The sequence below is a fragment of the Callorhinchus milii genome, unplaced genomic scaffold (assembly GCF_018977255.1).
Source record: "Callorhinchus milii isolate IMCB2004 unplaced genomic scaffold, IMCB_Cmil_1.0 Scaffold10, whole genome shotgun sequence".
NCBI classification, from domain to species: domain Eukaryota; kingdom Metazoa; phylum Chordata; class Chondrichthyes; order Chimaeriformes; family Callorhinchidae; genus Callorhinchus; species Callorhinchus milii.
In genome coordinates, this window is record NW_024704751.1 from 11,564,065 (window position 1) to 11,704,936 (window position 140,872).

The 140,872-nt window shown below is 42.2% G+C and overlaps 5 protein-coding genes and 1 non-coding gene across 8 annotated transcripts; 5 read left to right on the plus strand and 1 right to left on the minus strand.

Annotated features, from left to right (window-relative positions):
- Nucleotides 1–11,567: 11,567 nt before the first annotated feature.
- Nucleotides 11,568–17,329, plus strand: LOC103185646 (3-beta-hydroxysteroid sulfotransferase-like). The gene is given in 7 exon segments (NM_001292988.1): nucleotides 11,568–11,614; nucleotides 12,464–12,630; nucleotides 13,815–14,023; nucleotides 14,486–14,612; nucleotides 14,978–15,072; nucleotides 16,002–16,182; nucleotides 16,925–17,329. Coding segments are annotated over 6 exon segments (900 nt in total). The 5' UTR covers nucleotides 11,568–11,614; nucleotides 12,464–12,473; the 3' UTR covers nucleotides 17,056–17,329.
- A 3,200-nt stretch (nucleotides 17,330–20,529) lies between these two features.
- LOC103185645 (amine sulfotransferase-like) lies at nucleotides 20,530–26,976 on the plus strand. Of its 2 annotated transcripts, none has more exons than XM_007904259.1 (8): nucleotides 20,530–20,571; nucleotides 21,043–21,115; nucleotides 23,142–23,292; nucleotides 24,027–24,235; nucleotides 24,876–25,002; nucleotides 25,588–25,682; nucleotides 26,209–26,389; nucleotides 26,754–26,976. In XM_007904259.1, exons 3-8 carry the CDS (start codon nucleotides 23,145–23,147, stop codon nucleotides 26,855–26,857), a joined length of 864 nt encoding a protein of 287 aa, XP_007902450.1. In that variant the 5' UTR covers nucleotides 20,530–20,571; nucleotides 21,043–21,115; nucleotides 23,142–23,144; the 3' UTR covers nucleotides 26,858–26,976.
- Nucleotides 26,977–27,614: 638 nt separating this feature from the next.
- Nucleotides 27,615–35,485, plus strand: trappc3 (trafficking protein particle complex subunit 3). 2 transcript variants are annotated; one of them, NM_001292970.1, is given in 5 exon segments: nucleotides 27,615–27,718; nucleotides 31,509–31,606; nucleotides 32,126–32,225; nucleotides 32,406–32,588; nucleotides 33,153–34,758. In NM_001292970.1, coding segments are annotated over 5 exon segments (543 nt in total). In that variant the 5' UTR covers nucleotides 27,615–27,676; the 3' UTR covers nucleotides 33,273–34,758.
- An 18,550-nt stretch (nucleotides 35,486–54,035) lies between these two features.
- On the minus strand, nucleotides 54,036–54,107 carry trnam-cau. Its single transcript has one exon. It is a non-coding gene; the product is annotated as a tRNA-Met (tRNA).
- A 13,135-nt stretch (nucleotides 54,108–67,242) lies between these two features.
- Nucleotides 67,243–101,992, plus strand: col8a2 (collagen, type VIII, alpha 2). The gene is made up of 3 exons (XM_007904253.2): nucleotides 67,243–67,428; nucleotides 91,324–91,488; nucleotides 99,444–101,992. Exons 2-3 carry the CDS (start codon nucleotides 91,341–91,343, stop codon nucleotides 101,366–101,368), a joined length of 2,073 nt encoding a protein of 690 aa, XP_007902444.1. The 5' UTR covers nucleotides 67,243–67,428; nucleotides 91,324–91,340; the 3' UTR covers nucleotides 101,369–101,992.
- A 2,497-nt stretch (nucleotides 101,993–104,489) lies between these two features.
- Nucleotides 104,490–115,264, plus strand: yars1 (tyrosyl-tRNA synthetase 1). The gene is made up of 14 exons (XM_007904252.2): nucleotides 104,490–104,651; nucleotides 105,765–105,841; nucleotides 106,014–106,160; nucleotides 106,500–106,675; nucleotides 107,065–107,194; nucleotides 107,534–107,614; nucleotides 107,827–107,919; nucleotides 108,397–108,532; nucleotides 110,056–110,141; nucleotides 110,901–111,036; nucleotides 111,652–111,743; nucleotides 112,295–112,488; nucleotides 112,931–113,072; nucleotides 113,985–115,264. Exons 2-14 carry the CDS (start codon nucleotides 105,785–105,787, stop codon nucleotides 114,093–114,095), a joined length of 1,581 nt encoding a protein of 526 aa, XP_007902443.1. The 5' UTR covers nucleotides 104,490–104,651; nucleotides 105,765–105,784; the 3' UTR covers nucleotides 114,096–115,264.
- Nucleotides 115,265–140,872: the final 25,608 nt, after the last annotated feature.

The window sequence follows — 140,872 nt, forward strand, 5'->3', positions numbered from 1 at the left end:
TCCCTGTGACAGCTGAGACCTCTTTTCTCCCAGTAAACTGGATTCCAGCTGCCAACAATGTTTCCACTTGGTTTGATTGCAAAAGCTGATTCAGTAATTTCCCAGATTGTCATCTTATTAGTGCTCTCACAATTACACAGCATCTCTGATTTACATCTATTATGTCTCCTTATTCATCTATTTTATTGGCAGAATAAAAGTTTGGGGTAGAGACTGAAATTAGAAATTGTTGTCCACTCCTAATATCCTTTTTCCCTTTTTCTCTCACGCAAATAAACTTAGAATCTAACACCAGCTCTGTGTTAATGAGTAACACAGTTCTTTGTGCTTTAAATATTAACCATTTGAGACTCAAAGGAGAAAACAAGTGAACAGATCCATAACAGACACTGGATGTGAAGTGACCTGCATTGCGCAGTCAAGAACCTACATGAAAAATAAATTTGTCCCTATTCACATGACTTTGAGTTTGATGTGTGTTTGCCTCTCACAAAGATAAATAGCAATCCATTTAGCTCTTTGATGTTATTTATTCCCCACACCATGCGCAAACAGCTTTAATGGTGATGCTTCCTCCATTCTGTTCACGCTTACAGCCACAAAAAGTTTTCTTTCATTTTTGGAGTTAAAAATAATAATAATAATCCTTGCATTTGATATAGCGCCTTATCACGTCTTCGAGACGTCTCGAAGCGCTTCACAGGATACGCTGTAAAAATTGACTGTATGATTTGTGGGCGAAACGCGGCAGTCAGTTGCGCACATCAATGTCTCACAAACATTTTTTATTTTAAAAAGCTATTACAGTAGTTGTTTCTATCAGCTTGGTGGGTAGTAGGGTCTGTATTTGCTACTCGTTTTATTATTACTTACATCTCTGTGATGGGGTGTAGGGAAAGAAGGTATAAAGCCCATATTAACTGATGGGCTAATGAGTGGTATGTTTTGCTTGACTGAACTGTGGCAATCTTCAGTGGTTTGAAGAATGTGTCTTTGGATCCGTGGCCTCCGCACTCACAATCCATTGTACACTGTCAGAGATTTCAAACTCAGACAAAGCCATTTGAATTCCAGGCCTTCTCAGTGCAAGTCTCAATAAGTCTTGCTGCTTACCTGAATAGCTGGTTAAGGATCCTCTGGAACGCAGTGTGAACAATGACATATTCTCTGGTTCAGAGCATATCTTCCACTTCATTCCACGTCATAATATTTAGCATCGACCCTTTACAGAAAACAATTGGAAAATTCCTCCTACACTAATTTATCCTGCCTTTGTGTTGTCACACAATTCAAATAAATCAGTCTTGAAGACTTGTTATATTTGTTAGTGTGTGTGTGTGTGGCTTCTATTGTGTGGAAGCCAAAGCTTTCAGTGAGTTGCCACAATAAAATGTAAATGTTTCACAAACTGCCTCTAATTAAACAATTATACAGTCAAACACAACGTGGAAGCTTTCTTTGGCTAATGATATAGCACCTAAACATCAAGCCCTGTGAAGAGCTTTGAAACATCTTGACATTATAGGCACTATATCATTAGCCAAAGAAAGTCTCCATGTTGTGTTTGATTGTATAATTGCTGTTGAGTTCAGTGATTGTGTTTTTTTAGACAAGTGCAACTGTCAATTTGCTGCACAAAGCCAAGGTTCCACGAAAAAAACACAAAGTTGTGTGACCATTTTTCTGGAGAATTGTTGGCCAGGAAACTGGGAGAAACAGAAGTGGCTGGAAACACTCAGCGGGTCATCTATGAAGAGAGGAAAGTGAGTCAACTTTTCGGGTCCACAATCCTTCATCATAATAACCTTGCATTTGGTACAGCGCTTTATCATGTTGGAAGGATGTCCGAAAACGCTTCACAGGATTTACCGTGAAGTGGAATGATTGCCAAACGTGGCGGGACAATTAAGCACAGCAATGACCCACAAAACAGTTGTGAAACGAATGACCTATTTTAATTTGGGTGGGGATTTTTGGTCAGGACACCGGGAGAGAGAAACCCCTTTCTCTTTTCGAATAGCGTCATGGGTGAGATCTTTAACGTCCACCTGGTCACAGTTTAACGTCTCATTCGAAAGGACGGGCACAAGGATAGTCCCGGTAAAGATTTGCAATATGCAGGCATTCTTGAGCAGTGCTATTAGATTAATGTCACTAAGTATCATGTTACCAAACATTCATTCTGCAATCTTTAGCCCTATTTTAAAGTCAGCACAAATGTTACGATTGGTTCCAGTAACTGCATTATCTTCTCCTCATAGTCTCCAATTCTTTCAGGGTTGTTAAGATTAGAGATACAGTCTCACCCCCCACCCCACCACCTCGTATCTTGTAAAATATGGAGAATAAACGTTCAGTGTCATAGCAAAGATATAACAGGAGAGATCACGTCCTGATTTTACTGAATCTCCCCCTTTTCAAATTCTATTCCAAACCAACATTCCGTTGTATAATTTTAAGGAATGCTTTAAGAATGTTTGGCTGAAACCTTTTAATGTGGTTGCAATATAACTTCACTGATCTTCCAACAGAATTAAATGCAACTGTGATAGTCTAACCTTTTTTTCTGAGAGCAGTTCATTCTTATTTCCATAGAAGATTGAAGCCTATTTATATCTGTGATGGCACATGAATGTTAGATGTAACACTTCTTCAAGTGTTTTCCATGAGGTTATCACAAGATCCTGTAGAAAGTCTCATAAATTCTTTCTGAGTAAGTGCAATACCAATTTTGATTTGGTACAAATCAGAAGGTCCCAGGTTGGAATCTTTGTTTGTATTAACTTATTCCATCTCTAATGCTCAGTGTCAGCTTAGCTCAACCGCCGTTACTCTTGCCTCTGAATCAGAAGTTGTGTGTTCAAACCTTAACTGAGACGTCTCAAAGTGCTTCATAGGATATACCGTTAAGTAGATTGACTGTGTATTTTGTAGCAGCAACAAACATCCCCCCCCCCCATTAAAGTCCCCCTCAAAGGCAGCTGAGAAATTTGCCTTTGACATCTCACTGAGAATGTAATTACAGCTGCATTTATTGCTATAATTTTCCCATTTCAGAAAGCAAATCATTTCATTTGAAGGTCATTTTCAACTTTGAAGAAGAGATCTCCCCTGAGTGAAAGGGAAATGTCTCCTCCTCACAGCCAGAGAGATGCTCAGATCCTCACTGAAGATAATCAAGTGGCAAAAATACACAATTAAACACCAGATGCCAAATTTGACATGTAGCTAAAAATCTTTAAATACATCAACTAGGGCAACAGGAAGGCAGCAGTTTTGAAACTGTAGCAAGACTATCTTTAACCTTAGCCTGTCAGTCAGTGTCTTCGCATTTTCCACACACATGTTTCTCCAATGAAATCCCTCTGATGGTGCTCACCCCATCGAGGAAGCTTTGGAAGCGAGCAAATATGGCTAAAACCTCAAGTGACTTGTTGCACAAACTGACGGCACCTCCTGGCAATCTCGACACACAGCATTGATGTATCACAAATTTGGCTTGAAGCCTTCATGCTTCTCTTGTTGAGCGTGCTGACTCTATCCCTATGTGATGGTTTCATGCTATTTTTGCTTGATTCTATTTCTATTCCACGTGTGCCAGCTTGGATCATTGTGGTAACAGTCTCGTCTCTGGGTCAGAAGTTTGTGGCCTTCAAGCCTTCTTGAAACATGAAGGAAATGGTCTCCGGGCTGAGGCCGTGAGACATTTCAGGGCACCAATGTGCTAGGCAATGTTAATGAGGGTGAGATACTGTAATGAGGGAGGAGTCCTGTAGCTCAGTGGTTAGAGCACTCACTTTGCAAGCGAGAGACCTGAGTTCAATCCCAGGCAGAGAGCGAAACCTTGGGCAAGTTTCCTTACTCCACACAGAGCCTAATAATAATCCCTCCAAAACCCCAAACAATAATAAATTGGTCATTTTCAATCTACGACTGTTTGTGGGACATTGCTGTGCACAATTGGTGCCGTGTTCGCCCACAAATATACAGTCAATTCACTTTACAGTATATTCTGTGAAGCGCTTTGAGACGTCTAGAAGACGTAAAAAGTGCTATATCAAATGCAAGGATTATTATTATTATCATATAAAACCATGCAGTGGAAAAGCTGTTGGAATGTCAGCCCCACTGTACGTGTGAGTCAGTCACAGATTTGTCAGCTGCTTAAATGTTTCTGTCTTCGCTTTCCAACACATGCACCAGAGTGGGTTGGTTGCTGAGGCACTTTATTGCTTGATGTATCTTCTGATAATGGTCCTCTCTGTGCTTCCCAAGCAGCAAGCCTGGGAGCCTGGAGCCTGGAGCAGTGTGGATACGAAGGCTGCTCAATCGGCTTTGTTCAACAACTGTGTTTTTTTTCTCAATGACCATCTGCACATTGGCCAACTGACAGGGGAAGTGACACTGCTCTGGGATCAAATAATCATCGTCAGAAGCCATGACACGGGCTCCAATAACAGCTGAACCAGCTGAACTGCGATCCTGCTCATGTTTATCCTGGGATCTTGAAATATCCTAAAATTACCTTCTGCACATTGGCAAGATGCTTGCAAGGAGATGGACAGAAGCACAGGGATAAAATCTGCAGGATATCCCTAAAATGTTCCCTGACTTATTTAAGGAACTATTTAAGCAATGTCAGCAGTTGCTGACAACTGCTATTTTGGGAGACCACAGAGATGATAGTAGGCGTGGTTAAAGATCTGGTATTTAGCAACTTTTGAAGAACGATAGATTGGGGGTGGGGGTTGGAGATGGAGGGTTGAGGGAGTGAGTTTCTGAGGCTAAAGACTTGGCAGACTTCTACCCAGGACAAGAGAAGATCAACACAACCTTCCGTTCGGGAATCCACTAAACCTCAAGGCACCATTGATCAACACCTCAACACCCAAGGAAGCGGTTTTACCAACCGAGCCGGGCTGGCATAGAGATGGACTAGTCACACCTGGAACCCAATGAGTTTGGTTACAGGTTTGTATCCAATGCCTAACACAGGGCAAGCCGACCTGGACACATAAGCGTGTGTTTAGAGGTATCCAAAGCACCCATTCCATCCTGCTAGTCAGCACGATTGAGGGACGTTGACACAGATCGATGGGCCTGATATTACAGGTATCACAGCAGCATTTGTGAAACATTCTCTAATGGTGTGGATCCAGTGTTGGTAATTGGTATCCCAGCAGCTTAGGCTGTTACTATGGCTGCCCATGACACAAGCCTGTTTCTCTAGTCTTCTTGATGGTCACTTGCACAGACCTTATCCTACCTGCTGTATTTGTCGTGTAAACACAGAAATCAGACCATTACTGGCAGTCCAGAAAGCACTCTCACACCAGCTAAGTATGTTAAAAGGGTCTACCTGCTAACTACATATACCTGCCAGCCTCATATACCTGCTACCTCATATACCTGCCAGCCTCATATACCTGCCAGCCTCATATACCTGCTACCTCATATACCTGCCAGCCTCATATACCTGCCAGCCTCATATACCTGCCAGCCTCATATACCTGCTAGCCCCATATACCTGCTAGCCCCATATACCTGCTAACCCCATATACCTGCTAACCCCATATACCTGCTAGCCCCATATACCTGCTAGCCCCATTTACCTGCTAGCCCCATATACCTGCCAGCCTCATATACCTGCTAGCCCCATATACCTGCTAGCCCCATATACCTGCTACCTCATATACCTGCTACCTCATATAGCTGCCAGCCTCATATACCTGCTAACCCCATATACCTGCTAGCCCCATATACCTGCTAGCCTCATATACCTGCTACCTCATATACCTGCTACCTCATATACCTGCCAGCCTCATATAACTGCGAGCTACATATACCTACTATATGTGGAACAAATTGCAGCCACTTTGCTCTCCTCCCCAGGTCACACTTGCCAGTGACCTGGGAGCAAATTGAAACTTCAGCAAATGATTTAGCTACCACGATGTCTGCTGACTTCTAAACTCATCATTGCCTTCTAAATGCCACCAGACAGCTTGGATGACACCATCTCGGTATCATTTAATCTCTTCCAGGCAGAGGGCGAAACCTTGGGCAAGTTTCCTTACTCCACACGCCTAATAATAATCCCTCCAAATCCAAAAACAATAATAAATTGGTCATTTTCAATCTACGACTGTTTGTGGGACATTGCTGTGCGCAATTGGCTGCCGCGTTCGCCCACAAATATACAGTGACTTCACTTTACAGTGCGTTCTGTGAAGCGCTTTGGGACGTCCTCCCGACGTGAAAAGCGCTATATCAAATGCAAGGATTATTATTATTATATTATTGTGGAGTCCTGTAGCTCAGTGGTTAGAACACTTGCCTCACAAGCGAGAGGACCTGAGTTTGATTCCTGGGCGGGGCGAAACGTTAGTCAGGTTTCCTTACTCCACACACACACCTCTGTTTACTTAGCAGGAAGTAGGAACCCAGTTGTTAGTCGACTGGGGAATCGTTTTCCCGGGACTAATAATCCCTTCAAAAAATAAATTAAAAAATTAAAAATAATAATAATTTGGTCACTCAATCCACGACTGTTTGTGTGTAATTGGCTGCCACATTTACTATTAATACTAATAATCCTTGCATTCGATATAACGCTTTTCATATCTTCGAGACATCTCAAAGCGCTTCACAGAATATACTGTAAAATGAACTGACTGTATATTTTATGGGCGAAACGCGGCAACCAATTGCGCACAGCAGCGTCCCACAAACAGTCGTGGATTGAAGTCACCAATTTATTATTGTTTTTTTTTCTTGAGGGATTATTATGAAACGTGTGTTTGGAGTAAGGAAACTTGGCCAAGGTTTTGCCCTACCGGGAATCAAACCCAGGTCTCTCGTTTGTGAGGCGAGTGCTCTAACCACTGAACTACAGGATTCCACAATGTAAAGTCCAAATATACAGCCAATTCACTTTACAGTAATATCCTGTGAAGCGCTTTGAGACAGCAACGTCTTGGATTAATATAGCGCCCTCCACGCCGGACGGCATCTCAGAGCTCTTCAGACGTCTTGAAGACGTGAGGAGGCGCTGTATCAAATGCAAGGATTATTATTAATATTATTTTGCTGATCAATTAGTGTCTAGAGTTGATCACTGTGTGAATCTATGGTTCCGTGCACCAGCCACTGTTCCATGAAGGAGAGCCAGGCATTCTGTGCTGAGCTTGTGCGCCCCCTACTGTGCGGCTAAAGAATAGCAACAGTGGGACTCGAGGAACAACTTTCTCGCCAGTATTTTGGGTGGGAATGTGACAAATGAATTGAAAAGTCCCCCAAATATAATTTCTATTAACAATAATAATCTCTGCATTTGATGCAGCACCATTCATGTTGGGAGGACATCTCATAGCATTTCACAGGATTTACTGTTAAGGTGGAGTGACTGTACTTTGTGGGCAAATGTCTGCATGTGGCTTCCCTTTTACAATGTTGTGGCGCTTATTGAACCTCTTTCAATCGAATGCCAAAAGTAACCAATTTGATTAAACGCTGCAAATGAACTCTTAAACCCCACACAAGCTTTTGATTTGATTGTGTGGATGTGGTCACATCCTGCATGCTGTATATTATTAGGACAAGCTTATCATTCAGACCAATCGAGAACAATAAGTTATAAGCATTTGCTTAAAATGTTCTGTACTAAAATAGAACTTTGTTATATAATTTGAGTAAATATATGCCTATTCAAGCAGCAGCTTTAAGATCACTGATCCTGAACCACCTGTCAGGTTAGAAACACATGTCCTCCTCTGCCGGCAGTTACACTATGTTCTCTTTCTTACCCACTCCCACATCTGCACACACACTGTGGTCTTGGACTCAGGCCAGCAGGCAATAAAAACAACTGTATTCCTTGACCTCGCCCGCAAAGCCTCCACAGCCTTTCTCCTTCCTATCTCTGTAACCTACTCACTCCAAATCAACCTGTCTGTTCCCTCCGCTCGCCAGGTTCTGGTCTGCTCCAAGTCCCACATCCGGCCCACAATTGGCGGTCGGGCCTTCAGCCTCTCTGCCCCCACCCTTTGGAACTGCATCCTACAGTTCCTTTGCCTCGCTCCCTCTCTTGCCTCCTTCAAAACATTCCTTCTTTTTCACCAGCCGGGTGTCTGACACATGTGGAAACCCATCACTGTGTTTAAGAGCATCCAAACTAAACTGAGAATTCCAGGCCTCGCACCTACACATGGAAATCCCAGAGATAGATTGTTGGAATGGAGTGCGCTCTCTCTCTCTGGAGGGACACATCCTGTTTACCTAATTCCGGAAAGTATTAGGCGCAGGTTGGCAAGAGCCAAGGCTTGAGGACCTCAGAGTTGCTGGAGTCTAACCTGCTAAAACCACATAGCTTGCCATTGACAGTGGTATCTGGCAAGCTTTCCCGCTTCTCAACAAGCTAGGACCACCCTACCCATTAGGGCTTAGGCTTGCTGGGTTAACAGTAACTGTGTGGGAGGACTCCCTTCCCCCAGTGACTGGTCTGCCCTTCCAGGTCCTGCTGACGAGCCAAGCTGGGCTGTCATCACCAGTACCCTGGAGTACTGTGGAGCCGTCTGACTACCGAGACACAGAGGGCTGGCTGGATTCCGACATTCTGCTGCCAAACATGTCATCTTGAAGTCAGTTCAGCTGCAAGGAGACCCTGCTTATCAGGCCCAACACAACCCCCCCGAGGAGGAAATAATTGCTGAATGTTTTGTTCTTGGATATGTGACCCGTGGTTCTATGTGACCTTGCTTTCCATATTTCAATCCTGTCTAAAAACCTACCTCAATGATTGCAACACCCCTCCCCACACCTCCCCCCCCATCCTGTCTCTCAGGGTCCAACCCCCTGTCCTTGTGATGTCCTGGCGTGGGACTTGGTGTCCAAGTCATACTGTACCAAAGGTTTCAGCACATTTCCAGTTTTCATCTCATGTGCACTTTGTACACACATCAACCACTTTTTTTTAAGTGCAATGAATAAACAACCAGAAATAGAAGAAGTATTTCAATTGACAAGAATCACAACATTTTGCAGATTAATTAACAACATCTAGGATTATTCTCATTGGAGCAGAGAGGGTTACGAGGAGACCTAATAGAGGTCTTCAAAATCATGAGGGGATTTGATAGGTTAGAACGGGAAAAACTGTTTCCACTGGTGGGTGTGTCGGTGACTCGAGGTCACAGATTTCAAATAGTCTCTAAAAGAAGCCGAGGGGCGGTGAGAAGAAATGTTTTCACGCAGCGAGTTGTTCGAATCTGGAACGCATTGCCTGAGAGGGCGGTCGAGGCTGATTCGATAACTACTTTTAAAAACGCGGTGGACAGGTATTTGAGGAGGACCGGTTTGCAGGTTATGGGGAAAGGGCTGGAAAGTGTGATTGACATTACATTGCTCTATTCAAAGAGCCGGCAAAGACTCGATGGGCCAAATGGCCTCTTTTTGTGCTGTACAATTCTATGATTCTATGATTCTGTGATCAGGTTGATGATGTCCTATGACAGGAAGTTGTCGGAGTACTATTGATCTGTATTAACTGTCCACAAGTCAAGTGGATTAGGGAACAGTGGTAAAGTTCATGAGCCTTGCAGTTAGCAATTGCTATAGCGAATGTGGTCACTTGATACATGTCTGAAGTGTGAAACTTGCTAGTTGAAATTTGACCCTACAAGAAGAAGAACAACAACTTGCACTTACATAGCGCCCTCCACACAGGGCAGCATCTCAGAGCGCTTAACAGTAGCGGAGCCTGACTCCGAGCCAGGTGTGGGGGGGTTAGGGGGAGGTGGCTGTAAGCACGGTTGAAGAGGAAGCTCTTCAGGCAGGACTTGAAAAGGGGGAGAGCGAGGACAAGGCGGACGGATTGAGGGAGAGTGTTCCAGAGTTTTGGAGTGTAGTGGCTGAAAGCGCGACCTCCGATGGTGGGGCGGAAGACGCGAGGGACGAGCAGGAGCCGGTGCCAGTTGAGAGGAGGCGCCGGGTGGTGGATTGGGGAGTGAGGGGGTCGGAAAGGGAGGGAGGTGCCACAAGTGAGAGGAAGGGATTTGAACACAAGTGAGAGGATCTTGAAGTCGATCCGTTCGGTGATGGGGAGCCTGTGGAGCCTGGGTCAGAACTGGCGAGGGTTAGGGTTAGATGTGGCTCGGGTTTGGTTCGGGTCAGTATCCAGGGGGCAGAGTTCTGAAAAACCTGGATCTTGAAAGAACCTTAGGGCCATAGAGATTCACAGCACAGAAGAAGTCCATTTGGCCCATTGTGTCTGACTTACTCTTTGAAAGAGCAATCCATTAATTTCAATTTACCTGCCTTTTCCCCATAAACCCCCAAATCACTCCTTTCTGAGTATCTATTCTACAGAGTGTTTATAAAGTCCTGTTACCCCCTCACCCACACCCCTCACCCTCCCACTCACCCACCTCGTTTTTTTCCTTATGAATTTTTATTATCTGTGGCAGATGATTTGGGTGTAACAACGTCCGATACCAGTATACAGTATACACCATCGAAGGAACATGTCGTGGTCAAGACAATGGAAAATGTGGGTTGTGATTTTGAGAAACGGTTCCAAAAAGTGGCTCCCCTCAAAAAACAATTTTAAACACTTGTACTGAATACAATGAAGTGCATTCTAAATACGACGCTCATCTATCTTTCACGTCTATCTGCCCGCCATCCTCGGAGTCCTGTAGCTCAGTGGTTAGAGCACTCGCCTTGCAATTCCTGGCAGGGCGAAACCTTGGGCAAGTTTCCTTACTCCACACAGAGCCTGATAATAATCCCTCCAAAACCAAACAATAATAAATTGGTCATTTTCAATCCATGACTGTTTGTGGGACATTGCTGTGCGCAATTGGCTGCCGCGTTCGCCCACAAATATACAGTCAATTCACTTTACAGTATATTCTGTGAAGCGTTTTGGGACATCGAGAAGACGTGAAAAGCGTTATATCAAATGCCAGGATTATTACTTTTATTATTATTATTAACCACATTGTGATGTGCTTTTAGGCATTGGTCTCTAGCTCTGACTTTATTTCTCTCTCTCTCTCTCTGTTTTCTTTTTTTCCATTCTGTCTCTTGCAAGAAGCATCAAAATGTATCTGGAATGTGCACTTGACCTGCTCGCACAGCACCGAGAGACAATAATAGTGGGCTTGCTCATGATGCTTCACAGTGTGCCCCGGAGTAAGTCTGGGGTCTGGGTGATTATATGTTTTCTTGTCTTTCTCAACTCTAATTTTGCAGAACCTTTTGAATGGATTCCTTTACTAAATAATAATAATCCTTGCATCTTTCAGCAGGACACCTCAAAATTGCTTTGCAGGATCTACTGTAAAATGTAGTGAGTGTGTGTTTTGTAGTGCGTGTGAGACGGCGACCAATAGATCTCACAAAGGTTCAGTATGTTCTGATTAGGATGAGGTTATTGCTTCCCTGGAGCTTTCTAATTGTGACGTTCTTTACCAATTACTGGTTCTTCCAGAACACCAAATCCAAGGTCCTCCTCCTAAGGAATCAACCAACTGAGCTATAAAACTGTCCTTACCGTTCCCAGGAACAGCTCGCCTCTCCTATTGTTCTCAATTCTCCTCCCGATTGATTCCTGGTAAGTTTAAAACCTCTCATTATCACTAAAGATATCAGAATTGCGTGGACACAATCAAAAACATCTTATTCTATTGAAATTCCTTATTGGTTGTTAATGTGAGATTTCAACCTTTGAACAGATGCTCACTCAGGCTTTCTTCTTCTGAACTTCAAAGTTCATTACTTGTGCAACCAAATGCACTTTGAAGTGCTTTGGGAGAATTATATAGATTCAATTCAACTCAGAAACAAATCTTACTGTTAGAGATAGCTGCCTTCGAATCGGGAGAACATCTCAAATCAGGTCACAGGTAAACTTTGTGGATATTTGTTGAAGATATCCTTTCTCAAGAATGCTTGTCGTAAGTACATTTGACCTTGTTTTCGTTGCTTAAACTTTCAAGGGAACTTAAAATATTTGTATTTGGGTGTATTTAGCATTGTAGATACTCCAGTGGATCCCAGAACTTGCTGCTATACTAATGCAGGGCGGTGATGATTCATAAATAATAAGTATAATATATTTATATATTAAGGGAAGGGGGTGCTTTTGAACTTAAAGCAAAATCCATTTGGTTGTCATGTCATGATTTACTGTATCTTGATTGGAGCCATTGACGTGCTAAGAATAAGAGAAACCATGAATCCTCAGATAATAAACTGTAGTACTTCAGTGTAGCTCATTTTTCTCTCTTATTCTTCTCAAAGTTGTGCCTTTTCTCAGCTGGAAATCATATTCCACTTTGTCACTTGTATATTCAAGTCTGGACCTTCTTGCTATCAAGGTTTTCCAATTGATATTTGAAGATGGGTGTTGGGACATGTTTCTGCAGTGACTAACTCTGTATTTTCACCCTTTCTCTTTAAGGTAATTCACGATGGCAGAAAATATAACGACAAAAACTGATTTCCAGGAATTCCTTCATAATGGCATTCGCTTTGTCTCACCGATCCATTCAGTGGAGCAGTTGGACTGGGCAAATGAATACAAAGTGCTTCAAGATGATGTGTTCATTATTACATATCCCAAATCTGGTCAGAATATTTTATATTCTATAATTCATGCCTCTTTTGTTCAATTTATTACCAAATTGTTAGTTTATGACTGGCTTCTAAGGCCATTTATTCTGAAGATAATCAAGCATTGCAGCAGATTGAAATGAGAACTGTACACTCTGTGATGAAAGCCAAGATCCCCTCCTTGATTTCTTCCTTTGTAATTGGCAGGAAGTATATTTACCAACAACAACAACAACAAGATTCCATTTATAGAGCACCTTTCACGTCGGGAGGACGTCCCAAGGCGCTGTACCAGTGAAAAGGCTTCCTTGAAATTGTTTTCAACTACGCAAACCTGGTTGTTTGGAGAATGCAAAGATTCTGCAAACAAACACCAACAGTTTAATGGATAGAACTTATACTCCGTACAAATCATTTATGCAAGTTAAATGTCTCAGTTTGAGTTTTATGTTACAAAGAAGAAGCAGTTTCCACAAATAGCATGAGAATTACCAGTTAGCAACTAAACCACAGTCACATCTTTAGGGGTTATAAACACCAATAATAATCACAATTCTTTTATTTGATAGAGCATCTTTTCACACGGTCGAGATGTCTCAAAGCGCTTCACAGGATATTACTGTGAAGTGTAGTCACTGTTTGTTTGCAGGCAAATGCGCAGCCAATTTGCGCACAGCAATACACAGCCAAGACACAGTCATGAAAATTACTCACTTCATTACAAACCTCTTATTTTAGCCATTGCTATCAGTTGGGCATTGAGCCTGATTTGCAGCCAGGTGGCCAGACATCCAGGTTCAGGATCTGTAAGGCTGCAGTCCACATCTGACAGCCTTGCGGAGGTCACCCTGTAGATCGTTCAATGTCAGCCACAACACTAAAGTTGGAATTCTTAAAAAATCATTCGAAAAAAATACCAGTTACACAAGCCTTGAACCCAATTCAGCTATCAACAGCACATCCTGACTCAATAATTGGGAGAGCTGGCTGGGGAATTCGAAGGAGAAATACTCTGACCTTGTGACCAACTTTCCTTCTTTCTTTGACAACCTGTCAGTGGAGTCAATGTAAGTGGGAGGATGATCTCAAACCTGTGCAACACTTTGCTCTGATCCATGACTGATACTTTGAGGGTGGAATAAATACTGGCTGACCAAATAGCACTAAATGAATGTGATTTATTTTACTCCCAAATCCAGGAACCACTTGGATGCAGCAGGTTGCAAGTCTGATTTTAGGCAACAATGATATCGATTCGGTAAAAAACAAATCTGTCTACGAGAGAGCCCCCTGGGTGGAAGATTGTTTGTTTCAACGCAGGTTAGACAGTCAAACTGAGCCTCAGCTGCTGACAACCCATTTAAACTATCAAATGAGTCCAAATGCCTTGAAACACAACGTAGGAAAGGTACGTTTCGCACTGCATTTGCATTTCATCTAAAGCACAATACACTATTAATTGCAATGGCAAGATGTCAGCCAGCTATTGCTGTATTGGCTAAGATATTATCATGGCATAATCCTGATTTCTGCAAGGGTTTTTTATGTTTATCATCTGTGAAGGGAAACTCTGGCCATTGATTTCTTGGAGAGAAAATGTAACATGTCCTTAGCCTGTCTTCTGTGTTTTTCTTACAGATTTAAATATAAAATTGGAATTATCACTGACCTGTGCTAAGTTGTAGAATTGATTTGATTTTATGAATTATTAATAAAGATAATCTTGCGTTTGATATAGCGCCCTTCACATTGGGAGGACATCGCAAAGGGTCTCACAGGACTTACTGTGAAAGTGAAGTCAGTGTGTATTTTGGGTGTGTTTTCACAATACAATGTGTTGACGTGTTTTATTAATTATTTCCCGACTTAGGTCATCTATGTTGCCAGAAACCCCAAGGATGTGATTGTGTCCTCGTATTACTTTCACATTTACAGTCAGTTCCTGAAGACTCCCGAAAACTTTGAACAGTTCTTGAAGCAGTTTGTGGAAGGAAATGGTAGGTTTATAAAATAAATATGGTCAACTGCTCCACCTTCCCTGCAAGGCCCACCCAACCATCAGCCTCTCTGCCCCCATCCCACAGCCCCTTTGCCTCGCTCCCTCATTTCCCTCCTTCAAGGCACGTTCAAGATGCTCCTCTTCGACCGCGCCTTTGGTCAGCCTCCTACCCCCATCTTCCCTGTCCTCCCTGCACTCCACCCCTCCTGATCACAACCACTGCTCAGGTCCAAATCCCTGACTGTCCAGCGCCTTGGGACGTCCTCCTGATATGAAGTGCGCTGTGTAAATGTCATTTGTTGTGGTTGTTGTTGCTGTTCCTTTTCATCCCAATTCATTATCTTATTTATTTTTTCTTTGAAGTGTTGTATGGGCCTTGGTTTGATCACGTTAGAGACTGGTACAGCCACAAGGATGAACCCAACATGCTGTTTGTAACGTTTGAGGAGATGTTTAAAGTAGGTAACACAATGATTGAAAGTCATTTATGGTTGGGGACTTGTTAGAATACTGTGGTCGGCAGTTTGGTAGCAGTGGTATTAAGCATTAAAACGTGTTGTTATTGCTTCTGATATTGGTACTTCATTTGAATTCCTTTCATTTTCTGGGATGTGTAATGGAATCAGTATTCCAGCTGGTTAACTTCCTTACCTTCCTGACTAATAGCTCAGAAAGGCTGATGGAACTTGCCGTTTTGGATGACTGATGTAAAAAGATATTATAATTTCAAGCTTTCTCTTCAATATATCAAACTCAGTGAAAGTGTTTGCAACGCTAACGTTGTCATTGATTAAAATCTATGAATGATTTGCTGATCCTCAGTAATTTCCTAAATTTTCCTTGGTGTGCGAGTGATTCTTGGCCAAGGTAAATCCCATCGAGCCTGCTTGCCTGCCAAGGTCAGTACATTCATTAACAGGAGGAATGGCTAAGTCTGATCTCGTGAGATGTTCCGGTTATTATTCCTTCAGCGAGCCAGGAGCCAACTGCAGTGAACAACTGCTTCTCCTGGGGAGAGATTCCAGCGGGTCTAGATTTACTGTATTTATCTAGCACTTTAGAGCATTCAGAATTTGGCAAATTATTAAACACCGCTGCTATTTCGAAGCCAGTATTCTCCAAGTTCTTTTAAGAGCTACAGAAATCCGAGTTCAAAATTAGGATTGAATTCTGCAATTTTCCATTTCGTACAATCTGTATAATTCTATGCAATTTTGCCTGTGTTTTACTGTGGAAGTTAGGACAGCAGGAGACTATTTGAGGAGTTTTACTGATGTCCAACATGTCCCTTTGTAGAAGGGAAATAAATACCAGTTGTCAAAAGAATTGAAATGACAAGCTACTTTGGATTGCTCTGAACCAAGCTTTAATGTTTTCTTTTTAAAAGGATGTCAGAGGTGTGATAGAAAAAGTTGCAAATTTTCTCGGCAAACAGTTGGATGGAAAGAGTGTAGACTCCATCATTAGCTGCTGCACCTTTAAATCCATGAAAGAAAACCCTGCAACCAACTACCAATGGGTATCCAGGACCATTTTCGATCACAATCGTGGTACCTTTTTAAGAAAAGGTGAGTAATGCCACACATTGTCATAGGAAGGACCAGATCAGCAAGATTTCATCATAAGGTTTCTTTGAAAGTTGAGTCCTTATAAATTCTTTGCTCCTGGATACTTGGTTATATCCTCTTGAGAGGAGAGGAGGGGTTTAGGGAGGTAAGTGGGGTCTCCTCTGAGCTGAGCTGCCTCCGAGGTGACGTGGTTGGTCATGGAATATTGGCAATGGTGTACAGTGTCCCCAAGCCTTGGCTCTTACCAACCTGAACCTAAGACTCTCCTGAATTAGGTGAGCAGGGCGCACTCCTCCAGGAAAAGAGAGCACATTCCATTCAGACACAATGCGATTCCTATAAGTGGGCAGCATACATATGTGGAAAGCTTAGTCTGGTTTTGGATGCTCTTAAGCATGGCAATGGGTTTCCAGATGTGTCGGACACCTGTGGCTGACTAAAAATATATATGTATATATATGTATATCAGTCAGATCTATGAATACCAAACTAATGATTGTAATGGCCACTGGGATCTGGACGAGCATTTTCCATCCGTAAACTGTTATTGAATTGTGATGAAATGTTCTGACATATACTTTTTCTACACTGTGACCTATAGGAGCTATATAGGAGCAATATAGGAGCTATATCAAATCCGAGCATTATTATGAAGTATTGTGTTAGTCAGTGTCAGTCTAAACATGGGCTGAGAAACCACTGATTGTGCTTTTTAAAAAGTTTGGTATCCTTTCATCTTTAGGGACTGTTGGAGATTGGAAAAATCATTTCCTCGTGGCCCAGAATGAATGGTTCGATTCCATCTGCAAGGAGCGGATGGCGGACATTCCTGTGAAGTTTTACTGGGACATTCCTGATTTACTTTCTTCATAATACAGTGGAAGCCAAGTAAGCCCAGTGTTGGTTAACCCACGATGTCAGGTAAACCAGACAAGATACCCGCCTCCCGATTAATTTGTATCTTTACTTAGTCCAGTGGGAACGGGAATGGGAGGGAGGAGACACCTCAAAACTCTCTAAAAGGAACTCAAGAAAACATTGAAAGCCATTTCACAAGCGTATATTTGATATAATCCTTTGACCTTTGCTAATATCTGAATTCTACGCACACTGGAACGTGTAACATAATTCAAATAAAACATATATGATAAATAACATTTAGTCTGATCTTCCTTTCCTCATTCCATTGATATTGTCTCTAATTTCTTTTTTTTCTGTAGTAGCTCAAAAATGGAAATCGAAATGTTGAAATAAAAGCAGATCATTCCCATCTCCCGGGGTGACGTGGAAATTGATTTTCATTAAATATAAATTAAATCCCAGTCAATTCACTTCAGAGTATATTCTGTGTAGCGCTTTGAGACATCTCGAAAAACATGATCAGGCGCTATATGAAATCCAAGGATTATTATTATGCACAATTTGCTCAAAGGAGCTCACTGACTTATCTCTTTATGCACTGTTTACCAGGAACATTTAGTATCCAGATAAGAATAAAATACGTTGTACAAGAGTTTAAAGTACAATGACATTCAGTAATCATACGTACATTGGATGTGAGTGGGTCACGTAGAGAGGTGTGTTGGGTTTCACTGAAGAAGTGTCAGTGTTAAATCTTCTTTAGAGCATGACAGTCCAGCTATTCTGTGGTTATTCAAGCAGCCAAGAAGCCTGAAACAAGAACAGCTTCCATGTTTCACTCCCTACTTTCTATTTTGGTAATTGGCAAAGAGCAGAGAGACCATTAGTGTGAGGATGTAATATATCAATGAATGTGTTTCCTTCCAAATTAGCTTCAGAATGGATAGTACTTCAAATAAACAATTTAATTTTGTTTTAAATAAATTTAACTTGCATGAATAGAAATACAGTATTTCCATTTATAGCATTTAGAAGAGTATTTAAACACTTCTTAAAAGTAAAAGATGATTTGCAGTATGAGTGTGTTACCTATGGGTAGAAGATTGAATACTTTAATGCAAGTAGTGCATTTATGAGCTCGGTTTCAAAGGAAATACACAAATTCAAACTGAGATCACCTTGCTCCTTTCGCCAGACCACGAGGTGCTGTAAATTGAATCTTTTGGTCATAGAACCATATAAATTTATAGCAGGAGGTTTTCTGACCCATTGTATTAGAGTCTGTGCTTGCTCCTAAAATGAAAACATTTAGTCTTGTTTGTCACTGTACTCTCGCTCCACAGTTAAGCTCGGTTCCTCAAGACCTCTAAAGACTTTCAAGAATTTCTGGAGCAGTTTGTGAAAGGAGTGTTAAAATGAAATCACACACACACAGCAATGCTCAGCAGCTATCAAAATATGATGTGTGCTAACTCTGTACTCAGAACACTGATCAGAAAACTAAGATTTCTGTGTTGTCGTGGACCAGCATGTGAGGTTCTCCAGGCTCTGAGAAGTCACAAACATCCCCTCTATCCACCACCACTAGGCCCTTTTCCCCATTTGTGTCAGCCGAACCACACTTTTTTTTAAGGAATTTCTTTAAAAATTATGGCATGCCAATTTCAGCCAGAAAATTCCTTACTATTCTATCGCACTCATGCATTATTTTACAATTGCCTCAATCTGCCATTTTATCTTTAAGTGATGTACGGATCTTGGTTTGACCACATTTGAGACTGGTCCAGCCACAAGAGGAATTTAACATGTACTTGTAACATACACGCTGCAGAACGTAGGTATTCTATGGCTCATGACATTGAACAAAGCACAAGATAAGGCAGCCTGTTTACTGGAATAACAAGGTCAATGATGTTCCATATTATCAGCAGAGGATTGGTCACTATCGTGACGATATTTATTTGGAAGCTTCCAGTCAGAATTTCAAAATCGAGCAGCTTTCAACTTACACTATTTATCATAGAATCATAGAATTATAATAATACTACTAATCCTTGCATTTGATATAGCGCTTTTCATGTCTTCTCAACGTCTCAAAGCGCTTCACACAATAGACTGTAAAGTGAATTGATCGTATATTTGTGGGCGAAACGCGGCAGCCAATTGCACACAACAGCGTCCCACAAACAGCCGTGGATTGAAAATGACCAATTTATTACTGCTTGGTTTTCGAGGGATTATTATTAGGCGTGTGGAGGAAGGAAACTTGCCCAAGGTTTTGCCCTGCCGGGAATTGAACCCAGGTCTCTCGCTTGCAAGGCAAGTGTTCTAACCATTGAGCTACAACAGCACAGAAGGAGGCCATTCGGCCCATCGTATCTGTGCCAACTATTTTGAAAAGAGCTATCCAATTCAATCCCACTGCTCCTCTTTCTCTCCATAGCCGTGATCAACCTCACTCCCCCGTTCTTTCCCCATAGTCCTGCAAACTTGTCCTCCCCAAATAATTATCTATGCTTGTATTTTTTTATTTTGCTGCTGAGTAGATCTTCCAGCAAATCCCTTCCCGGTTGACGTGGTGGTCTAGTCTAGGTTACTCTTGATCATGGTTATGAACACAATGTTCCACTGAGCTGACAGGAGGTATGATGCATTATTGAGGCTACCATTGCCAAGTGTTCATTCTCCTTACTAAGTTGTAGCCAAACAAGGCTGTGCTGATTAACCCAGAAAAGCTAGTGAAACTGTCCTTTTGATGAAATGATTATGACAAAACGACAATTAAGTGGGAATGATGTCCTCTGCCAATATTGTAGTGGAAGGCAAAATCCAATTTCTTTGTTTGCATCTGAAATTTCATGCTGTTTTGGAGTTTTCACCGGGTTATCTGAATTGCTCATTTAATTTCTTAAAGGATGTCTGAGCTGTGATAAAAAATTTGAAAACTCCTTGGTTAAAAACAACAAAATTATATTTATAGAGCGCCTTTCATGTCGGGAGGACGTCCCAAGGCGCTGGAGAATCTCAGAACCTCGGGGTGGGAGCTCACTGCCTTCCCGGAGGAGTGGACAATGTACTCACTCTCACACTAAACTCTCAGACCAACTGACCAAGTGTAACTCAGCTATACTTCGGTATATCATGGTTCCCCACTTCAACGACAAATGACATTTGTATATTTGCATAGCGACTTTTACTTCAGGAGAACGTAAAAATGTAAATGTAAAAATGTAAATATCAGCAGTTTTCACTCCCCGCCTGATTATTTTAGGTCACTTCTCTACATGGGCTACTTTGCTTTGAATTGCCTGTTTTTAATGTTTCTGTTTTGTGCAAACCCAGTTAAAATAAAACGCAGCAATGTTCCAATGTTCAGCGAGTAACCTATTTTACCTGGAAATTACTAGAAACAGTTCGATTAAACTTGTTATTTAAAGTTCAAAGGACAGTGAAACCAGTGAAAGCATACTTGAGATCCTTTCTCTTTTGAATCAGTATTGAACTGGCCCTTTTCCTTACACGGTTGTGGTAAGCAGTTTCAAAGTGATTTTCTCTCAAACTATTCTAAAAACAACTTTGAAAAATCTAACTATGTTGAACCTTTCAGCTATTATGCTTGAAAGGTAATATGTTGATGTTAATGCTAGAGTGGAAAAGGCAGATTTAATTGTGAAATCCTTATGCAAGAAGTTATGAAACTGTTTTCCCACATCAGTGGGATGGACTGATTAGATGTACTTTGGACGTCAGATATGGTAGTCCTATTTCTGTCAGGTAACGATGAGTATTTCTGTTGTCATTTAATAATAATAATAATCCTTGCATTTGATATAGCGCTTTTCACGTCTTCTAGATGTCTCAAAGCGCTTCACAGAATAGACTGTAAAGTGAATTGACTGTATATTTGTGGGAGAAATGTGGCAGCCAATTGTGCACAGCAATGTCCCACAAACAGTCGTGGATTGAAGTGACCGAATTATTATTGTTTTTTCTCTTGAGGGATTATTATCAGGCGTGTGGAGTAAGGAAACTTGCCTTGTTGGGAATCGAACCCAGGTCTCTCTCTTGCAAGGTGAATGCTCTAACCACTGTCTCTTTGAAGCCTTTTGAAATAAGTTTTAAACATTGATATTTGTTATGGTAATGTGGTGTATTGGTTGGTGACAATTTCATAGAATCATACAGCACAAAAAGAGGCCATTCGGCCCATCGAGTTTGTGCCAGCTCTTTGAATAGAGCAATTAATGTCAATCCCACTCCCCAGCCCTTTCCCCATAACCCTGCAAACCTGATGTTTCTGTAACAGAAGATGGGAGTCAAGGATGGTATGTTGCCTCCCTGGTGCAACAGTTTTAAACATCGCAGAAAGGGTGGATGAAATTCTTCAGGGGGAAGGAGAACATCCAGAAGTGGTGGTCCAAGTGGGGATCCATGATATTGGTAAAAAGAAAAGGGCTGAGACTCTACAGGGTCAATATCAAAAGCTGGGGAACAAACTATTGAACTGAATTGAATTGAACATCCAAGGTGGTGATCTCTGGATTACTCCCTGTGCCTCAGGCAAATAAGTACCATAGTGGCAGGATCAATCAAGCTGCAGCTCAAGTGGTCATAGGGGGAGCAGTAACAAAGACTTGGCTCAAGCAAGGACAGGAATGGGAGCTGAATATTCCTGGCTATAATGTATTCAGGAGGGGTAGGGAAGGAAAAAAAGGAGGGGATGTGGCAATTTTAATCAAGGATACGGTTATAGCCGTGAAAAGGGTCGAGGTGCTGGAGGGCCCCAAATCAGAATCTATCTGGTTAGAGTTAAGGAACAAAAAAGGAGCTGTTATGCTGGTAGGGGTATACTATAGACCACCAAATAGTGGGAAGGAAATAGATGAGCAAATCTGCAAGCAGATCTCAGACAGATGCAAAGCCAATCGAGTCGTGATAATGGGGGACTTTAATTATCCCAACATAGACTGGCAAAACAACAGCGCAAAGGGCAAGGAGGGGGAAAGATTCCTAAAATGCATACAGGACAACTTTCGGTACGTTTCCAGCTCAACGAGGAAGGAAGCAGTACTGGATCGTGTTCTGGGGAATGAAGTAGGGCAAGTGGAGAGGTTTCAGTGGGATAGCATCTGGGCAATAGTGATCATAACATCATTAGATTCAGAGTGCATATGTAAAGGGACAAGGAACCATCAAAGGTGAAGATACTCAACTGGAGAGGGCTAATTTCAGTGAGTTAAAAAGGGACCTAGCCAAGGTGGACTGGAAAGAAAGATTGGCAGGTAAAACACCTAAAGAGCAGTGGGAAGTCTTCAAGGATGAGATAGCTCGGGGATAGAACAAATACATTCCAACAACAGGGAATAGTAGGACATCCAAACCTCCCTGGATGACAAAGGTAATTGTGTCTAGAATGAAGCAGAAAAAGGAGGCGTATGACAAATGTCAAACCCAAGATACAGAAGACAACCAAATAGAATATAGGAAATACAGAAGAGAACTGAAAAAGGAAATAAGAGCGGCAAAAAGATTATACGAAAAAAGGTTAGTGGGTAACATTAAAGGGAATCCTAAAATATTTTACAAACATATAGTTAGTCAAAGGTAGAGTGGGGACAATTAAGGACCAAGGTGGAAATCTTATTGTGGAGGCAGAGGGCATGGCTGAAGTACTGAATGAGTACTTTGCATCGCCCCGAGTGACCGAGTGCTTGCCTCAGCCGTTCCTTTTATGCTGGTCGCTAGGCCCAGCCTCCGCCTCCGCTCTGTCCTGATTGCTTCCCTGAGTTTAGCAAATACTGTATAATATATTTCGTCAGGAAACAATGATTGATGGGAAGGGAACCTCTATGATAAGGTAATAAAGTACACAGATCATATCTCCACACTGGACACCTGTAAAAGATATAACAATCTTAAAAAAAATTATATATTTAAATATTTTTAAAATTATGTTTGGTTTTCCATTGAAACCAAATTTCTGTGTGTAGTGAAAACTGGAAAAATAGTTATTATTCATTCATTAATATCCAAAATGAACATTGTACAAGTTTACCCGAGGAGGAAAAAAATACTTGATATTTCATATTTCTTTTCAGGTCATGGACAATACTGAGAAGCAAGAAAAGTATTTCGAGTACAATGGCATCAAGTTTATCACAAACATGACTTCAGTTGAACACTTGGATTGGGTGAAAGACTACAAAGTTCATCAAGATGATGTTTTCATTGTATCTTATCCCAAATCTGGTCAGACTCTCTTATTGTGAATCATGATGTTTTGACCACAATTACTGCTGAATTAAGTTTGTGATATGTTTGTGGAAAGTAAGAAATTGTCAGGAAACTCTCAGATAGTTCCTAATATCTGCCATCCACCTATTGGGGGGTGAAACCTGTGCTTATCGCGCTCCGAGACGCTACCTGGTGTGAAGGGCACAAAATAGATGAAAGTTGTTGCACTGGAATCTTGCAATCGAGTCAACACTCTGTAGTGGTCTTGGTAGTCTGGTTTCTGAACCAGGTGGGTCTGTAGTACTGCAGAGCGCTGCTCTTGATAGCCCAGCCAGCCTGGCTCATTGGCAGAACTTGCAGGGACAGACCAGGCACTGGAGACGGAATAGGGATTCTTCCCACACAGCTCCTGATAATCTTGTAAAGTGCTTCACTGAGTCGGAATGGTAGCCTGTGCAGGGTGGGAGGCAAGGGGTAAGGGGGAGACATAACTGTTGACAAAGTGCTTATTATTAATAATAATAATAATAAATCCAATTCTTATTATATTATACAATACATTTAAACCCAACTAGTCTCTCATATCACACACTCCCTCTCTGCCCTTCAATGACATCAAAATGTGAGAAACATTAGTTAGATTTCCTGTTACAAATCATCAGCTTTAACGGGAAATTCCTCACCAATAACCTGTTTTTTGCCATACTGTATTCAGCACTTGCATATCATTACTTCGTTTTCTAATTCAGGAACTACCTGGATGCAGCAGATTGTAAGTCTGGTTTTAGCTGATGGTGATGTTGATTCTGTGAAAAACGAAAGCCTCTATCAAAGAGCCCCATGGATAGATTTTCAGTTGTTCAGGCAGCAATCCGACAGTCGCACTAAGCCTGTGCTGATAACGTCACACTTAAACTACCAAATGATTCCGACCGCCTTGAAAAAGAAAATGGGAAAGGTGGGTTTCACACGTCCCTTACATTTCATTTATTTTTGGTCAGCCCATCACCATGCGTAAGAGTATCGAAATCAGAGTTCTGTGCATCCCACATATACCTTGGAAATTCCAGATATTGGAATGGAATGCCCATTCTCTCCTTGGACAAAAGCTGCTCTCTAATGAGATAATTAGGCACAGGTTGACAAGAGGCAAGGCTTGAGGACCCCAGAGTGTGCGTAATAATAATAATAATCCTTGCATTTGATATAGCGCTTTTCACGTCGGGAGGACGTCCCAAAGCGCTTCACAGAACACACTGTAAAGTGAATTGACTGTATATTTGTGGGCGAATGCGGCGGCCAATTGCGCACAGCAATGTCCCACAAACAGTCGTAGATTGAAAATGACCAATTTATTATCGTTTTTGCTTTTTGGAGGGATTATTATTAGGGCTCTGTGTGGAGTAAGGAAACTTGCCCAAGGTTTGGCCCTGACCCCCCGGGGATTGCACTCAGGTCTCTCGCTTGCAAAGCGAGTGCTCTAACCACTGAGCTACAGGACTCCTTGGAGTACTGCTGGAGTCTAACCAGCTAAAACCACAAACTCTCCACAATCCTCAAACGGGATTTGCTGAATGACTTGCTATTGCTCGTTTCAGGTCATCTATATTGCCAGAAATCCCAAGGATGTCATTGTGTCCTCGTATCACTTTCACAGTTATTTTCAACGACTCAAGGTTCCGAAAGACTTTCAAGAATTTCTGGAGCTATTTGTGGAAGGAGATGGTGGGTTTAAATTCAAATTGCACATTGAGCATTGCTCAGCATCTATCCAAGTATGATAATAATAATAACAATAATAATAATAGTAATAATCCTTGCATTTGATATAGCGCTTTTCACATCTTCTCGACATCTCAAAGTGCTTCACACGATAGACCGTAAAGTGAATTGACCATATATTTGTGGGCTTTTTGAGGTGCTAACTCTGTACTCAGAACACTGATCGGAAAAGTTAGGACAATTAGGATATATTTTTAAGAAAGCGGTTTGTTTCTTGAGTTAAATCTAAGCTTCTAAAAATGATATTTCTAAAGCCAATAACTCACATCAAAATGCGAGCTCCGCCTTTGAGACAACACAAAACTATCCTCACTACCACCACCAGAGAACATCGATAATTCCATCTTTGTCTTAAAATTTAAGATCACTCAGAATTGTGCGTGATTCTTAAAGTCTGTCTTAATTTGGAAGCCAATTTTTTTTAAGAACTGCAGAAAAACAAAATTATGTTTTAACAAATAAAATTCTGATTACTTATCCTCATTAATTTTTTAATCTTAATTCTCTATATTACTTTTATCTCCCAAGTGTTTTATGGGTCTTGGTTTGACCACATTAGAGACTGGTACAGCAACAAGGAGGAAATAAGCATGTTGTTCGTAACTTACGAGGAGATCCATAGAGTAAGTAGCACCGTGATTGTAGAAATTTGAACAAATTTAATTTGGTTTCTGGGAGGGCAGATAACTTGTGAATTGGGAAATGTTACCCGACCAAGCTTTCAAGCCATGAGCTTCAGCCGACTGATAAACTGACCTTTGAAGATAACATTTAAGCCAACTGGAGACCATGATAAGGTTCCTACCTACAGAATGAATGGTGGCTGTCCATCTGAAGAGACATTAAACTGAGAGTGCATCTATCGGTTGAGGTGGATGAGAAATAGTCCATGACACTATCCAAAAGGATAAGAAAGTTTCTCCCAGTACGCCGGTCAACAATACTCCATATAATTTAATTATTCATTTCATGACTGTTTCTTGGACATTGGCTATTTATTTGCATGCAAATACACTTTGCTGAAATGATCTGACATTTCAAAATATGTTATTCATGGTATATCAAATGCATGCAATGCATCCACCTGAAATATCATCCTACTTTGGAGTTTTCATTGAGTATTCTGAACCATGTGTTAATTTCTTAAAGGATATCAGAGCTGGGATAGAAAAAATCAGAAAATTTCTTGGCAAAGAGCTGGATGGAAAGATCATAGACACCATTATTAAATACAGCAAATTTGAAAACATGAGAGCTGACCCTGCAACCAACTTTTTATCGCTATCCAAGGACCTTTTGGACCATGACCGCGGGAAATTTCAACGGAAGGGTGAGTAATCTCTATTGGAGTCTTTAGATTTACTGGGAAAGACTTTGGTATGAATACAAGAGTAATGAGTGTAAGTTATTGGGCTTTAACCAGACAGTGCGGCCTGCTCTACATTATCTCTACATTTACATCCATCACGTAGAGTGATTGGATTTAGAGAAACATACACTGGATGATGGGGTGGAAATTCAGATGGTTGGGCTGAATGGACCGATCAATGGTCTACTACTGCCTGAAACCGTTAACACTACATTGTTAGTATGAACAAGTTTTATATCAGAAACTATTAGATGAAGCAAGCATTAACGGTGTTATCCTTTCTTGTTTTTACTGAAGTTGATAGCGGGTATTTTATCGTTTCTAGGGATTGTTGGAGATTGGAAATATAACTTTCTAGTGGCCCAGAACGAATGGTTTGATTCCATCTACCAGGAGAGGATGGCAGACTTTCCTGTGAAGTTTTACTAGAGCATTCTATCCTGTTTTGCCCTCTGATACTCAGATGGAGAGATGAGCCCTGAGATGTTCTTGGAATTACACAATGAAGCGAAACCAAATGGCAGAATAAAACAAATGATTGTGCTGCACAGTTGGGTCTCTTTATTCCAACCTGATGTTGGGGGGTGGGTGGGGGGGGGAGGGGAGGGGTGGGTGGAGGTTTCGTTGGGAGGGGTGGGGGGTGTCGGGGGGAGTGGTGGGGTGGGTGGGGGGTGTCGGGGGGAGGGGAGGGGTGGGGGGTGTCGGGAGGGGTGGGGGGTGTCGGGAGGGGTGGGGTGGGGGGTGTCGGGAGGAGGGGAGGGGGGGTGTCGGGAGGGGAGGGGTGGGGGGTGTCGGGAGGGGTGGGGTGGGGGGTGTCGGGAGGGTTGGGGTGGGGGGTGTCGGGGGAGGGGTGGGGGGCGGTGTCGGGGGGAGGGGTGGGGTGGGGGGGTGTCGGGGGGAGGGGAGGGGTGGGGTGGGGGGGTGTCAGGGGGAGGGGTGGGGGGGGTGTCGGGGGGGGGTGGGGTGGGGGGGTGTGGGGGGAGGGGGGGGTGGGGGGGGGGTGTCGGGGGGGGGGGGGGGGTGTCGGGGGGAGGGGTGGGGGGGGTGTCGGGGGGAGGGGTGGCCGCTGGGTGGTGTAGTCGGGGGGCGGGGCCGGGCCGGGGGGGGCGGGGCCGTGGGGGGGCAGCTTGGCGCATGCGCTTCCCTTCGCCCCGCCCCCGCCCCGCGAGCTGCCGTCTGTCTGTTCGGGTCAGTGTTTGAGCGCGAGGAGGCGGCGGCCCAACCGTCACTGCCCTCTCCTGAGGAGAAATGTCACGTCAGACAAACCGGGGCACCGAGAGCAAAAAAATGGTAATCCCCTTCCTCCTCCCCCTCCTCCTCCCCCCTTCCTCCTCCCCCTCCTCCTCCTCCCCCTCCTCCTCCTTCCCTCCTTCCTCCCTCCTCCTCCCCCGCCCACGGTTCACCCCGACGCCCCTCCGCTCAAGTTCGGGCCGACGGGAGCCAGTGGTTTGCGGGGGTTAGTCTGGGCCCTGTGTGTGGGGGTGTGTGGGGGGAGAGTTTGGGCCTAAAAGTCCAGCGACTCGACCTGACCAGTGGCGCCTTCCTCTCCCCCCCACCCCCCCCCCCCCCCCCCCCGCCGCTTCATGGCTTTGAAATAAATCTCTTCGCGGGGGGGGGGGGGGTGTTTCAACAACAACGACAACAAGATTCCATTTATAGAGCGTCTTTCACGTCGGGAGGACGTCCCGAGGCGCTGTACAGTTGGGTCGGGACCCGAGCCTTGGGGGGGGAGATGGTCAGGGGGAGGGAGGGGGGGAGGAGGGGGAGGGGAGGGAGGAGGGGGGAGATGGTCAGGGGGAGGGAGCGAGGAGGGGGGAGAGAGTCGAGAGCGGAGCTGAAGGGACGGTCAAAGAGAAAGGTCTTGAGACCGGCCTTGAAGGAGGAGAGGGAGGAAGTGGCGAAGGCACTGGGGATAGAGTTCCAGAGACAGTTTCTTTAAGGCTTGTGCTTGCAAACAGGCGATATGGTGTGTGTGTCTGTGTGTGTCTGTCTGTGTGTGTCTGTCTCTCTGTGTGTCTGTCTGTGTGTGTCTGTCTCTCTGTGTGTCTGTCTCTCTATTTGTCTGTGTGTGTGTCTGTCTGTGTGTGTGTGTGTCTGTGTTGCTCCTCGGGTTGTTTTGTGAGAGGGGCCCTGGTAAATATTGGAGCAGTTTTAGGGTGCAAGGCACGAGCAATAATAAACAATATTACATTGGTCACTTCAACCCACGGCTGTTTGTGGGGACGCTGCTGTGCGCAATTGGCTGCTGTGTTTCACCCACAAAATACACAGTCAATTCCCTTTGCAGTGCATCCTGTGAAGCGCTCTGAGACGTCTCGAAGACGTGATAAGGCGCTGTATCAAATGCAGGGTTATTATTATTATGAGCGAGTTAATAATAATAGTCTGAGCATCTCTCTCACTCAGACTTACTGTTGCTGTGGAACTACCTCTCTATGCAGACAGACACCGTAACACTGAGATCAGCCGCTATGCTATGACCTGATATTTGTCTGTCACTGACTTGCAGCCCAAGTAACCGCATGAAGCACTTCCACAATAAGTTTGATCTCTAAACACAATAATAATAATAATTTGGTCACTCAATCCACGACTGTTCGCGGGACGTTGCTGTGCGCAATTGGCTGCCGCGTTTCGCCCACAAAACACACAAGTCAATTCGTGTTGCAGTATATCCTGTGAAGCGCTTTCATGTCTCAAAGACATGATAAGGTGCTGTATTAAATGCAAGGATTATTATTACAATCTTGTGTCATTGGGTGTTTATGGAAGTTAACAGGACCAATGAGTTGAAAATGCACTGTGCAAAACACTTCAAAGCATTTTTAAATTGGGGAAGGGGTTGGAGATACTTTTCGTAACCAGATACTTGGTTTGTGCATGCGCAATACAAATAAACTCTGATGATATTTTGTAATTCTTTCCAAGATTTTCTGGTCCTGTTTTCTACCTCTGCAAATAATGACCCGACTATGGGAAATCTCTTAATTAAAACCTGTACCTACTACTAGTTATACCTAAATGTTTTTAATATAGTTAGATATGGGTTCCATTTTGACAAGTTGTCCTAAGTATGACTCGGAAGACATTTGTGTTTTCATCAATTTTGCTTAAAGTGTCATGGGAGAGTGTTCAGTAATCAGTTCACAAAGTGTGATTTCACTCCATTAGGTAAACATTTGTGTAAATGGCATTTGCTTGTGTTTTAGACCTGTGAATACAGCAAATAAATTGCCAAGGTACGGGTATGTATGCCCAAACGTTTGAGAAGTTGCGGATATGTGGAGAAAACACTGTGGTGGACATTAGCAAATGAAGGTTCTAGATGACATTTTTACAGATGTTCTAGCAGCTTTGTGCATTCAAACAGAATTTTCTGTAGAAACAAGGACATATTTCACTTTGTTTTTCAGACAGGTAAAAATTTGACTCAGTTTCTGAAATATCATTGATATACTTTGCATTCATGTTGAGTATTGAGTTGTCAATATACAATTTCCCAAGAGTTGGGTGATTTGTTTGCTGTATAAATGGAGTTGCAGTATTGTATTGTATTGTACTCTCCGAATGCTATATATTCAATCTGGGCAATGTATCCTCTTGGAGTCCTGTAGCTCAGTGGTTAGAGCACTCGCTTTGCAAGTGAGAGACCTGAGTTCAATTCCAGACAGGGCGAAACCTTGGGCAAGTTTCCTTACTCCACACACCTAATAATAATCCCTCCAGAAAGCAAAAACAATAATAAATTGGTCATTTTCAATCTACGACTGTTTGCGGGACATTGCTGTGCGCAATTGGCTGCCTCGTTCGCCCACAAATATACAGTCAATTCACTTTACAGTGTGTTCTGTGAAGCGCTTTGGGATGTCCTCCCGACGTGAAAAGCGCTATATCAAATGCAAGGATTATTATTATTGATGTTTATTTCATTGTGCACATGTTTTGCTTTGTGTGTGATGTCACTAAATCTCGATTCTGTCTTTTTCCTGTCTCCTCTCTGCCTAACGCACTCATTCTGTAGTACTGGTATTTGCCATTCATTTCACCCTCTGCATCTCTGCATCTTATGGTAGGTGTTAGGAATACTAAACTTTTTTTGAAAATTAGGTGTGCCGCAATGTATGGTTTAATTTCGCTCTATTGAAATTGATTCATTGTTATTCCTATGTATGTTGACGTTTTTCATTTGGGTATCAAATAATGCACACCGAGAGACTCAATCTGAGCAAATGTCACTACTGGAAATAGACTTCTTAAAATCTGAATTCTAAATGTTTTGTTTTAGGTAGGTCAGCTAAATGCTGTTACAAAGTTTTTACTGCTTTGTGTAGGTGAAACCACTGGAGATCACAGATGATTAAACCGTCTCTTTTGGATCCAAACCATCAAAGGACCTGCATAATCTTCCTAAATATCTGTTGTATGCACATGTATTTCTAGATTATTTGATTTAATCTGTGAAATGTACTGAGGTGTAGTGGATACATACATTTTACAGGTCATTGAACACTGGACACTGGTTATCTTATTAAGAACATGATCAAAAGATGAAAATTATACATACACATGCATTTTCGACTAAAAATAAATGATACAAGTACATTTTTAATCATTAATACAGAATTTGTGTTGAATCCACTAGAATAGTAATGTGAAATGGTAATACAAAATTAGAAAATAATTTGTTACAGGAGCCTTGTTTTGCATCTTACTCACTAAGAGTATAACATAAAATGCTGTTTGTCTATAATGTTCTGGCCCGTCTTAATTTATTATGTTGAATATAATCTCACTGAGTACTGGAAAATCACATTTGGTTACAAGACTGTGATCTCCTTGAAGGTTTCAGGCAACATCTGGGCGGTTGAGAGTGAAGCGTGTCTAGTTTATATTTGTTGCTTGAACCAAAAGATAAGATGGAAATATTGAAATCACTTCTGTCTGTTTTCTTTTAAAATGTCTTGGTGAATGGTCTTAACTATGCTTTTTTGTCATTGGTCATATGATGCCATACATGAAGGTTGACAATGTCATTCGAATGATAAAATATTTAGCCAGTTTCCTTCTACTTCCTCAACAGAATTCAGAGCTCTTCACTCTGACCTATGGAGCTCTGGTTACACAACTGTGTAAAGATTATGAAAATGATGAAGATGTTAACAAGCAATTGGATAAAATGTGAGTACACTTGAAAATATCAGTTATTACCTGTTGGGCTGTGATTTCTTGGTACTGGTTCAGAACTGTATATTTCCCCTTTTTATTGTAAAAACTTTTGGTTTGGAAAGCATGAATGAGCACAGGTGTGTGAAAATGAGGTGGGAGATGGGGTTAGGATGGAGTTGCCTGAAGGCAGAGTCAAAGAGAGGGGATGAGATGAATTTTGAAAACAGAGTGAGAGGGTTGGTGTTGAATGAGTTGAGGAGAGCTTCGGAGAGCTGAATAGCTGAGCGATTGCTGGGATGTTGGGATTATTATTATCAAGAGCAGAACATCCACAGAAAAACAAGTCCTCTGGACGCTGAATGCTTGGGTCATAGGTATCCTGAGCTTCTCTCCAGAAAAATAGCATTTTTACAATTTCCTCTATGAGATGCTCCATAGCCCCCTTTGTTGTGTCAACCAGAAGCTGCGAGGTGTGGTGCCACCTTCTTGTTTCACTCCTCGGATACTGATTTGTCCCATGTTTTAACACAGGGGATACAACATTGGTGTTCGACTAATTGAAGATTTTTTGGCTCGTTCTAATGTTGGGAGATGTCATGACTTCCGTGAAACTGCAGATGTTATTGCAAAGGTAAACTAAAATTTGCTATGGACAGAGCTATAAGAAATTAACTATTTTCAATTTCATGAAAGAGATTTTCTGAGCGTTACTTAGTTTTTTTTGTTTTTTGTCTATTATCCTGGACAAATGTTTAAACTGTAGAGTAATTAAGAGTGCCCACAATTTTACAAGATTATCTTTTGTTAACAGGTTGCATTTAAAATGTACCTGGGCATAACTCCAAGTGTGACCAACTGGAGCCCAGCAGGAGATGAATTTTCACTGATTCTGGAAAATAATCCACTTGTCGACTTTGTGGAATTGCCTGACAACCACTCTAATCTGATCTACTCTAATCTCCTCTGTGGAGTTCTGAGAGGAGCACTGGAAATGGTGAGGATTGTAACCACCCACTGAACAATTCAATTGTCATTCTCAATGTCTTTCTATCTTCAAAATCCGTTCTTAAAAACCTCCCAAGTTCAGCTCTGCATTCATTTACTTCCTCCCTTCCCACTTCTCTCGGTTTCCCACAATGTGTGTAAAGCACTTCAAGATGTTCTACATGAAAGGCGCTTGAATGCAAGTTGTTCATTTGCTCTTGAATACTTTAAGAGAAGGAAAGAAAGTCCTGGAATGGTTCTTTTCCGTGTTTGCTACAGGATACTTTTGAACAAAAAGATGAGACCAGTATTATTAACAGCATAAAGCTTGCAGTATTGTTTCAATTATAAATGAATTGAGATGCAAACACTTTTGATCTGTACCTTCAGTTGGTGCTCAGCCCCTCAGTTAATGTGTAGAAAGAGTACTCTCAAGTTGATTCAAAATATTTGGCCCGCAGAACCCTGATACCCCCGCACCTCACCCCCTCTCCATTTCCATCCTTATAAGAGCATTTGTGGAACACCTGTGGTGGGTGCATTTTCTAAACAATTATTTGTTCTTCACTATTAGGTTCAAATGGCAATTGATGTGAAGTTTGTCCAAGACACACTGAAAGGTGACAATGTAACAGAAATCCGAATGAAATTCATTAAAAGGATTGAAGAAAACCTCCCAGCTGGAGAAGAGTAATTGTTCAGTAATGTCGTATTTTGCAGGAAATAACTAGTAGGATATTGGTTATGTAAATATTATAGTCTACAGATTGTTGCATTGTAAAATCATTCCTCTTTATTTAAATGACAAAAACATGACTTTTAGCAAGAGTGAAAAACAATTTATTAGGCCCTCAATGTTGCAGTGAATGACATTGTGCCTGCTTCTGCAACTTCCACTCTGGTGAAGGAACTTGTGTTTCTTATGATTTTGCAATTATTTTTCTGAGTGTTATGAATGTTTCGGGTGCTCAAAAGAACAAATTCCCTACTGCTTAAAAAGACAAAAGAAATCCATTGGACGTTTGTTTAAAAGGCATCTTGGTAATTTTGTTCCCATTTCTTCCTTTCTGACTTTACTCTTATTCTCTCTGACTATAAATATACAGCTTTGTTTCTGGGTACTCAAATCAGAGATTTGGGAGATTAATTTTGGCATTAAGGTGAGTGTATTTTGGGAAACTGGAAGGCCAACTTATAATGCTTTGTGAGACGAGATAAGAATGATTTACTTTGAACACTATGGTATTCTATAATCTGATTTACTAGGCATTTTACTCCAGTTGACATAGTGTATGAATTCAACTCAGGGTGAAAAGTTTTCACTGTAACCCCTATTAGAATACACAGTCCAGAGCCGAGAGCAATCAGTGTTTTTGTTTCTGCTTCTAGTTAGGTGGTATTACGAGAATCTGTTGCCGTCTTGTTTGCATTCTGGCTGTGTATCTCTGTATCTGGTAGCAGCCATGTAAAGGAGTAACCATAATACGTCCACAACTAGAGTTCCAATCTCTGGGCAACAATGAAGAGATCTACATTTGGAGCATCACATTTTATAGTCCCCACTGGAGATATCATGACAACTTCAAAGAATGGTGAACAAGAGCCAAGGCTTTGCATATTTGAATCTTGTTGTTACCAAACACCTGTTTCCTAGGACTGGAGCTGCACAGGAATATTCTAACTTTACAACAAATCAATGAAGTAATTGGTGCAGTTCAGTTGGATTCATGATGTCTGTGTCAGTGTACCTGCTGCAGCTGGTAAAGTTTTACTGTAAATTTAAATTCTGGTCGTTGATAATTTTGCCTTTGACAATGTTGGCTGCTGAAGGGATTTCCCCCATTGTAATGGTGCATTTCCAAAAGGCAATAACTACACTGACCTGAATTTCAATCCTTGTATTTGGACCACTGAGTAGTATTGACCACCAACAATTTTGTTCAGTTCTTTCCTACTCCACAGAACCATGTTGCTCATGATTCATTCAGTTCTAAACTTGTTGTATACTAATATTTTGTATTTTATGCAAACCTTCTGCAAATTTGCTTTTCCTCCTTCTGGGAATAATCCATGCCTATTGTAATAAATGAACAGAAACAAAATTATAAAGCCCAATTGAAACTTTCAGAAAAATATGTAAATGTTGTTATAATTCTAGGAAATAAAGTGGGTTGATCTTTTAAAATTTGTACATTTTATCCTTTTCGATTGAACTCGTTGACTGCTTTTGAGATGATAACATTTTTTAATCTTAAAAACAAAACCAACCAACTTATTATTATTAATTTAATTATTAACTTGAGGCATTCATCAACACCTGTCACAGTGAAGGAAATGTGGTTGATTACGTTTAGCACCAGTCATTACCATTACTGAAGCTGGTATCTGTGACGTTGAGTCATTTGTACAAGCTTTCTGAGAGTTGAAATGATCATTGTGAAATTTACTTTGATCCATTGGTGGTGCAGTTATGTACCTCATTAACATCTAACTCGACTGTCCTGATAAGAGAATGTACATTTCAGTTTGTTTATTAATTACAGATTCCAGGTCAGTAGAAGGGCCAAATGCTCCACTACTGTGCAGAGCATTTCTATTTCATTCACATTTATTATTATTATTATTGTGGGAAAAAGGTGCCTGAATTAGCCTGAAATTGAATAACTCGGAGTGGTTCTAAAGCTAAGTAACAAAGATTCAGACCATCTTGAAAAGGATGTGTCAATAAATTGCATTGTACATGAGGTGTAAGATTTATGTTATACTAAATATATTGTGGTGTGGTCCCGTTTTAAAATAACAAACTTTGTTAGGAATCTGCCTTTTGTATTAGGAACTACCTTTGTTTTGGATGGTATCTGAACATCGAATTAAACAAATACAGTATGCAAGCAAGAATTTAAATGACTCACCTGTAAATGTGTGTTTCTTGTAAAAACTGTAGATTGCCTTGCATAGAAAAGTCTCTCAGTCATTTATGTTGCAGCTTCCTTATGTGATATTTAGTGTGATAATTTTATTTGTGGTGATGAACCCTTATCGCCAACACTTCCACTCGTATCATTTGATTAAAAGGCATAAAATGACTCTATCCAGTAGATGGCATGCTTGTACTGAATAATTGCTGGGCGGCTATTTTACGTAGCTGTGTGCTTTCTAAAAAGTACGAGTAGGGTTTATTTGTCACCGTGGCAGACTAGGTGGTTGAATATACAAAATAAATGACGTTGACGCATTAAGGAATACTAGTTATAGTCTGAAGCCTAAATCGACTGATGATCAAAATGCTATGGGTTTTCATACCTGACACCAATTGGAATCTTCCATCATGTGAAAATGTCATGTCCTTGTGGGAAGTATTCCAGTTTGGAAAGTCATATATTTAGGTATGCAGGGCTGGAATAGGTGTGGCAATTTTGTCACTCACCCTGCTAGTACAGACCTCAGTCCCAGAGCTTTGTGATTATCCTAATAACAATCCTTGCATTTGGTGGACCACCCTTTCACATCAGGAAAATGTCTGAAAGCACTTCACAGGATTTACTATGAAGTGAAGTGACTTATTTTGTAGGAGACCGGGCAGGCAGTTTGCGATGGGATCTCACATTAACATCTCATCCGAAGGACAGCACCTCTGACAATGCAACGCCGCTCCTGCATTGTATTGGCGTACCAGTCTAGGCCAGGGATGGCCAACTTGCGGGTAACGGTACGCATGCGTAGAATGGTCAGGTATGCAGCCCAGGGGCCACAAGTTGGTCATCCTTACGTGACTTCAAAGTTCCTGTGTGGGGCTTAAAATTAGAACATCCTGAGTCGGACGTGAGAGTGCTACCAACTGATCGTAGGTGAAAAGCACTGCACAAGTAGTTGGAGGTTAGCTTGTTTACCGTACAAAAATGAATCCAGGACTAGTTCAGTTGTAAGATGGAGTAGATTGAGTAAATGAGATAGAAAAAATGGACCAGACTGTAAATGGACCAGACCTTACACAATATTATCTTGAACCAAACTACAGAAGGAAATGGACAATGCTTGATGAAATTAAATTCTCTGAAATCTTTTTGTTACCAAAAAAAAGTCAATCAACAACCCAGAAGTAGCTTTTTTTGATAAGCTTAAGAAAAGTATATAAAAATATTACATAAACCTTTAACTACTTCCATGTGCTGTTTATGAAAAACAAATGTAGGACTACATGCCATTGAGAGATAAACCTATAAATGGTAAAACTTGGGGCTAAAAACAATAAATTGCATAAAAATGTCCAAAACCCTTGTCTTTCATGTACTGCCAAATCTTGAAAGATAGTTTATTTTTGAGTATTTTCCCTCTGTCTAAATTACTTTCCAGCGTTACTATATTTGGAATATATGCAGTTTTCCAGTTTAGTTAGGTTAAGGGGGAGATTGGCACAGAAAACAATTCTGGTAGAAACTAAGTCAAACTTGGTTAACAACAACAAAATTACCTTTGTATAGCGCCTTTCACGTCGGGAGGATGTCTCAAGGCATTGTTAGCAGCCGCTTGTGATTCAGTAATGGGAGTAGATAAAAAACAGTTTTTTTTCAAGCTCATGCTTACAATGTTCTGTAAACAGGATTTGATGGTCACTCAAACTCCTTCAAACTCCGCCACTGTCACCCTAACTCAAGGCACAGGTGGAAATTCTCCCCGTAATGCACTGCCAAAGGATGGGGCAGATACACATCCATAAATGAATGAAGCAAAAGTAAACTACTTACTAATAAATATGATGGGCTGAAGTGATAATGAATGTCCCATTTATAGCGCAAGAAATTATGTTGAATTGCTTCCAGTAAAGCAATTAGATAAACGACATTGTATTACCATCTCCAAAATCTTAGGAGCATGTAGTTGTCAGGAGCTGTGTAGGTGCACAATTAAGTGTTGTTAGCTTTGCTAAGACTGATAGTGTTTAGTAAAATTAAAAATGGTCCCATTAAGGCTATTAGATAGCCCTAAAGCAGTATTATTTTAAATGGAGATAAAGCAATTCAACGGGTGGTCTCGAACTCAAATCATTTGCATTAACCGCCAAAAAAGGATTAGATCGTCGTGATCTAATCTTTCTGGTTTCCTATTCATTCAGACACTGATAGACCTAATGGATTAGTTTGTTTTTTAATTTTTCAATTGAACGATTTGTTTGAGATGTAAAAGATTTGTTTCCATTTTTCTTTTAAAAATTTTGGCAAAGTGAAGACATTTAATATTAAAACGGTTCCCAGAACCTAATCAATAGGTTACATGTCGTATCACTGCAATTAAATCCATACCACAAAGTTTTCTTTGGAATGCATCCTAATATTTCAATGTGGATTCCTAACGTGTAAATATTCCCAAGGAGTGAATGCAATTTCATGGCAAAAAGCAATTTGTTTAAAAGGAACCAACTGTATCAATATCTCAATAGTTTGCTTTTCCAATTTTTTTTGTTACATACCAAAAATTTCCATTTATTTCTCCCAAGTACTCAAAGTCCTGTAGTTTCCAACTCTGTGTGTTTCATAATTCCAGACTCCCTCTAACATATTCCAGATGGATTTTTTCCCCCAAAAAAGGATGTTTTGCATATTTCTACTAGTCCTGGACCAAAAATATACAAACTTGGATTACAATACTAAAACCACAAGGTTTCCAATATCAAACTGAGCGAAAGAAACTGGAAGAATCAAAGTGATGATAGCACCAAAGCTATTGATCAAGTAATGTAGATTCTGGACTGTTTGTTTAATTCCGTTGGTGAAGTTAAGAAGAAATGTTAGTTTTTTTTTGCTGAGAAAGCATCTGTGGAGCAATCTCATGCCTCACACTAAATCAGATTGAATAGGCACAGTTAACACTTTATTCCTTGAAGGCTTATCCAGGTCCTTTTTGTGGGGTGCAAAACAATGTGGAGAAATTGACTATTATGTACAATAACTGATGTCAAAGGAAGATGGGATCAAGTCACTAAGGAAAGTAGATACAGTATTCTATTCTACCAATTGTCTTTGACCAGCTCAGAAGGAGTCTGTCTCAGTCCAACTGAGGAGGTAATGGAGTCAGGCTGTGCCACTGTTAAGTGCTCTGAGACGCTACCCTGTGTGGAGGGTGCTATATAAGTGCAAGTTGTTGTTGTAATTTCTTCGTTTTTTAGAACCAGGACATAAATTGGCTGGGAATCTGCCCTGTTTGTAGTGAACGGAGGAAGCTCTACCTATTTTGCTCTCAGTCTTTGTCCAGTTACCCAGCAGGACTGTTGATTTATCTGCAGTACAAACCATTCACCAAAGCAATCATGGTGGGTGATGATAAATGTCACATTAAATTTCTCTGGCCTCGATGTTTGTGGAATCTGTCTGGGCAACCCTCTGCTAATGTTAGCTCACAAACACAATGCCAAACATTGTCTTCAGATTGTGAATTTGGCAGACAAATGAGGCAATATTACAGAGAGTTAACTTCCCTGCCTTTGGGGATTCTACAGATGTTTATGTGAATTGCTGCTTATCTTTATTCCATCGTGGAACTGGGTGCAGAACTAATACGTTTAGGATAATGTGACATCTAACTTACCAACTGTTCAGTGACCGAGCCCTTTGTGTTTCAGTGAAGACAAATTCTTTGTGTATATCGTGCTGCCTTGTAAGTGATGCTCAAACAGCAACAACAACTTGTATTTATATAGCGCCATTCACGCAGGGTATCGTCCTGGAGTGCTTGACAGTAGCAGAGCCTGACAACGAGCCGGGGTGGGGGGGTGGGGAGGGGAGAAAGGGAGGGGGGAGGTGACCGTAAGCATGATCAGAAAGGAAGGTCTTTAGGCGGGATTTGAACATATTAAAATATTGAAACTCAACTTATTTCATTTAAGCTTAGGAACCTGACATCTTTGGGACAAAGTAGACTTTAATTCTCTAAAATCGATCAGTAAAAAGATCAATGTTGCAACCCACTGCCCTATCAACCCTTGTTATTGATAAACATTGATATCTTAGGTATCTGTGGCAAACCTCAATTTACTTTCAATGTAACGAAAAGTAGAGACAAGTTGGAGATTGTTTTCAAGTTGGATATCAAATACAAAGATAATTGTACATATAGACAGTTTTAGACCAGAATGCCAATAGGAAGAATGAGGTATTTATTTGACTGGCATATTAATGCATTCGACTGCATATTTATGTCAATTCGAACATTATGTTTAATAAAAAAGACAGCCAGTTAAATGACAATCATGAAGATTTCCTACCATCTGCAACAGACAAATGAAGTTCATAAACTACTGACATTTTTATTGTAATTTGACTTCTTGATACTTTAATGAATATTTTTCACATCAAATAAATTCGTAAGCCCTCTTCTTGTTGCATTTCAAAATGACTGACACGATCAGTCGTTCCAGTACATAGTATTAATATAAAAGAATCTATGAGCTACAATGGTTTTCATTGAAAGGAAATTATCTGCATTACATGGTTCTGTAAGGAGATTGCATTTATCTCTGTGGATCTTGCCTCTTGTGGTCAGGACTTTGAACACAGACCGTCTAATTTGATACTCCAACGCAGTGTGGATGATGTGCTATATTGTCAGAGGTGCCAACCTACGAATGGGTAAATCCTGTTAAACTCTTTGAGACGTACTCCCGACGTGAAAGGGGCTACATCAACTGAAAGGATAAAAAAAAATACACGGTTCCTGGTGCTGGGACAGGCAATCAGCGATAGACACACAGTTCTCTGCACCAACCATAGGGGGGAGCAGCCAAATCATGCACACGGTTTGCTAGTATATAGGGAGATTATAAGTGTGAGTGTTTAAGAGTCGTTGTTGGAGCAAACACCACAGTAACAATAATAATAATAATAATCCTTGCATCTGATATAGCGCTTTTCACGTCTTCGAGACGTCTCAAAGCGCTTCACAGAATAGACTGTAAAGTGAATTGACTGTATATTACTCTATGATAGCAAACTTTCAACTGTGTGAGCATGCTATACCCAGCCACAGTTTTCTGCTTTCAGAACTGTAGGAAGCTGAAACCTGGATTAGCATTAATATTCACCAGAGTTTTACAACTCCAAAAGGCACAAGCCCCAAAGCCTTTTTTTTTAAAATGAAGTTTAAGTTGAGTCCGTATCTCGTACTGAATTCCTTCACTAATTTGTTTGTAACGAAACTGATCGAGTGAATTTTCACACCAATTCCATGGAATGAGTAATGTTGCAAATGCAAGGATTATTATTGTTATTTAGAATACATTGTGAGTTGTTATGAACAAATGCACGTTAGCTGAGCAATGTATCCCATAAATGTAGCAAAGAGTCAAAACTATAGATTTTTTTATAATAAAACTTTTTAATCAAATGTTAACTAAGATTAAATAACATTTCTTTAGTTTAAATGTGGCTCTGAATAGTGAATAAAATGCCTGGTTTTTTTCCGAGGCTCAAACCAAAAGCTGTAAAACTAAATTATACTGCAACCAATCCAGTTTATCTAGACATCAGTAAAGGCCTTTAAATCATAAATAGGCTCCTGCAACAGATTGGCTTTGATATCTCTTCCAAAAACAGCAATAAAACTGCGTAAATCTGGATACTATCCTTCTCATCACTTCTTGCAATAGTAAGCATCAGCGTTGGGATGCAGTAGAATTTGAAATATATGCTCGATTTAATTGTCATATGCATACTCAGGGTACCCTCTCCGAGATTGTAATATAATCCTCTCAAACAGTAATATCGTGATCTACAGTTACGTGCCGGCGAATTCACAACAGATTTCCAAAGAATGTTACACTTGGACCAGACCTTCAGCACAATGGCACAGAGTGGAAGTACAATTTTGGAATCCAAAACTGCTTTACAATTATCATTTCTTCTTTTGTGCGAAGTGTCTAGAACGACAAAAGGTGTCAGGTGAACGTCCTGAATTCTTTTTTGTCCAGTCAAGACCCTTGTTATCAGTCAGCAGCTTGCTTTGCTTGAGGTGTGGTCTATACAGTTATGATCGGGGGAGCGGGGGTCGGGCCTTCAGCCTCTCTTCCCCCATCCTTCGGAACTCCATCCCACAGTCCCTTCGCCCTCGCTCCCTCGCATTTATACAGCAACCATCAGGTAGCGTCCCAGAGCATCCGAGAGAGCTACATCAAGGCATGCTCTCTCTCTCTCTCTCTCTCTTGAGGTTAACGTTTAAGCTAATTATCAGGCTATTGCAAGCAGCTTGTGTTCCATTTGATCGGAGCCACACTCGATCAGATTTCAATAACGTCACTGAACAGAAAGTGGAAAGAATGTTCCTTCCTCTAGTTCTTTCATTTTTCTGCTCGATTCCTGCACATACCGTCCGGGGACGACTAGCGATTATAGGCTTCATGATTATATTCACCTTATTTATTGCTGTATAAATGTCCAGCGTTCTGAATCCAGCAAACAGTAACAGCTTCTTTTTACAGTTACTCAGCTCCAGTTTCACTCACAGTAGTTCTGCTAATCAGGAGCATATGGTTTGCGTGGCGCTATTTTTTTCAAAAGTTCTTTTCCCCCATTTCTTGTCATTAGTCTTTTTTGTTAATCCACCAACCATCTGTCCTTGGCAAACAGTGGAGCTGGATTCTGCTTGCTTGGATCCTGTGCTTAAGCCAGACTGAAACTATTTCCCACTGTTTGCAATTCACATCTGGTGAGCAGCTGAAAAAATTGCTGTAGTTCTTAGTGTCTAAAGCAGGATACAGGGCCCGCTAAAGCCTGGGACTCACCGAATGGATTGCACTCTCCACACTCCGCAAGAAACATTGATGGGAATTTGGGTCTGAGCTTGGGTCCCCCCCTTTTCATATCACAACTGAAGACCTTCCTCTTCGACCGTGCTTACGGTTACTTCTCCCCTCCCTCACCCCCCCTGGCTCGTTGTCAGACTCCCCCACTGTCAAGCGCTCCGAGACCCTGCCCTGCATGAAGGGCCCTACATACATGCAAGTTGTTGTTGTTAAGCATGGCCAAGGCAAATTAGCTTCTGATTTTTTTTCCTTTCCTTCCATGTGGTGAAAGTCTCTGGCCTCTACTTTCAACCCTCTCTGTAGGGGACCTAGTTCTCGTCAGTGGGACAAATCCTCATGTCTGGAATCACAGTTCCTTTTGAAATATTTAGTCATTTACTTCTGATGACAGTGCAAGGAAGTGGGAAATTAGGCAACTAAGCCACAGTACTTTAATTTTCAAAGAAAGAATTGCTTTTCATGTGGCTTGGCTCTGCTGTTTGCTTTGAGTGGAAGTGCTGTGCTGGAGTCCTATTAGACACTGCAAGCAGCGGTAATAATAATAATAATAATCCTTGCATTTGATATAGCACCTCATCACGTCTTTGAAGCGTCTCAAAGTGCTTCACAGAATATACTGTAAAGTGAATTGACTATGTTTTATGGGCGAAGATAATAGGGAGATGGAAGCAGAGTGTATGGAAACAGGTTCCACCCACAAACATACGGTATATCCTGCGATGATTAAGTTTGGAGGCTTATCTCATTTGCAACCTTTATTAAAACGAACTTCAATGACGAGGTGTAGACACTTGCCTTCAGGACCACACACTCCTTTCGTCAGGTTAGGATATCTTAATAAAGTCCTGAAAGAAACCAGTGTAATATGTTAGTCCTGGGTTAACATGGCTCAAACCTAGGTTACAGTTGAATGTGAGATGAGTGCAGTTGGGGTGCATTGTCATTTTATCTGTGGAGGAACAACTTTTTGTTACTCTCTCTTGCGATGTGGCTGTTGCTGGTTTACTGCCAGCAGTTGTTAAGCTCTCTGGGAGGCTACTCTGCGTGAGGGGCGCTATATAGATGCAAGTTGTTGTTGTTATTATTGCCCACCTGTAGATGCCCTGAGGAGGTGGTGGTGGTGGTGTGGCCTTCCCTTTAAACCATTATAATAGTCCTCTGAGTAAAGGGTCTCTCGTGATCTTCAACAACAACATCAAATGACATTTGTACACTGCCTTCCATGTCGGGGGGATGTCCCAAGGACGTTCACTGGGGAGTTCCAGGAATTCGACCCAGAGATGATGAGGGAATGGCGCTGTACATCTATATGAGGACGGTGTGTGGCTTTGAGGAGACCTGCAGCTGGTGGCATTCCCAGTTGGAGCAAGAAAAGACTATTTTTTCTATATATCTCACTCGGTCATCTAGAAACTAATTAAGGATTCGATTTGACTGTTTTCTCCAACATTTTCTTTTTGGAACACATTTTTTCCTCCTGGAAAAATGTTACGCTTGTAAACCTAGTGGAATCCGGAATCGATCCATTACCTTGCTAAATGATTCAACTAAGTTGGTATTTACAGCGCTAGAGGTGGTTTATGGCCTTGGCACAGGGGGCAAGAAAAGAATTATTATTGCTTGGTTCGTTGGCATGGATCAAATGAAGTTTCTTGTATTCGCAGAAGGCAGGGAATAAAGGGAACAGTCTGTAGTTCTATATGTTCGGCTTTATCCTATTGTAATTGGAAACCTGCTGAAGTTACTCTGATCAATGTTTAAAATTGGCCTTGGCTGTTTGGCAATGTATCTCAAGCTTTGTTTGCAAAGTAATGAGCCCTGCCCTGGAGAACATTTTATACATATTTTACAGTCTGTACAGGGCTGGAAAAGCAATGTCATCTGTTGAAATGAAATAACCTTGTCTGACATGCTGAGTAATTATATTTTGTGTTCTGCTGCATTTAAGAGTAATTAACAATCGGAGAGTTTGTGTTATTTTAACTACAACAATCAGTGATAAGGCTTGCCTTAGAGAAAGAGGAGAATGCTGCAGCCATGAGTCCTGTAGCTCAGTGGTTAGACCACTCGCCTTGCAAGCGAGAGGACCCGGGTTTGATTCCCGTGCAGGGTGAAACGTTAGGCGAGCTTCCTTACTCCACATGCCTCTGTTTATCTAGCAGTAAGTAGGAACCTGGTTGCTTGTCGACTGGCGGATCACTTTCCCGGAGCTAATAATCCCTTCAAAAGAAAAATAATAATAATTTGGTCACTCAATCCAAACTGTTTGTGGGACACTGCTGTGCACAATTGGCTGCTGCGTTTTGGCCACATAATACACAGTCATTACACTTTACAGTTTATTCTGTGAAGCTCTTTGTGACGTACATCTCAATGATCTGATAAGCCGCTATATCGGATTATGATTAAATTCGTTGACTCAGCTTTTGGGTCAGGTAGTGTCAAAGTCTCGTAGTTCAGGGTAGCATAAGAGCATTTGGCGGGGTGGGGGGGATGAAGTAAGCTGGTTATTGTCTGAGTGAAGGGAGTGGCCGGGTCAGTAGGGCTTGAGGAGGTCCCAGAGCCAGGGTGGGGCGAAACCGTGGAAGGATTTCAATGTGTCCCATATGGAGAGCATTTGGAGCAAGTCAACTTTCTAGCGCTATCTTACACCGATTGTCAAAAATGGAAATGGTTCATATTCCTCATATGTGCTGCCCAGAGCCTCAGATTATAATGAACGTGAAAACAAGAGGCTAGAGGTCTGGGTTTAGCAATGCAACAAGGAATGTTAAATGGAAACAGAAGTAATTGAAGTCGTCGTATTTTAACAGACTCCTGTAATGTTTGCTGAGAAATGGTTTCACATGCATGGGATTAAAGTAGTAACCTTTTCAGAAAATCATACACTCAGACATCTGTGGAATGCTGCAGTGAGACACCGTTTCTAAATACAAATAGTCAGGGGAATGTTAATTATTTAGAAATCAAGTAGCAGCATGTAAGGGCAGCTTCCCAGTCAATGTAAACAGTACCCAGTGTCTATTAATTACATTTGCTTGCCAATTTCAAAAATAAAGAGCCCACACTTGACTTAAAAGACTGCCCTCAAAGTCCACTGATCAGCACCAACCTTTAGCTGTCCTGAGAAGCAAGGTCAAACCTCAGGCAAGTTTCCTTACTCCACACCTCTGTTTACCCGGCAGTCGGTAGGAACCTGGTTGTTGGTCGATTGGTGGATCAATTTTCTGGGGGTAATAATCCCTGCAAACAAATCAATAAATCAAATAAATAAATAAATAATATTAATAGTAATTTGGCCACTTAAACCATGACTATTTGTGGAGCCTCTGCTGTGCACCATTGGCTGCCGTGTTTCTCCCACAGAATACAGAGTCGATTCATTTTACAATATATTCTGTGAAGCGCTTTGAGACATCTCGAAGACATGATAGGGCCCTGTATCAAATGCAAGGATTATTATTATTATTTTTAGGTTAATAGTAATTTAATGCGGAAAACTGTTTGAAACTTGAATTTAGTTCAGGCAATTTTATTCTTGTTTGTTGTCAAAGGTCAATTTGTCTCATAAAACAAGTGACAAATTGGTCACCTATCTTCTCAACTGGTCTGAATTCAGATGTGCTGTCATGGTTATATCTGTTTTGAATCAAGGAGTGTAAATTGTGCAGATTAAGAATAATAATCCTCCCATTTGATATATCTCCTTACCACGTCGCTGAGACGTCTCTAAGCGCTTTACAGAATATACTGTAAAGCGAATTGTATTTTGGTCTCCTTAATGGTTCGGCTTAGAGAAATCAGAATGTGCATGAACACGTGTCAGTCCCCTCTCTCCCCCCCGCGTCCGCTCCTGTGAAAAGATTGCAGGCTCCAGTAACAGCAAACAGAAACTCTGCTCTGTGAGTTCTCCACAGCTGGAACTTGAGACCTCTCTGCTACACGACAACTGGTTTCTGTGTGTGTCTGACACCTGGCCGGCCAAGAAAAAAATTGCAGCACACTACAGGAAATATACACTTGTTTCAATAACCTGCTTGTGCGGTTTGGGTACTCCTTTCAAATACATAACGATAATAATTCTTGCATTTGATACAGCACCTTATCACGTCGTTGACGTGTCTCAAAACGCTTTATGAAATTTGCTTTAATTCACAGAATTCAATTTGCAACCACTTCAAGTTGCTCTTTCCCTCTCACTTTTATTTACGGACCTGCAGCCACGAGCACTTACCCTATTGTTCTGTTCTACAGTTTAAAACACTCTCTGCAGACGCAACCCAAGTTTTTAAGATGACAACATCTGTAATTTATCTGCCAGATGTTTCCCATAGTGTATGAGCATATTGCACGATTATCATTATATTTTATTGAAATCCTAGGGACTAACAAGCAGACGGAATATGTACCCCAAACCGAGTAATAGGTGTCAGGTTGGCTCTTCGCTCTGAGTCAGAAGGTTGTGGGTTCAAGCCCCACATCAGGACTGTGAGCTGACCTAGTCCAGTCTAGACTGACATTCCAATGCAGGGATAGGCAGAGATGCTAAAATCGAGGTCCCATCTGTTGCGTATTTGGCTGGATGGGTTGTTAAACATCCTACGGCACTATTCGAAAGGAGAAGGGAGTTTCTTGCGGTGTCCTGGTGAACAATCCCCTGAACGAAATTGGTCATTCACATCACGGCTGTTTGTGGGACGCTGCTGCGTGCAATTTGGCTTCGGTGTGTGTTAGCCTGCAAAATACACAGTCACTACATTTCATCGTAAATGCTGTGAAGCGCATTGAGAGGACCTCCTGATGTAAAAGGCCTGTGTCAAATGCAAGGATTATTATTGTTAGTATTATTATTAATAGTCTGTAGACTTGGTTGCTCTGAATAGGCCTGAGTATGGCAGCACCCTTTATGTATACCCGGCTGTGCTCCATTTACTGTCAGTCTATTTTCCTTTAGTCTGAGTCTAAGGTCTAAGATCACAATCATACATTGCTTTTAAACCTTGCAGCATGTTGTGTGTGTGGTCTGAGAGCACATATGGTCGTGTTAGATGTGGATTTTGTTCGAAGTGGATTCCTAGCTGCTATCAACAAAATATGACCACAGGATGTTTAATAAGTCTGCGGCCAGCCAGGCATTAACTGCTGGTGTATATTTTCTTCTGTTCTGGATTTCTCCGCCTGTAGCCGTCTGTCGTCAGTATGATCACGATCCCTACAGAGAAACTGTATTTTAACTTTGACATTATTTTTAACGAAATTTATATGAATTACTCACCATTCTATGTTACAGTATTAATATTGTAACTCCAGCCATGGGCATCCCATATGGGGAGGGAGAATAGGAAACCTAGATTTCTGTGTGAAATGTTAAATATTAAACATCTGGGTTTGGGTGTGCTGCGTGCTGAGCCAACAAGACAGGTTTAAACAAGTTGGTGCTGAATAAACCAATAATAATTAGGTTTGTGTGTAGGTTCAAACTTAAATAGTGACTGAAAACGAACTGAATGGACAGAGTAACTTGCCAGATAAGGGTGAATTTTTACATATATAAATGACCACCCCTAATATGTACTGTAATAGGAATCTCAGTGGTCTTAAAGATTTCCCACTTTCCTGTCAATTCCCGGGAAGTTGCATTTTATTAATCATATTAATCACATTGTAGATTCACAGAGTTTTCCATCATGTTTCACATCGACTTACAAGAACTCACACCCAAATTAGACAGCTGGGTAAATAATGGTAAAATATTAATCCTTGTATTTGACGTAGCGCCTTTTGTGTTGGGAGGACGTCTCAAAGCATTTCATAGGATGCTGTGAGGTGCAGTGGCTGTGTGTTGTGCAGGTGAACATAATAAGTTAATATATAGAAATGTAACGTATAGAAAGTATAAATAATGTGGACTGGCTTGTGCCCACATGACCTGTGAGGGATATTGAGTCTAATGCCGGTATATTTTCTCCATTAAGGAGGATATTACAGATACTCAGAATATAGTATACTAATAATCGTTCAATTTGATATGGTGCCTTTCACTTAGAGAGGATGTCTCAAAGCACTTGACAGTATTTACTATTTAGTGACTGGGTATTTTGTAAATAGAAATTATACAATTTACAAATTATAGATAGCGGTAAGTTGGAAACCGGTTGTTAGTTGATTGGCAAATCTCTTTATGGGGATAAAAAAATCCCTTAAATTTTTTTTAAAAAGAAATAATAATTTGGTTACTCAATCCACCACTGTTTGTGGGACGCTGCTGTGCGCAATTGAATGCTGCAAATCACCCACAAAGTATACAGTCAATTCACTTTACAGCATATTGTGTGAAATGTTTTGAAACGTCTTGAAGACGTGATAAGGTGCTATGTCAAATGCAAGGTTTATTATTATTACACTACATCACAGTTAACATGTTGCCTTAATTTAAACCTGTGATCTAATAAATGAAGAGGGCAAGGTTATGGTAACAGACTTCTGTTATGTACCAGCCGATCATTTAGAAACACTGCTATTTAGTTGTCAGATATATTCTGATCTTTGTGCTGTGGAGGATGGCTCCTTATTCAAGTCTACATTATACTCACACAGAACACCACTTCAAAGCTGCGTTTGTCCTGCTTCATTGCATCTCATCTGACTACCAACAACCAGAGTCTAGTATTTTCTGAACAAAAATCTCTTTTGTATAAAACCTGTTGGTGTAAAACATGTCCAGAGTGACAGTCGGTAAACAGATACCAGCCTGATAATAGGGAGGCTCATATCACACCGAGAGAAACATTACTGAGAAATCTCTTGTGGATTTAAACTGTATAAACAGCCAGCGTGTGTTTGGGGAAGATCATTTGATGTAATTCTAGATCCTCTAACAAACGAACTAACTTGAGGCAAAGCCCTGAGTACAAAGAGAGACTGCGCTCTCAGCCATTAGAATCCAAACGCAATACAATCTCACGGGCTGCTTAATAGAAGTGGAGACTGCAACTGGCAAAAGGTTAAATATTGATTCCATATTTCCCAAAGTTCATCTCAGGACCTGAAAATATCTTAACCACCTTAACAATCAGCTGGTCACATATTTCAGGACTCGACCCCATTTGTTTTTTTTTGCCAAAACCTGAGAGAACAGGTTTAAAAAATAGTGAATTGATTGAAAATAGGCAACCAGTGATGAGCCTTTATAAAATTGTAATAATTTGGTCACTTCAATCCATGACGGTTTGTGGGACACTGATGGGCGCAATTGGCTGCCGGGTTTCGCCCACAAAATATGCAATCCAGACTTTATGACATATTTTGTGAAGCGCTTTGAGACATCCCAACCACGTGATAAGGCACTGTATCAAATGCAAGAATTATTGTTATTATTACTATTATTATTATTATTATCCTTCCATCCTTCACGTGGACACTATCTATGAAATTGGGTTTCATAAAAATAAAAAGCAGCTGCAAATACGGTGGTTGAGACAGAGTGGCTGTGGGTTATGTGATACCCACCTAACGCTTTCCCATTAACATTCAGTCCCATTCATCCAAGATACCAAGGTACTGGAATTAAAAGGCAATGGCGGGAAAAACCTTTCAATAGGGTCTTTCACAGCTGCGCAAACAATGCTTATTTTTTAAGAAGGGAAAAAAGCCCATTCTCACTAATTGTTCACATCATATGTGAAATACTTGGCCCGTAGCTTCTCAAACATAAAGAGAGCAGTTTGTTGGGCCAATCCGTGCAAAAGACTCGTCCATAAATCACGCACTTTAACATCGTGTGTTTTTTTGCCCCACTTCAGATGAGAAAGTGCAAGAGTTGCGATTGATTATTGCAACAACAGATGAAACTCTGGACATGTTCTGTTTGCATTCCCAAGGAGGGAAAAGCGTAAAAAATGTCTCAGTGAAACAGACTGTTGACTTTGGTTGTGGATAAAAGCTGGAAGGCACCTCGACTTTGCTATAGTCAGTGATCTGTACGTTTGTAGAATTGGAGGGAGACAATGTAGAATATATCCTAAAATTCCAACCAACTCTAAGAGTTCAATGCCTTAGGGAACCCAATACCTGCATTTACACATTGGTTTTGTGACTTTAGTACATTAACTTTAGTTTTACAATCCAATCCTATATTTCCGATATAGATTAATACATTTTAGTCACCGTAAGTGTACAATAATCCTTCTATTTGATATAACGCCTTATCATATTGTTGAGACGTCTCAAAGCGCTTCACAGGATTTACTGTAAAGTGTAGTGACTGTGAGTTTTGTGGGTGAAAAGCGGCAGCCGATTGCATGTATTTTGAACATGTCTAAGTATTGAATATGTTCTTTATTACATTGTAACGCAAGGACCAGGATTGCAAATATTCACCACAACAATGGATGTTTAGCTAATCCTTTTTTTATATCACCAATGAACAGTTATTTAATGAATACAAAGCTATCTGCATTTTCTATTGAAAATTATGACATTCTGGATGTGAGCCTACGAGAATCATTTAGATTTACTGAAAACCTTGGATATCATTTTCTCTCTAATAAAGTCCGATGACAGATCTGCTAACCTCCATCTCCTATATGCTGGAGCTCTCTCCAGATACTAGTTAGTGTAGTAACACTATTGTTTATTCAAAGAAACTTTGCAGCCAATATTAATTCTTTAAAAGGTTCATGTTCAACAACGCCAGTGGATTTTATTATTTTATTTAAAAATCCAGAATATTTGTTGGCCCATATTGTAGATGATTTCAGTTAAAAGTACAAATAAACACAAAATATTTAGCCATGAAATGCTGAACTATTTCCTCATTTTATATTTTAAAAAATGCATTATATCCCATTTCCGTTCATTGGCACACACAAACTGTTGCTTACTTTCTAAAAACTGAAAGCGAGTATGGAATACATTTAAAAATGGGCTAGTTAGGATGACTACATTTAAGTCACTGGTCGAATTGATTTAAAGCTTTGCCCTCATTCAGGAATTAACATAACCTAAATGGCCCATTTATTCCAAGTCTGTTTTAGAGGGAAGTACTTGCCAATGTAAGGTACATGATGTGTTTTTGTGCCTCACATAGCTATTGCTAGACAGCCTCTTTTCTTTCAAGGGTTTTCCGCAGTCCTACACAGAACCCATAAGAACGACATCTCAGTGCAGTGAAGTGGACATTCCCTATTGACCGAAATAAGGGGATTGCATCCATTAGAGATCCCCCATTGATTGCTGCTGATTCTTTCCTGACGACCAAAATGAGGAGACTTACGTTTTTGAGTCCTTGAGGATTCCTGCTACAGTGGCACAGTGAAACCCAGCCATAGTTCCTTTCGAAAGAAAAGCCCAATTCTTAATTGGTCTGCACATGATCAGCTACCTGAGAGTAATGCTAATAGCGAGGGCGAACACTCCATCAACATTTCCTTGCAAGTGCAGTGAGTTTGCTTCAATTCACCTTGCTTGAAATGGCTTTCTTTTGGGTTACACGCAAGAGAACTGCGAGCAATTGGCTGCCGCGTTTCGCCCACAGAATACACAGTCAATTCACTTTACGGTATATCCTGTGAAGCGCTTTGAGAGGTCTCAGAGATGTGATGAGGCACCATATCAAAAGCAGAGATTATTATTGTATTATTATTACAATTATTGTTTGGAATGCTTGCCTGACTCCTCTCAAGGTCCTTCCTGACGGCATCTCAACCTTTTGTTTTGACAAGTGCTTTTTTTGGGGGGGGGCGTCGTAATGAATGAATGAAGAAGTGTCAAAAGCATTTCCAAATAGAAATTTGCATGTTTTAGAGCCCTGGGAATCGCTGGTGACCCAGATGGTTGGAACAAAGGGCATTCTCAGTGCGAGCGAACAGATAATGGATTTCAATCGATTAAAAAAAAAGCACACACACAAAGAAATGTGGTGTAATTCACAAGTTGAATATCACAATGTGAGAACATTTAATCTCTTTCACAAATCCTGACCACGGAATATCTATATAGACAATGTTTACTAGTGTGTAGGCCTATGAAAGAGTTCTTATTTAGTTCCACTAAAGTCATTGAGTGTCTACGACGGTATTGAATGACTAGATCATCCAAAGAAAACATCTCCATTGATATCTATTATTCAGTAACAGGCCTGCAACAATCACAGGATATTGTACCTAACTTTGAATGGAATCTCACCCATCTTCAACTTAAATTTATATATCCTTTTGATTCCATCCCAACCCAATCCAAAAAACTCAACGTTTCACACAAAAAAGACACCACAAAAAGTGACTGGACTTTACAGTGTACACTTTACTTGATCCTGTGAAGCGCTTTGAGAACATCCTCCTGATGTGAAGGTGCTCTAAGAAATGTGACAATTATTATTTTGATATATCTGTTACCTCCTGCTCTACTTGCTAATGGTACCAACGTTTCACGAATGACACCATAAAATGACGATATTGCATTTGATTAGCGCCTTTCACGTCAGGAGGACATAAATGAACAAAGTTAATACAAAGTTTTCCACCCACATTTTTTTTCGAATGCTTTGTTGCCCCAGGTGATGGTGGGCCCATAGAGTCTAAAACTCACTGCTACCCCACACAATGAACTTGGGATATCACAAATTTCAAATGAACTCATAGCAACAAATTTAATTCTCATGGGTTAAGAGGTTCAAAGTCATTTTTCACCCCATCCCATCACTCGACATATTCCCCCTGTTGACCACGATCTGTGAAGTCGTTTTGAACAGCTGGGAAAATACATTACAGTATTAAATACATGACATTAGAGCATTTTAATGCACAATGTGGCCATATGTTTTCTGGACCCAGATAATACGGAATAATAGAACAACACATCAAAAGAAAAACAACATTACTCAAGGATATTTGCTGTTTCTTATTTTTTTAATGGGAAAAATGAATCTCAGTGACGGACAAGCAGTTTATTTCCAGTGTAGGAAGGAATGGCAAGCACAACATTACGCAAGTAAATCTGTTGATGTACAGGGCTGGAAGCCTTGAATCACTGCCCACAACATCTCGGGTAGAATGAGATGTATATTGCGAAGGGTTTAATAGAAGTGTCCGAGACTTGTGGTTGGTTTGTGTTGGCTGCGTAACACACCCTACAACTCGACCAGAACCTAATACAGTAACTAACCATTGCTGTTGTTTTAATATCCCCAGCAGTGATTTCACAGCAGTAATAATAAAAATGATACTCCACACTTGTGAAAATATCAAAATAGAAGGTCTCCTACATGCTCTAACATGGCCACATTATGGTCCGTCTGACAACCACTTGCACTTATGTAACACCTTTCACGTACGATTATGTCCCAAAGACTGAACTGCCTCCAAGCCATATAATAATAATAATCCTTGCATTTGCTATTGCACCCTATCACGTCTTATCTTCGAGATGTCTCAAAGCAATTCACAGAACATACTATGAAGTGAATTGACTGTATATTTTGTGGCCCGAAACGCGGCAGCCAATTGCGCACAGCAACGTCCCACAAACAGTCGTAGATTGAGTGACCAAATTATTACTTAAAAAACATTTTTTTGAAGGTATTTGGAAAAGCCATCTACCAATCAACTAATAACCGGGTTCCTGCTGGGTAAATAGAGGTGTGTGGAGTAAGGAAACTTACCTAAGGTTTCGCTCTGCCCGGGAATCGAACCCAGGTCCTCTTGCTTATGAGGCGAGCGCTCTAACCACTGAGCTACAGCTACTGATTGAAGCACCAGAAATGATCGATCTTAATTGCTGAGCATTTCAGCCTAGTTATTCCCATTTGTAAGAAAAAAACTTTCTTCCTTTTTATCATAGTGGATTGTGTACTGTGACGGGTGGAATTGAATACTGTTGCAGGTGGAAGCTATCGAGGGCTAAGCAGGTTCTCATAACCAGGTGCTTCTGGAACCGATTAAATTCAACCTAATTGTGGCAATGGTTTGAACTGAAAGTTGGTCGATGAACAGAATCTTGGTTCCAGCTGAACAGACAGGACCAGGTAGGAAGGAGCCTTTTGACAACCTGGGGGTCAGAGTGATGAGACTCATTAGGATTGATTCAGCTTATTCCTTATTCCAGCGCATTTGATAGAAGTCCTTTTAAAGTCCTCGCAAAACAGTAGAAAGTTATTCGAGGGTAGTGGCAAAGGTATAGAACGCTACCGTTACGCCGTTTGAAGTGAAGGTGGTTGGTCAATGAAGATATTGTCGAAACAGGCACGTGAAGCTGGGGAACGTTTCAGAAATTCTTCTGCCATGTTCCACCTAACGTGGATAGTTTAATAATTGCTAACAATAATCCTCGCATTTGATGCAGCGCCTCATCACGTCTTCGAGACGTCTGAAAGCGCTTCACAGGATATACTGTAAAGTGAGCGGACTGTGTATTTGGTGGTTGACAATATAATGGGCGCGATTTTAAAAAGGGCAACGTTCCTCTCGACGCTGCTACCTCTCAGCTCAAGGCGAGGATTCGGATTTTACTGAAGCTCCATCTCCAGTAAAATGTCTGTTGCTAAGAGACACCGTTTGTAGAATGTGCAGAAATGGGACGTTGCTCACTGAGCAGAAAACGATAGCCGGGGCAGTGAGTAGGTTAACAATAGTCATATTGATTCTCTCCCTCTGAGCTCACATTCCGTTCCACTCTACACTCCCTGCGATGAGCTCTATTAGAATTAGCTTCATTCTTTCGCATTTATGTACCAGGGGTCTTAAGCTTCTCTTTCTGTCCATTTACTCTTTTAAGCCAACGCTTTCGCTGTTATAGCCTTTTGAAGACCGAGGTGGGGGTTCCGTTTGTCAGAAGCAAAATCTTTTTAATGCTATTAACGCACATGGACATGATCTGCAGAACAGGCTCGAGGAGCTGAATGGCCTCCTCCTGTTCCTATGATCCTAACCACAGCTTTTACCTCATCCCGAAAAATGATGAGATTTTCCAGCCTTTGAGGTAATGGTATAATTTAATGCTCCAAATTCCAGTCGCCCGATTTGATTTGATTTTCTTTGAAAACCTTGGAATAAAATATTTGTGCTAATTCCTCTCCCCCCTCTCAGGCAAGCTTCGGTTTAGTGAACATTGCCAGAAAACATGGACAGATTGTGAAATTGCCTTCCTACCCTACCCATAGGATGTATAAGCAGGAGACGAGAATGAATTACTTGCAACACACTTTCTGAAATAACTGTTTCCTGAAGCAATGAATGGGAGCCTCAGATATTCAACAAATCCATGGGATGAAGACATGAATAAAGAATTAAGTAATGCAGTTGACAATTTGGTTAAGAGTTTCCTTTTACTAGAGTAAATATTGATTCAGTCTAACATACTGAATAGACCTTATGTATTTTCCCATACATTCCTTTGCAATTAAAAAATCAGCTATTTTAAAAAACAATTCTTGAGGCATATTGTTCTGTTCTGGATGAATTTCCTTTGAAGTATTGGGGTTCCATACAACGTTAGCAATTGCACTAATAAATAAAATGTGAATTATCATACTGTAATCTTAGCCTGTCTCTATTACTTAAAATTTCTTAGTTAAAATCTCTGTTTACCCAGCAATAAGCAGGAACCCGGATGTTAGTCGATTGGCCGATCGCTTTTCTGGGGGTAAATAATCCTTTCATATAAAAAATATTTTTTTAAATAATAATAATCAGGTCACTCAATCCATGACTGGGACGCTGCTGTGCGCAATTGGCTGCCGCGTTTCGCCCACAAAATATACAGTCAATTCACTTCACAGTATATTCTATGAAGTGCTTTGTGACGTCTTGAAGACGTGATAAGGCGCTATATCAAAATGCAAGGATTATTTGATTATTAGTAACTGCAACTATTGTACCGTTAGATTTATCTTTTGACCAACGCATGAATCTCTACTCTTTTGCCCATTTTTCTGTCGAGGAATGATTTTAAAAAGTATGACAACACAATGAAACCTTTATAAGGAAATTTTGTATGTAGTGACAAGCCGTTACTACAGCTGCAGTTTCACAAGATGGGTTGCCGGTGAGAAGCATTAGTGACTGGCGTGTTGTTGAAATGCAGAGAACGACAAGTTGAGTCCCAGTAAACAAATGGATTGGGCATCCCATTATTTTACTGAAATATGCAGTCTGTTTCAGGTCAGTTCCCCCCAGTGCGAACTTGCTTGCATACATCATCAAAAGATTGGATCTTCAGTTTGCTTCCTCAAGTTAACTTATTTAATGTAACTTAATGTTTTTTTGTTAAACGAAAGTGTAATCAGAAGGGTTCAGAGACAGGTTAAGCATTTTTTGATTAGAGGCATATTCATGTGTGAGCCATATTGTGTGGTATTGTATTTCACCCACAAAATATACATTCAGTTCACTTTACAGCATATTCTGTGAAGCACTTTGAGATGTTGAAACAACGTGATAAGATGCTATAAGGTTTATTACCTCGGAAAACAATCCACCAATTGATTAACAACTGGATACTTACTGATAAGTAAACAGAGACGTGCGGAGTAAGGAACCTTGGCTAAGGTTTTGCCCTGCCTGGGAATCGAACCTGGGTCCTCTCACTTGCGAGGCGAGTGCTCTAACCACTAAGCTACGAGACTCCTGGTTGGAATAGTGTCATGGGATCTCTAATATCTGCCTGAACAGGCAGACGGGACTTTAGCTTAATGTATCTGAAGGACAGCCAGCCTGGAGTTGTGCTGGAGTGTCACCTTAGAATATGAGCTTTGCTGCAGTACCGATGCCGTGCTTCAACCCACAACCTTCTGACTCGGAGGCGAGAGGGCTACCAACTGTGCCGAAGCCAGTATGGCCGATGACATCAACAATAGTCAAAGCTAACCAAAACAACCAACAGCGCAATGATAATCACTCCTTAGGGGTTTCGGGATAGCATCCGGTACATCTGTCAGCGTTAAGGATCATCCAAGGTTCCCTACAGCAGACTTGCGAGGTGGCTGGAGAAAGGCTCAGCTGGAGAGAATCCTATATTGTCTCCGACATGTGCAAGGCGGCATTGCAGAAATGCAGCTGTCTTTCCTGCTGCACTGTCAACAGCCAAGAGCAATTGAATTAGTCCTGACTCGAATCAGTTTAGTTGGTTGATCCCTCTCTTATTTATTTGTTTGTCTGTCTGTCTGTCTGTCTGTCTGTCTCTCTCTCTCTCTCTCCTGGACTTGGCAGTGCGATGTCCTAATCGAAACAATCTATTCTAAGCAAACTCACGAGGTTCTGTACATTTAGTGATGAGCAGGAAGTAGGTCCTCCAGTGAGTTAACATCAAATACATCAGAGTTTTGCCCACAAAATATACAGTCAATTCATTTTACAGGACATTCTGTGAAGCACTTTGAGGCATCTCAACAACATGCTGTATCAAATGCAAGGATTATTATTATTATTATCATCATCAGATGTCCTTTCATGCACAAGCTTTCTCAAGCTGCATCTGGTTCACGTCCACCTCTGCACCACGTGACGTAGGTTTTGTTTAGGTGGAAAAAATCCTGAGAGGAATGTTCATGAACCTGAACATTTTGCGGGTATTCCTGAGGCTGTAAATCCAAATGCTGTGCTGCTTATTGGATGCGTTCTTGGAGCCGTCTACAGCAAAGCGATGTCCCCCAGACAGCATTCTGCTAACCATCAAGTCTACCAAATGGATTATTCTCCAGAATTTGGCTGGATTCATTCTAATAATCCTTGCATTTGATATAGTGCCTTTCACATCGGGAGGATGACTCAATAGCCTTCACAGGATTCACAGTAAAGTACGGTCGTTGTGTGTTTTTGTAGACCAACTAAGCAGCAAATTTGCACAGAACAATGTCCCACATTGTCCCATAAATATATAAAATACAATGTTATGAACAGGTTTTGTGCCATCTTGTTCTCTTTCCCAAGTAAGATTCCCCAATGTATATCTCATAGTAAGAATACTCTGATGCTGTCCCACAAAACACACAGTCACTACACTTTGCAATATATTCTGTGATGCGCTTTGAGACGTCTCAACGACGTGAAAAGGCACAAAGTCAAATGCCAGGATTCTTATTATTGTATCTATGAAATGCTTTTAGATGTTCTCCTGACGTGAGAGGCAAATATAAGGATTCTTATTAAGTTCAACCGTATTCCTTCGCAGTGTCTTGGAGTGGAAGTGAAGGTTAGCTGACGTTCACTGAGAGACCAACGAACCTATCTGATTGTGATTTGTAACTAGCAGTAACTTAATTGCTCACTTAGTGTTAAACAGCCATTTACTATGTGCAATAATGTGGCTGTCATCACTATATCCATTAGTGTCAATGAATATTGCAGTACTGCAGTAATTAAAGGTTACCGTTGAGCTCTGAATGGCACTCCAGCTGTTTATACTGTATTGTAGCATTTTGGAACCTGTTCGTTATCTCAAAGCGCTTCGCAGGATATATTGTGAAGTATAGTGACTGCATATTTTGTGGGTGAATACTGTAAAGTGTAGTGACTGTGTGTTGTGTGGGCCAATTTGCGCACAGCAATGCCCCACAAACCCCACACCGACCTCTGCGTTTGCTCATTTTCTCTTGCAAAATATTTAAACCTCAAGTAGTGGATATCTCTGAGGGATTTCCATGCTTCTAGCCTTAGCTGATCAACTCAAAATAGAATTAAATGTATGAGGAAAAGCATGTGGACAATTAAACTGACTCCAAAGAGTCTGGGAAAAGTGGTTTCACCAACAGCGCCTTTATGAATATAAAGAAACACAGACTACTGTAGGGTTAACAACACAAGCTTTGTATTACCTTTCCTAAAGTTGTTGCAGTAATAAACACCTTTAATATCCATCTCCCCCACCCCAGCCCATCAATGCATTGGCACCAAGTCAAAGTCATATAGATTAGGAAGGTGCCTTGTCTGGACTGAGTTAGTTGATCTCAGCCAAGGTTGTTGTAGAGGTGTACAATAAGCCTCAGTGTCCCTGGAATACAGGGGGATAAACCTGTCTAAAGCAGGGCTCCTGTTGCTGGTTACTATTCAGTATCCTCTGCTGAAATGGTGTGTGTGAGTGTGCGTGTTTGTTGAAATGAGAAGTGATTAAACAATTTGCGGTTGTTGCCAATTGCCTATTTATTGCAGCACAGTGACCTGGGATAAATGATCATTTCAGATTTTTTTTTATTTGCCCAACCGGGTGGGTGTCTGACACACGCGGAAACCCATCACCGTTGCTTAAGAGTCTCCAAACCCAAACTGACAATTCCATGCCTCCCAACTACACATGGAAATCTCCGAGATAGATTGTTGGAATAAAATGCTCTCTCTCTCTCTCTCTCTCTCCCTGGAGGGATGTCTCCTGCTAACCTAATTCTGGAATGATAAATCGAGTCACATCATCGGCAGGAGAGTTTGATATTGGCGTTGAGTCCTGAGTCTGTGCAGTTGTTTCAGATTTTCTTTGAGGGGAAGAGAGTTCAAGTTAGCTTTGCGTTGCCTCTCTCGCTCGCGTGTTGGTTTGGATTCCTGCAACAATGCACAGCTGCAGCGAGTTAATGGTGGCCCTGATACATTTGGTATTTTTATTCCTGAAAATAGTGAACGCAGCCCTAAAGGAATTCCATTCAAAACAAAACCCGGTTGAGTATCTTTGAAGCGCCATTCCACAGCCACCTCGCCTCGTTCCCTCCCTTGCCTTGTTCGAGACCCGTCTCAAGACCCTCCTCTTCGACCGTGCCTTCGGTCACCCTCCTACTGCCACCGGTCGCTGCCCTCCACCCCGCCTGATCTCATAATCACCTTACGAGCGGGTCTCATGATCAGCCTCTGCATTCTATTCCACACATTGTTTTGAACGCAAATTAATCCGTGTTCCTATTCTGTCGGTGTTTGGATAATCTCTTTTCATTCTGTGATGGAATTTTGCAAATCGGTCGTAGCGAGAGATTGAGCTCTTCCCAGAGTATGATCGGCTTTTTATGCTAAACTATAATATCAAATAATATTCAATAACATATTGTTGGGAATATTAAAACATATTTATACTAATACACTTAATTTAAATAACAATTTGGTCACTCAGTCCACGACTGTTTGTGGGGACGCTGCTGTGCGCAATTGTCTGCCGCGTTTCGCCCGCGAAATATACAGTCATTCCACTTTACAGTGTATCCTGTGAAGCGCTTTGAGACGTCTCCAAGACGTGATAAGGCACCGTATCAAATGCCAGAATTATTATTATCAATTTCCCAAATGAACTTTAAGAAAGTTATGAATTGTGTAATGGTTTGGGACACTCAGGCTGAAAGGACAGCATGCTGCCCCCAAATTAATACTGTTTCAACCAGAACGTAGGTAACAACAACAGCAAGATTACATTTGTATAGCGCCTTTCACGTCGAGAGGACGTCCCAAGGCGCTGAAGTAAGAATGGTTTTAACGTGTCTTGCGCAGAATAGAGCCTTGAGCCAAGACAAGGTGTTGGTTATGGGGTGGTCCCACACAGAGTGAATCCCCCCACTCCCCGCACCCCTCCCCCCCTTCCCCCCCCAGCACCTAATACAGATTTAGAAAAGCGCAATGCTAATGGCATTTTTCACTAAGCTGAAGAAAGCCAACTCTGCCTGTGTGTCGTGGGCAAATGTTACAGTACTCGCTTACTTACCTCGTACGGATTTGCTGAACTTGATTGCGGAGCTTTTCATTCTCAAAAAAACAATACTTAACAGTTAGCGGTTAGCTGCTAACCCTTGAGAGGACTTTGCTGTGAAAACATTTTACGGCTGACTCTTTTTTTTCTGAGAAACAGTTCATTTTATTCATTGTTGTTGTTATTGTTGTTGTTGTCAAATGACATTATCAGCGATCGCCATCATCTCACCTCGATCACCTATTTTCGTCCCCCGCCTGCCGTCTTCAGCTCAGCTCCCAGCACCCTGGCTCAGGTGCCCAGACGGCTGTGTAACGTGTTCTGAGACATCCTCCTGACATGAAAGATGTTGTATATAAATTGTGCCTTGCCTGAAATACACTTTAAAATGGTCTAAACTGCATCTTCCGATTTGTGACAACCCTAAACAAGATGCAGGTAAACTCCTCCAAGGGTCAGTCTATGATAATAATATTCCTCGCATTTGATATAGCGCCTTATCACGTCGTCGAGACGTTTCAAAGCGCTTAATGATGTGATGAATATTGGATGTCAAACATAGCCTCAAATAACCCTAAACTGTTCCTCAAACTAATAAATTGGTCACTTCAATCCGCGACTGATTGTGGGGACGCTGCTGTGTGCAATTGGCTGCTGCATTTTGCCCCCACAATATACAGTCGATTCACTTTACGGTATGTTCTGTGAAGCGTTTTGAGACGTCTTGAAGACGTGATAAGGTGCTATGTCAAATGCAAGGATTATTAATATTATTATAAACCCCACAAATTCCATTGTTTTACATTCAGAGAAAACGCCCGCAGTCAATTAAGAGTAATAGCACTTTGAGTTGATTTATACTTTTGAGAATATGCCAGTGGAATTAAAAGCATGTAAGAAACTGCGCGATTGAAAGCTTTTCTCATAACCTGCGCTGACTTCTGAACCAGCGGACACGTTTTGGCAAATGGCTCGTATCATTTCGCAGGAATGAACCGGGCTGGGATTGAACTGAATGTGTGAGAACAAACACAATGACAGGAATATCCAAATCATGCACATTCCGAAATAATCTTCCCCCGGAGAATACATCAAGATAGGAATCGAGGAACTCTGTGCAGTACAATATTTTCTCAGCGAATACTGCAGTGAGATGAATTTGGGGATGGTTGAGTATTGGCTTCTCCTTCACTGTCTCAGCAATAATCCCCCTTTGCTCTCATTGCAGCACTTCCATGCCATGTCTCTCGCCGCAAACTGCATTCCACTTCATTATTACTGTTTGAAACTTTCTCCCCCTGAGATTCTCCTGTTACCCCAGGTATTTACTGTGCTGAATCCAGGCACGTTTTTAACTCAGCTACATTTTACTGATGATTCAAGCTTTAGGCAAGTTTCCTTACTCCACACACACACGCGCCTCTGTTTACCCAGCAGTAAGTAGGAACCTGGTTGTTAGTCAATTGGCGGACTCTCTTTTCCGGGGGTAATAATCCCTTCAAAAATAAAATAAATAATTCTAATCTAGTTACTCAGTCCATGATTGTTTGTGGGACATTGCTGTGCGCAATTGGCTGCCCACAAAATTCAGTCAATACACTTACAGTGTATCCTGTGAAGGGCTTTGAGACATCTCTAAGACGTGATGAGGCGCTGCATCAAATGCCAGGATTATTATTAATATTATAAAGGTATTGACCTGTCTGCCTACAGAAGGATGATAAATGATGACTCCACTGAGATAATGAAGCCCAGTGGATAGTAACAGACCGACATTAAGAATGTGGCAAAACAGAGCCTGGAATCACACTTAACCTCCCAAATTGATAAATCGCACAGCAAAACGTTTCAGGCTGACATCCAGTTTTACTGAATAAGAACCGAGCAATCTGAGACAGGCCGGCCAGGAACTCGGAGTTTGGGAAAGAAACCTTTTGTCGTTTCAGGACTGGGCGAAGCGAGAGGAACAATCTACAGCACAGCTATGGGACACTCGGAGAAGCCACCGATACAGGAAACTCATTAAGTCCGCTGATGGGTTGGTTCTGCATTGAGTAGGGAAAGGTAAGTGGATTAAGATGATGACTTCAGTAGTCCCACTTTCTCCTATATAGCACTCCATTTATCAACCTGGATATACAGGATACAGTAACAGAATAGACTGTAAACTAGATTGACTGTATTTTGTGGATGATGTATTTTTTAGATGGACTGCGCACAGCAAATAGCCATGGAGTGGGGTGAACAATTTTATCTGGGGCCATTGTTTGCCAGGACATCGGGGGGAGAGAGAGAAAAACTCTGTTCTCTTTTCGAACAGCGACGCGGGATCTTCAATATTCCCCTGAACAGAGGCAGATGGGATCTCGGCTTAAACATCTCATCCGAACGGAAGGGACCTCCGCCAGCAGATACCAGCGGTCGAAGGGTTAATTGGCGATGTCTCTCTTCAGCGCTGACCTTGACAGAGGCAATAACGCGATGATGGGTTAATCAGCGGATCGCTCAGCCTCTGAGTACTGAGCTGCCAGTGTGAAATCCCGCTGAAGCGAATCCCCCAAGATGTACAGTAGCCCCTATTGTTTTGGGGATAACCTCAAAATCTGGGGCAGAAACCTGATCTGATCTGAATTTGGTCGGTGTCAGTCAGACAGGGCCAGGAGTCCTGGGCTGTCCTGTGCTGAGAGGTTAGCGCAGAATAGTTCTGGTGGGATAGCATAATTCTTCCGCATTACGAATGGGCTGAACCGAGTAACTGTGATTGTGCCGCCAAATGTCTCTGCAAAGTTTTCTCCCTAAACTTCTTCTTCTGAACAAAAGCATTTGATTCTTCCCCCCCCCCCCCCCCCATCACCACCACCACTTTCTACTCGGGCACCAGTGTCTCGTATCTCATTCAAGTGTTCATTATTCATATTATGAAATAGATGAGGAATGTTAGGCGTTCACTTGCAAATATCCTGCTAAAATGTAAGGCTAGGAGGTGGGTGGGGGGAGGAAACAGGGCATTTTGTTCCACTTTAGCAGCAAAGGGTCATTTGGATGAAGTGGTGTACAGCGAGCTACTAAACTCGCCTCTTTTTATCATTTCAATAATTAAAACAAAGCGATAAAACACTAATCGGTTTTCGAAAAATCTTCAATCACGAGAAATTACGCCCAGAGAAATTTCGCACCAGCCTTTAACCTGGGAAATTCTTGTTAACTGCAGACTGACTATTCCCTTTAATCCGATCTGGTTAGTGTATTGATTATAGATGTATCGACCTGTCTCTCTCTTTCTCTCTCTCTCCGCCCAGTCACACAGACATCAGTCAGCCTGTGTGCGTTAAAGTTCCCTGGTTTATTTGAGTCGAATTTCGTGACGGCCTCTCAGTCCATACAATAAAACATCCACATGACTTGTGGCCGCTCCAAAAATAACATTGATTCAAACGTCTAAGAAAACAACAACTTGGCAGAGAACGTCAGGAAATCCGCTGTGGTCACCTTATAGCTGTGGTCAGTCTCATAGCAAACTTCTCGAGCTTCGGGAGAGAGAGAGAGAGAGGGGACAGCTATATGGATGGGTTCTGGTAGCAAACATAGACGGACACTCTGGACTACAGCCAAACAGATAACAGCCCACGCCCCGTCGAATAAATACAAAAACCCTTCAGATTTCTGCTTCTTGCAGTTTAACTCTTTTGTGGGTGACGGTATTTTTTCCCCCAGATAAAGTCACGACGTTTCTTTTGCTGGCGTTGAAGAACAACTTAAACTGATCAACAACTTATAATTATAATAAACAACCTTGTGTTTGATATAGCGCTTTATCGTGTCTTAGAGTTATTTACCAATAACTTTACCAATAACTTGCATTTACACAGCGCCCCTCACGCAGGGTAGTGTCCCAGAGCGCTTTGACAGTGGCGGAGCACGAAGCCAAGCCACGGGGAGGGGAGGGGGAGAGGTGACCGGAAGCACAGTTAAAGAGGAAGGTCTTCAGGTACGACCTGAAGATGGGGAAAGGAAGGGAGGAGATAGAGGAAGAGTGGTTTCCTTTAATCAGAGTGACCAGTTGTATCCTATGGACGATGAGGGCATCGGTTATTGAATCGCAACCGAGACAGTGCTTTAGTGGGACAATTGGCCTCAGCAGCCCTGATGAGTTGTGCTTACCCCCTTCCACACCTTTCTGTTCCTCTCTCCCTCAGGTGAAGGTTAGCTTCCTCTTGAATGCATCTGCATGATCTGATTCAACCAACTCTTCAGGGCAGCGAGTTCCAAGGCAGCTTCAGACAGCATCACAAAGCAACAGGCCCGATGGTCTTAGCTCCACCTGGAACTTGCTGTTCTTTCCACTTCCTCAAGTGAGTAATGTTCAATCAGCCACTTCTTAACATAGTCGCACTTCCCTTTAGCTGGCAAATGAGACTGATTACTAAAAGGTTCCACTTGACTGTGTGGCAGATCTGTTCCCTCTTGCGGGAATGTTGTCCAAGTTCCTATCCTTGGGCTTTGATGAAAACATGAAATAGACCTGTGTTCTGTGTGGAAATATGTGGGCTCTGAGATGATCCAGAAAGATTAATTACTAACAGTCACAATCAGTTCTTTTTGGAAATCCCAATGGAAAGACATGATAATAATCTTTGCATTTGCATTCATTTCGCCCACAAAATACACAGTCGATCCACTTTACAGTATCTTCTCCGAAGAGCTTTGAGACTTTAAAGCACGTCTTCGAGACGTCTCAAAGACCTTCACAGAATATGTTGTAAAGTGAATTGACTTTGTATTTTGTGGGCGAAATGTGACAGCCAATTGCGCACAGCAGCGTAGATTGAGTGACCTAATTATTATTATTATTTTTTGAGGGGATTATTATCCCTGGAAAAGCAATCCACCACTTGATGAACAATCGTAAGAAAACTTGCCTCAGGTTTCGCCTGGCCGGGAATTGAACCCAGGGCCTCTCGCTTGTGAGGCGAGCTCGTTAACCACTGAGCTACAGGACTCCACGATGTTAAGACAGTCACCACCAGGTGCAGAAGGTCAAGTGGATCTGCAGAACACTGTATGAGGATTCATTGCATCTCTGGACATAACCAAAGTGCTTCAGTGGAACAACGACAAAATGACTTTTGTTTAGCGCCTTTCAAGTCGGGAGGACGTCCCAAGGAACAGTCTCTGATGGCTGACAGAGATAGCCGTAGGCACTAAACTAGAGGATCAATGGATAGTGGTAAATCTGGATTTATAATAATAATAATCCTTACATTTGATGTAGCGCCTGGGCACATGGATGGGAGTCTCACCAAGCGCTTGGAAGTCAGATTCCAATCTGGAATCTACACATTTGAGGTCCGGCAAAGCCCAAACTGCTCAAAGATCAACAACGACAACAAAGTTACATTTATAGAGCGCCTTTCATGTTGGGAGGACGTCCCAAGGCGCTGGACAGTCAGGGCTCAAGCTGTGAGGTGAGATCTTGCCACTGGTGGGAACCTGGATGGAGATCCATCACTTAACGTCAGGCTGGGTGTAGTGTTGGAAATGCCTGTAGTGAGGTATTGAATGCTGTGCAGGTTTACACGCGCGAGCGGACATGGGACTGTCCTAGATTAAGAATCATCTGTTTCCAGTTCATGCAAGAGATTCATGATGATAGCCAGACCTTACCATGAAAAGAGTCTGGTTTGATTTCATTTAAACAAACATCTCCTAAACGACCGTCAGAAATGTAGCTCCCATAACTTGTCATGTGGCCAACAATAATGTCTCAGTATATACGGATGTAAGTCAAGTTTTTAGTTCTGACGAGGATTGACAATTAATTCTCAATTGTTTCACTGAATAATAAATAACCGGGAAGCGCAGTTTGTTTGACAGAGAAGGGTCTTTGCATTGTAAAATTAAATTAATAAAAAAAACTTTTGCTGGATACCCATTCACGTCAATCTGTAAATTGAGTACATTCCTGTCAAATACAGTCTGTGAAATTCACACTGAAAAGGGCTTAAAAAAAATCCTCAAAATTCTTTCCCCCTTCCCCCAATTTCACAAACATGGTCCTTTTGTGTCTTAGAACCCGAGCAACAATTCTCAGTTGGAACAAGCTCAAAAAAAACCCAAAGCTGATCTGAGTCTCGCCCATTAAACAGCTTGTGAAATAGCCCACTCTCTCTCACACACTCTCTCACACACACACACACCCTCTCAGCCATCCTCTCAAACTGACTCTCTCCTTCCCTCCCTCTCTCTCTCTCTCTCTCTCTGTGCTGTACTCTTCAAGTTCCAAACTATGTTGGAGTAAGCTACCGATAGAAACCCATTCAGCAGAGCAACTAAGAGAAATTCTACCAACACACCAAGAACTGCACGAAGCAATTTTTCTTTTAAAACTGAATCCCCGGTCAAACTGGCAAAGGTAAGAAACATTAATTTCCCTTTCTTCACTTAAGAGTGCGTATGTGCGTGCGTGTGTGTGTGTGTGTGTAGATCTATCACATGCCTTAAGCTAAGAAAACCTCTGCTCTTTTTTTACACAGTCATGGGATCCTTTAATTCTGAATGGAATTCACCAACTCAGTTCGAATTATTTGACTGTGTTTTTAATATCGTTCGTAGGGTGTGTGTGTTTCTAAAGTATTGACAAACCCGAGTATAGAAGTGTATGTTTTTGATATGGTTGTATATTTATTGAAAAATATCATTTTATTAGAATGATGAAACATCCCACTGGACATACTCTGTTCGGCCCCTGAGTTGACCATAACTAGAGTATTTAAGATGCCAGTTTGAAGTCTGCTTTCAATACATTCAGAGAGATGCCATGTGGAAAGCAGGAGAAATGCCTATTAAAACCAGGTGGTGCCTTAACTCCTCACTGGCACAAATTTTTATTTATTTGAGGAATGAAAATTGCCTAATTCAATGTATTATTTTTGGCAACTATTGACCTATCAGTACTATACCTACTGCACCGACACCACTGTTCAGAACTAATTAATAACAATGATAATCCTTGCATTTGTTATAGCGCCTTATCACATTTTCGAGACGTCTCAAAGCACTTCACAGAATATACTGTAAAGTGTAATGACTGTGTATTTTGTGGGCGAAATCAAGTTTGCGACTGTTTAAAGCTGGTGCCTTTGATATCGTGTGTGCAGGAATACTGTGTATTTTAGGGACTAGGGACTGGAGGTTTGCTACTTGTGTTGCTGCTGGATTTATTTATTATAACTCGTATATGTCACCTCGAGGAACATATGTCAAACTGCCAAAACATTCCTTCAGGGAAGTGAGTGTTTTTTTCTGTTGAAATGCATTCTGTTGAAGTGCAAGGGTTATTTTCCAAATTCAAACATTTAATCTGAGTTTGGCTGTGGCCGGAATCTGATTTTATGCAAATCCAAGCAGCGTTTTAATCCATGTACATTTTATACGGAAAAACCATTAAAACTTTCATTAATTTGAATGTTGTGTAGAACTAATACCAAATCATAATAATTGTCGCATTTGATGTACAGCCTTAACACTTTGTCCAAATGTTGAAGTAATTACTGTGAAGTGGAGTGACTGTATATTTGTAGCTGAACCAGGGAACCAATTTGCGCACAGCAGTGTCCCACAGACTATTTAACTGGCCGATTATTGGTCAGGACACCGGGGGGGGGGAGAGAGAGAGAGAGAAAACTCCCTTCCCTTTTCGAATAGCACCGCGAGATCTTTAACGTCCACCTGAACAGGCAGACGGGACCTCAGTTTAACATCCCATCCAAAGGATGGCAGTAAAATTGCATTACCTGAGCTTTCGGTGAGCGTTCATTCAGGTTTATTTCAAAACCAGTAGGTAACAAAGAGCTTTACCCTGCGAGAGAATAAATAAGTTAACCCTTTTATGTACTGGCAAGTACATGCCTTTTCAGGTTTTAACCAAATTACATCGTGATGACGTTTAATTTCTGTCTCGGTGCCAAGACTTCTGTTTGGTTTCCTGCTGTGGTTCTCATTCCGGTTTATCTCAAAGCCATCAGGTAACAAACAAACTCTTACCCAGTGAGAGATAAGACCAATTAACCCTTTAAATGTCGATCAGATGGTGTGTTTACGATAACAACACATTGGGTTTATACGGCGCCTTTCGCATCAGGAGGATGTCCCCAAAGCGTGATGTAATTGTAATGAGAAGGAATTCTTTGTGCTTTTAACATGCAAATTCCACCCAGATAACAAACCTTCAAGTTTATAAATCTGACGAGACCAACTGACCTGTCCACTGCGAACAGAGCCTTGGAGAGAAGGGCGCTATATAAATGAGAGTCGCTGTTGTTGTTGGAGTGAGTGTGGACTTACCTATCACAGGTGTGGCTCCTCCACATTAGGGTCTCTCTCTTGCAAGAGGGTCAATTTCTGCTTCCAAAAGAAGAAGAATTCATTTTACATAGTTTTACGCTGTAAATACTCAGTCTGGTCTGAACACACTGCGTCACCAATGTCCCACTGTTTCGTCCAACGGCATCCGGATACGACTTAACAACAACTCTGGAGACGGTAAATATATCTCGGTTTGCAACGAATTTAAGAAGCAGAACAAATTGCTATTAGCTGTTGTCCAGATTTCCTCTTTGCTGCTTTGATCAGCTTCAACCGTTGCCAGCTTCCAGCGAAAGGTTTAAAGAATCCAAGTTTATTAAACGTCTTGGAAATGTAATATAAATCAACTGTTTGGTGCGGTGTTGAAAAGCATTGTTTATCTCCCAGTGAAAAGATGAGCCACTTGTCCAAAAATTCAAAGATGGATCCAAACTTTCTTTCTCTGGTACAAAAACAAGAGAGAAAGAGAGAGAGAGAGAGACGGCAGTTTTCAGTTTCACAGACTTGGCCCATTCACAACCACTGAAAACACATTTATCCTGTTTTAAACTGGCAAAAACACCATCGTGCAAAGAATGTTTTCATTTAAGTTTTTATTTCATATTCAGTAGTGTGCGGGAGCTCGAATGAAAGTTCACTTTACTCCAGGCCTGGAGACGTGCAAGTTTTATTGCTGTGGACATATTTATTAAAAATAATAAATAATGATAATAATGATAATGTGATCACTCAATCCACGGCTGTTTGTGGGGACACTGCTGTACGCAATTGGCTGCCACGTTTCAACGACAAAATATACAGTCACTACACTTTACAGTATATCTGGTGAAGCACTTTGAGATGTGTTGAAGATGTGATACGATGTTGTATCAAATGCAAGGATTATTATTATTACTATTATTCCCAGGAACTCAGAACATTACTCCAAACTCTCCCTGTTACCAGGCACATCCCCTCTAACCATTACACAAGCCACAGAAAGTTTTCGTCTCTTTGAGTTCACATATGCTACCAATTTGTTTGGTAAAAATATATATAGACACCTCTAAACTGAGGTTGATTTAAATGAAGACAAAACAGGATTTTCTATCTCAACCTGCTTTGGATCTGCTCAGATTTCCACATCCATCCTTTAAAAACACAGAGAAGAGTATCTAATTGGCAGAATTTTCTCATTTAAGTATTAAGTAGTGGAATAACAAATACAGCAGTGAACCAGGGCTGATGGCAAAAGCAGCTCCGTGTGCAGCGAGCAGCTGAGATTTTACAGACCAGGGCAGTTCTGTTCTGTGTTAACTAATCCCTCGTCCCCTCCGCTCCACCATCGGTGGCCGTGCCTTCAGCCACTACATCCTGAAACTCTGGAACTCTCTCCCTCAATCCCTCCCTCCCTACTTTAAAATCCCGCCTAAAGACTTTCCTTTTTGATCGTGCTTGCAGTCACCTCCCCCCAATCCCTCCCTCTCCCCCTGGCTCAAGATCAGACTCCGCCACTGTCAAGTGCTCCGGGACGCTATCCCACGTGAAAGGAGCTGTTTAAAGGCAAGTTGTTGTTGTTGTTGTAACCCCAGTTGGGTGCCTCTAGATACACAACAATTGGCCTCAGTGTCTCAGATTAGAGAGGAAAATGAGCTGAGAGTTTCCCTCTCCTGGTAACTAGTTGTGCTGTGGTTCTGTTGTGTGAGGGTATCTACACTTTACACCACATTCTGTGAAGAGCTTTGAGAAGTCTCGATGACGTGATAAGGCGCTATATCGAATATAAGTATTATTATTATTATTTGAGGTGGTGCAATGCATCAGAAGACGGCTGTCAATCTCTGAGACGTGTTAATTCCCATTTCAGACAAGTGAGATTAAGTTTTCTCTGAGGATTGGTGGTGTTTAAACATATAGTTTTCTTTTGCCTCCGGAAAACACTGTACTGTAAGATTTTGATTACGTACATGCGCTTGGATCAACAGGCCTTTCCTGTCAGGTCAGGACTGGGTTACGAGATACATTGTCGGTGGGTTAAAGCCGCTCTTAAAATAATAAATCTGAATAAGATCGATTGTTTCAGACTGGTCCAATATTTCCTGTCTGGATTGCGAGGTGGAAGCTCTCTCTCCAGGAATGGGAAACCGAGATTGTGTTGGAGGTAATTCAGTGCTTTGGATGTTTATCAACCGGGGTCCAGTGTCTGGAGCTGAAGTGTGTAACGTAGTCTCTTTTTTTTCCACCTTACATAGGATTTCAGCTCGGAACCAAGGTTTAGACAAGGACCTTTGATAGCTGCGAGGGTTGTCAACAGCGCTAAATGAAATGTGTAACATATTAAGCAGCTGTTATTGCTTCCAATTCATCCCTGTGATGGTCCTGTTACAGGCATGAATTGAATAATTTTATTTATTGAAGGGATTATCGCCCCCGGAAAAGCGATCTGTCAATCGACTAACAAGAGGGTTCCTACTTACTGCTGGGTAAACAGAGGCGTGTGTGTGGAGTAAGGAAACTTGCCCTTAAGGTTTTGTCCTACACGGGAATCAAACCCAGGTCCTCTGGCTTGCGAGGCGAGTGCTCTAACCACTGCGCTATTCAGGTTGCGTGTGCGTGTTGGCTCTTGGCTGGGCGGTAGTGCATGGCTCAGGGTGCAATTGGAATTATATCTCGCTTATCTAGCAGACTTAATTCGTTCTTATGCAACCGCCCATGAACTGGAGGCAGACTGGCAAGAAGCCTGGAGTCAATGCAATGCAAAGATTTCCCTCTGTCCTCAGTCCCTTCCAAGTGTTTATAGCAACAATAACATGGAAACTTCAATAACCTACGAATTATGTGGATTAAACACAAGCACATGGAGTCGACTGCAAATAAAAGTCTGTTTTAAGACTTCTGCAGTTAAGTTGTTGTTTTCTTTATACTGTTAAAAACATACCTTGGCATGTGGGTACGGAAATCTATCACATTAATGAAAAGAAGACTTGTTTGTGTTGGGGGTAATTTTGTTTGAGACAAAGGAAGAGACATTTTATTCAGCATTATGACATAACTGATATAAATTCTGCACAGGCAGCTCAGAGAGGGATTTTTTAAATTAACCCCATCAGTCCAGTAAGGGAGCTTAATTTTACAGAATAAGGTTTTGTCGTCCAATGTTTCCAAACAGCAGCCACGAATAATAATAATAATAATAAATAATATTAATATTAATATTTGCTTATGATCAAGCGCCTTTCACTGCGTATTTTGTTGGCAAACGCAACACAAAAATATTGTCTTTGAGGGTGGAGGAAGCGTCTCAAATAGGGCGTCCGGCCCTCAGCAGCCAAAGGCTCCCTGGTATAGACTAACGTATCAATACAGTATTGGGGGGTGGGGGACCTCTGAATTATTTGAGGTGCCGTCCTTTAGATGAGGTGTTAAACCAAGGTCCTGACTGCTTGTTCAGGTGGATGTTAAAGTTGCCATAAGGTGGTTCTGTCTCAGGTGAAATTTGATCATTTGCTTCATGGCAGTTTGTGGGACGTCGCTTTGTGCAAACTGACTGCTACGTTTGGCTACAAAATGCACAGTCACTACACTTTACAGTTAAATCCCGTGAAGCGCTTTGAAGTCGAGACCCGCTGACACCAAAAGCGACGAAAGGCAAGGAATGTTATTTATTTATTTTGACTGTAACGTGAATACGGGCGAACTTTTCGGGATCGTTTTCACTCAACATCCCCGTATTGAAAGTTCCTGTACAATGGAAGCGTATTTATTGACCGCAGCTGCAAACAGCTACAATCCTCAGATTTCTTGTTCCCGGCTGAAGTGTTACCTAGAAAAGGAGACTGTGACATGTCTGGAATAATAAGCAAACGAGGCTCACAGTCACAGCATGTTTTTTTTGGCAGAAAGTTTAGTAATGCAACGTTCTCGCTTTGAGGAGTGAAATTAGATGAATATTATCAAGCTGGGCGTGCAAGCAGGGAAATGACCACACCACCCAATGGTCCATTTCCCTCAGCAAACAATGGGACCTGAAGCCATCAGCAACATGTCCATGTGTTTCACGGAATTTGGACTCGATTGGAAGATCATCCATCATTTCAGAGCTACTTTATCTTGTAGTTAATAATAATAATAGTCCTTGCATTTGTTACAGGGCCTCATCATGGCGTTGAGATGTCTCAAAGCGCTTCGCAGGATAATAATAATAATAATCCTTGCATTTGATATAGTGCTTTTCACGTCGTGAAGACGTCCCAAAGTGCTTCACAGAACACACTGTAAAGTGAATCGACCGTGTATTTTGCGGGCGAAACAAAAAAAGATATCTAATCACAGAAAAGTATATAATTATCGAAAATAATACCATCACAGAAAAAGAACTAGTTCTGTTCATGGTCGGAGAATAAAAAAAAAAATCACTTGCGGGGGATGTAAGCATTATTTGTGTCTGTCCGTGGTGAGAGCCATGAGGCCAATGGGGTTACACAAACAAGGTTATTTCAGCACGCAGGGAAAGCCTGCGACCTGCCTTTGGTTCCAAGACACTACACAACATGGTCATTTATTAACCGTGACACCCATAAAATCACGATGAACACGCACTCGTAGGAAGGAGCTTTGTAGAGCATCTGTGAACATCTCTCACCATACAAAGCAACCTCCCTCTCTCCCTCACAGTCCTCTCTTCCCGACTTAAAACGCCAATTGTAAATAGTTACAAATCCGTGGAGAGAGAGTGTGTGTGTGTGTCATATATAGAATTGGTTTTCTCTTCATGTATAACTTCATGTAATCCTCAGTAGGTTCCAGCACTGCCCCTGGGACACAAGGTAACGTTATCCCTTGTCTCTTTGGATCAACTTCCACGAAAAAACAAGAGGATTTTTAGCCCTTGCACACAAACTCCCAAAAGAAAACCTCAGACAAGTGTGCGGAGCAAATGTGCTGCATGTTTGGGTGTTTGTGTTTTGACTGGGGTTAGTGAGGCCGGCTGCTGATGGCATGGATGCTATCGCCCTTCTGCCCAACGGTGGATTACCTCAATTGGAAGGAGACTGTCGGTTTGTGGCAAGGGTTTCTGCCCTGCGTTCCTTTCCTTTAATTCAACTCAGCAATTCACAGCATCTTAACGTGATGTCACACTTTCTTTTTATATAATACATATGTGTGTATGTGTGATATTTATATACACATATATATATGCTGTGCGCAATTGACTACCGCATTTCGCCCACAAAGTATACAGTCAATTCACTTTACAGTCTATCCTGTGAAGCGCGTTGAGAGGTCTTGAAGACATGATAAGGCCCTATATCGTGTGTGTGTGTGTGTACATATATATACATATAATAATCCATGCATTTGATATATTGCCCTATCACGTCTTCAAGACGTCTCAACACCCTTCACAGGATACACTATAAAGCCAAGACTGAACCGAGTCAAATTAAGCATGGGGAAGAAATTGCAGAACTCGAGCATTTCCAACCAGACTTTCCTCATCGAATGGCCTGTAGCCTGAGTTGCTCCTATTCCCTGGCAGACTGTATTTACTTTCCTGACGGCTGTGGATTTTCAGAGCACGTTATTCCAACACCTGCACTTCACCGACCAGCAGCAGGTGTTGAGGCCAAAGGGTTTGTTCTGTTCCCAGGAGAAGGCTTTATGGACTGTTTTATGTGGCAGATCTAATAGTTAAACAGGGATATCTGCAGTCTGGCTACTGTAAGTATATATATATTATATAGGGAGCTGCACAGTATCTACAAAGTGGTCCACTTAAAAGGCCCACCCGGCCTCCATATAAGATGGATAGCATATGGGCTGGCTCATATCAGCTCACATTTGTTTCTGTGCTGGCCGTATTGTCTCTGCAAATGTGGCATTTTATAGAAGTCTGGGCATTTTACATCACTTTGTCTGTATTGTCGACAGTGCTTTGTCACAAGGAATCTCGAAGACGCGATGAGGCACTATGTCAAATGCAAGGATTATTATTATTATTATAAATATTTTAGCACTATGCACTCAAGTAATTTTGCTTTCAGCTCTTTTGTGGTTTATTCCCTTGACCGCTCAGAAGTGTGGTTTGTTATGGCTTGTGTGAAAGTCTAGTCTTATTACTGCTCGGCTGATTGCCCAGATACAGCTAGCTCTGGACAATGTGCTAATGTAGGGGTAGAAACACAATCCTTCCACTCAGGTTATTTTGTCCCTGAGCATCAATGATCTGTGTATAATTGTGCTTTACAGACACAAGTAAGTACTCAAAGTTCTTTAGGGATATGCTTGATAATATTCATCTTCTTCAATGCGTATGGTTAGATATGCTCAATGTTCTGGAGAGAGTTGGAGCCTGGCAAGGACTGGGGTGATGGGCTTGTGGAGTTTGCAGCAACGAAACAGCATTTATTGACCCTTTAACAGCTATAATTGAGGTTTCTGCGGCCAATTGAAACAAACTGAGATTCCTTTTTTTTTAAAAATTATAGTTTGGTCACTGAATCCACGACTGTTTTGTGTTTGTGAGACACAAAATTCACAGTCGCTACACTTTACAGTGTATTCTGTGAAGTGCTTTGAGAAGTCTCAAAGAAATGATAACCAGGTTATCGACTAACATCTGGGTTCTGGTTACTGCTAGGTAAACAGAAGCGTGTGGAGTAAGGAAACTTTATATGTTTGTTTTATGTTTTATATAAAAATGTAAGCAAATAAGGGCCAAAAACAAACACACTGCTGTTCCAGACTCCCTTTCCCATCGACTCTTAAAATGCGCCAGGTGTGATAAAGCCTGGGTGCAGAGTGAAAAACTTTCATGTCAAGCAGTGAGTGTGGAATGCAAATGTTTTTTTTCTAAAAACCAGCCAACAGACTGACCGTAAACCAGTCTGTGCGATTCATGTAACCAAAGACATTCAGCCGGGCCAATAGTAGCCACAGCTTTGTGTATTCACTGGAGAGGGACTCATTAAACTCTAAACTCCACACTGACTGAGAGAAAAAAAAAGGCCTTTTTACTTTTGTTCATGTCGTGTAACTAACTGGAGTTGCCCCAGTTGACGGGAACCCAGTCGGGCACAACAGGACCCCTTGTGGAACACTCCTCAAATAGTGGTCTGAGTGCGGTTTAATTTGAATGATCCAATTTGTTATTACAGGAGCTGAGTGCACTGCAGTCACTGACTGTAGGTGTGTACGGATCAGCCCCGGTCGGGTGTCCCAAGATTTCAGGAGTCCTGTAGCTCAGTGGTTAGAGCAGTCGCCTTTGCAAACGAGAGGACCTGAGTTCAATTCCTGGGCGAAAATGAAACGTTAGGCGAGTTTCCTTACTCCACACACACACACGAGCCTCTGTTTACCACTGGCTTTAATTTTAGCTAATAAACGTTTAGGTGGTATTCAAAAGCGCTGGTTCTTGTTGAAGTAAGTCACACTTTTCAAAGCGAAAAATGATTTCAGGGCAACTTAGCCTCTTGCACACGGTCTGAGGTCATGTACATACAGAGCCATCATTGAGTGAGTGAGGGAGGGAGGGAGGGAGGGACAAGAAAATATTCCCTGTAGTTGAAAGTTGCTGTTAAGCATGTAAGTCACTTGGGTCCATTCGTCTCGGAATCATTCATGTTCACCTATTTCTGACAACAGGGTTTTATTAGGTGGTGGGAGGATCTGGTGTTTGACATCTTTCCATAGTGCTGAATCCACTTGATGTGAAAAGCAGGTTCAGTGAAATCTATTCAGTCCATTGCTTCATTTTTTTGGGGGAAAGCCTAGAGAGGGCTTGTTAGAGTATTAACTATGTCTGTTTTTGTATGAACCACTGACATGTGTTAATTATGTCATGGCTCTGCCAAAGAATTGGCCCTTCAATTTAGCTGCTACATCTCTCTAAAGTCTTCAATAAAATCTTCAATAAACCTAGCGCTGTTTCCGTTCGAATGTATAGAGAGCGTCAAGGTGCCAGAGCAAACATTCCACTAACAGAGAGCTCACCTTCACTCACTCACCCTTTACTGACTGCAACTCAATGGGAATTCTCGATGAGGTTTTACTGTTAAGAGAACGTTTAAAAAGACGATGATTTTGTTGGATCGAACTCCTTTTTTTTTCTCAACACGACAAAATACTCCTGGCATGTATCATAATAATTGATAATAATTCTTGAATTTCATACAGCGCCTCATCACGTCGTTGAGGCATCTCAAAGCGCTTCACAGAATATACTCTAAAGTGGATTGACTGTGCATTTAGTGCGGGCGAAACGGGGCAGCTAATCGTGCACAGCAGTGTCCCACAAACAGTCGTGGCAAACCTTTCAGGAAGTGCATCCCAGATTGCAACAACTCTCTGGGTAAAAGAAAAATTCTCCTCGTCTCCCCTCTGGTTCTTTCGCCAATTATCTTAAATCTCTGGTCCTCTCACTAATACAAGAATCAGAGAAAATCATCCATCAATACCAATGTTTTGGTGATGATTCAGTGCGTGCAACACATTGCGTAGTGCAATGCCAAGCCCCACACAGATGCAGACTTTCCATGTTCTGGGTTGAGTTAGCTGTTCTCCACCATCGCAGCAGGGGGGGAACTTCAGTCCTGTGGGGTGCTGGGCAAGGGAGGGGGACATCAGCTGGGTTTGCTGATCACGGCTCCTTGACTCTTGCCAGAAGGTGGTTAAGTGCGGACATCAGACGCGGACAGGATTTTGTAACCAAATCGTCTTCTCATGCTTGAGGAATGGGCTTGAGGGTCAGGCTGGCTGTCGGCAATTGGCTGTCCTCAGTATCAGTCGCCACAATAACAGAGGACCCCGGGGAGCAGATAAGTAATTCATCATAATAATCTGGTCAAAAATAACAAGTAATAATTTTGTCACTTCAAACCCACGACTGTTTGTGGGACACCGCTGTGCGCAATTGGCTGCCGCGTTTCACCCACAAAATATAATACAGTCACTACGCTTTACAGTGTGTCCTGTGAAGCGCTTTGAGACGCCTCGAAGACGTGATAAACAGCTATATCAAATGCAAGGATTATTATTATTCTAAAGTATGGGTTTTGCGTGGAGTTCTGTAAATGGCATAAACAAGTAGCCCGACAGCAAAGGCCTGAATTTGGAAGTTATACAACATCTGCTTTTCCTGGTGCCCTGAGTGTCACTTCAGCTGTTTGTGGTGTTTGAGCAACATCTGGAATTATTTTCCATAAAAACGTTATCCATATTACATCACCTGTGTTCGTCCTGCAACCCAGCAACCAAGTCTGTGCTCCCAGCCTGGTCACTCGGAGATCAGCATAACTCCAGCCACACATAGAGCAACATATATATTACTATATGTAAATAGTATATGTATACTATATATAGTATACTATATATATGTATATATATACTGTATTATATATATAATTTCTCAAGGCAATTGTATATAATATATAATTGGTGTCTACAGTAATATTGACTTGGTTCTCACTTGCAATGTCCGAAGGAGAGTCACTGTTGACGTCCATTTACTCCGATAACATGGGAACAGATTATATTTAGCAATTATATATCATTCCATATATATATTTAGTGGGCGAAACGCAGCAGCCAATTGTACGCAGCAGTATCACACAAACAGCTGTGGATGAGTGACCAAATTATTATTATTGGTTTTTTTGGAGGGATTATTACCTCCAGAAAAACGATCTGCCAATCGACTAACAACCAGGCCCCACTTACTGCTGGTAAACAGAGGCGTGTGTGTGGAGTAAGGAAACTTGCCTGATGTTTCACCCCGACCGGGAATCAAACCCGGGTCAATCAAACCCGGGTCCTACTGCTTCGAGGCGAGCTCTCTAACCACTGAGCTATGCAGGACTCCACGGTGTGATTGGTTTAAAGCCTTTGGTTTCTTCCCCAGATTTCAGCAGTGTCCCAACTTGTGCGTAATTCATTGGAGTAATTATGGGTCTATCTGGACAAGCTCTATTCATTTTGTTCACCTCCAAAAGCCGTGGAATGCTCTGAGCCAGTTCATGTTCTTGTTCAGTGAAGGACAGTATTTTGCCAAGAAGAGAGAACACTTGTGGCTCCTCGACACGACGACAGTGTGTTGATGAAAGTCAATCGACAATCACTGCAACTCTCCTTTGGACATTGTCTCTGAGAACTACAGTATGTGAATATTATTGTTAGACACAAAAATAACTGTGGGCACAAGGCATTCAGCTGTGAATTCCAGATAAATGAACACATTACATTTACGCACGTCTCGAACCGCAATGTTTATCCTCTTTTCAAAACAGGGAAATATTTCTCAAGAATACAAGTGTTTGACAGGATGAGGTGGCAGACAGCGATAAGCCCGTTGCTATTCCTGTTCTAGGCTGACAGCGGAGAGAGCTATTTAATAAATTTAGAAGAATTCCATACTTCAGAATCCTCCCTCTCCCCCCCCCCCCCCCCCCCCCCCACCCACCACCCCTTACACACCATATCTCTGACCTTCCAGGTGATTTCTTAACACTTTTGAAGTCCTGTAGCTCAGTGGTTGGAGCACTCGCCTCGTAAGTTTCCTTACTCCACACACACGCCTCTGCTTACCCAGCAGCAAGCAGGAACCCGCTTGTTAGTCGATTGGCGCTCACTTTTCCGGGACACTGCTGTGCTCTATTGGCTGTCGTGTTTCGCCCACAAAATACACAGTAAAATCACTTGACAGTATATTCCGTGAAAGCGCTTTGAGACGTCTCGAAGACGTGATAAGGTGCTGTATTAAATGCAAGGATTATTATTATTATTATTATGATGTAAATTGCCAGTGACTGGAGTCAGAGCATTGAAAGGACCTTCTCCTGAGGTTCCTAAAATGGATTTAAAAAGGAACGATAAAAAGATCAGGCGCCTCAATCATTTTCAATCATAACGCCTGTTGGTGAACAGCAATCTGTCTATGTCACACTGGCCTCCCAACTTCATTCATCTGGGTTTGCCAGGCTCGTTTCTTTCTCATTTTCAGCTTCGCTGAACTTAATAATTACAATAAAAATATAGGGGCTCGAACATAAGACACCAATCATCATTTCAGCTGCCGCACAGGCCGTACTTGTGAATGATTCCTTTCTTCATACCACACCACATGCTGAGGAACCAATTCTGGGTTAAACCAAATATTAAGCAGCTTTGGCCACAGGTTCACCCACAAAATATTACAGTCAATTCACTCTGCAGTGTGTCCTGTGAAGCGCTTTGGGACGTCTGGAAGAAGTGATAATAATAATAATAATCCTTGCATTTGATATAGCACTTTTCACGTTGGGAGGATGTCCCAAAGCGCTTCACAGAACACATTGTAAAGTGAATTGACTGTATATTTGTGGGCGAACGCGGCAGCCAATTGCGCACAGCAATGTCCCACAAACAGTCGTCGATTGAAAATGACCAATTTTTTTTATTATTGTTTTGGTTTTTTTTTGGAGGGATCATTATTAGGCTCTGTGTGGAGTAAGGAAACTTGCCCAAGGTTTCACCCTCTGCCTGGAATTGAACTCAGGTCTCTCACTTGCAAAGCGAGTGCTCTAACCACTGAGCTACAGGGCTCCACAATATAAGGTGATAAGGTGTCATATCAAATGCAATGATTGTTACTACTATTATTATGTGTGGATATGCTGTGGTGCAAAACGGCTGCCGACTCTGCCTACAAAACACAGTCACTACATGTTACAGTAAACCCTGTGAAGCGGTTTGAGATGATCTTCTGACGTGAAAGGCGCTATTCCAAATGTAAGAATTATTGTTATTACCACTATTATTATTATTATTATGATGCTACCTTTAGCGAAACTTAGACTTCTGTTTCCAGGACAACTTGAGGGCATATAAAGGAGTGCCCCATGTCTGTCAGAGGCAGTGGTCAGTGGTCAGTGCGGTAGACAGAGGATATTTGAAAGGAAATAGCTGTCTGCAGGAACAAGAAAGGCTTCATAACCTCCCAGTAATGATGTTGTGATAAAGCCCATATGCTCCTGGTTTTCATCAAGTATCCAGGTCTTATTACAGTAGATGATGATTTCATTGCCCAGAAGCAGCAAAACTAATCACATTGAAAACAAACCATATCATTGCGTGGGTCTCATTGAATATCTTACGTTAGATAACGTGTCGTAGAACGAGACGTCTTCGTGACAACTGGAGTGTCAGGGTGGTAATCTGGGACCTACCCTGTGTGAGGGGAGCTATATTGTTGTGCAAGTTGTTGTTGTTGTCTTCTATAGAGGTTGTTTCACTTAGTTAAAGCTGTAACATTGACCGTTCACTGCACTTGAACACTCAGATAAAGTCCCAAGTACTCTCGCTAATATAATATAATACTCCAACAGACAAGTTATTGAGAAAGGTTTCAATTAGAAAGTTCATATCTTGTGCTATAAGTTAATGGATGGACCGTATTCAGTGGAAGTTTGTTTTCTTATTTAACTAACGTCAAGGGGACAGATTGTGTTGGCTTATCTGACTTCACTGAGGAACTCTTGCCCTTCGAACTCTTTTAGAACGCTTTAGCAGAGAGGCTGAAGGTCCGACCCAAATTAAAATGAATTAAAATTAAAAAAAACACAACAAAGTGGAAGAGCTGGACAAGCAACGGAGATGTGAGAGTATGAATTCATTCCCTTTCAAAGTGGCTTAGTGTCTTCTCTGAAATGTCTCGGGCCGGTTCTTGGCTTGAGGTCGGACTATCTCTCCCTGTGTTGTTTGCAGTAGCTCCTATTTTAGTGAGATTACGAGAGGAATGTTGGCAAAGGCTATTTTCAATTTCAATTTCAAAACTATTTTTCGAGGTGAAAGGAAGGATTTTTTTTATATATAAATAAAAAACGGATGAATGTCAGCCAGCAGCAGTTTCAAAACAATATCCAGCTGAGCCATGTCAAACCCAATCACTGCTGCCATGCCAGCAAATTACTCTGCTATGTTGATCTGATGAATTTACACTTCAACTATAATTCTGTGTGTAGTTGGAGAGGGAGGGAGTGAGTGCGTGGAGAGTGGGGGAGGGAGGAATGGGTGAATAACACGTGTTACCTTGAAACGAACAGTGGAATCATCGTTTTATCTTTAAACCCAGAGGACTTTCCTCAAACTCTCCACTCAAGCCCAATGGTGGCTGCTTCGAGTCTTTGTCTCACGTTTCCCCTGCCAGGTGCACGTTGAAGCCCTTAACAAGGATTTACTGCAATGTGTAGTGACTGTGTGTTTTTGAAGGAGAAGCAGCAGCCATTTTGAGGGGTGTCAAGTACCTGACAGGGCGTGACATTGGTGGGGGGGTTGGAAGGGGAATGGATTATAATCTAATTTTAATGAAGAGCCGTGGAAGATTGGCTTCAGCTCATTGTTACAGTTAACAGCTCGGCATTGACCACCTTCTGAACTCAGGGGAAAAATGTTCATAATAAACATACCGAGAAGCCAGACAAATACAATGCACATAGTCAGAGCCAGTCCACAAGCAGCGAGAGAGAGCGAGAGAGAGCGAGAGAGGGAGGGAGCGCGAGGCCAAGTCTGGAATTCCTGGAAAAATGTACCACAGTAACCAAAATCCAGCAGCAGCTTCCAACCTGAACAGATTGTCACAGGTAGCGCTTCCCCAAAGTCCTCCTTGTCCGATCTTTTATTATAATAATGATAACAATAATCCTGGCATTTGATAAAGCGCGACTGTTTGTGGGGACGCTCGGCTGCTGCATTTCACCCACAAAATACACAGTCACTACACTTGACAGCGTATCCTGTGACACGCTTTGAGACGTCTCAATGGTGTGATAAGGCGCTGTCTCAAATGCGAGGATTATTATTTATATTGCGGTAACAAACCCAGAAACAGGACATGTGCTCTGCATAGGTGTGGAGCTATTCCAGCCGTCAGAGAGACAACATCCAGTCTGTTGTTTTGTTACTATAGTTACTATTGAGTTACTCTCCCACTTTTATGGGCTTTGTTTTGTTGCTTTGGGATTTTGTGGAAAAGGGGAGAAAGATAAATATATTCTTCACACACACGCACGCACACACACGCAGGCACACACACACACAAGCACACACAGACACGCACACGAGCGCACAGACACGCACACACACACACACATGCACACACACACAGACACACACACACGCGCACAGACACACACACGCGCACAAACACGCACACACGCGCACAAACACGCACACAGACACACACACACACACACACACAAAATGAATTAATTTGAGTTTCAGGGGAATTGTGTCACTCTGGGCCAACACAAAAGCTCTGGTGTGTTAGTTTGGATGCGTTGGCGTTTGAATAAAAAACAATCTTGTTTGCCACGTTTCCACACATGTTCGGCTGATGCCGTTACAAAAAATATTAATGTTTATTTCTGCATTGGCCTGCACCAACAGTAAGTAGGAACCCGGTTCTTAGTCGTTTGGTGGAAGAGAAACATTCAAAAAAATATGTGGTCACTCAATCCACGACTATTTGTGACATGGCTGTGCCCAATTGGCTGCCGTGTTTTGCCCATAAAATACGCAGTCAATTCCCTTTGAGTATGTTCTGCGAAGTGCTTTGAGATGTGATGTGATAAGGCGCTGGTAAAGAAACAGCTCGATACTGTGATGGGAGAATGGTGGGCGGGTATATCTGGAAGAATCCCATCACTTCGGCCAAAGGGCTTTCTGTGTCCAAATCTCTTGTATGATCTTGTGAATGAGTGGGTGAGTGAGTGAGCAAGTGTCTGAGGGAGGGAGGGAGGAAGGGAAGGAGGGAGGGAGCAGAAGGGAGAAAGCCATTCATTTGACTTCATAATTCGTCCTTTTTTTTAAACTTCATAAATCTTTGACATTAACTCTCATTTTGAGGACCAAGTGAAATATGAGCATGTATGTAACAAATTTATTGTAAATTACTCGATGGAAAGCACACATCCCAAATGTAAAGCAAGTTGTTGCTTTTATATATATATATATATATAATATCTGCTCTTAGCAAAAGTAGATCAATCCATCAACATAGTTCCAGGACATGAGGGAAATTATCTTTATGTATTTTTTTCCCAGATGGGTTTCAATTCTCTCCCCTCCCTCCTCTCCTGAAACCACTTAGTCTTGATGGAGCACAATTTTACGAGAATCAGGTGTCCTCCAGTAGATCAGTCAAGCAAGTTTGGCTGTGAATGTTATCCTTTAGTTCTTATGTTTCCCATCTCTCTTTCATGCTCCCTCTTTGTGAGCCTGACATTGATTCCATCAGATTGCAGCTCAATCCTTTCACTCTTTTCCACATGGAACTTCAATCAATCCCCCTTTGCCACTGTTCAGCCTCAAGCCAAGAACGAAACGTTCATCTTAAACACAACAAGCTCACCAGTGTGTGTGTGTGTGTGTGTGTGCACATGTGATCCAGAGCAACATGAACTCAGTCATTCCTCATTCAGCTATTACCGTTGCTACGAATGGATTTTTTCAGGTGGAAGGAAACCTTGGGTTGGAATCCGATTTCACTTCCAACTGAAAACAATCTCCGAGTCGCACAAACCAATGGGGAAACTTACATCCAGCCTCTTCCACAACCAGGAAAAAATTTCAGGCCAATTATTATAATCCCAAAAACATTTGGTCACTCAATCCACGACTGCTTGTTTGTGGGGATGCTGCTGTGCGCAATTGGCTGCTGCGTTTCACCCACAAAATACACAGTCAATCCGATTTTCAATCTATTCTGTGGAGCTTTGAGTCGCCTATTATAGATAGAACCTCATCGTGTTGCTGAGAAGTTTAAGAAGTCGCTTCAGGGAATATACTGTAAAATGGAGTGACTATGTATTTTGTGGGCAAAATCTTCAGACTCGGAGGCGAGATTGCTACCAACAGAGCCAGGTTGGCATGTGAATGACAAGTGGATTTCAGTGTATGACGGCAAGCTTTTAAGCTTAAATGAGCATTCAGTATAGAGCACAGCGGGAGTGTGTCACAGTGAGGGCAGGTAAACGTGTGAAGGTCGGGGAGAGGAGAGGACAGTGGATGATAACAGAGGAATACTGGTCAGAGTGAGAGGAACATACAGGTCTATCGCCACAGCCAGTTTCGAGTTCCTTTGTCGTTTTCTCACGAGTTCATTCGCAGGGCGGATATTCTGCAAGGATGAGATCAATGGGCTGAAAGGCTTTCTTCCTCTAAACCTCCCTTGTGATCTTGTGAACAATTCTAATTTTAATGAACTTGGGTTCCACTCTAACCATAACACTGCAATACACTTCCTACACCCAACGCTCAGCTCAGGCTATTGCATACCATTGAAAGCCATTATTTACAGTCAGATTATGGTCTTAAACATTTTTTCTTTGAGTGAACAAGAAGCTTTATGCCTACTTACTGTCCCTCCTTAGCCGTGTTTTCTGGTCAAAGATACAGGGGATTCAGGACGTCAGATCCCGAGCCAGGGAATGGGAGTTGGGTTGATTCAATACATGTTTTACCAATTTATTTTATTAACACAATATACGTAACATGACGGTTGCCAGAGTAACAGAAACAGAGGTTTTCAGTAAAAGCCACAATCAGGAAGATCCTCATGTGAACGCTCCAGACATATCTGTGATGTCTTCAGAAGAAACCGATTATGAACCGTTATATGTGGATTAGCTGCGGAATTCGAAACAATCCAGTGCATCGCGTTATACACGAGAATTGTGTGTTTTAAGCTTGTACACCACCCACTCCCCGCTGCCTCCGCTCGACTGGCTCCAGCCTCCTGCTTGTCCCTCGTGCCCTCTATTCCACCATCGGTGACGGCGCTTTCAGCCATTAAGCCCCAAAACTCTGTTACTCTCTCCTTGTATCCCTCCCTCTGGCTCACCCCCTCCTTTCCCCATCTTCAGGAGGTGCCTGAAAACCGTACTCTTCGACCCCGTGCCTACGGTCACCTCCCACCCCCCCCTCCAGCTCGGAGTCACTGTTAAGCGCTCTGAGACTCTGTCCTGCGTGGAGGGTGCTATACAAGTGCAAATTGTTGTTGTCACTCCTCCATAAGGACATGTGCACAAAGCAGAAGGCTTCGACAGGACCAAGCTGTGAGATCTGTGTTAATGACGATAATCAGATGGTGCTGAATTGGGTAACTGGCCTATGGTTTCTATTTAATTATTTGGGGGGATTTAAGCTTTGATTTGACACGTGAATGGGTTTGACTGCCAGTACCTTGCACCACCATCTTACAACTAGTGGCTGCCAGATGCACTTAAATCTGATCAACACACACTCGTTTATCCAAGGACATAACATTACACTTTGCTCTTTCATTCCATTAATGGTGTATCACAAGATTACTTGTGTCAGGATTGCACAAACTGCAACCACTGCACGGCATTGACAAATTACTCTCCTCTTTGGATAACTCAAAGCTTCACCCACAATATACACAGTCACTCCACTTCACAGTATACCTTGTGAAGCGCTTTGAGATGTCTCAATGACGTGATAAGGCGCTGCATCAATCACAATGATTATTCTTAAGGCATTTGCCGTTGTCTTTCGCAGAATTAAATTGTTTAAGAACGATGGTCCTTACATTTGACTACACATCAGGAGGATGTCTCAAAGCGCTTCACAAAATGTTCTGTAAAGTGTAGTGACTGTGTTTAGTAGGCAGCCACAGCAGTTCATTTGCACACAGCAATGCTCCACGAAACAGCCGTGAAGTGAACGATCAATCTTATCTGCGGGGTTCTTGTCCAGGACACCAGGAGAGAGAGAGAGAGAGAATGGCAGATGGGACCTCAGGTTAATGTGTCAAGTGCTCCGGGACACTACCCCACGCGAAGGGCGCTATATGAACACAAGTTGTTGTTGTCGTCTCATCTGAAACACGTCACATCCAAACAATGCAGCACAACCCAGCACTGTAGTGCAGTGTCAGCCCGGATTGCGTGAGCTCGAAGCCCTAACGGGGGGTCTTGAGCCCACAAGTTTGAGACTGGGAGGTGAGAGAGCTCCCAAACTGAGCCAGGCTGATACTTAAAAGATCTGGTCAGGAATTTTATTGTTTCTGAGAAAGAATACTCAGAGCTGAGGCTGCCAGTGTGTGACTCCATTTCCCACCAGTGTCTTTAACAACTAACTCACCGGGGGTGGGGGGGGGGGGGGGAGAGAGTTTAATGTTTATATATATATTTTTTACTAAGTACTCAGAAGTCCTGTTTAAAATATTGTTCTTGTGGGATGTACGGTATAATTCTTCCTGTTGTTGTTTCAAGAATGTGTCACAGCCGGTTACGTTTAGCAGACCATAGCCAGCTTCGAGAAGCTTACAGTCCGGATAACAAAAAAAAATTATTTCCAGGAAAAAGGGCCACTATATCATGTTCCCACTATCTCGACCTGCCTCGGCTGTTTTTAAATGGTAAAGTAAAAATAAACTCCTTGACACGTCCTCAGCGCTGAGGGTAACTGAAGCTCATTGCTGCCTTTTGTCCAAAAATAATATGAGATTCAAATTTTCCACTTTTTCTCCCCCGTGAAGATTGCAAAGACCGCGCTGTGCGTCGTGTCCGTCTAGCTTCCTTCCCCGCGCTGCAACATCCATGTTCTGTCGTGCTCGGCCTTTGTGGGTGCGTGTGTTTCTTTCTACGCTTGGAATTTCCATCGATTTGTCGGGCGAAGATTTCAACCACCCGCAGTAAACAACAACAACAGCACATGACATTTACGCAGCGCCTTTCACGTCAGGAGGACGTCCCAAGGCGCTGGACGGTCAGGGATTTGGACCCGAGCTGGGGGTTGGGATCAGGAGGGGGTGGAGGGCGGGGAGGGTGGGGGTGGGAGAATAGCAGAAGGCGCTGTCGAAGAGGAGGGTCTTGAGACGGGCCTTGAAGGAGGTGAGGGAGGGAGCGAGGGGAAGGGACTATGGGATGGAGTTCCGAAGGGTTCCAAAGTCCGCAGAGGGAAAGCGAAATGTTAATCACTGTTAAATTAAGTCACAATCTGTTAACAACCCAATCCATTTGGGTTCAGCAGTTTGCCTGGAAATGGAAGGTTCCTGTTAATCACTGTGCTGGGAGGAATGTTTCAAACCATTGACACCCAAAAGGTCTGGGCAGCTAAAGCCCAAAACCTTCAGTGGGATTATTTTCAATGTTCTTTTCTTCTGGTTCCAAATATATTTTCAATGAAATGGTTGGGTGATGTCACGGTGCACTGAGCCACTGCTCTGACTACAATCTTCTACACTCAGGGTGGTCCAACCTTTAGGCTGCTGACGGATGGCTATAATAATAATAATAATATTATTAATAATAAAAAATAATTCTTACATTTGATATAGCGCCTCATCACGTCTTCGAGACATTTCAAAGCGCTTCACAGGAGATATTGTAAAGTGTAGTGACTGTGTATTTTGTGTGTTTGATTCCGGGGCAGGGCAAAACCTTAGGCAAGTTTCCTTACTCCACACACGCGCCTCTGTTCACCCAGCAGTAAATAGGAACCGGGTTGCTAGTCGATTGGTGGATTGCTTTTCCGGGGGTAATAATCCCTTCAAAATAAATAAATACTAACAATTTGGTCACTTCAATCCACGGCTTTTTGTGGGAACGCCGCTGTGCACAATTGGCTGCCGCGTTTCATCCACAAAATACACAGCTAATTCACTTTACGGTGCATCTTATGAAGAACTTTGACGCCTCGAAGACGTGATAAGGCGCTGTATCAAATGTAAGGAATATTATTATTCATTGCACAAGATAAAGCCACAATGCCCGCGAGCCAAAGGCTAATTAAGAGAACCGTTGTGAACTAGCCATAAACCTGTCTTCACAAGGGTGGACGGAAAGAACGTTTCACATCCTGAGGAAACATTTGGGGAGAAATTCCCTTTCCCCTCTTTCCTACAAACGAGCCCGTGAGGAAAAGGCTTTGGATCCTTCCCAGCTGCAGAAATAACATTACAGTTGATTTTGAATTGTTTTCATTCGGCGTAATCAGAAGTAACCTTGTCCCAGACATGCTGCGGACTTTTCAGAATATTTTCAGTTGCTGAAAGTTTCTTGAGATTCGTATCAGTAGGAAATTGTTCACACGCAAGGCGGAGCTCAGTCCGATCCATTCTGGAGTTCTGTGCTTTTCGGGAAGAATTCCGCTTACTGCCATGTTTCGCCCACATAATACACAGTCACCACACTTTACAATATATTCCGTGAAGCGCTTGGTGACGTCTTGAAGATGTAAAGGGTAGCGATCGTGTGCCCCGTGGGAGGAATGCGGCAGCCAAACCGGGCACAGCAGGACCCCACAAACACCCGCGGGGATAATAATAAAATAATCAAACAGATAATCAAATAAGGAAAGAGGAAAGAGATTTGCCTGCGAGGACTGGCATTAAGTTTCTAATTTAAGATAATAATAATAATAATCCTTGCATTCGATACAGCGCCTTATCACGTCTTCGAGAAGCCTCAAAGCGCTTCACAGAAGAGACTGTAAAGTGTAGCGACTGCGCGTTCTGTGGGCGACACGCGGCAAGACAATTGCGCACAGCTCAGTAGAACGTTGTCCCCGTTGACATTCGGTTGAATAATTCTCAGTTGCTTTCGAGGCCTGAGTATGAGGTCTCCGCCCACTGACAGCTGCAGATCTACACTGTGGTGTATTACAGCCGTGAACTGCTTCTCTCTCAGCAAATCGTTTGAAACGAGAATCCTACAGAACAGCTCATAAATGTAACTTACACTCAATGTGGTGCTTTGAATTACAGTGAATTGCTACATACGCAATGTAGTAATAATAGCCCTTGCATTTGATACAGCGCCTCATCACATTATTGAGATGTCTCAAAGCGCTTCACACAATATTCCACAAAGTGTAGTGACTGTGTATTTTGTATGAACACCGGCATAGACTGGTTGGGCCGAATGGCCTGTTTCCTCGCTGTAAATCCTATATAAATCGACGCAAATCTATTTGAATCTTTGCAATCATGTTGCACTCATAAAATAGCAATGAGGATTGTAAATCTAAGCTCAGTTCGGCTTATCGTCTCTGAGCGAAACATTGGATCTCCCGGTAACTTAAGAACAAGCACCGATGGTTCGAGATAAACCGAAAGGGATATGGTCCACAAAGTAAGAAAAATGTTAACTTGGGGTTGAACATTTGTCAGGGTTAAGTGAGGAGACCATGTACATGTGCATTTTGTTACTTTGTACAAACCCATAAACCCATAAATAGCGAGAGGCATAATTAAGCTTATTGTTGGTTAACCTGGCCACATTAATGTTAACCGAGCCACATTAATGTTAACCGAGCCACATTAATGTTAACCGAGCCACATTAATGTTAACCTGGCCACATTAATGTTAACCGAGCCACATTATTGTTAACCGAGCCACATTAATGTTAACCGAGCCACATTAATGTTAACCGAGCCACATTAATGTTAACCGAGCCACATTAATACATCTGTCAGTCAGGACTAGGGGAATTTGGATAATAACAGCTTGTAATTGGAGGCACAACAAAGGCACAGGCTGAGAATCATAAATCAACTTGTTTTCTTTTTTTACCCCCCAAAAAATGCAGGAACATGTGTACCAATTAACTTTGTGGTTTGTCCGGAACATTCTACGCCTAATCTTCTGAAAGCTTTGGCTCTCAGGCATTGTGGCTTTGTGTTGTGCTGCAATGAATAATAATAATAATTATAAGCCTTTGCTTTTGATGTAGCGCCTTATCGTATCTTCGAGACGTTTCGCAAAGCGCTTCGCAGAAATATACCGTAAAGTGTAGCGACTGTGTATGTTGCGGGCGAAATGGGGCAGCCAAGTGCGCACAGAAGTTTCCCCACAAACAGTGGTGGATGCAGTGACCAAATTGAGTTTGGATTTCCGTGGTGCGGTCGGAGTGTGTGAATTCCTTCCACGTTTCTCTAACGATCCCTTTCCCACCTCTCCCACAGATCGGCAGGTGAGGACCATGTTAAACGTGGAGGTTTGTGTTGTGTTGTTGATGGCCAGAATTGGCTCTGTGCTCAGCGGAGGTTATGCTCAAGCAAAATACATCCACCCGATGGTTAAAGGACCACCTGGACCCCCATTCAGAGAAGGCAAAGGGCAGTATATAGGTAAGAGGCATCCAGGTGCACATTAAACTCTGTCATCATCTCTCCCCCATTTCTTCAGGGGTGTTTGTTCGCTCGGTTTTCACTGGAAAAATAAACAAAATGTAAAAGGATCTGATGGCTGAGCGTGTAGATATTCTGTTTAATGGTGAATCAAATTCAAGTGATTTTATAACGTCTTTGTGCTGTGCTTTCTGCAGTCATGTGAATCTGGGTTGGAAATTTATTGGTCTCCAGTCGTGATTTAAAAGAGGGGAAGGACGGGGCAAGATGGAGGGATTGGGGGGGGGCGGTGGTGGAGTGTTCCAAAGATTCAGGGAGTAGTGGCTGAAAGTGTGGCAACAACGAACCTTCAAGCCAACCAAAGCACTTAACTTTCACCTCATGTTTCAAACACTCCCAATGGGCCCACTTGAACCTTTAACCCCAACCCTCCAAAGGGCTCTCTTCAACATCTTGCAACAGGTAACTAACTAACTAACCAACCAACCAACCAACCAAACAACTAGCGAGATAGCTAGATAGCTAGTGAGGGAGCCTGTTCCATATGTTTACCACTCGCTCACTGAAGTACTGTTTCCACAGATTTGTTCTGAATTTATACCCCCTTCAATTGCATCGGGAAAGAACAAAAATACAGATCAAATAGCTGAATAGATGGAATGTCTGACTTGCCATTGATCTGAGAGTACATCTACTTAGGGAGTGTTGCTAAACAACAGTTATTGCAGATTAAACAAGCAGATCTGAGTGCAGGGGTCAGCTGTCATAGACCCCAAGTCCAAAGGGGAGTGTAAGCTTCTCTGCTTCTGTAATACATGTGTAATTGGACATTTATGTTCTCGTCTCACTTGGGACATGAACTAGAATGAGGGATTAATAATAATAATAATCCTTACATTTCATACAGCGCCTTGTCACGTCTTCGAGACGTCTCAAGAGCTTCGCAGGATATACTGTAAAATGTAATGACTGTGTATTTATTCAGAATATACCTTGTTCTGGCATCTGGGTTTGGAGTTCAGTCTTGTTTGGTTATTTGGGGAGGGGAGGGAGGAGAGTTGCATTTTACTGCATAACGTGATAAACTGCTATTTCAAATGCAAGGATTAGTATTATTATTAAGGTTGAAGGAAGGAAGGGGGAGGGAAATAAGAACATACGAATTGCTGGACGAAAAAAGACCGAGGTCCATCCAGTTTGCCTTCCACCATCCTGGCAGTCGCTTGACATGTCACGACTCAAACTAGAGACTGAGATGGGTTTGCAGTTGTTTGATCTAATGAGTGAATTAACGCACAGTTTAACTTAATGAGCCAAACGGCCTCCCATAGTACCGTGGATTCTATGATTTTATGAATCAAAGCTCCACAGAAAGCACCCAGAGTCAGGCTCTGACTGGGGTTGAGGCTTGAGAGAAAATTGGCTTGAACTGGTGGATGAAGTGCCAGGAAGTAGAAGTATGGAAAACAGGAATGGGATGATAAACTGCTGGGATCTGAGCAGATGCAGGGAAAGGGAATGATACGTGTCTGATTCATCACCTGACTGTATCCGGTGGTCGGATTTCAATCCGGTTGCTATTTTTTGTTTCTTTTGCGAGTGATATGTACAAACCTGCTGGGGGTTATCAATGGTTTCTGCATGTGCGAAAAAACAAAATCCTTTCTCCTCCAGAGAGAAGCACCAGCTCTCAGTCGCAATGATTTCCAGTTAGTCACTGTAATTACACTTTAACATAATAAAATCCAATAGCTTGCCTGGAGCCCAAACAGCAGCCTCGCCAAGTCTGGCAAACTTATCCCTTATCTGTGTCTGTGGAGCATAGTTCTGCCTTTACTATTACTATTCCCATTGACTTCCATTATATTGCAATCCTGATCCAAGTATAACATTCGTTTGGCCATTAAAGTGTTGATCAAGATTGAACGGCATTCGGTTCAGATAAAAGAATAAGCAAAGGGGCTCATATAAAGTACCGCTCTCTGCTTCACCAAACCACCTGTGTTTATGATACTAAGAACCATTTCACTGCTTTGAAGACCCTCAGTGGTTTATGGAGCTGAACTCCAGACTACGTATCATTTTATATTGTTTGGTTATGAAAACACCCTGCCTAGCTGCTAATGTGGGCTTGAGTTCTGCTCTCATAGATTAAGGAAATTGAGAGAATATAATTTCACAAAGCAATTAACCTGTGCAATTAAATCTGTCTCCCTCCCTCCCTCCCTCCCCACATGGCCATGAGTATTTTTATGAACAACTATTTAGAAATGGGTGATGTTGACTGAGGCGTGTCAGGGGGAGATGCGGAGATACTTGGGAAGCGAGGGGTCTTTTCTGGAGAAAGAGCAGGGAAATTAGATTCAAAACCGACAGAGTTGGCAGAATGACTTGCTCTGTTCCTGTTTTTCTGGACACTTTGAGGAAACGAACATTAGACAGATTCAGGGGCAGTGTTTAACAGGGATCTTTAAACACTTGGTTGTTAAGCATTTGCTGATGTAATTTCACACGATTGCCATGTTCAGGCCCCTTGTGTCTAATGTATCATCCCACACTTACATACTTACAGATGTTCTGCAAAGCAGAAAGGAAAGGTAGTGTGTGAAGGGCTATGAGCTCACAAGCCCAGTACTGTTCCAACAAAATTACCCCAACAGTGAAGAGGTTTTCAATGACAAAAGCAATTAGATGGATTTCTTTCAGGAAATTATATCTCGGGGATATAGTGGACAGTTTGGGACATGACTTGCAAGCAACTGCCAGGATGGTGGAAGGCAAACTGGATGGACCTTGGTCTTCGTTCGTCTAGTGAATTCTTATGTTATTATAATAATAATAATAATCCTTGCATTTGATATATTCTTATGTCCTTATGACATGAAATTACTGTAAAGTGAAATGACTGCACATTGTGTGGGCGAAACGCGGCAGCCAATTACGCACAGCAGCGCCCCACGCACAGGCATCGATTGAGTGACCAAATTCACACACCAGTTCTGTGCAATCTTAAAATCCAAGACAAAACAATCTCCTCACAGCCCGAGTAAAAGGCAGCGTTAGTTGCCTAACCAGCTGTACTGATGCTGCCGTCTAGTGGACGAGAGCGAACATGTTCACAGAATGCCGGTCCCACACAAAACATCAGCCACAGACAGACACATACTTGTGGTGAATGTTTTATTCTGTTCTTATATGGAAGTTCCAACATTGCCCAGAGTTAGTCATGCTTAATAAATGTTTTTTTCCCCAAATATGCTTTACCCTGTTTTTTTTGGTTATTTAACGAATGGTTAATAAAGTTTTTTTTGTTATATATACATATATATATTTGTTTTTTGCACGTTTCGCCCGCAAAATATACAGTCAATTCCCTTCACGCTTTATTCTATGAAACACTTTGAGACGTCTCGAAGACGTGATCAGGCGTTATATCGAATGCAACGATTATTATTATTATTATTTAACTAAAGGTTTTATCTAGTTAGGGCTTTTCCCTTTCCAGATAAGAATGAGGAACCTCATTTAGTCCCACATGTTCCCACTGGAGGAAAAACTTTATTTTTTTCAAATCCACCCACTGAAGGTGGTAGTAAATATGTTTATGATTTTTTTTTCAATTGAAAACATCATCTTTCATTTCACAGAATGACCTCAGTAAATATTTCTGCTATAAAGCTGCAGCTTGTGTGGTTATAGCCATGAGTTAGATGGTTTTGTTTCACTAAAATATTGAATAATAATATTAATCCTTGCATTTGATGCAGAGCCTTATCACGCTATTGAAATGTCTGAAAGGCGCTTCACAGGATATACTGTAAAGTGCAGTGACTGTCTATTTTGAGGGCGAAATGCAGCAGCCAATTATGCACGGCACGAAACGAGCCATAGGGCTTAAAAAATGTCCTCTCCTCATCTCGAAGACATTACCCTCGCTGTAAGGTGCCAATCTCCCTCCACTTTCTGGCCGAGGTGACTTTGCTTCAGTTAGCGCAGTGAGTCATCGCAGCAAGTGCTGGGAAGCTATCCTAGCGTGGGTTGTCACAGCTCAGCCCATCCCTGTCCTCATCTGACCTCCATACACAGGCACGTCTGTCTCCCAACAGCTGGGGATCCTCGTTCTACAGATGTTTTGTGGACACAGACTTTATATTTATGTTTATCAATGGCAAATGGGTTGAAATCACAATGGCATTTTATACCGAGTAACTCACTCAGTCGCTTGCCCGCCCGCCCGCCCGCCCTCTTACTCACTCACTCACTCACTCTCTCTTTAGGAATGAGTGAGTTTCTGAAAGCGTCTGGCTTGTGTTCAACAAACCTTTTCAACGTTAACATGTGTTTAATTTTAATATCCACTGTTGCAGAAAATGACATTGTTAACACCATTATACTGTGAAGTAGTTCAGGATATAAAATAAATACAGGCCACTTAAGAATCCATGAAAACTTAACATTATTTATCTTGCTCCAGTTTATGAACAACAACATGGATTTGATGTAGCGCCTCATCGCGTCATTGAGACGTCTTAAAGGATTGATTGGTGTAATTTGTGAGCAAAATGCGGCAGTGAATTACGCACAGCTGTGTTTCACAAACAATCGTTGATTGAGTGACCAAACCACATTGACAGACCTTCCTCTTTAACCATGATCAGCTCTCTCCTCTCTCTCCGGCCTGATGTCAACCTCTGACAATGTGAAATGAGTGAAGGTCGCTGTATAATAATAACAATAATAATAATAAGATATAGCGCCTTATCACGTCATCGAGGCGTCTCACGACTAAACTGATTTCACTGACTGATGGAACGGGCTGTGTCTGCTCGAACCATATCACATTGCTGGGGAGACAGACCAAGGGTTCCGCATGATAAGCCAAAGCACTTAGGGTTTCCTGTCCGGCTGACAGCGATGTCATACAAGACAGTACAGAGACCAGCATTAAAAATAAACATTCATCTACAACCACTTACACACAACAGCAAACAGCCCCAACAAAGGAATTTAATCGGAAGGAGAAAAGGAAGAGTTTTGGTAAACATCCTCTGACATATTCCAACACTAACATCTGTCGTGCTTATGTGGTAACGTCATCATGTTTGGTTCCTGTTAGTGTTGATCAGAGATGCTTACTACCATGTGTCAAGAGAAGGGATTAGTCCGCATTAGTTTGGCTACGGATCCTTTAAAGGAAAACACTAGCGAGAGAGAGAATGAGAAAAGAACTTTTGAGTTCTACCGTATGTATCAGATCCATTCGATCTTAACCTGGACTCAAACTCGTTCATTTAATAACTTCCCGAAACACAATTCTGCCTCATTTATTACTGAAGCCAAGATCAGAGATAATGAAAGAGGATCCTAAAGTATTTATCCATCTTTAAATACTTTCCATGGGTGACTTTTCAGAGTCACAGCGCCACTTGTGTTTTGTTCCATTGAGCATTGTTCCATAAAACAAACAGTCATTTATATTCCAACCTACAGATCATTCATCCTCAAAATCAAACTGGTTCGTGGGCTAAATATAGACAGACCTCTGCAATAATAAATGTCCTTTTGCAGCTTTGAAAGTCTGCACATCTTTGTTGTTTTTTGATTGTCTAACATCTCAAACACAATTTCCTGTCTTTCCTGAAGCAGCAATACAGAATTAGGCAAATTTACAAAGCCACAAATATCCTTGTGGGAAATAAAACAAAGTCCTGTAATAAAATTTGTTTGTCACCTCTTCCTGCTCTGTTTGCCACAAATATCTGCTCATGTCTCAGGAATTGCCCCCCCTCCCTCCCTCCCTTCTCCCAAGGAATTTGCTTTAAATTATTAATGTATGTGTTTTATAAAAACATGTTAAGTACATTGTTAAATCCGTAATTGATGCAGGAATTACAAATATTTGCTTTCAACTATTACGTCTTTTTATGGAATTCTTTCCGCAGCCTGTTATACAGAGCTGTTGGGCTCACACACTCACTCACACACTCACTCACACACTGAATAGATTTGTGGAGCACATGGGGGAATAAAAACTGACAGTTCACTCACATCTGGGACAGTTTGCTTCATGAGTGTCTGTCTCAGTGTGAACTAGACATACAACGCAATATCTGTACACTGGGCAGGGTCAATGCCCTTCGGACCAAAGGAGCCCAACTTGTGAGGGCAGGCCAGGCTGTCTTGGTGCTGTAGCTCAGTGGTTAGAGCCCTCGCCTCGCAAGCGAGAGGACCTGGGTTCGATTCCCGGGCAGGTCGGGGCGAAACGTTGGACAAGTTTCCTTACTTCACGCGGCTCTGTTTACCTGACGGTTGTTAGTCGATTGGCGGATCGCTATTCCCAGGGTAAAAATCCCTTCAAAATTAAAAAAAAAATACAGTAGTAATCTGGTCACTCAATCCACGACTGTTTGTGGGGACGCTGCTGTGCTTGATTGGCTGCCGCGTTTCACCCACAAAATACACAGTATATTCTGTGAAGCACTTTGAGACGTCTCAATGTCGTGTTAAGGCGTTATATCAAATGTGAGGATTATTGTTATTAAGTCATTTATCCAGCATTTTGCACGGGCAGAGCGGCTATCAAATTGTTCTACCTCTTCTCTCCAAGTCTCCGAGTTCCCATAGGATGCACATTCCATTGTCATCGCTACATGATATTTTACTGTATGGGATATGGGAAACAGATGACACAGGGTGTGTTTGGAATTTGTAATGCAATCTTAGGATTTTAGCCAAACTTTAAATGAGGGGACTTTCACTCTTGCGGTTTATGGAATAATTTCAGTTTTGTGTCCTGTAACGAAGGATTTTTAGTTAATCGCACATTAGTCATGTATGTATAGTCTGTGGCGCTTTGAGATGTCTCGAAGACGTGATAAGGCGCTATTTCAAATGCAAGGCATATTATTATTATTATAACAATCACAACAAATTGCATTCATATAGGGCCTTTTACGTTGGGAGGACGTCCCAAGGCACGGTTGTGAAGCTGACTAAAGTGCAGAATAAATCGAAATGGAAGAGCCTAACATTCTGACACACACACACACACGGTTCACATATCGACAATGGGTAAGAGGGAGGGACAGACTAAACTGATTGAAGGAGGAACCAAAGGTGTTTCCCTTTATGAATGAGGACACGTTGAAATAATTTCATACAAAGGACGTCATGAGTAGAGAGGGTTACAGCAGACACCTGGAGTTCAGGAAAGCGGTGACATGAGCAGTGCCTCAGAACAGATCTGGTTCTCATTCAGTGATGGCAAGCTTTGGTTCAATAGTGTTTTGAGACTCCATGTTGCCACGACAGACCACTTCCTCCGATAAAAGGAGCTGTAACACTTTCCTGTCTGCGCCGAGCGCTTTCACTCATTGATTTTGGTAAAGGGTAGTTAACGAAAAAATAATCTGGTCACTCAATCCACGACTGTTTGTGGGGACGCTGCTGTCGCAATTGGCTGCCGTGTTTCGCCCACAAAGTACACAGTCAATTCACTTTACAGTATATACTATGAAGAGCTTTGAGACGTCTCGACGTTGTGATAAGGCGCTGTATCAAACACAAGCATTATTATTATTATATTAATAATAATACAGCTCTTTCGCACTGAGTTAAGGAAAAACTTCTTCACTCAGAGGGCAGTAAATTTATGGAATTCTCTACCCTAAAGGACTGAAGATGCTCAGTCCTTGAACATATTCCAAACTGAGATTGATAGATTTCTTGTAGATAAAGGAATTATAAGGATATGGGGATAAGACGGGTAGGTGGGGTTAGAATAGATCAGCCATGATCTTATTGAATGGCAGGGCACAGGCGAGAGGGGCTGAATGGCCTACTCCTGCTCCTAATTCTTATGTTCCTATGTCTAAAAACAGAGAGATTTCTGTTTGAGTTGTTGAGATAATCGCTGGTGACTGATTTGTCTTTTTGTTGATGTTTTATCACAACAGAAATCCCAGTGATTCTCCCTTCGGAGCTCAAGGGTGACAAGGGTGTTCCGGGAATTCCGGGACCGATGGGCCCTCCTGGAGCTCCTGGAAAACCAGGAAAACCGGGGATCGGGAAACCGGGAACGCAAGGTCGGATTGGCCCTTCCGGGCCACCGGGCTTCACTAGGTTTGGAAAGCCGGGAATGCCGGGAATCCCGGGTAAAGAAGGAGGCAAAGGAATTCCTGGAACCAAGGGAGACACAGGAATTAGAGGAGAGCCAGGACCCAGGGGCATGTCAGGCCCTCCCGGGGTTCCTGGACCTTCAGGCTTTTCTGTCAACGGTAAAATAGGACCACCAGGACGCGTTGGAGCCCCAGGGTTCAAAGGAGAACCGGGAGAAAAAGGAAAAGCCGGAATTCCTGGGGCAGTTGGTCCTAAAGGTGAGCCGGGGTATGGGAAGCCCGGCATTCCCGGTCCGCGTGGGAAAGAAGGACCTCAAGGAAAACTCGGCCCCCCTGGGCTACCTGGGGCAGGAAAACCTGGGATTAACGGATTACCTGGCTTTCCTGGTGCAAAGGCGGAAGTGGGACGTAGGGGGGAGCCCGGCCCGTCCGGCCCCCCTGGGCCTGAGGGACCCCTGGGAAAGCCTGGCCTGGATGGTATCGGGAGACCAGGTCAAAATGGATTACCAGGGATTCCGGGCGGGTTGGGGCAGAAAGGTGAACCTGGAATACGAGGTCCCCCTGGTGCTCCCGGACCCCGAGGATATGCAAAGCCGGGAATTAATGGATTCAAAGGTCAGCAAGGACCTCCCGGCATCCCAGGGCCACCAGGAATCAAAGGCGATTTGGGATTAAATGGCATAGCTGGCCCGCCCGGTCCTCACGGAGAGAGGGGGCTCCCAGGACATGGTGGGCCCCAGGGACACATGGGCAAACATGGCTTTCCTGGACTTAAAGGTGATATTGGACCCGTTGGGCCAATAGGACCTAAGGGAATTCCTGGGAACCAAGGACATAACGGGCTCAATGGGAAACCCGGGGTCCCTGGCGAGAGAGGGTTACCAGGATCTCAAGGTCCCTCGGGATCAATGGGCCCCAAAGGAGAAGCTGGACTGACAGGGCTTCCCGGGGTATCGGGTTTGGTTGGACCTGTTGGACCTAAAGGAGATCCTGGATATTCAGGGCAAACCGGCCCGAGGGGCTCGTCTGGAATTCCGGGACTCCAGGGCCCAGTGGGGCCCACAGGACACATAGGGTTACCGGGACCTAAAGGAGAACCAGGCCCCCCAGGGCTCCCTGGAGAACGGAGGTTAGGTCCACCCGGAATTAAAGGACCGATGGGAAACCCTGGGATAGCCGGGGTCAAAGGCATGCCGGGGGTTCAGGGTCCTCCCGGCCCCCCGGGGCCCCCAGGTCTCCCAGGGACCTTCATTAACGGGGCGGTCACGGGAATAGCTAGTCTGGACGGAACCGTGGACGGAGCAACTATCCCGGAAGATAGGAAACCTGGGAAATTTTACTACGGGAGAGGAGACCTCACTGGCCAAGCAGCTCCTGCTTTCACAGCAATCCTGTCCAAACCCTTCCCACCCTCAGGGTCACCCATCATGTTCGACAGGATTTTGTACAATGGGCAGAATGGCTACAACCCGGTGACAGGATTGTTCACGTGTAAAATACCAGGCATCTACTACTTTGCTTACCACGTGCACGTCAAGGGGACCAACATCTGGGTGGCTCTGTATAAGAATAACGTGCCGGCAACATACACATATGACGAATACAAGAAAGGGTTCCTCGATCAGGCATCGGGAAGTGCTGTGCTGGAACTTAGAGAAAATGACCAGGTTTGGGTGCAGATGCCTTCAGACCAGGCAAATGGATTATATTCCACTGAATACATCCACTCTTCCTTCTCAGGGTTCCTACTCTGCCCCACATAACATTGATCGACTTGCACTAGCGGATATCTATCTAGCCGTAGTCGTAAACTTATCAGGAGGAACGGAGTTTTCACTGGAAGTAAAAAAAAAAGCACAAGTGTTATTATATGTTGCTGCAGCTTTCCAGTATTAAAGAAACAAAGTCTTAAAATGTCAGCCTCTGGGTGATTGATGAGTGACCGATAAAGTACCACAGCCAAACTTCAGATGTCCCCCAGCGACTGCACAAGTCTTCAGCTTATGGTGAAATGGAATTAATGTGGAACTATTGCTTCTATATCAGTGATTCTCACGGTAAAACCTGTTTCATTTGTAATGAAATGAAACTTCACTCCGATGCAGATGATACTTGTAACTTCTTGTGCCTAATTTTGAATGATGTTTTACCGTAAGGATACATTTCCTGGTGTCCACCTTTATACTGTCGACCCCATTCAGTTACCATATTGCAAGTTGTATTCTACTTATTATTCTAATAATCATATCTTTTCAAGTGCAATACGTAGTCAGTGGGGCTCCATTGTAAATTCAGACAACTGTGTGCACTGTGTACTGAGTGAGGATTTAATGCGTTGTAGAATGTTATAATAATTTGGTCATTCAATCCACGACTGTTTGTGGGACGTCGCTGTGCGCAATTGGCTGTTGCATTTTGCCCACAAAACACACAGTCACTACACTTTACAGTATATTCTACGAAGCGCTTTGGGACGGCTCGAACACGTGAAAAGGAGCTATATCAAATGCAAGGATTATTATTATTATTATTGTTGTTATTATTATTATTAATCACCACTACACCTTTCTTGAAATGGAAATTTCAGATTAACATGTAGCAAAAGTTACACTGACTACAAGAAAGCTGGAAACTAAACAGCATAGTACAAAATAAATATTGCAATTATACGTACATACACAGTATTTTGCATTGATTGGATGTTTCGCAACGGTTTTACTGAAATGGCCTGTTTAATAAAACATGTTTTCTGGGGATCACTCTTTGGTGCATTTTCCAGCAATTCTGGTGCCTATTCATGTCACTCTGCCCATTATCAAAGACTATGATGAGTATGGACCACTCTTCCTCTATCCCTCTGCCTTGTCCCTTCCTTCCCTCCCTATTTTCAGATCGCGCCTGAAAACATTCCTCTTCGGCCTTGCCTACGGTTACCTCCCCCCTTCCCTCGGCTTGGTGTCAAGCTCTCTGGGGCGCTACCTGTGTGAGGGGCGCCTTGTAAAAGCAAGTTGTTGTCATTGTTGTTGATTACTGCTGCCAGAAAGCTTTCAGAATCAGAACAAGAGATTCAGCGATTTGATGGCAGCTAAATCAAACTTGGACAGTGAAAGAAAGTTTGGTTATAGATCCTTAAACAGGCTATTACATTGCTTAGACACATTATAGCCTATCATAAGATCTCCCACTTAACAAGCATAATGCTTCTTTTGAAGTGAATTACTATTGTTATTATAGTACATTTCTATGTTCCTATTATGACGAAAAACATGGTGCACTGGCATATTGTTTAAATAATGTTAAAGTGTGTAAATGAAACTGTTCAGATACCTACCATCCACAGCTGAAATGGCAACTGAAAACTTGGAAGTATTTCTATGGATTAGTTAACATTTCTATAATCACATTTATATATAGGAACATAGGAACAGGAGGAGGCCATTCAGCCCCTCGAGCCTGCTCCGCCATTCAATAAGATCATGGCTGATCTGAACCTCAACTCCAAATACGCATACTGAACTATAAGCAAAGGCAAACCCATACATTCACTGGCTTCTGCAATAATGTTCACAAAACTCTCACCTAAAAAGTTTTCAAGTACACATGGTGCATTTCTATCTATTGCTGCGTCGGATATCAATATGACAATTCCAACTAGAAGAAACATTCCAACATCCCATATGAGTTTCAAGTATTTGTGTTGACTCTATAGTGCATCATTTTCTAATCTAGATTAGGTTGTCTTTTTGTAAATACTCATTATATGCACTGTAATAGTAACTGGTAAAATGCACTCTTATTTTATTTGGATTGAAAAAAAACAGGCTCTTCTTTGAAAACTAAAATACTTGATTGTATTGCTATGTCAAATAAAGATTTCCTGAGAAAACAGTGTGACTTTTTGTCTTTTCTTTAAAGTTATTTTTAAAATCAACTATAGTCAGACTGGAATTATTCTACAGCTGAAGCGATGTGGAGGGAGTGTTAGCCTAACTTCACCATCAAAGTCTCTCACTGCTCGGTTGAATTCAGTACAGTATTTGACTCCTAAAGTTAACACAAGGATCATTATTATTATTATTATGATTATTATAAGTGTGTGGTGAGTTGACACAAAATATTTGGAGTCCTGTAGCTCAGTGGTTAGAGCACTCGCTTTGCAAGTTCAATCCCAGGCAGAGGGCGAAACCTTGGGCAAGTTTCCTTACTCCACACAGAGCCTAATAATAATCCCTCCAAAACCAAAAACAATAATAAATTGGTCATTTTCAACCCACGACTGTTTGTGGGACATTGCTGTGCGCAATTGGCCGCCACGTTCGCCCACAAACATACAGTCAATTCACTTTACAGTGTGTTCTGTGAAGCGCTTTGGGACATCCTCCCGATGTGAAAAGCGCTATATCAAATGCAAGGATTATTATTATTATTATTATTATTATAAACATGCTGCAATAAGAAAACCGCACAGCATTAGCGTAGCATTCGCAAATATACATTTCGCTTGCAAAGGAACGTCTGCGCGCAATTGTTTCGACCACAAAATATACGGTCACTCCAGTTCACGGTGTATTCTGTGAAGCGTCCGTCCCACTGCGGAGACAGTGAGTGACCAAATCCTTATAAATAATAATAATATGAATATTAAGATGATCATCAGCACAGCACCAGGACAGGACACCACGTGCTGCCCGATGTATCCCTGATGTAACACGTGACAAACAGTTGCCACGCATGAATGAATGAATGAATGAATGGCGGGAGAGAGAGCAATAGTAAGGGGACGCGCGCGCGCGCGTGCGCAGTGAGTGAGTGAGCGAGCGAGCGAGTGAGGAGCGATCGATGAAACGATTTGAGTGTCGCTCTGCAGCGCGGCCTGGCGGACTGGCTGGAGGACTGACTGACTGACGGACGGCCGAGCGAGCGAGCGAGCGCGGTGCGCAGTGCGCGAAGCGGACGGCCGAACGATCGAGTCCGAGTGGCGCGAAGGCTGATGCAAGAGGCGGAGGAGCGCGAGCGCTGCCGTCGCTGACTCCGGGGGTTTACGAGGTGAGGCCCCGCAAACTCCAGGCCCAGCCCCCCCCCCCCCGCCCCCCAGGCCGGTGTCAGTCAGGCCCCTGAGCCAGGCGGGACGGGGCGGCTCTCACTGCTGCTGACGGCACAGCCCCGGGCCTGGGGGAGAGGCCGAGCAGTCACTGGGGCGCAGGGAATCCTCCCCCCCCCCACCCCCACCACCAAAGGCGCGGGGTGGGGGCCTAGCTGGACAGGCCCGAGCCCTGGCAGTTGGTGGGGAGGGTCTCGGGAGGCCGGCGCTCTGAGACGCTATCCCGCGGGAGGGACGCTGTAGTAATGTTGTTGTTTGTGGTGGTTGTTGTTGTTGTTGTTGCCCAAGCTGCAGCTCTCACTGAAGTCCCGGGGTGGTCCGAGCCGTGGACAAGCAGCGGGAAAGCTCACCGTCACGGCGCTGTGGGCAAAAGCCGCCGCCGCGCCGCCGCCAACAGCTTGCGTTTGCGGAGCGGCCAAGTCCCCGCCCGCCCGGCGCCTCGGGACGCCCCCGCGACCTGAAAAGGCGCCGCACACCCCGGGGTTGGCGTCCCCGAGCGCCTGGATTGTACCGGTGGCCAAGCTACGCCAGGTTCCAGCTGGTACAAGACTCGAGCGGTTACCCCCAACGCACACTCTGGGGTTCCCCCCCTCGGCCCGAAGCCTTGACTCCTGCCAACCTGCGCCTAACACTCCCCGGGAGGAGCTCGCCGCGGGTCAGACATCTAGATATCTCATGACCCAACTGTGCAGCGCCTTGGGACGTCCTCCTGACGTGAAAGGCGCTTTATAAATGGAATCTTGTTGTTGTTGTTGTTGTTGTAGATAGGCATCTTCTCTCTTCTCCCCCACCTCCTGTATGTGCCTCAGGTTTCCTTTGCTGTGTCAGCCTGGCTCGCTCTCGCCTCTTGAGTCAGAAGGTTGTGGGTTCAAGCCCCATGTGGGGACTTGGAATCGTCATCTAATCTAAACTTAAGACTCCCAATACAGTGCTGGGGGTTGCCTTTTGTCTCGGAGGGGAGGGTTACCGAGTCAGGCTGACACCGGAGAAAAGTCTCAAGACCTGGGAATGAAAGTTGAGTCCTTTTTTTTTTTTCTCCCCCCCCCCCCCCCTTCCAGTCGAACCCACGATCAACACCATGGGTGACAACGTGAATGTTGAGGAGAAAATCAACCTGATTACCAGGAACTTGCAGGTGCGGTCTTATCAATTATGCCAAAGTAGTCGTGGTCACTAAGTTGACTTATTATAATTTTATATTGACTTATCAGATGTGACTTTCACCCCACCCTCCCAGAAAAATTGAAAAGCTAATTCATTGTACAGTTGGAGAAAACACTTGCTTTCATCTTGCTTGTTTTCTGCAGGAGGTTCTCGGTGAGGACAAGTTGCGTTCAGTTCTGGAGGAACGGGACCTGAAGGTTTACTGGGGAACAGCGACCACTGGAAAGCCTCACGTAGCGTACTTTGTGCCAATGTCAAAAATCGCTGATTTCCTAAAAGCTGGGTGTGAGGTGAGTTTTTTTAAAAAATCTAAATGATATAACAGCAGTAGCTAACAAGGACATCTGTGAGACCTGTCTGTTCACAGGTTGCTTTGCTTTTTCTGCTGAATATAATCCTTGTATGTTTTGATATAGCGCCTTATCACATCTATATACAGAGTGAAAGTTTTTTTTTCGTTTATAAATGTATATCATTTATAAAGGTTTAAAAAGAATTTAGCGTAGAAATGGTGGATATTGCACTGTTGACAGTGAGGTCTTGTACGTAAGCTTTTAAATTTGAGTCACGAATAGCGACTCTTTGTGATGACTAGAAGTACGTCATTCTTACCCTTCTCTAACCCCCAGGTAACTATTCTGTTTGCTGATTTGCACGCTTACTTGGACAATATGAAAGCTCCCTGGGAATTGCTTGAACTGAGGACGCAGTACTACGAGCATGTTATCAAAGCAATGCTAGAAAGTATAGACGTACCACTAGAAAAACTCAAATTTGTGAAGGGAACCGAGTACCAACTGAGCAGGTAAGGACGAATACTTTTGATTTCAGTTTTTGTTGCAAGCGCCGAGTGAAATGCGTTACATAAATGTAAATTGTACTCTTAGCACGAAATGAGGAAAACTTTTGGTAAAAAAAAATCTAGATCCCTCCCATCTCGAGCTTCGTCTGTGCCTTTGGTCACCCTTCTACCCCTGCCTTCTACCCCTCCTGATCCCAAACCTCTGCTCGGGTCCAAATCCTTAACTGTCCAGCGCCTTCGGACGTCCACCCGATGTGACAGGTGCTAAACAAATGTAATTTGTTGTTAGACTGTTTATCTAAAAGGAGGACTGAAATGCTTTTATAATGCTCAGAGGATGTAGCTTATTTAGTTCTAGGAAACAAATGTATTAAGTGTGTCGTTGTTTTCAGGGAGTACACTTTGGACGTGTACAAACTATCCTCGGTAGTGACCCAACATGATGCCAAAAAGGCTGGGGCTGAAGTGGTTAAGCAAGTGGAGCACCCACTCCTCAGTGGTCTCCTGTACCCTGGATTACAGGTAGGAATATGAGAGACTGGGTAATGAACTCTAGTGGCAATCATTTCTGTACAAACTGTACAATGTAATTATTAGCAGAATAATAATTCATAATAATATAATTGCGTTTAATGTAGCGCCTTATCACGTTGTTGAGATGCCTCAAAGCACTTCACGAGATATACTGTAAAGTGTCGTCACTGAATTTTGTGGGCGAAATGTGGTAGCTAGTTGCTGCACAGTAGTGTCCCACAAACAGCCATGGAATCAGTGACCAATTTTACTTGGGGGATTTATTGGCCATCAGAATAATCTTTTCACTTCATTCATTTGTTTATTCATTGATTTATTTCCTGTTAGGCTTTGGATGAAGAATATTTAAAGGTTGACGCACAGTTTGGAGGAGTTGACCAGAGGAAAATCTTCACATTTGCAGAAAAGGTAAATTTGATATCTTTTAGAATTGGCTGCTGACAAGGAGGTTCATGAATGACTGTTTAAAACAAAATTTCTTATGGTGCTTTTCTATTTACTAACTAACAAGCGCTGTACTAATTTTCTCTACTGAATTTGTACATTAGAGAAGATTCCATTTTGAAGAAATGTGTATATGAATGGTCCAATTTTAACTAGTTTATTTTCTACTTATTCAGTGTCTCCCCTCTCTTGGATATGCAAAGCGTATTCACTTAATGAATCCTATGGTCCCGGGTTTAACAGGTGGAAAAATGAGCTCTTCCGAAGAGGTAAAGATATCTATTTTTCATTAAACATTGCACAAATAGTGTTTTACTTACTGTCAAAGTAAATAAGGGTATGTTAAAACCTAGCATACTTCTCCAAACCTGTAATTGTTTTAACCTTTGAGACATCCTCCCAACATGAAAGGCACTAAATAAATGTAAATTGCATGGTACTTTTTAACTAACTCTATAATAATCCATAATAATAATCTTTCCATTTAATATAACGCCTTATCACGTCTTCAAGATGTCTCAAAGCGCTTCACAGGATATACTGTACAGTGAATTGGTTGTATATTTTGTGGGCAAAACTCGGCAGCCAATTGCCTAAGGTTTTGCCCTGCCCGGGAATTATAGGTCCGCCCGTGAGTGCTCTGTAACCAGAAGGCTGCAGGCCTCTGCATTTCTTCTGAGTTGGATGATCTAAGGGACAGGGAGCAAGTTTGGGCACTCACATTATTTCTTGCTCTTTCTTGCTAGGAGTCTAAAATTGATTTGTTGGACAAAAAGGAAGAAGTAAAGAAGAAACTGAAGAAGGCGTTCTGTGAACCTGGAAATGTGGAGAACAATGGCGTCTTGTCTTTTGTGCAACACGTTCTGTTTCCGTTACACGGAGGTGAGAAATGAGGAACGCACTTGCAAAGTCTTACAGAATATCATTCTTATAATGTTTTGGGGATGGAAACTCAGAACTCTAAACCAGCACGAGTCAAAGAGGATAGTAAGATTTATCTAATCGTGTTTTGGAGTTGTAAATTATAGCTCCTAGCAGCGCATAAAAATGTTGTTGAAAGTATTTGTTTCATGTCCGCCTTCCAGTTTGTCAGGTCACCATCAGTGTCCCTTTTGGGTTTCTGAGCGTGTGTCAAGCGGCAGTCTAGTGACCCAAGGTCAACCATTCCACCATACACTAAAGTGCTCAGGGACGCTACCCTGCCTGAGGGGCGCAATATAAATGCAAGTTGTTGATTTACAAAGCCAGCCAGCAAGCACAGTTCACTTAAAAAAACGAGCTGACTGGCCCTTGCAGAGCGAATTGGATCCACAATACACCGGTATTTTAATGAATCAATCTTATGAGGTAATCTGTTGGACTTCAACATGATGAAAGGTTCCCTTGGAGAATTGTTGACGGTAAACCATTTTGCTTTGGGGTTGCAATACATCACTTTGCCATTGGCTGTAGTATTAATGCAGAGATTCTAATCAGAGGCTGCATTTAATTGGAGCTCGGAACATTTAAATATGCCCAAGGTAATGAGAAAATAATGAAGGATGTATCTTCATAAAAAATATTTTTAGATTTGCAACGTAGCGAAATGAGATATTGCATGAGGGAAGAAATGCGGAGCTAGCTGTCTATTGAAGAGTTAGGGACAAGAGGAGGAAAGTGACAAAAGTATATTTCAAAATATATTTGTTCGGTCTTTTGAAAACCTGCGATTTTAAAAAGTAGGAGGAGGAGGAGGAAGGAGAGGTTGTTGGGTAAGAACGTGCCCAGGGTTTTAATGGTATCTGTCTGGAAAAGTAAAGCTGTAGTTATGCTTGGTTGAACCTTGAATTATTGCATGTAAGTCGCAACCTGCTGTGTGTGACTGCTGTACTTGACAATTCCGGCGATTGACGTGTTCGGAATTAGAATTTTCGAGATCATATTGCTGGTGCTGTTTTTCGCTGTTTCATGAATTATAAGTCGCTTGTGGTATATTTTGTACCTGTCAGTGTTTCCCTCCCTCCCTCCCTTTACTTCTCTTTGTTTTGCTAGGACTCTTTCTTTTTCTCTCTCTCTTGTACAACGACAACTTGCATTTATATAGCGCCCCTCACGCAGGGTAAATGTCCCAGAGCGCTTGACAGTGGCGGAGCACCACACCGAGCCGGGTGGAGGGGAGAAGTGACCGTATGCACTTTGGGTGCGATCTGAAGATAGGGAGGGAAAGGGGGGCAAGGCATAGAGGAAGAGTGTTCCAGAGTTTCGGAGCGTAGTGGCTGAAAGCCCGGCCATCGATGTAAAAAGCTTACCAAAAGAAAATACAACAGTATGACATTTATTTCAACATTCTCTAGTCAGTCATTTTTATTATTTGTTCGTCCTCACAGTAACACCAATTCTTTTTGTTGTCCTCTTTTTCTTTCCAGAGTTTGTTGTTGTGAGAGACGAGAAATGGGGAGGAAGCAAATCCTACACAGTGTATGACGAACTTGAAAAAGACTTTGCTGGAGAAGTAATTATTTTTTTCCCCCCCACCCGTTTGCTTTGCTCCTGTACATTCCGCCTTTTACTACTTATTGTTAGACGTTTGAAAAGAGTTTGTAGTTTGCTGAAAAAAAATCTATTGCTGATGCATGCAAGCAACAGTGTTGAATATGATGATGTATCCTAAACCTATCCTATCATTTCTGCAGTCCTCCATTCCGTTACAATGTCAGGCATTCTTTCTCTACAGAAAAACTAGTGTCTACTTTATGCTGCACTTCTCATAGGAAACCTAACACCGTGTTTCCCGCATGGAAAAGCGTCTCGTAGCGCTTATTTGCCTTCGGTGGACAATATTCACAAGTCACTACACTTTACAGTATATCCTGTGAAGCTCTTTGAGACGTCTCAAAATATAATTTAGGCTCTGCTCGAATATGGCTCCTTAGTTTTTCTTTCATTTAGTTTTTTTTAATGCAAGTTGTTGTCTTGGCTGCATTCCCCCGCAATCAAACAGCCTGTCACACAGCCTGTCAAAACTCGTAAATCAGCAACTGCCGGTTGCATTTTAAATGCAGAAATTAGCTTGTGGGAATATTTTAACATTATTTGGCTCCTCCTTTGTTTGGGATTTGGGCATTATGCTGAGATGTCCTTTGAAGCCTGATGTTTTCTGTAGTGATAATGTGAAGAATTTGAGCAGTTCAGTTAGTAATTTCTTTGCTGTATATGTTACTAAACAGTGTTAGATTGGTAAAGTAACTTTATTTTAATCATGTCTGCCCAGTTTGTTCACCCTGGGGATCTGAAGAGCTCTGTGGAAGTTGCCTTGAACAAACTGCTGGATCCCATCAGGAAGACGTTTCAGACCCCAGAGATGCTTAAATTACTCCGAGCTGCATATCCTGCACCCACAAAACAAAGTGAGCCAATTCTGCTTTCCTTAACCTTTGCTTTATCCCACAGAAGGTAAACTGGAATTCGATTTGGGTTTTACCCTTTGGTAATTATAATGAAGATAAATAGTTTGCTTACAAAATATACATAATTGCCTTTTGTAGTCCATGAACTCAATAGAATCCTTGATGAGATCATTGTCTTACTGAGGTGTTACTATAACATACCTGTTCTACTTTATTATTATTATAATAATAATCCTTCCATTTGATAAAGCGCTTTTCACGTCTTCTAGGTGTCTCAAAGCGCTTCACAGAATATGCTGTAAAGTGAATTGACTGCATATTTGTGGGTGAAACGCGGCAGCCAATTGCGCACAGCAGTGGATTAACATTTAATAAATGTGGATTTGAACTTTTGGTTGGTGAAATATAGCTTTTTGTTGTTAGAAGGAAATGATTTCTCGTATACTCCGCAGCCTGTCAAGTGAAGTCACTTGAGTGTCACATTTGTTTGTTCCCCCCCCCCCAACCCCCCACTCCACTTAAACAGTGAAATAAATGATCACTAGTCTAGAAAATGAAATCGAAAATGATTGTTCCCTTATAAAGACTGAAACCTGTCTGATGTTCAATTTACAGAGGTGGCTCCCAAATGTCCGGCTGCTGAGAATGAGGACTTAGTTCCTTCCAGACTAGATATTCGAGTTGGAAGAATTATCAGTGTGGAGAAGGTAAGATGGAGGTATTTGATCGAGGTTAAATGTGTTGTCATGCACTTTCCAGTTGATTTCTGATTTTGAATTCCTATTACAATTTCTACTTTGATAGTTTAATTTGTGTTTCGCCCACAAAATATACAATCAATTCACTTTATAGTATATTCTCTGCAGCACTTTGAAACGTTTCCGACATGAAAGGTGCTTTACAAATATAATTTTTTTGGTGTTGTTGTCTCGGAGCCGTGATAAGGCGCCATATCAAATGCAAGGATTATTTATTGTTCCTGAATGCTGGAAGTAAACCGGTTAAGCTGCTATGTTGGAAGTAATGCATCTGCTTACAAGGAGCGGTTGAGGAAGATAGTGGATTAGCCACTTGTCAGTTCTAACAGACGATAAAGATTTTACTGTAATCCATATTCATGGAGTGCTGACAATTGATTAGGTTAGAAGGTAGAGTAATAATCCTGTCCTGGAGGGATCTTGATAGAATTAGAAGTTTGTAGGTTTTTTTTAAAAAGAAAAAGTTATAAATTGATGTTTATCTCTGTTTCTGACCAAAGCATCCTGACGCAGACAGTCTCTACGTGGAGAAGGTGGATGTCGGAGAAGAACAGCCACGAACAGTTGTCAGTGGGCTGGTGCAGTTTGTCTCCCCTGAACAGCTGCTGAATCGATTGGCGGTGATGCTGTGTAACCTGAAGCCACAGAAAATGCGAGGAATCGAGTCTCAGGCCATGTTGCTTTGTGCATCCATGTAAGTAACGACAACATCTTGCATTTATATTGCGCCCCTCAAGCCGGATTGAGTCCCAGAGCGCTTGACAGTGGCTGAGCACGGTGCCGAATCGGGGAAGGAGAGGTGAGGCATAGGCACAGTCGAAGAGGAAGGTGGAAGGGGGAAAGATTGGACGAAAGCATATCCCAGAGAATGACACTTCTTTTGTTGTAACTTTGATCATGTGAACTTACAACAACAAATTGTATTTTATTTTGCATTTGCATTTATAGTACATGTTTCTCTCTAAAAATGGGTGTAGAAAGAAACAAACTGAAATAGCGATCTTCTAGCAAGTTATCTGATGGTGTAGCAAAACAATGTCAAACTGTCGCTGTAAAATTTGACATGTTCTCAATTCTCGATTTGCACTGCTGGTAAATTGAATTGACTGTGTGTGTGTGTGTGTGTGTAATGGCAGAGATGGAGATAAACGCCAAGTGGAACTATTAGACCCTCCGGAAGATTCGATGCTAGGAGAACGAGTGTTTGTGGAAGGGTATGAGAATGATACGCCAGACATTGAACTGAAACCGAAGAAGAAAGTATTTGAAAAATTACAGGTATGTTTAGGTTTCTGGAGAGACAAAATAGTATCACCATCAGGCAAATAACCAGGCAGATATGGGTAGGGAGGGTGGGGGGGGGAGGGTCATAAAGTGTTGAAACTCTTGGAAATGTGAGAGGTATGTTTCTGGACTTTCCATTTGAATTATCAGAAGCTCTAGGCTGTACATGTCAATCTGATATCCGTTAACTCAAAATACTGAAACTGTAAAAGCACGAGCCATTTTATAAGTAATGTGCATTTGCCTGGTGTAGCTGCAGGGCTTATTGTGATTGGAGAGACCTTGCCAGGAAACGCGTTCAGAAGTTGAGGCTGGAATATTAATTGCTTTGTACTCCAAGGTGGTAATGGTTAATGGAATTAGTTTGCTTTAAGCAGGTGTATTGACAATTCATTAGCATAGGTCAAATGCAATGTACAAGCAAGCTCCATTATCCTGGAAATGTGCCTCAAACCCAACCTTACTTAGCGTGTTCAAAGAGTTCCAGATTTCCATGACCCTTTGGGCGAAAAACTCCTTTCACTCCTAAATGGCCTAGCTCTAATTTTAAGATGATGCCTCTTTGTTCTGGATTCTCTCACCCACCAGAGGAAGTAGTTTCTCTGTATCTACCCTATTATCGAATCCCTTTATTATGTTAAAATCCTCAATCAGATCACCCCTCAATCCTCAGAGATTCATAGATAAATGGCCTGTTTGTGTGCTGTAAGTTTCTCTGATTCTATTATGCACTATTCATGCTCGGTACATTTTCATGAATACAAGAAAACTAGGTACTGAGTTTCCCGCTGGGCGAGTGCCTTCTTTACATATACATGGCTGGTGATTTTGGTCAGGAAACCTAGTTTTCTTGTATTCATGAACCTCTGAAACTAAATTTGCTGCAATTGTTTATTTCCCTTCCAGGTTGACTTCAAGATCTCAGATGACTGTGTTGCTCAGTGGCAGAAGAAGAGTTTTATGACCAAACTTGGTGTTGTTACGTGTAAATCCCTGAAAGGAGGGAATATAAGTTAATGAATGAGGAATATACAGATTTGTCTACGGAAACCCTAATTATTTTGTACATTGTATTCTTTATCCACCCTACCCATGCGTTGTATAATTTATTTTGCAATAAGATTATCATGTTATTTCAGTACTGATCCTTTAGTGTGTCAGAACCATGATGTGCTTTTATGATGTTGAGGAAACACAATGAAAATAATCAGAAGGCAAAATATTGCAGATAGAATTATACAGCACAGAAGGAGGCCATTCGGCCCATCGTGTCTGTGCTGGTTCTTTGAAAAGAGCTTTTCTAAATCAATCCCACTCCCCCGCGGTCTCCTGCAGCCCTGCAAACTTATCCTCCCCAAATAAATGGATGCTTGAAATCTGAAATTAAAAAAAAGTGGCTGGGAACACTCAGCAGGTCAGGCAGTATCCATGGAGAGAGGACAGCGAGTTAATGTTTCAGGATGATGACCTTTCGTCACAGTGTTCTCAGCTACTTCTGTTTTTATTTCAAAATGAAAATAATGCTGAAACTAAGTGAGGGGGGGAAAAATCATAAAGATGTCTGTGCTTATGAAACTGCTACATATTCATCAAACGTATTGGATTTGAATTGCAATGCGGTAGATATTGTGATTATCAAAATGCTACCATCTTAAATTGGCACGCTTTATGGTACGATTGCTGAGATAACTTGTGCCAGCTGTTCGTGGCTTTTGTTGGCTTTGATTTGGGCTTTCTGGCTGGTGACTTGCAATGTAAGCAATCACTTGATAACAAGGTGATATTGAATCACACACAGAGACCTAATCCTACATCTGTAACTTGTACAGCAAGTAAACCTATTACAGTCTTAATGGTTTCATTCGCGTTGTTTAGTTCTGTGATGAAAAAGCCAAGTTTATAAAAAAAAGCTTACAAATGTACCTACTACTGTTGCAGATTATTTCTTCCCTCTCTCAGCACACACACACTTCCAGTGAAATGAGTCTGAAATGCAGCGTTGTATTGTTTGTTCAGATATATTTTGCTCTGGGCCATGTTCACTCCCTGCTCCACAGGTGTGACCACTGACGGGTCACGGTCAACTTCCCAAAGTGTACATTTGCTAAACTCTCATTCAAAATCTCATGACTGTTATTGATGGAAAGTATTCAATTTAACATGTAATAAAATGGTCTCAACACTAAGCCTCGCATAAGCCTTATTTTTATAAATGACCGAAGTTGTACGCGCAACCGAGTCCCATTCCATTTCCTATCAAAACTGCTTAGATTTGTTTGCGCCATTGGTATTTATCATCTCGTAACTCATCGTGTCGCTCCCCTATCCTCCCATTACTCCCGCGCTGACCGCTGCTTTGAATTACACCTGCGCAGTGTAGGTTATACAGTTTGCCTGTAACTCAGAATTTGGGTGAGTCATACTGAATGTGAAGGTCCTGACTGATCCGTCTCGTGTGAGTTTTACATCTGATTATTTATATATATATATAGACAGTGAATTTCATTAGCTGTGCCGTTGGATCAGAAGAAGCTAGTGAATGATCCTTACTGGCAACCTTCCACAGTATTAGCTCGACCACCAAAATACACCGATTATATAAAAATGTAGTACTCCTTGCATGTAGGTCAGGATCACAGGTTTTAAAATGCAAGTCATTTGAATTGAAATGGTGGAAGGAAACTCAACATTATATTGCAAGTCGCTTTGTGTTTGATTATACTTCACCTTGGAGTAAGTTATAAATCTTTTTTGAGTTCAGACAGAAATGATGTGGTGCTCTCTCCTACCTTCCTTCAGCTTGTTCTCTTGAATGTTGACATCAATCACCAGGAGCTGTAGGAAAATGCTGAGATGAAAGATTTTACAAAAAGGATCGCTTGTACTGTACAACAGTAACATGTTTAAGCAATTGACATTCTTTTAAAAAAAAACATTTTGTTATCTAACTTTATTATCCAACAGCACAGATCGCCGGAGGCGATGATTTCTGGGTTAGAAATAAGTTTCAGGTGCCTGCCGCCTTTTAGACTATTCTGGGAGGAACAGAAACAAAGCACTTTAATTTACGCTTGAATTTGCACGAGATTTTCTCATAATGCCTCATTCTCATATCAGCTCTGAGGTCCTCTTGGCAGGGGAAATGCTTACTTGCAAGTTAATTCTGTTGCCTTATTTGCATTTGGAAGAAAACTAATCCCATTATGATATACAAAGGGGCAACAAACTTGTCTGCAGACCTTTTTTTTTAGTTTGAGATACTGTATAACACAAAGAAGGCACTGTTGGATTAATTCAGTTAAAATGGAGCACTCTGCTTGTGTCAGGACCTCTCATTAATCTGCCAAGTCAATACAAAAGCATCGCGTCTTATCAATTCTCTGTGGAAGGTGCCAGCTGTGAAAATCATTAACTTCGAATTCAGTGACGCTGCTAATGTTCCTGGGGGGTGGAGGGCAGAAGGAGGAGGGGGTTGGTTTGCGCACAGCTAGCAGAGAACAATTTAGCATAATAAATCAAAGAACATCTTATACTTGGTAATAACGAATGTAATACGCTTAGTCCTGAAGCTTGGTGGTTAGAGCACTCGCCTCAAGCGAAGGGACCCAGGTTCGATTCCCAGGCAGGGTGAAACGTTGGGAAAGTTTGCTTACTCCACACATACGCCTGTTTACCGAGCAGTAAGTAGGAACCCGGTCGTTAGTCGATTGACAAATTGCTTTTCTGGGGTAATCCATCAAAAAATAATAATAATTAGGCCACTCGATCCATGACTGTGGAATACGGCTGTGCACAAATGGCTGCCTCGTGTCACCCACAAAATATAGTCAATTCACTTTACGGTATATTTGGTGAAGTGCTTTGAAACATATCGAAGACATGATAAGGCACTATATCAATTGCAAGGATTATTATTATTACTTATACAGTGTCCTTCACACATGTTTGCTTCTGAAGTTGTGTTACTGCTGACTGAAAGGAATAAAATTCAGCTTTTTCTATTAGATTTTTAATTGCACTTATTGATGTTCTTGCAATTTGGTTCTAGTAGGTATGTCTGTAAATGTCAGAGACTGATGGACCACTCCACTTCTTTAGGTGTGAAATTGCCAGCTCATCATTTTCAAGGTCCTTGCATGGAAGAGTGGTTTCAGAAATAGATAGCCTTTGTAATGGTCTCTTAACCATTCAGTTCCATGGATTTAAATAAGCCTCCAGAACTGTGCAATAAATCCTTGGGAATATATAATGTTGTATTTTCTGCAGTCGGCAGTATTTTCATCTCTGACATTGCATGGATCAAAAGCAATCGAAGCTTCGTGTTGCCTGCACTGGTATTTATTTACGAAGGAGAATAGGCAGATATATATATATATATATATATAAATAATAATTCTTGCATTTGATATAGCGCTTTTCACGTCTTCTCGACATCTCAAAGCACTTCACAGAATATACTGCAAAGTGAATTGACTGTATATTTGTGGGCGAAACGCGGCAGCGAATTGTGCACAGCAGTGTCCTACAAACAGGCGTGGATTGAGCGACCAATTTATCATTTTTTTTCTTGAGGGATTATTATCAGGTGTGTGGAGTAAGGAAACTTGCCCAAGCTTTCGCAATGCCGGGAATCGAACCCAGGTCTCTCGCTTGCGAGGCGAGTGCTCTAACCACTGAGCTACAGGACTCCACGGAAACAAATGTTAACCGTAACTGCAGCCCCGAGGAAGACAGCGCTAACAAAACCCCCTTTGCATCCCACAAATAAATCATTGTATGTGTCACACTAACCGGACGCAGCTTGCCCAACCAGAAGTACCTTCCCCATTAGAGCTTTGGTTTGTGGTGTTCACAGAGCACTGGGGTAATAATCCCTGCTCGTCTCCTCCAAGTGCTGCTGAGGAGCCAGACCGGCTTGTGGGAGCCACCATTAACATTGCCTTGGAGTTACTGTGGACTTCCAAGACTGCCTCAAATTCCATTGGCAGGGATTGCCTCCTTGGGACCAGTTTAACCCCAAAGACACCCCATTTCCTCTCTGCTCCCCCTCCCCCTCCCCCCCCCCCCAGGACACGCTGGTGATTTTGCTGTTTGTAATATGTATTTATTTTTGCTGTTAACAGCAGTTTTTGAAAGTCAAAAGTTTTAACCTTGTGGGGTTTTTTAATATATAAATATCTCTTTTCCTTCATTGCTCGAAGCAGCTTCGATCCTTATAACTTATTCATCTGTACAGTACGGCTGAAAACTCATAATGTGTGAAGTTACTGAAAATTGAAAGCTTGGATCAGCACTTTTATTCAGTAAAGTAAATGGAAATAGTTCCCTGGGATACTATGTTTGGTTCATGTCTGGGGATCCCGATAAGTCTGTTGCATCCTAGACGATGGAAATATATACAAATAAAGAAACTTAATCCATCGATCTAACAATCGTGTCTTTGGCTGTTATCTTTTCAAACACGGTTATTTAGACTCTTTAATATTTAACCGGTTAGTTCACCAAGGCAGCAGTTTACGGCTGCGATGTTCCCAGACAAAAACTGATCCTGCAACTCACTCGTCTTAACTTAATCAACTCTAATTTAATGAGAATTGTAGTTCTACGGGTAAACGTGATATAAAGGGCTCTGGCATGCTATCCTGCGTGAGGGACGCTATATAAATGCAAGTTGTTTTGTTACACTGGTGCTTATTTATGTACTTGATAACTGTTTAATCAGGACGGCCTTGGGAATTTAGACAATACAGGGCCAGTACATCAACAATCAACAACACTCAGACTATTGGGTCTAGGGCACAGCACTCCGACATTTTCTTATCGCATTTTGTCTCGAGTTATACCAGCTACCCATAACATCTGTCACCCTCGGATAAAAATTCTGTAACTCGTCTTAATTTACTTTAATTAGGATTGTAGTTCTACAGGTAAGCTTGACACCAGCTAACAAGCGTAAAGCAAACCTAGTTAACCAACGAACACGCAAATATTAACTTAAACTCAATCATTTCTGATCATTTTCTACGGGAATAGGCAATTTGCTGAAACTGTTTCAGAAGGTTTCTCACACCTTTTGAGATTTCTTTTTGAAAATCTCATTAATTTGAGAGGCCTTTGTGGACGCCCTGTAATAAGCGCTTGACAGCAAGATGAGGTGTTAAGCTTTGTCCTGGAAATAAAACACTCTTTTGTCAAATACACAATCTATATCCACAGTGACAATAATACTAATTCTTCACGGATTGCGAGAGTTACCGGGGTGGGCGTGGAGGAAGGCTTTTAAACAAAGCCAAGGAGAGATGAGTTAGTTAGTAGTTAGTCAGTTAATTGATGTCTTTGGGCGTATACTAAGGACATGCAAGTCTCAACATGTCAAATCACAACTATTCACTAAGGTCCCTCCCACCCTCCCGCCCTCTGCTCACCCAACCATGTGGGCACATGCATACAGCGGGGGATACTGTAGCAGGTTATGGTCAGAATGGGGAGTGAGAGGAGCATATGTGTGTGTGTCTGTGTCTGTGTTCCCCAGCGAGAGATAAGATGGAATTGTTTTACTTTGTCTCCGTCCTTCTCACTGGCACAGTTTTATCTCCAGAGATAAAGCCCTGACATGCGAACGTCAGGCGGCCCCCGGGACTCTTGCCCATTGTCCGTCCACTGCCCCAAATCCTGCATCATTATCATTCGGTCGAGAAACAAGACAAACTAGACGGGTCTCTCTGGGGCGAGGGAGAAGATTCTGTGATGTAAATGAACTGTTACTGTTGCTGCACTTGTTCCCACCCCTTTTACTATTCTCAGTGTTGTAAGTCAAAGCACTTCCTGCTTCTTTTGCAGTCTTGAATATTGCTTCTAAATAGAAGGAGTTGCCTTTAAACCCCGGATAGGAAGTCCTTGATTTGTGTGCACGTGTGTGTGTGTTGGTGTGTTTCGAGGAGGCGGGGGAGGGGAAAGGGGAAGAGTTATAATGGCATTTAAAGGGATCAAGGAGCAATCGACTGGATTCAGACACTGTTTCCAAGTAGCGACTGATGCAATTGTCGTGTCTGGTGCTTCCCTGACTTGGTGGGACACTCACAAGTGTGAAGAACCTCTGCGGGAGATGTTGGACAGCAGGTATCAGGCTGTTCACAACGCTTGGCTTCCAGTGAAGTCACCCGAGGTGACTGTAAGTTCCACATCTTCCCCAGGGAGACAGGGAGAACCCAACATGGCTTGTCAGCTCTGCCCATCACCTGTGAGGCTGCTGTTCAAGGGGAGAGTTGATATGGAGAAGGTTTGCGCCTGGTTCATGCAGACAACAGAGACCCGGTCGCTGGCCATCGTCAGAAGGACGTTGTGTTGTCGGAAACGTTTGCAAGTTGTTCTGGGCGGCCAAAGGGTCAGAGCAGCGAGGAAGAGAGGACAACATTCAACAGCCAGAGACGCCACCAAGACCAAATGCCTTCAACCCACTGTGAACACAGCTCCTACCAGCAGGTCCTACAAGGGGCAATACGAGAAAGGCAAGAGGGGGAACACCGACAAAATCCACCGTTTCTCAAGCAAAACAAGGTTTGAGTTTAAGAAGAAAAGAGCTGGGAGCAGAGGAGGTGGGTGCAATGTGCTGCAGGTTTGTCATTCTAGTTCCGATTGGTTGTGTGGGAAAGGTGCTCACAGCAATCCCTGTGACCGTCACACACACAGAGCAACACCCAGTTACACTGATCAACAGCCAGGAGACCTTGCTTCTTCCCAGGAGATCAATGGAGAAGGTGACGGAGCCATGAAAGCTGGTGATCAAGTGATTTGCCAGGTCTCTGGCACCTGCCACTTGCTGTCACTCTATGGGAGTAAAAACAAGCGTGTAGCTGTGGATAGACTGCACACAGACAGCTCAGAGTTGGATGAGGACACGTCAAGCTTGAAATCAACAAGCGACACCCAATTGACAAGCACCAGGAACTCTCAAAGCAGAGATTTGGTCATGAACAAGGCACAGGGGAAGCTCTTGCTCATTGACCCCAAGTGGAGACGGAGGGTAAAGGACTGCAGGGTGGTCCTGAGCAGAGAAATAGATGGGTTTCAGACGCAGGATTGGAGACACAAGAGTTACCTCTATGGTAAGCCTAAGCCCTGTGAGCCTCAGAAACCTGCTCCCAAACATGATAAGGTGACTCCTACCATCATAGGTCAAGGTGGCCCGACTGTGGAAGGGAGAGGGGTGTCTGAGAGATACTTGTCTCTCACTAGGTCCACCAAGTCTGTAGCTCCAAGTTTTCTGGCCGCAGATGTGCCTGTGCGTGAGGATTTGCCGCAGCATTTAAAATCCCCAAATATCTCTCGAGCAGTCAGTACAGGGAGATGGGTAGAAGAAAAAGGCTTGTTGGTCCGACAAGGAAATGACCTGATGGATGCCAAGAGGCGACTTGGGTGTGTAAGAGAGTGCAAGGTGATTCTGAGGAAGATCAAACATCTGGATGAGAATCGAATGATTAATGGCACAGATGCCCCGCCCTCCAAAAAGTCAGCGTCATCCAAGCATCTGGGTCAAAGCTTGGAGATGGCTCCAGAAAGGAAAATAAACCGAAAGGCGAGGCTCCGGGTTGACCTTTCTGGGGCAGAAACAATGTCACGTCACAGAAACCAATGGGAACTTATAGCCGCCAGCGGCCAAGACACACGAGGGTCAAATATCACAACCCAACGAGACTTCAGGTCAACCGACAGCAAGTCAGAGAATGTGGTGAAACGTCAAGAACCGGAAGGGGCGACCACGAAGGAGCAGCTAACAGACACCTTCACTGACATCAAGTGGAGGTTGGAGTGTTTTAGGGAGTGTAAGGTGGTCCTCAGGAATATTCATCCTCTCCAAGAAAACCATTTGAGTAGCGTAGCTGCACATCAGCGGTTCAGGAAAAAAGTGGCCTGATATTAAGATGGCAGAGAATCTTCCTTGATTTGTACTGAAGTCAAATGTAATCCGGTGAACTAAAGGACACTGTCCGTGTGGTGACTGCAACAGTAAAAACCTTCTTGATGACAGTTCAGGTGAAGGAAACTCTTGAGAAGGAGAAAATGGGTTCTGTTTTAGATCTTGAATAGTTGTTGCCTTAGATTGTTGTTTAGATCACAATGTTACATTTGCTGTCTCTGTTTTTTAAGGGTAGCAGCGATAATCCCAACAGATGAAAATAGTTTACAGGTGAAATAGAAAAGGGCATGTCTTAATATTCGGTGAAATGGATAAATTGTTCTCTTAGATATCCAAGCGTTTTCAATTCCAAAAGGAAAATCCATACTTTACACTGGACATGTCGTGTTGACCGACTGCCAGAAGTGGGAGAAAGGTAGGAGTTTGATATGACATGGTACAGATTATTCTGAACAAAGCTGTACCAAAACATAGACTTCTCTGTTTTAAAAGAGAGATTTTAGTGCCTTCTGAAAGATGCTCTTCAGAAATGAACCAGGACCAAGCAGATGTTCCTTTATGTTCACACGTTCACTTGTGAGTTGCCTATGAGTAGGTTGAGTTGAGGTGTTTTTTTGGTCTCGTTTTATAAAGGTACTAATATGTTTTGGCTTTAAAATCGATGACATTCAGGTAAAATTTTGTTCGTGGGCGAAATTCAGTGACGTTTCGTCTCACCCTTTGGAAAGACGCCAGAGTATTTGTTCTCTGGTAAGAATTTTGGTTAAAAAAACATTCAATGAACTGTATGATCCAACACCTACGGATAACATAACGTTTAAAAAAAATAGTATTTTAAGTTTCAAAGTGCATTTGCCTTTTATTTTAAGAAAAAGCCAACGCTACGAACGTGAATTGCAGCAACTCAATGCGAATCGGAGTTTAGTAGTTTAGTCTCTGCGACTGTTAAGCTCTCGGAAATGCTGCCCCACATGCTGGGCACTGTATAAATGCAAGTTGTTGTTGTTGTGGTGGCACCAAAGGACGGCAAAAGAACAACTGAGGGCAACTACAAGATGTGTCACCTCAACCCGTTAACAGTAGCTAAATGCTACCATCCCAGAGATTAATAATAATCCTTGCATTTAATAGAGCTCCTTATCACTGCCTTTGAGACGTCTCAAAGCACTTCACAGGATATACTGTAAAGTGAATTGACTGCGTATGTTGTGGGGAGCCAATTGCGCCCAGCAGTGTCCCACAAACAGTCGTGGATTGAGTGACTGAATTATTATTATTATTATTGGGTTGAACTGAACTCTGAAATAAAAATCATTTTCAACTCGCTACATTAATAATTATGGGTAACCAGCTCTCCCACCTCGTTTCAATGTCTGTGTCTAATTGCAGCACAGAAGCTACTCAGGTATAATTTCACTTGGGAATTCTCACTTTGAATAACAAAGTCTCTGTTTTGTTTGTGTTCCCCTTCTGCAATTTTTTTTTGTATTAAAGAAAAGGTCCAAATTAACCATCTGAGAATTCAAAGTGTAGAGGTGCAGGTGCATCCTTTGTAACATACCGACTCCTTTCCATTCCCACTACAAATCATGGACGACTGTCTACTGACTGTATGATGTCAACGGGCAGATTGAACCACTCTGCTTCAGTCGCTGTCTCTACTCCACCTCCCTCATGGGTAGATAGTCCTTTGAGGACTACCTTTGTGTGTATGGTGTTTGTGAGAGTGTGTGTGTGTGCGAGTGTGTCACAGTTTTATTGCTCTGATGCAGAACCCTGCAATCCTAATGCTTGAGGAACTGCAACCATCAAAGTTGTGCTCTACTAAGTCTAACTGTGTGCTGAGCATCAATATTCGCTGAAGGTGCAAATCGCATGTTGGGATTTCCGATCTCCGAGTTCGAAATATGACCCTACAATCCAAAGTGGTGTAACAAAGTTTTATTGGATAGAGACAGAATCAATTTCAATCAATAATTATAGAGTCAAAGGAAACAGAATCCTATCGCCCAGTTCTCCGACCCTGGACATAAGAGCACATAGCGAGGCAAGTCTCGTCAGCTTACTCTTAATCCCGTGCTACTAACTGCACTGTTTTCAGCATAAGCAATCCCTAATGATAGTGTGTTGGCTCCCTGATCTGGCGTTACAGCTGTCCCGAGAACATGCTTGGACACTGACCATAACCTGCACTTCCACTCAAGGTTTGCGCAGCTGATTTATATCAGTTTAGGTGCCTTAATTGAGGGACGTTTTGCACAAACTGTAAACTGTTATCTGTTCTCTTCCTCCTTCACCCAAACCAAACACAGTCAATCATGATGGCCTTTCTAACATACATTTAATATTAATAATAATCTTTGCCTTTGATATTGCCCCTCATCACGTCTTCGAGACGTCTCAAAGCGCTTCACAGAATATAATGTAAAGTGAATGGACTGCATATTTTGTGAGCGAAACGCAGCAGTCAATGGTGCACGGCAGCATCCCCACAAACAGTGGTGGGTTGAGTGACCAAATTATTATTGTTTTGAAGGATTATTACCCCCCAGAAAAGCGATCTGCCAATCGACTGACAATCGGGCTCCTACTTACTGCTGGGTAAATAAAGGTGTGTGGAGTAAGGAAACTTGCCCAATGTTTTGCCCTGCCGGGAATCGAACCCGGGTCTCTTGCTTGCGAGGCAGGTGCTCTGACCACTGAGCTACAGGACTCCACTCTTATTCTCTCGATATATACAGTATTATTCATAATATATCATCTCAATAATCTGGTTGCCAGGATTTGAGGGAAGAACATAGAAATTTGCAGATAATACCAACCCAGGAGGTGTTAACAGTGACAGCGTACAGAAACCTACAAGGGCAGTTAATGATTGGTTATTGGAATAGACACATATAAGGAGAACGGACTTTTATATAGAAAAATGTGAGTGGTTCAATTCCTATTCTATGTTCCTAAAGGAATACAAGTAAAACATTTAAATATTGAGTACGTCATTTAAAAATAAAGGTTTTAAAGAACAATAGCAGTGTAGAATGCACAAACTGTGCTATTTCAATCAATGCGACTAATAAATATGGTCACCTGAATGGTATTGGATTTAATTATGACTGGATCTAAGAATCAATAAAGAGGACTGCATCTGATGCTGAAATCAATAGATGTGCAGTAAATAACACAACCTGTCGCTGAGACCAGGACGTTTGTGCATTGATTAGCTTCAGTACAAAGCTGTGAGCAGTGTCAAAGTGGGATGAGCACGATATTTGGAGTGGTTGGAGCAGAGTTCCTTTTCATAGTGCCTTCGAAGTTGGTCAATAATAATAATAATCCTTTCATTTGATATAGAGCCTTATCACGTCTCAAAGTGCTTCACAGAATATACTGTACAACAACAATTTGCATTTATGTAGAGTCCCAGAGCACTTGACAACTGTGGAGCACGAGGCTGAGCTGGCGGTTGGGGGGATACCGTAGGCAGAATCGAATAGGATGATCTTCAGGTTCGATCTGAAGATGGGGAAGGAAGGGGCAAAGGTGCAGGGATAGAGGAAGAATGAATTGAATTGACTGTGTATTTTTCGGGTGATGGTCAAGCTCCTTCCTCTGAAGGAATGGCATTGTTAAATATCTTATTACCGCTCCAGACTAGCCTGAGAGTCAATAGCTCGTGTTTGATTGAAACCTTTGCACGCGGTCACTAGGAGATGGAGTTAAACCTTGGTCATTGGCCTCACCGCCATTGATTGATTCACAAAATATTCTGGATGCGATGTGTCCGGATCATTCATTTCCATTTCCCTGACGTGAAAGTTGTGAAAGTTACTTTCTTCGGCTGGATTTCCATAATTGAAATAACAACTTGAACTCAATAATAATAATAAATAATAAATAATAATAGTAATAATAATCCTTGCATTTGATATAGCGCCTGAACATGTCGGAAGGGAGTCCAAGAGCGCTTCGCAGCATTTACTGTGAAGTGTAGTGACTGTATTTTGTATGTGATAATATGGTACCCTCTGTTATTGAAGCTTCCTGGATGAAAGCCACATCGTAAACTTTCAGGTTAATAACAATGAGATGCCCAGTGCAGCGCTAACTGTTATGTCTGTTCATTTTACACAGAAGGACATAAAAAGATGTGGTAGCAAAAGAGGGGAAGGTTTTAATCATTTTAATGTGCTGTGGAAAACCACTACACATTGTGAGATTGCCACCAGTGCATTTCAGCCCGTGATGCAAGTGGAAAAGGTTACCTCTGACGGTCATATCATGGTTGCTGTCGTAAATGCTAATTTATTGCTGAAGTTGGACTGTCGAGGATTACATTTAAGGCCCTAAACAATATTGTTTTACATCAGCGGTTTCTCCAGTGCCTGCGATCAAACACTGCGAGTTTTCATTGACATTGTTTCAGCTCCAGGAACTCCACTGGCACCAGGAACAGTGACCCTGAATCTCACCTCGTTGTTGATGTAACCCTGACACCTCCTCCCACTGCCCCTGACTGTACACACGCTCTCACTGCTCGTTAGATTTCAGTCTCAGACCAGGTGGAATCAGCATGATCTTAAAATTACAACCAGGCCATTTAATCATAATAATAATACATAATAATAATAATAAATAATAATCCTTGCATTTGATATAGCACCTTATCACGTCTTCGAGACGTCTCAAAGCTCTTCACGGGATAAAACATCAAGCATGAAGCTTCCTGGACACCATTTAAGATTATTGTTGTTATTGTAATATTATTAAGTAACTCACGTACAGCGTTATATGAAATGATATATTCGCAAAGCGCTTCACAATATACTGTAAACTGCAGTGATTGTATATTTTTTGTGGGCGAAACGCGGCAGCCAATTGCGCACAGCAGCGTCCCCACAAACAGTCATGGATTGAAATGATCAAATTATATTTTTTGAAGGAATTATTACCCCTGGAAAAGCAATCCGCCAATCGACTAACAAACAACCAGGTTCCCAGTTACTGCTTGGTAAACAGAGAAGTGTTTGTGCAGTAAGGAAACTTGGCTAAGGTTTCGTTCTGTCCAAGAATCGGACCCAAGTCTTCTCACTTGTGAGGTGAGTGTTCTAACCAATACACCACAGGATTCCACTATTTTACGATTTGTGAGCAATGACCTAAGGGATCACTTGACTCCTCTATAATTAGCTGATTTGTGTTGTTTTTCATGCCCCATTCGTTCCAGCTGAATAGCTCCGTGCAAAGCAAGGACCTGAAGCGCAGTCTTTCCATTACCTCAGCCTTGTTTTCCTGGAATGGGAGATCGAGGCGGGAGGAGAGCTATCGTGGAATACCTCTGCGTTCAATTTATACAGAAATGACTTTATTAAGAAACATAATCAAGCTTTTCATTATTACAAATGCAATTTGTTGCTCCATTAGGCAAAGTACATACGACTGTTTTCGTTAACCAGACAAGGCTGAACTTAAAACCTGAGGTGGAAAGTTTTCATTAACCCTTTGGTCTACAAAATACTGTGACACCTCACATTCTCTGGAATTTGGTAAACAGGGGCCGTCCCTCCAGGGAGAGAAAGAAGTGTGCACTCCATTCCAAACATGAGGACATGTCCATGTGTAATGCGTATGTGAAACTGGTTTGAGTCCTCTGGTTTGAATCCAGAGATGGGTTTTGGCTTCTGGCTGAAAAATAAAACAGTGAGAGAGCCATTTGTTAATGGGAAGTATTAATCAAAATTCCGAACTGCTCTCCTGCTGGAAGTTGTGATTAATCACTGCCCAGATTTCAAGAGAGCGATTGCTGGAGAGGTGTTGATTTGAGCAGCGGGAAAGCAGCTCACACCAGCCAAAGATCTAAAAGAAAGTCAGAGGTTTGCAGGGACCAGGTTAAATCTCGCTTGGTTGACATTTCCTGCACTAATCATTCTTAAAACGTCTCTTTGTGAAACTTCTAATTTAATTCCAGTTGTCCTGTACGATTGTGTATTATTGTGGATTCCTTGTAGCCTAGTAGTTAGAGCACTCGTTCCGCAAGCGAGTGGAACCTGGGTTCGATTCCCGAGCAAATTTCTCTACACGTCTCTGTTTACCGAGCAGTAAGTAGGAACCCGGTTGTTAGTCCATTGGTGGATCACTCTCCGGGGGTAATAATCCCTCCCCTACACAAAAAATATTAATTTGGTCACTCAGTCCGAGACTGTTTATCGGACGCAGCTGTGCGCAATTGTCTTCTGTGTTCTGAAAACTGGAGGTTTGGGACGTCCTCCCGACGTGAAAGGCGCTATACAAATGTAATCTTGTTGTTGTGTTTAAGTCTTAAAGAGTAATATTTTTTTAATGTGTGAAAACAGGATAATTCTACATCAGTGTAACCAGAGGACTCGGCCTGCGATCGAAGGGGGTAAATTCAGAACAAATCTGCGTAAACACTACTTCAGTGAGCGAGTAGGAAACATATGGAACAGACTCCCTGGGGAGACAGATGGTGGAAGCAGAAAGTGTTGATTCTTTCAAGAACAAATGAGATAGATTCTGTTAGGGAATAATATCTCGGGATAACAGTGTGTAGTTTGGGACACAAAATGTCAAATGACTGCCAGGATGGTGGAAGGCAAACTAGATGGACTTTGGTCTTCCTTCGTCCAGCAACTCCTTATGTTCTTAATTAACTACCCTCTGTACCTGAAACCTGGAGATTATCTGTCATCCATCACCAGAATGGAGCTGTTAGCAGTAATGTAATCTTCAGCTCAAGATTAATCTGGGTTTTCAATCAACTAGCGAGCCAAGGGCAGAGAGGGATGATGAGAGCTGTGCACAGCTTTGGTCTGGCAAAAACCAGCAAAAAACACTTGAGAAAAAAAATGTCACAGCGTTTTTTTTTTCGTCGTGCTGGAGTAGCTACGGTTTCAATCGGAATATTAACAAGATAAACGCAATCAATACATCTGCCAGGCTTCCAATTCTGGGGGGGAAAAAACCCTGGCAAATTCGGGCAGGTTTCTATTTGAGTAGATTCAAAGGCCCTTAAAGAAAGCAGCGAGAAAATTGTCAACCTGTCGCTGTTGTGTTGTTGTTGTGTCAGTATACACGATGCTCGTTGTATCATTGGAACTTGGAATATGAGACGTTAAACCCAGGTCCAGTCCATCTGTTCGGGTGGATGTTAGAGATCCCGGGCCGCTAGTCACAATGAGAAGCGAATTTCTCTCTCTGTCTCAGTCTTGGTATGAGTCGTGTATAACACCTACAGCTCTGCATTCAATCCTTAACAAAACCTAATGCTAATAGCAAGTGATGTTTGAGAAATTGTCCCAATTATAATAATTAGTTTAAGCTGCCAAATGCAATATTCTGCAAACTGTCTTGAAATCTCACTTCTGAGACTCTGGACAATGGAGAATGGAGTCAGACGCCTACCTAACCTTATTAACTATTCATCTCATTAGTGGCTCTAAGCCACGTGCAAGCACAGTATTTAATCTTTTTTTATTGTCTTGCTTTTATAAATCCCTCAGCTCAGCAACTTACTATGTTCAACAGCCTTTCATTCCAATTCCCATCATCGTTCATTAGGTGGTTCTTCTTGTTCTTCACTCCTGTCATCAATGCCAAGAATTCCTTTGGGAGACGATTGAATTTCTGGTCCCCGGAGCTGGAATGTCAAGGAAAAACTTGACTTGCTGTCAGTAATACGTGCAGTTTGAGTTTCTAAATTAAGGATGCTTTCCAATAATAATCCTTGCATTTGACACAGCACCTTATCATATCACTGAGACGTCTCAAAGTGCTTCACAGGATACACTGTAAAGTGTGGTGACTGTATGGCTTTGTGGGCGAAACGCAGCAGCCAATTGTGCACAGCGACGTCCCCACAAACAGTCGTGGATTGAGTGACCAAATTATTATTTATTTCAATTACTGTTTTAATATATATTTTTATAAATTAATTATTATTTTCGCATTATTTTATTATTGTTATCTTAAATAGTTTTTGACCAAATAAATTAATTTTTAATAATGCCTTCTGCATTTCCCTTCTGCACATTCCTCGACCTCCCCCCTCCCCGACCCTCCCCTCCACCATCGGCAGCCGTGCTTTCATCTATTTCGCCCTGAACCTCTGGAACTCTATCTCAATCCCTCCCCCTTTGCCACCTCGTCCCCTCTTTGCCCAGCTTCAGAATCGCACCTGACATCACGCAGAGCAACATTACACATCCACTTTGCCAGAGGGAACGGCAGTAAAGTAGGAATGCCTGAACTTATTTAAATCTGATCTGAAGTGGAGCCAGGATTCCCTGTTCGAATGGCAATGTTCTTGAAATCTTCTGCCACATATTTTGCTTACAGCTACGTCTCCTTTGCGTGCCTCTCTGGGATGGCGAATGGTGCTCGAATATTTGTCCCGAAAATATGGTTCAATCTGTCAGGTACAGAAAGAACCCCGAGGCAACAGCCACAGGGCCGTGAACCTTTACACATCTTCGTAGTAAGTATGTCCCTGACTCAGTCAACTCCAATTAGCATTACACACTGCACTCAACCAGCTAAAGACATGACTCAATCCTACCTCTTCATACAGACTGTTACATAATCTGCCCAAATTACACAAAGGAACAAAAAGTACACCCAAGCCGTAAAATTAATCATTTAAAAAAATCACCGGAACAAAATTAACCATTTAAAAATCCTCCGTCTACCACCACTTCCCTTTCCCCCACCCCTCCTCTTCCTCCTCACCCTTTCCCTTCCTCCCCCCACCCCCATCTCTCACAGATTTTTTTAAAAAAATGTTAAATGAAAACAATTATGTAAATAATGCTCATTAACGACCCACAGTGAGAAACTAGGCAACGTTCCTGAACAAATGGAAACATCTTCAAGCTGTAAGGCCTGACAACTTACTCTTGGCCAATCTTGAAGGATATTCTTTGATTTATTGGTACAAAGGCATGAAATTCCACCCCGTAACATTTCGGTTTCGTATTTCAGTTTTCTTTTCAAAACACTTATGTTCCAGCTAATAACTCTCGTCACTTGGAGGCGTTATATGAAATTCTGCTAAACAAAAGGCAAAATACTGCAGATGCTGGAAAGCTGAAATAAAATCAGAAGTCGCTGGGAACACACATTATATTTCATATGAATTCTGCTGCCCAACGCATGGAAAAGAGATTGCTTTCAGAAGAGGAGGCTTTGACGATTGGTAGAAATAAATGACTGGTGACGCTGCATTTTAAGTACTGTTACATGATTACTTATTTCCCTTTTAAAGCAACCTGATAAATATTCATTCAAAGCCTTGGGCAGAAGACGTCTGCAGCACTGCATATAAAGCATCTCTGTGTGGATGGCACCAATCCAGCATTATATGTTGTCCTTCTGTAGAAATGAGCTCTGGGCAGGTTTGTCAGGCAAGATTAATGAAACATGAGTTCGGCACAATCTGAGACCATTTCCCAAGGATGTAATGCGGATGGCTTGATTTCAAAGACGTCCTTATCCCATTTTTTAAAACCACAAAAATATCTTCCCTCATCATACGCTGCATAATCTACAGACCTAACATGTTAGCGAGAAATAGACTGAGCTATGAATGCAAACACAGGTTACATTATACTCAGTTATTTTATGCAGGAGGTGATTAGGATGACCAAACACGCAGAGAAATTTAAATGTATTTTTTCTCATTACTTTTGAGTAATCGCATCAAAAGCATCCAGATACGTCACGCCTGAAATTGCCAATGTTCAGCTTTTCCCCTCGTGTTACCCGATGATCTGTCATCAAGCTATTGATGTGACCTGAAGGGTCATAAAATTCTTGATCAATGTAAGCTCTCTGGGCACGATTACTTAATTAGTGTTTAATGTGAAGTTTGAGTGCAATTTGCACTGTGTGTCCAATTCTGCTGCAAACTGTGTTAAGATGGCCTGAACTCATTTCACATTAGACGTTTAACAGCCAGCAGAACGATTAGGCTGGTCACACGGCCACTTGTACTGAATTGTACGCCAACCTCAACCGAACATTCAAGGTGATTCAGCCCAAAATACACAGTCACTGCACTTTACAGTATATTCTTGCAACTATCAAAATGATGGAAATAATCATCATAATAATGATTGCGGTTGATACAGCGCCTTATCACATTGTTGAAACGTCTCAAAGTGCTCCACAGAATATGCTGTGAAGTATAGTGACTGTTTATTTTGTGGGCGAAACATGGCAGCCAATTGTGCACAGCAGTGACCCACAAACAGTTGTGGGTTGAGTGAGCACACTATTATTATTTTTAATAACCCTAACCCTAAGGGATTATTATGACCAGAATGCGATCCATTTATATAAAGTGATATAAATTTTATATAAATAAAAAGTTCTGTAAAGTTACTGTTTCCTCTGTCCTCTGCAACTCCCCAGTGTAGCAGATATATATATATAGAGAGAGAGATCCCAGCACCACATTGTCGTGTCCACCCAGACTGTGAGTTCAAAGTCCTGTTGAGCTATAATTTCTAACCCATAGCTTTCAGATGCTACCAACTGAGCCAGGTTGACACACTCGTCTGTGCATAACATAAAACTACAGAAATTGCTCAATTTATCAGGATTTAAGACCACATTTGCTGGGCCTTCTCTTGATATTATACAGGAAGAAAAATCTATGAAAACAAATTGCTTCCTTTAACACATCATAGTCTAAAGGCAAATTACACCTGATTACAATTTACTGCTGTGCTAAAGGATCTATAGCGAGGAGGTTGCACAGACTGAATTTCAATATAAAATTAATAGGAGCAATGTTTCAATGGCTATTTTTTTTCATTTGTTAAATTTATATCCACACGTGGAAGGTTTTGTTGGGGTTTACAATGATGTATAACTGGAATGGACAAAGAATTAATCACATAAGCACCGGCAAAGTCCTCTGCAGTACTGTGCTAGCCTCTGATAAGTTTATACTGAATTATGCATTAACTCTCTCGATTGAACAGTGCACAGGAGAGCTATATACCATGATACAGCCTCCTGCTCAGGGGAGCTCCAGAAACTGTGAACCGTACATCACAAACAGCCTCTTCGTTGCCTGAGCATCTGACAAAGATCAGCTTTACACGTTTAATCCTTTGAATTCTCAGCATCTTTTGGAGGAGTCACTGTCTGTTGCATAAATTTCACACAAACAAAGTCACAGTCCACATTAGAATATGCAAGAGAATCCAAAGTAAACTAAGCTGCACGTTACATTGATGGAGCAAACGGGGCGAAAGGTGTCGTCGCTAATTCTGCACCATGTCTTATAATGATGAGCTCTATAGACAGGCTCAACACTATATTACAGACTGAATCATGTCTGTATAATGGTGCAAACTACAGGTTAAAAAGTACATGATTACACCTTCATGGGTTAAACGAGACTGAATCATAGAACTTTGCCTCCTCAACAGCAGGTTGTGAGGAACTTGACTGATTGTCCACCGACACAACAACCACAACAATAACACATGACGTTCACACCGTGCAGTTCATGTCAGGAGGACTTCCCAAGGCGCTGGACAGTCAGGGATTTGGACCTGAGCTGGATTTGGGGATCAGGAGGGCAGGGAGGGAGGGTGGGGATAGGTGAGGTTGAAGAGGAAGGTCTTGAGACGGGCCTAGAAGGAGGCAAGAGAGGGAGCGAGGCGAAGGGACATCCTAGCTGCTTTAAGTTTGTGCTTTGCCGTCCTGGCTGATACCATTTGGCAAAGATTTGCAAAGCATGACACTGCACACCACGCTGATGATTTATGGCGTCTTTCAAGAGGCTTCAATGAAACACCTTTAGAAGCAGAGGAACGTGTGCTTTGTGATGCAGACAAATCAGTTCTGACAGGTCTAAGGAAAGGCAGAATTAATCCAAAGAGTCAGAGATTTCCCTCAGAAATGAACATTCCAGTTGTCTCCGCGTTTAAGATCTTTAGTGTTTGAACACTTTGACAAGCTTGAGTTGATTTTGAATGACCGATAGTTGAATGCCTTCATGTGAAATCAATGCCAAACACTTTATACATGTTTTGATGTCTGAGGATTGAGGAAAGCGGCAGAAGGAAGGAACTGATGGAATATGTATGCTTGCAGGTTGTGGAGCTGAACTTATAACTGCGGTGGAAGTGTTGAATAATTACCGTGTCTATGGAAGCTGACACTCTAATACCGCACATCGCTGGGAGAGCTCTGCATTGTCAGAGGTGCTGTTCTTTGGATGAGACGGTAAAGGGGCTGGCGGTGGGATGGGGTGGGTGGAGTGGTGGGGAGGACTTAACTCAAACATCACTCACCGCCATGCCTTTGTCCATTTGGCACAGCATCAGTCTCTGTTGCATTTCATAAGATGGATTGTATTGATGTGAAAATTCGTGCCAGACTCGAGAGCAATGTGTGGCATTTGAGATCTTTGCCTACTGAGTATTAACAGTATCAGCAACTTAATACTTTGGACTTTTAAACTGATAGCAAAATACGGCAACACTTTAACACCTTGTCTCTCTGTGTCAGAGTCCAAAGTCTTCTTCCCTGACATCCGGTGATTTTCATCCTACGGGTAACAGGATTATAAAGTAACAAAAAGCAGGATACTGCAGATGCTGTAAATCTGAAATACAAACAGACGTGGCTGGGAACACTCAGCAGGTCAGGCAGCATCTACGGAGAGAGGAAAGTGAGTTAACGTTTCAGGTCGATGAACCTTTCGTCAGAACTGATTGTGAAGTAAAACTATTTGGCACGACACAGCTGTCGTTTCCTTAAAGACAATTAACACAAAACGATGGAGATTAAATTTGCCATATTTCACACGATCACACATCAAAGCTGTCACCAGAAGGCAGTTTCTCTCTCCCGGTGTCCTGGACAAACAACAACTTGCATTTATATAGCGCCCTTCGCGCAGGGCAGTGTCTCGGAGCGCTTAACCAAACAATAAAAACAAACAAACAAAAACAAACGCCCAAAACCTTGCTGGTAACAATAGATTTTTTGGTGTCTATTCCAACCGATGAATTTCTCCTCCGAAAGCATTAATGTGTCAGGCATTCATCAATGCCGATCGATTGTCAGCTCAGAACTATTGGATTGTTCGCCCACGCTCACGGCCCGTTTAATTTGTTCGATCAGAGACACGGTAATCGTATCAGAGGATCGCAGTCAGGACATTGTCAGCCGGCTAGGGAAGCACACCCTGCTGTTGTTATGAATTGAGGTTAAAAAAAAAAAGGTGAACCTCTTCTTGGCAAAAAGGACTCAGTTGGATCGCACTCAAATGGGTTCGTAAACTGCTGCCACTGCAGTTCATTTTGCCAACGCAGCTCTCTCATTCCAAGGGCCTTATTAAAAATGTAGATGCCAAGGCAGGGCAGGCGTGTTCAAAACAATTGACTTGAACAGTGAAGGGCTGTCGCCAGAGTCTTCCTCTCCTGAAATTATAAAGCACCTTCTACCCCCCCACCCCCAACCAACCCCCCCACCCCCACCCCGCTGCCTTGCTCATCTCTGCTTCATCTCGCTATTCTAATCAATCAATCATCATAATAATAATAATCCTTGCATTTGATAGAGCGCCTTAACATGTCGTGGAGACGTCTCAAAACGCTTCACAGGATATACTGTAAAGTGTAGTGACTGTGTGTTTTGTGGGTGAAACAAGTCTGGTAATTTTTTGTAAGGTTAGAGACAGACTAATTCAAATATAAATAGGCCATCTGTACAATGCATAAAATCCAGTTCAACCCAAAACATGCTGGACGGCAGATGAAAATTAATTCCTCATCGCTTTAAATCCTCTGACAGCAACTTTTTAATGGGATTTGAAATCACAGTTATCTTGCGACTGGATAATAATTAAAATTTGTCATTTATTTTTTCGGTGAAATTGGGTGCTTGTTATCTGTGGGCTGCAGAGTTCCCTCAATTTGATGGGCAGTAATGAGTATTGTCCTCACTTAACTGTAAATGCACAGGAAGCAGTCTATGAAGCTAGTTGGGAGAATCTCAACACAAGGTGAATGGCTCCCTAACCCTAGTTGTCTTGTTACGCAGATCTTTGCCTTCAGATTTCTGGATTTTTGCAATGAGAATGTAAATCGAGCTCAGTTTCACATCCTTAAACAAGGCAAATATTTAAAAGTGAATGGCGTTTGGAACTTGGAAATCTGAATTAACTTTCATCACTCACAATCCACGACTGTTTGCTGGGACGCTGCTGTGCACAATCGGCTGCCGTGTTTTGCTCACAAGTTACACAGTCACTCCACTTTACAGTATATTCTGTGAAGCGCTTTGAGACGTCTCAACCATGTGAGAAGCCAATTGCGCACAGCAGTGTCCCACAAACAGTCGTGGATTGAGAGACCAAATTATTTTTTTTGAAGCAATTTTACCTCTGGAAAGGGATCCACCAATCGTCTAACAACCGGGTTCCTACTTACTGCTGGTAAACAGAGGCGTGTGTGTGGAGTAAGGACACTTACCTAAGTAAGTTGATAGAGTAGATAGTGTGAGACTGTTTCCCCTGGTAGGAGAATCTATAACTAGGGGTCACAGTCTTAAGATTAAGGGATAGCCCTTTCAAACAGAGTTGAGGAAACACTTCCTCACTCAGAGGGTAGTGAATTTATGGAATTCTCTACCCCAGAAGGCTGTAGATGCTCAGTCCTTAAACATATTCAAGACTGAGATTGACAGATTTCTAAAGGATAGAGGGATTAAGGGATATGAGGATAAAGCGGGCAGATGGAGTTAGGTTAGAAGATCAGCCATGATCTTATTGAATGGCGGGGCAGACTCGAGAGGCCAAATGGCCTACTCCTTCTCCTAATTCCTATGTTCCTATGTAAGTTTTCGCTTTGCTGAAAATCAAACCCAGGTTCTCTCGTTCGCCAGGCGAGTGCTCTAACCACCGCACCGCAGGACTGCACATCAATCTATGAAAAGCTTAGTATTGTTTTACTTTACTTTACATTGTTCCTTCCTGGTTGTTACAGCAGTTTCCCAATTAAGGCAAGTGACAGCAGACCAACAGAATTAAACGTGAAGCTATGGGTCTAAGAGGTTTTCCTCCTGTCTAGATTTCTGCATCTTAGTTCACACAGCAACAATATCAGTCACTGTCTGCAGTGACACGATCACATGCCTTCCCAATTTACACTGAAAATGTACCTTAAGTGCTAACCCACGGAGTGCTCAGACATACAGTACATGCGGTGAGAATTCAATACGTTAAGGAACTGATTTCACAGCCCTATTGGATGTTGAAAGTCGGACCGAACCAAAGCTGCTAATAAACGTTGCATTTTTCACCCATAATGTGTGGTTTCTAAAGACCAATAATTATGTAGGATCTACAGCGCTGAATCACACCAACAGGCCCAACTAGTCCATGCTGATATCTATGTTCAAGAGCCTCCACCCATCCTAATCACAACTAAAATACACAGTCACTTCACTTTACAATATATTTGCCTAGTCTACAGTCACTACAATTCACAGTAAAGCCCTATGAAGCACTTTGAGACATGTGAGAAGGCACTGTTTCAAATGCAAGGATTATTTAACAAGTAGAATCTTACAACAGTGACATTTCTCCACATATTATCCATATATCTATGGATTTGTTGAACCAAGTAAATATTTTTTAAATTATTTATAATTATTCGAATTTATGCCCTATGGTCATACTCCAGCAAACTTCCCCATTTTTCTTACCATGTGTGAATCACTATTGAAATTCTTTCTGAGGGAAATGTGTTCAGAGTAATTTATGTTAATAATGCATGGGGCATCAAAGAGATACGATATTTACATAAAATTACATTTAGTGCAGTTGTGCTTCATAGCACCAGCTGTGTGTTACTCATTATTCTTTTACGCTGAATTTAATGGCATTTCCGTATATTCTGGTAGTGATTTTGGTCAGAGAATGTGTCTGACACTCTGCTTACTAGAAAAATAAAACATCTTGCAAAGTGTCTGAACTCCATCCAGGACTCGGAATTAAATTTTACTATATAGAACGGCAGAAATATTTTTAAGCAGCAAAATTGGAAGTCTTTCAAGAGCTGGCCTTGAACTTGTATATAAGTACAGACAATGTACAACTTTGTGCTACAAAAGCCCTCACCATGAAGTACTTGTGCTCAAGGCATCTATCTGCCCAGTGTGAAACTCAAATGCACAGTCTTATCATCTTGTCCATGTGCAGATAGCAATTCCTCCTTGGCCCAGCTCCAGTGTTCATTGTTCAATGGAACTTGCTCTTCCCTCACTCTGTTGGACTCTGACGAGCTTTGACAGATTCTGGTGAGAGTTGTGAGATGATAAATTCATAGCAACTGCCTGAATGAATCCCTGTGGCGGTCCCAGTGACCATAGGGCACACACAGCTCAGTCTCTACTGTTCAGTCCTATTCAGGAAAAGACCATATTAACAATAATAATAATAATAATCCTTGCATTTGATGTAGCACCTTATCACCTCGTCAAAAAAAATAATAATTTGGTCACTCAATCCACGACTGTGGGCCATTGCTGTGTACAGTTGGCTGTCGCCTTTCACCCACAAAAGTATAGTCAGCCCACCTTACAGTATATTCTGTGAAGCACTTTGAGACATCTCAATGACTTGACAAGGCACTGTAACAAATGCAAGGATTGTTATTATTATTATAACTTTTCCAGACTGGAAATCGAATGCGAGGCATTTCTGATCTATCGATGGAGTTTCACTCCAGGCTGTGTCCTGCCATTGGGGCAGAAACTATACATCTCCCCGCTTCTATTTTCTCTCTCTCTCGCTCTGTGTCCAGTAACAGTGTTAGACTTTATTAATATTTAAAATTTTGAATTTCATTCCATAAAACACTTTTCTCAAAACAGCCACAGCCTGCCTGGAGAACACTGTAGTTTATACTCTCTCTCTCTCTCTCCATATCCCTTTTGGCCACCCTCATTGATTTGCAGCACTGACTGACTGATGCCCATCTGGAATTGTGATGAATTCTCGGGATGTGAGGTCAAGGCATATCACACAAAGGAAAAACAGCTCACCTCAGCTGACTGATGGTGTAGGGAAAAAAACATTCCTCCAGATGCATGAGAGGTGTCTGCAGTTTGTTTCCTTGCTTTGTCAGCTGAGGAGGATGTTGTGGTATTTATTACACCTGGTGCTGGGGAATCATTACATCAGCCTGGCTCATTTGCAAGCATTCTCACCCTGGAAGTTATTACCCTGAGGTTGGAGTGTTTTTGTTAACATAAATCTGAAAATAGAAGTTCTTCCAAGCCCTACATCCTGAAGCCCAAATTCTCCTTCTCGAAACATTTCTTGTCGTTCCATTTCCAGGGTAATAATTCCTCCATAGAAAAAGAAAATTGGACACTCAATCCACGACTGTTTGTGGGACACTGCTGTTCACATAGCTGTCTAAGGACTAGTTTGAAAAATGTATGAACTTACCGAGCAAAGTTGTTGGAACAAGTTCCAATCTTCCAACTCTGGTTGAGGGTCAAACACCTGCTTAATATCAACAAATTCCCCTGTAGGAAAGCTATTAAATACTCCTCTGTATTATTCATTAAGTTACATTCTTTTGGCAAGCTCCAATCAGAAAATTCAATAACAAAATGATTAATAGTTGAAAACCTTTCTGCAAGTATCATATTGTTAAAGAATCAACATTGATTTCTACATAAGCAAGAGAAATTCATTTGGAGCACCATCTGGCCTTATGGATGTGTCTGGCTGGCTGGCCGGCCATTTGGGAAATGTGACTGGAAATAGGTGGAAGGTAATTTCAGAAAAAGTTCCACAAAGAAATGAAAAACTATATTCCAGTAAGGAAAGAAAACCCACGAGACATCGTTATAAATGGTGTCCCCTCTGTGGCAAAATTGAGACTCCAATTGCTTAGAAGATCCATACGTTTAGACCTTATTTTGGGAGCGTTAGGTGGCCAAAGCTGCGGGGTAGGGAACAAATGATTTATGGCTGTGGACCTCAGTGAGAAGGTAAACGGCCAAAGTCGTATTCTTGTTCCATTGACAATTGGTATCCAGCCATCACCCCAATGCTCGTGGGAAAATATCAATTATCTGTTTTGTGTTTTGAGTTAATAGGAGGTTCCTCCAAAGACTTGCTTGGCTGCATTTCAGGGATGTGAATTGGACGAGTGGTCCCCTTTACTGTATTTGCAAATAATAGACTAGAGCGCCTGCCTCGCAAGCGGGAGAACCCCGGGTAGGACGAAACCTAAGGCAAGTTTCCTTACTCCACGCGCCTCTGTTTACCTAGCAGTAAGTCGGACGCCGGTTATTAGTCGATTGGCGGATCGCTTTCTGGGCTAATAATCCCTTCAAAAATAAATAAAGCGCTGCACGGAAATTACTGTAAAGTGTAGTGACTGTGGGTGAAACACGGCAGCCAATTGCGCACAGCAGCGTCCCCACAAACAGCCGTGGACTGAGTCACCAAATTATTATTAACATCATTACATTCTGATGCCAGTTTGACATGACTCCTGCTTTTCCTGGGTACACAAGTGCAGTTGATGGGTTGCCAACCGAGACAACTTGTGGGAGCGAGGTTTGCTGTGGACTGCGGAGAGGAAATCTCGCATTGATTGCATTGCTTCTGGAGAGCAGTGGGATTACTGCACACAAGTTCTGTGTCCTTTGTGGTTGAACATTCCTTGCATTTTCAGTAGCTGGCGCTCTCGGCTCTGATAACATTGCACAGCTTAACTCAACACACACACACACACACAGCTGTGGATCACTGGCGTTAAGGACATCAGTCGAGATTCCTTCAGCAAAGCCACTGCACTGCCAACAACTGGGAAAT

Bases quoted from the DNA above. Each gene is read 5' to 3' on its own strand.
- LOC103185645 (XM_007904259.1), top strand. From the start codon at position 23,145: ATGGACAATACTGAGAAGCAAGAAAAGTATTTCGAGTACAATGGCATC. The intron at 23,293-24,026 runs GTCAGACTCTCT...TTTCTAATTCAG, and splicing joins TGTATCTTATCCCAAATCTG to GAACTACCTGGATGCAGCAG. The intron at 25,003-25,587 runs GTGGGTTTAAAT...TTATCTCCCAAG, and splicing joins GCTATTTGTGGAAGGAGATG to TGTTTTATGGGTCTTGGTTT.
- trappc3 (XM_007904257.2), top strand. The intron at 31,607-32,125 runs GTGAGTACACTT...GTTTTAACACAG, and splicing joins AACAAGCAATTGGATAAAAT to GGGATACAACATTGGTGTTC. The intron at 32,589-33,152 runs GTGAGGATTGTA...CTTCACTATTAG, and splicing joins TGAGAGGAGCACTGGAAATG to GTTCAAATGGCAATTGATGT.
- col8a2 (XM_007904253.2), top strand. From the start codon at position 91,341: ATGTTAAACGTGGAGGTTTGTGTTGTGTTGTTGATGGCCAGAATTGGC. The intron at 91,489-99,443 runs GTAAGAGGCATC...TTATCACAACAG, and splicing joins AGGCAAAGGGCAGTATATAG to AAATCCCAGTGATTCTCCCT.
- yars1 (XM_007904252.2), top strand. From the start codon at position 105,785: ATGGGTGACAACGTGAATGTTGAGGAGAAAATCAACCTGATTACCAGG. The intron at 108,533-110,055 runs GTGAGAAATGAG...TTTTCTTTCCAG, and splicing joins TCTGTTTCCGTTACACGGAG to AGTTTGTTGTTGTGAGAGAC. The intron at 113,073-113,984 runs GTATGTTTAGGT...TTTCCCTTCCAG, and splicing joins AAGTATTTGAAAAATTACAG to GTTGACTTCAAGATCTCAGA.